The sequence below is a fragment of the Ambystoma mexicanum genome, chromosome 6q, assembly GCF_040938575.1.
Source record: "Ambystoma mexicanum isolate Mex_15411 chromosome 6q, UKY_AmexF1_1, whole genome shotgun sequence".
NCBI lineage: Eukaryota > Metazoa > Chordata > Amphibia > Caudata > Ambystomatidae > Ambystoma > Ambystoma mexicanum.
Genome location: NC_090937.1, coordinates 782,159,811 through 782,303,989, shown reverse-complemented (window position 1 = coordinate 782,303,989; position 144,179 = coordinate 782,159,811).

Below are 144,179 nucleotides of genomic sequence, written 5' to 3'. Positions count from 1 at the left end.
ATTTTGAAACTTCTGAAAAAATAAAACATGGATGGATTTGCAGCAAACTTGTGCAAGGAGCATTGGCAAGGACCCAAAAGCGTGGTTCTGCAAATGTGTCCGTATTTTATCTTTTGAAAAGTGTCATAATATAGGTACAAAAAATAGTGATGTACCTTCGGTGACTGAGTTATAGCCTGTGGCCATGGACAATCTGACTATTGTCCATGACCATGAGGAACCGGCAATGGGGTTAAAGTTGTCATGGCCACCAGGGACTAGGTATGTGGTAAAGTTTTTCAAAATCGGGATAGGTTTGAATGGGAAAAACATTCTGCTCATGGCTACAGCCCTAAGAGCTGTACAGGATTGCAGCAAACATGTGCAAGTGGCATCAGCAAGGCCAGCAAAGCATGGTTTTGCAAATCTGTCCTGTGTATTATTTATTCTAAAGTGTCAAAATGTAAGTACAACAAATTGTGATGTAACTTTGGTACTTGGGCAATGGGCCTGGCCCTGAACAAGGACAAATGTGTACTCTGATTTTCTTATTTGGGCATGAGACATGGCCAAAGCCCTAGGTTTGAATGTGAAAAAATATTCTGTTTGCGGCTACAGCCTGAAGTGCTGCACTGGATTACAACAAACCTGTGCAAGGAGCGTCAGCAAGGACCTGAAAGCATGCTTTTGCAAATCTGTCTTGTGTTTTATTTTTCCAAAGTATCAAAATGTAAGTACAACAAATAGTGATATAACTTTGGACAGTGGGCCTGGCCCTTGGCAAGGACAAAGACCTACTCTGATTTACTTATTGGGGCATGTGGCATAGCAGAAGCCCTAGGTTTTAATGGGAAAATGAATTCTGCTTGCAGGCGCAGACCGAAATGCTGGATGGGACTTCAGCAAACCTGTGCAAGGAACATCAGCAAGGACCTGAAAGCATGCTTTTGCAAATCTGTCCTGTGTTTTACTTTTTTGAAAGTGTCAAAAAGTAAGTACAAAAACTAAAGCTATAACTTTGCTTACTGGGCAGTGGGCAGGCCCTCAGCAAGGACAAATATCCACTCTGACTTGCCTTTTGGGGAATGCGGCATGGCCAAAGCCCTTGACCCATGGATTGTGGAGGATGGCCATGGCTGCAAGCCATGATCACTGGCCATTGGTCACATTATGAGTTGATAGTGGACACGGAACTAGGATTTAGGCTAGGTGCAGTGGATAAAGGGGTGGTTTGGTGGTGCTGGGGCCATGGTCGAGCCTCTTGCCCTAGGCAATTCAACCATGACGTGCATCCCCAGCATGCGCTGCTGATAATGACACACATAGGTATGAGTTGCAAAAAATGTGTATGTTAAAGGAGGTTTACAGTTCTTTCATATATGTTAAAAGAGGAATTATTAATAACTTATATACATTGATGTAACACCATGAAACATTTTCACTCATAGCAACCTATGAAAAGTCACAGAAAAAACTTAGTTAAAGGGACGTTATGGTTTAGTTGCACTAATTAAAACCTATGAAATTCAGTAAAAAAACTTTGTTGAAGGGACGTTATGGTTACAAGTAACACCGAAAACCCCCAGAAATTCGCCAGTTATAGTAAGCTAAGCAAGCATAACTCGTGCCACCACCGTGCACTGCTAAGGCTAACACCCAGGGCATCAAAGATGACATCACATTTGTCATTGATGACATCACATATGAAATTAATGTTGATGAAAACTCCCTACAAGGTTTGTGTTTATAATGTTGGCAACAAGATGTCAGGGGTGATCGGCAGACCTATCATGAGCTACTTAATGTATTAAAGAATGTACTCATCTAAACAAAACATTATATTGGAGTGTTGTTGTTAATACAGGACCATAATCATAAATACACAGGCAATGGCTGCAGCATGCACCATTGAAGTACAATACTTTTCATCTGGTAATTTTGAATCGTAAAATAATGAATGCTACCTTATCAGAATTTTGAGTACTGTTTAACATGGAATAAATAGCTAACAATTCAAGGCTTACTGAACACTTGTGTTAGTACAAACAATACATATGAAGGCCCACAACGCATACAAATGAGAGGCACTTACAATGAAGCTAAAGTAAGGAAGAAAGAAACAACATCAACAGAAAATGTCAATAACATTAATGTTTATCTTCATGTATACAAATAAATTGTGTGTTTGAGGCCTGCTTATTGCCCCATGTGTGTGCACCATGAGCTGAGACCAAAACCTAAGGAAGGTACTTTAAGAACATATGACAAGGTTAACGTCTAAATATATAGCACCTTTAGAATTTGCATATTCTGTCTGTCAGCAATCAAAAACACCTGGCCTAGATATGTGATGCCATCAGTGATGTCATCAATGACATTTGTGATGTCATCTTTGATGTCCTGGGTGTTAGTCTTAGCAGTGCACAGTAGTGGGGCGAATTGCGGTTGCTTAGCTTGCCATAACTGACACATTTTTTGGGGGTTTCAGTTTTACTTGTAACCATAACGTCCCTTTAACAAAATGTTTTCATTGATTATATATATTAGTTATGGTTAAGTTGCTGTTTCCATAGGAAGAGCACTTTTTGGGCGGCTTATAACTCCGCTCCCCCTGGATGAATCCTCACCAAACTTTGCAAAAAAAGTATATGGCCCACTCTGAATTTTGCAAAGTTTGGTGAGATTTGATCCGGGGGGGGGGGGCTAAGTTATAGGGGGGGTCCCAAAACTTCTTTTTTTCCCATAGACTGAATGGGGGAAAAACTTTGCGCACGCCTACTGCCCAACCGCTGGACGGATTTTCACCAAATTTGCAGCTGGGGCTTGGTCCTGAAAGCATGGTTTTGTAAATTGGGTGAAAATCCGTCCAGTAGTTTTCTTTAAAACGACCAAAAAGTAGGTCTAAAAAAATTAGTGATATCTATGTCCGCTCCGCTGAGACACTTCCCTGTTCGCTCCGTGGGCAGGACACCGATTGGCTAACAGCCTTGCGTCATGTCCGTTGAAAGCCGACATGTCCACCGATTGGCTAAAGTGAGGCGTGATGTGCGTGAGATTGTTCGATGAGCCCGCCATCTTGGATTCGCCGACAGCACGGCGGCGAACAGAGGCGAAATGCAGTTTTGGGGAGTGTTTTGGTGTGCAAGAGTGCTTGGGGAGGTTTAGGGAGAAATACTGTATTTGTTTAGGTGGCAGGTGCTACTGATGTATTAGCCGTGGCCGCGCTGCCCCACATGTTCTTAATCACTGAAAATGAGGGGTGTCCTAAGGATAGTATTCCCGTCCGTGCTGTGCGCAGGAAGTTGAAACTGTTCTAAGGACACGCGTGGTGTCAGCAGACTTTAAAATTTAGTATATGTCGCAGTTAAAAATGTTCAATGTATGGGTGTGATACTGAGTTATAAGCCACCATGGGTGTGATATGCTGTGGTGGTTGTGGCCAGGGCCTAGAGTCTTGGGTGCATGGCCGCAGGCCGTAGGCCGTAGGCCATACACCCAAGTCTCTAGGCCCTGGCCACAACCACCACAGCATATCACACCCATAGATCACACCAATAGTTTCGAATATCTATTAGGTGGTTGTGGGCAGGGACTAGAGTCTTGGGTGCAAATTTGGTATATGCCGTAGTTAAAATGTTTGATTCTATGGGTGTGATAATGAGTTATAAGCCACCATGGTTGTGATATGCTGCAGTGGTTGTGGCCAGGGCCTAGAGTCTTGGGTGCATGGCTATCACACTCATAGGGCGTAATTAGGACTTCGGCGCTGAACCATGGTGCTATTAGCACCATGGTCCATGCCGGAGTCCGCCATGGCGGAATGGGGAATTACCACCCCATTCCAAGGTTGGTGGGGCGGTAATTCCCCATGCCGCCATGGCCCTTCCCCATTCCCATTTTTGCCCCATAGGGCTCAATGGGAATGGGAAAGGCGCTAATTACGGCACTGTAAATTACGGTGCCATAATTAGCTCCTAGGTCCCTTTGCGGGTTGGTTTTTTAGCGCCTGCTAAAAGCAGGCATTAAAGTGCAACCCGCAAAGGGACCTCGTAATCAGGCGTTAAGGGTTTAACGGCGCCGACACCTTTTACGGCGCCGTTAACCCCTTAACGCCTGGGTTGTAATGAGGCCCATAGATTACACCCATAGAATCGAATTTCTATCAGGTGATTATGGGCAGGGCCTAGAGTCTTGGGTGCAAATTGCGTATATGGTGCAGTTAAAATGTTTGATTCTATGGTTGTTATAATGAGTTATAAGCCACCATGGTTGTTATATGCTGCGGTGGTTGTGGCCACGGCCTAGAATCTTGGGTGCATGCCCGCAGGCCGTAGGCTATATACCCAAGAATCTAGGCCTTGCCCACAACCACCGCAGCATATCACACCCATAGATACACCCATAGAATCAAATATTTATCAGGTGATTGTGGGCAGGTCCTAGAGTATTGGATGCATGACCAATGGCCATGCACCCAAGACCTCAGTTATAAGCACTGAAGTTATAAGGCACCATGGTTTTCTTATACTGCGGTGGTTGTGTCCAGGACCTAGAGTCTTGGGTGCATGGCTGTAGGCCATAGGCCGTAGACTATACACCCAAGACTCTAGGCCTTGGCCACAACCACTGCACCATATCACAGCCATATATCAGGCGTATAGATTCGAATATGAATCAAATGTTTGAAATTATATTTACTGCTTGATATTTTTTACATGAGTTTCGTACCTGGAGGAAACATTGTTTTTCAATTTCTGAAGAGCATGTTAGTGTATAGATTCTATAAATACTTATTACATTGCATAATAGACATTTCATCTTTTCTTTGGACCACAAACCAGTGAACTGTGCATTTTGCTCAGTTTCTGTGTTTATTTTTCAAATCATTGGGTCTGTGGGAAAAAAATCCTTGTCGGATTAAAAAAAACCTTTTATTGTTATGCTACAGTCTATTTGTTTGTTTCCTTTCAGTGTTCACTTGTTGTTTCTGGTTAGTTTAGTTTAGTTTATTATTTGTAAGGCGCGCCATGCCCTGGAGCATCAGGGCGCACAAGACAAGAATATGCTCAACTTCGTTGCAGGTACATCTACATGGTCATAGTACAGTATACAATGGACAAAATATGTACAGGTACATGTGCATGGTCATAATACAGTATACAATAGGCAAAATATGTACAGGGCTGGAACTAGGTCCAGAAAACAGGTGATATAGGTGTAGGTATACTTAAAAATGTAGAGGTAATATACAGTGGAATAAATACAGTAATATACATTGGTGTAAATACAGACCGAAGTATCGGTGCTGGGGGCATGCAGTTCTATCCAATGTTCTATCTATTGGCTTGTTGCAGATTTCTGAAGCAGTTAGATACCTGTTGTCGTAGTCTAACTGTCTATTTTTTGTTACAATTTAGTGGTATTCATTTATCTGTTTGGTTGTTATAGAATCTTGGGCCAGTTAGATACCTGTTGGCGTATTCTAACTGTTTATAGTTTTTTAATTGATTTTTTGTTAATGTTGAAGTACAGATTAAATATTAAATTTTGGTTTTAAGAAGATTAAATAAACGTTTGTAAAATGTGCTGGTAATCTCTGCTTTAGAGTAATGGTACTATCATTACATTTGAACCATCCACATTTCTTTTTTAATATATGCAGTGTAGTGACCTGCATTGGTTGTGGCTCCTGCATGGTAGATTATACCTATTGTTGTGAAGGTTTTCTTACCAAGTGATACTTGACCATGTGTGAACCCAGTCAGCATGCAATTGTTTTTGGTGCCATCTGCATTGTAACGTAGAAGCATTAGTATTACGTAGTTACTATGGGCCTCATTACACGGTAGGCGGTAAGGGTTTACCGGTACCGGTATTTTACCGGTACCGGTAAACCCTTACCCCCTTACTACGAGGTCCCTTTATGGGTTGGTACATTAACGCCTGCTTTTAGCAGGCGTTAAAAAACGAACCCGCAAAGGGACCGGGGTGCTAATTACGGTGCCGCAATTTGCGGTACCGTAATTAGCACCTTCCCCATTCCCATTATGGGAAAATGGGAATGGGGAAGGGCAATGGAGGAAGGAGGAATTACCACCTTCCCAACCTTGGAATAGGGCGGTAATTCCCCTTTCCTCCAAGGCGGTACCGTTAAATTACCGGCATGAACCATGGCGCTAATAGCGCCATGGTTTACCACCAACTGTGTAATGAGGCCCTATTTGTTTGTATTAGTAAGGTCGAGCGATTATCTGAATTGCAGGTAGTACATTACATGCCATGGTTTGCATTTTGTACAAGTTACTGAAATGGAATGGATTCACAATTAGGTATGGATGCATACACGAAGCGCTCATTAGAGATTTGTTCATGTGTGACATTGTTGCAGAGAGTGCATGTATGTTTCCACATGTATGAAATCTGGAAGATTTAATTTATAGGTATGTTTTTGCTTCCCAGTATTTGTAGTAAGTACATTAGAAATTCTTGTGGATCTTCTTGTGAGTTTATAGTGAATTTCACCATTCCAGCACAGTAGTCCAATTCTTGTCTTATTCCGTGAACACTATACATGTTGCCAGGATTGTTTGTTGCATTTCTATGGAGGACTAACATTTGCAAACACAATTGGTCTGTACTGTGTAAGTAAATGTTGTCAACAATTGGTGGCAACTTAAATAGAATATTCATTGCTACATTCGCGTAGCAACTTACACCAGTTACATTTGAAAATTTGAATGGACCACATAGTTCTGTGTCCAAGTCATTTTTTCGGAGTGTGTGTTGCTTATTTGAAGAAGTACCTGAGTTACTTTGACTAATAGGTTCTTCTTTGGTTGTGGTAATTGATAAAGTATTAGCTTTGTTTGCTCTCTTTGCAGGATTTGTAGTCAGATCCTTTTGCATTTCAGTTTGAATTCGTTTTTCTTTTACAATGTTTTCCTTTTTGTGGAACAGGATATGTTTTTAGATGGGCGTGTATAGTGAACGTAGTCTATTGTATTCTAAAATGCAAGGAATATCAGTGTTTACTTTACTTGCATCAAAGTTGATTAGAAATAGACCATCAAGTGTACATAAGCGTGATAGTGCTACGTAGCTCATGCCTTCTTTAAAGACTGTGTTACCAATATCTATCAATGCTTGTCTAGGGCAAGACCTTGGGATTTATGAATGGTGACTGCATATGCAAGAGTAGGAGAAAATTGTTCTCTGAGTACATGCATGTCTTTGAAGAGAAGCAATCGAGCTGTTGAGCGCCCTATCCTTTTTACTTCTGAAAGTTTGCTGAAGAGAATATTGACAAACTGAATGTTGTTGTCACGTGGGTATGTTTGAAAGCCAACAACTGTACTCAGTGCTCCATTCATTAGTTCTTGCTCCATGTCAAGGTTACGTTCAAGCATTACTCTACAGTTTAAGGATAATTTTAATATTTTCTCCAACCCAGCTGTGTTGGAGATCAAATTTTCTAATGTATTTAGTCTTGTTGTGGCTTGTTGACACATGGGTAGTGTCATACCATGTATGTCCAATTTGTCTGTGGAGCAAATTTCAATTATTGGTTCCATTACTTTTTTCAACATTGTTTCATTGAATTTGGAACAGCTTCCAAGAGTTGGCATTATGCCCATACAATTGACATTTTTGTGCGCTAATTGTTCCATTACATCAGTAGCACATGAGTTATCGCCATAAAGTTAATGGATGTGCCGGGTTTTTAATATTGCTTGTGCTTCTTGATATAGTACACCAACTCTAATACTTTTTAAAATGTTGGCGTAGGTGAGGTATGCAGATTGGCACATGTTTTCTGTTAATTCTCTGTATTGGAAATGTTGCCAAAGGTTGACATTTCCAATGGTGCCAACAGTTTTACGGCAGAGTTTGTGTCCTAAGGTTTTAAAAATAGGTTCACCTTTCACTGGTGTCAATTGAAGAAGATCTCCGAAAACAATAATGTGTTTTCCTCCAAAGAGATCTTAGTAGTTTGTTTTAAGTACTTCTCTGAGGTGAATCAAAGCCAACATTAGGTTGGAGACCATGCTCACTTCATCTATTAGTAGCATTTTCATTTGTTTTAACATTCTGCGTAGTTCCATTGCAGCTTCTGTAGAAAGTTTGTAATAGTCTAATTTGTTTTGGTGTTTTACTGGAAGGAGTAGTAGTCAGTGTAAAGTGACACCGCCTATGTTGTAGACAGATTAACCTGTGGGGGCAGTTACAACAGCTGACAGTTTGTTTTTTGTCAATTGTTTAAGGAACTTGCTGATGATTTTGATTAAGAATGTTTTGCCTGACCAGCTTCGCCACTGACGTATAGCAGTATAGGTTTGTAATTTTGGCAGGTACATTCTTTATTTTCGTGTTGTACACCATGTACAATTTCTTTTCTTACTTCAAAAATGGTGCGCTGGTCTTTGTTAAGTTTTGATTGTAGTACACTTAAGTCTTATGTACCTTCTTCATAGTGACACATGGTGTTTTCTACTTCTGTCATAGCTAATTCTGCCTCATTTGCTATTAGTGGCTGTCCCAGTGGTTCTTGGCTTCCTTTTACAGAAGGTTGACTACTGTCAGAAGTGTCTTTATCTAGTTGGGCCTGGAGTTCTTCTTCGTGTTGCTGTTCATTGTGCAACATTGTTTTGTAATGCGTAAAGTTCCCATTGGTGATAGTGCTTTCAGTTGCTTTGAAAGCGTCTTCATAGCAGTCAAAGTTATCTAGTATCTCTTCTTCTTTTCTCCATGGTTTAAAAAGTTGTAGCAGGGACATGTAATATAGTTATTTCTGTTGAGGAGTTTTTAATGACAATTTGACATGATTAATTAAGCTTCGTTTGGTAAGTTTCACTAAGCTGCCTTCACAATCTGTCACTCTATATCTACCTTTGTTTTCATCGGGTTTTATATTATTTTTGTATGCAAAGGTTTGGGATATGTGGTATAGACACATGGTTTCCGAAGTGGTACTCCTGTTCAGGTAGTATGTGTCTAGTAAATTGTTTTTCAAAATCTCTTGGCTGTTGTGATCATTTTTGGCTATTGTTTCTATGTCCTCATATGATTTGAGAACTCTTTTTCTAGATTTAGCAGGACCAAGAGTTAGCCATACTATATTTTCATATTTTCCAAACAAAGCAGTACCGGTTAAACGATCTGCAGCTTTGTAGGTGCCACATTCTCTATGAGAGAGCATTTCTATGCCTAAGCTGTACAATTTCTGAGATAGTGTTTTATCTGATGATAGGTCATTCCAGAGGTCTTGAAGCTCTGTTTTTTCTACTTTTGTTAAGTAGGCTGTAACATATCGTGCAACAGCAGTGGAATTGTCTGCAATATACTGCACATCTATGTTTGCATTCCATAAGAGGGCAATGATTGCATTGTAATCATTAATATATTTTGATTCTTCTGTTCTTTTTATGTAATATGTGTTCTTAGGTAATTTACCTTTAACACAATATCTAACTGAAGACATGAAGTTGTTCACTTCACCTGTTTCTGTAACTGGTCTAGGGAAACCAAAGCGGCATTTGGTGTAGTATTTCCCTTTTTTTTTGTATTTGCGGTGACAATATTTGCCACATTTGTGTCTTTGAAATTGTACAATTTGTGCATGAAGGTCACGATGTCTCATTTGTGAAGGGATTTCACAAGTGACATATTTTTGGATGAACTGCAAAACAGTGGCATCAGTGTCCTGACCAAATTTAGGAGCATCTTTAATCCATAAAAGCATGTGGATATGTGGTCCTTCTCTGGCTTGGTATTCTTTTCTCCAAAGAAGTGTTGAAGTTCTCCGAGGGAAGGAACATTTTTATTACAAATAAAGTGTAGCATGGCAATGAAACGATGGTGGACATATCTTGAAACATTAACAGGATCTAGAGATCAAAGTTCTCCAGTTGTTAGTATATCTATGTTTGTTTTGTTTTTGTTTGATATGTGTAGGAAATCATGTAAATCTTCCCATGCATATTCTGCACAACTTAATGTAACAAACCAAGTGGGTGGTCCAGGTTTCTGATCATGCAACGTACATCTCCGTGACATCAGAACTAGTATTCTTTCGTACCACGATGTTTGCAAACAGATTTGTAATGCTTGTTTGTAAAACCTCATCTTTTTCTTGCACTTTTTGTATTAATTGCGTAGCTGACATATTTTGAAAGTGGGTTCCCGATTTCAATATGTGTGCAACTCCGTAACATAGAGTTGCTAGTTCACTTTCAAAGAGTAGGTGGAATATGTATTCCACACTTTGTCTAAATCTGGGATCTTCAGAATACATTCGTAATGAGCGGTATTCTGATGCTGTTATCTGAGTGGGTCTATCATCGTACCTTCCTCCTTTTCCAGTAGGAAATAGTACAGGAAAAGCACGTGCTCCCATACTTTTTTTCCCATATGTTCATTGGTGAACCTTTGGTTTGTCGCATTTGGTACGTTTCTAGTTCTTCATCTATGCTGTCATTAGAGTGCAATGGATGAATTGTATAATGGTCTAAAATATTGGATACTGCAGCAGGATCCAGAAGTTCAAATTGACCAGTTTCTGGTGATTCTTGAATTATTTCAGTTGTTTCCCTTAAGTTTTCTTCAATATTTATTTCTTTGTAGTATTCATTATTGTCTTTTAGATATTGCAAGGCTTGTCTAACATTATGTAAGTCCACGAGTTGTTGCCAAATTTTTTGTCTTTTGTTGGTACACCATTTACTAAGACAATTAAAGATTGCTCTATTGGACGTTGCACTCCTAGAGTGTGCACATTTTCTGTCAGATCTAATGGTAAATAAACTTTGCCACGAATGCCCTTCACCAATTCAGAGGGAGGTAATTTTGCTGTTTTTGGTTGAAGGGGTATTATTGCGTGAAATGGGTGCACTGTTTGAATTATGATGCTCTCATACAAATTGAGTTGTTGCAGGGGTTTTGGTAGTGGAAATAATTCCAAGTTATTTGTGATAGCACGTGAAGGAGTTTGGTTGTTGTCAAGTTTTGTAGTACAGTAACTGCAAAGTATTAAGGGGTCACTTATTTCGTATTTGTTCTCTGCTGCAAGGTAGAGAGCTAATTCAAACCATTTGGAATCTTGAATGTCTTCTATTTTGTATGTTACATCTATAGTTTTTGTGTTACTTTTGTAAAAATTCTGCGGCAACACACACACTCATGGTTTGGTACTTCAGCGGACTTTAAATTTTAGTATTTCTTTTTTGTATGTCTGTAGTAGAAGGTTGCCATGTTCAGAATTGTTGCTAGTCTGTTCTAAAGCTATTGCATTTTGTAAGTGGCTTTCACTTCCAAAATATTTTCTCTGGATGCGGTCGATTTCTTCTTGTAGGTCTTTGGGTGTACTATGTAGAAGAGTGTTATTTAAATTGGTTAGTTCTAAAGCAGGACTTTTAGCATAGTACAGTTTATAGACTAGATTTCTTACAGTTGAATGATGTGTTGATATCATTTTGATATCATGGAAGGTGCTTTTGCAAATAGGTCCTGAAATGCAGGCTAATGAATGTCCTTGTAGTCCTTTGTGTTTGCGCACTGGACAGGTATCCATATTTTGCAGCACTTTCATTTTGATTTTGTCTTTACCTTTCACATACTGATTGAGGAACTGCCGTAAAGATTTGAAAGATTAGTTGGGAATGTTACACATTGATGTGCACAGCCATTTGTATACTGGACATTCTGGTTCAGTCGAATGGAGAGGTAATTCTGAGTTTTCTGGTGATATATTTCTAAGCAGTGTTTCTTGTTCCATGATGGTATTATTAATTTTTTCATAACCTCGTCCACTGCTTTGGATGGCAATTGTGTTTGTTTGGTTTTGTTTGTATGCTTCTTCATTAAAATATGGTTCTGTGGTCGTGGTGTGACTCCATTCACCTCCACAGATATTTAAGAAGTTATTTTTGTTGACATTGCGTTTATTGAGAAGTTTTTTTTGTAGTTGAGTACTTATTTTTGTTAGTGGTTTCATCCTGTTTAAAACTAAAATAAATAACTTCCTTTTGAGAAGGATTGCACTGTCTACGAGAGCTTCTAGGATTAATTTTCTACAGTAGGTTTTAAGGGTTGTGCATGATTTCGCTCCAGTTTTTATAAGATACTGAAGGACTCTGTGGCAGAACATTTTTGCTAAAATACTTTCTTTGGTATGCTTACTTGCCACTACATCAAGATTTATAGGAGCAGTGTTAGCAGTAGTGGTAGCTGAAAACTTTTTAATCACTTTCTGTTTCATTTTACATTTTGATAGAGGAGGCAAAGTTTCTGTACTAGAAGCTTCTTTTGTTTTGCTAAATGACTGCATTAGCTGTTTTGTTTGAACAGCTCTGTTACAGATGGATGCTTATTTTGGACACTTTTATTTTCATTTGCTCTATTTCTGTGTTGCTTTATACGGACTTGCTTTTTGGTAGGCATTCTTTGGGGTCTGTTGAAAAAAAAGAAGGTATGGGTTGGTCAGTTTTGCAATGTATGTGTGCTGTTTGCATGCGTGTATGAGTTTGAGGGGGAAGATGTATGTGGTGGTGTGTGAATGTGCATTGTCAACAACCATGAGTTGGGAAGGCTATTCTTCTGTTTGTATGTTACTACACTGTGGTTCAGCTAAGAGTAGAAAGTGAGTTAGTGGTGAGGAGAAGCATTATAAGTAAACATAATGGTGTAAAGTTAAAACGGTTCTTTGTTTTGTAGTACTAACATTCTAAGGGTTGAGTATGTTATTTGTGTAACAAAAAGGGGATTTGTGTGCCATTCTGCCTGCTAATCTCTGTTTAATAAATGGAGATTTGTGGGCACAATGGTTCAGAAATCAATGTTTTTTTTGGTGCGCAAATTACATGAATAAACCACACTGTGTCTTTCAGGAACTGTAAGAATTTAAAGGTAGTATTGTACTTACTTTTTTTGTGGAATGAGCAGGTTTCTTTGGATATGTTGTTTGTAGTTTAGATGCTGCTGATTTTCAGGAGAGTGGTCTTCACTGCAATTGTAAAAGGAAGAAGTTAGTAATTTTGTGTGTTTATAGTACTGATGTTAATGTACACGTTGAATTTTATGTTTTTGTGGTACTATTCTTGTTTGATATCTGAACATAGTGTATGCATGCATTTGATTTCACTACGTGCAGCCTTTGTATGTTATTTACAGTATGTTAGTTCAACATGCTTCGCAAATGAGTAGAATTTTAAGTTCATGAAATTCACTTGTTTTTTTACAGCTGTGTTGTAGATAGGAGAGAGGTTTGGAAGTGATAGTTCATTATAGTAGATGGGAAAAATTTGAATAATTTCATATTATAACTAGACATGCGAACAATCGGGAGCACCTGAGAGGGAGAGTTCACCATAGCAATCGGGAACCTTTATTTTTCTCATACGATTGCATTGGGAATAGCATTAATTTAGGCGGGAGACAGTAAAAAATTGTGACATTTTTCAATGAAAAATCTAGTCTTGCGCGTAAATAGGGAGGGTTGGAATGTATGTATAGGTTATGCGGGAGACAGTAAAAAATGTGATTATTCAATGAAAAATTGGGAGTATCGCGCTTAAATCGGGAGCGTTGGCATGTGTTAGGGAGAATTCTCTGTAAAGGCTAATTTCTCAAACCTAGTGAGTCCCCCAGCAGCTTTGCTGGATTTTTGGGATTTTTGGGATTTTTTTTTTTCTCCTGCTAAGAGTGAGACTCTTTTTCTCCCACTCTTAGGCATGATTTGAGGTGTTCCTTTGACTTTGTATGTGTTTTATGGGCTATGGGGTCCTTTACTCCATAGGGCTTCATGTGTGTTTGATATATGGGTTACACAGCACCCTCCGTGCAGTAACCCAGGGGAGTCGTAGCGACCCCCAAACATAGACTCCATACCCTGGGACTCACTACTGTCTCCCAGGGCATGTAAAGTCACCATTGGCTTTACTAGTCTTAAATTGTGAACAGAACCAGTACAAACCATCATATTGTGGACGTACTGGTTGGGGCAATTTGATTGCCCCGGGGTCTGTTGTTCAAGGGGCTCTGTCCAGTCCCCCCCAACCGAGTTTTGGCTGGTGACAGTGGATACTACTTTTTATATTCAACCGCGAATATATTCCTATGGGATTTTCCCATTTTTCGAGGCTACCACTTTTTAATATAGCCTCGAACATACCGCCGGTTTATTAAATTAATATAAATTCACCGGTTCTGAGGAGATCAGGCAGAGCTTCACTCTCTTCTTCCTCTTCTGTTGAAGCTAGAAGCAAGGCTCCTACTTCAGGCCTGGAGAGGTACGCCTTTAGTCGGTTGGTGTGGAAGACTCTGGGAGCCTCCTTGGGATTGCCCAAGTCCACCAGATAGTTCACCTCTCCAAGTTTACCCACAACCTTGAAGGGTCCCATCCATTTATCTTGCAAGGCCCTCTGCCTTGTTGGGATCATAACTAGAACTAGCTGCTCTTGAGTGAACTCAACCATGTTAGCCTTTTGGTCATGCCAATGTTTGACCAAAGTTTGTCTAGCTTTCAGGTTATCACTTGCTTCTGCCATCATTTGTGGCATTCTCCTCCGGGGACCTATCACATAGTCAGTCACTCTGACTGGCTTGGGGGAAGGAGCACTCTCCAACCCCTCCTTAATCAGGGCCAATGGACCTCTGACTGGATGGCCATAAAGAAGTTCAAAGGGAGAATAACCTACTCCCTCCTGAGGGACTTGTCTATAAGCAAAGAGAAGGCATGGCAATAGAAGGTCCCACTTTCTTTTAAGGGAATCTTCTAAAGCACCTATCATGCTCTTCATGGTTCTGTTGAACCTTTCTACCAACCCATTTGTCTGAGGGTGGTAGGCGGTAGAGAACTTGTAAGTAACTCCACAGGTTTTCCACATGGCTTTCATGTAGTGGGTATATATAAATGGGTAATCCCTATTTTTTGTTAACGGGGGGTCAAAACTGTAAGAAGGGATTTTCTATGGAGAAAAAGTTTGTGAAAAAACAGATCGACTACCCCTCTCTTTAAGTCCTGTATGGGTCACAGGTGAAGATGAAGGTTAACCTGTACAATTTGTTAGTAAGGTTATCGCCTTTTTGGGAAGAATTGCAAAAAAATGCTGCTAGGTACAAAAAATTCTATCTTTTTAATAGTCACAAGAATACCTAAAAACGTTACAAGCTTAACAAAACATAGCAAACTTAATACATTTTCAATTAAAACATTCAGTCATCATTCATCTATTCTAACAGGGGAATACTACAACTTAAACAGCTTTGTGCATAACAGTGAGTCAAAATATGCATTAGTGACAGGGGAAAAAACATTAGGTTTTCCCTTTAGCAGTCGACATATGTTTCGGCCCTTTGTAGTGTACCACCTCTGTCAACAGTGATCACTAAGGTAAATGTTGGGCCATCTTCAGGACAAATGGTTACTTTGTGGTAGATTATTCTTGTTCCCCATTAGGCACACTAGCACATCTATGGTCCATAGACTGAAGTTAGGACTATTGAGACTGGTCAGACTCTCGGATGTGGCCGGGTATTGCCATCTCTGGTCTTGGTTCAGATTAGCAACTTCTGTGGCTTTGTTTTCAAGGTTGGTCTTTGTATTTCTGTATTTCACTTGGTACCATTCATTGGCAGGGCATGTACCGTTATTCTGGTGGTTATAGTGCTGTGTAGTGCTGTGACTCGATTCAAAAACACACCATTACTCTGCAGAACGAGCTCTTGCCGCTCTTGCAGACTTCCAGCTTTCACTCGGACATAAACAACACAGATCAAGGCAGCACTATAACCACCAGAATAACGGTACATGCCCTGCCAATGAATGGTACCAAGTGAAATACAGAAATACAAAGACCAACCTTGAAAACAAAGCCACAGAAGTTGCTAATCTGAACCAAGACCAGAGATGGCAATACCCGGCCACATCCGAGAGTCTGACCAGTCTCAATAGTCCTAACTTCAATCTATGGACCATAGATGTGCTAGTGTGCCTAATGGGGAACAAGAATAATCTACCACAAAGTAACCATTTGTCCTGAAGATGGCCCAACATTTACCTTAGTGATCACTGTTGACAGAGGTGGTACACTACAAAGGGCCGAAACATATGTCGACTGCTAAAGGGAAAACCTAATGTTTTTTCCCCTGTCACTAATGCATATTTTGACTCACTGTTATGCACAAAGCTGTTTAAGTTGTAGTATTCCCCTGTTAGAATAGATGAATGATGACTGAATGTTTTAATTGAAAATGTATTAAGTTTGCTATGTTTTGTTAAGCTTGTAACGTTTTTAGGTATTCTTGTGACTATTAAAAAGATAGAATTTTTTGTACCTAGCAGCATTTTTTTGCAATTCTTCCCAAAAAGGCGATAACCTTACTAACAAATTGTACAGGTTAACCTTCATCTTCACCTGTGACCCATACAGGACTTAAAGAGAGGGGTAGTCGATCTGTTTTTTCACAAACTTTTTCTTTCATGTAGTGGGACATAAAATGTGACCCCCTGTCAGAGATTACTTCCTTAGGAAAACCAACCCTGGTAAAAAATACCAAGGAGGGCCTTAGCCACAGCCGGAGCTGTAACAGTCCTCGTAGGAATTGCCTCAGGGTACCTAGTAGCATGGGCTACTACAACAAGGATAAACCTGTTGCCTGAGGAGGTTGGGGGATCAAGGGGACCGACAATGTCAATCCCTACCCTCTCAAATGGGACTCCCACAACTAGGAGAGGCACTAAAGGTGCCACATTCTTGGACCCAACCTTACCAGAAGTCTGGCAGGTATGGCAGCTCTTGCAAAACATATCTACCTCAGCCCCCATCTTTGGCCAATAAAAGTAGAGTGAGAGCCTTTCCTTGGTCTTCTTGAAACTCAAGTGACCAGCCAAAGGAATCTCATGGGCCAGTTGCAAGAACTGTTGTCTGTTTTCTTGAGGTACTACAAGCCGCTTGTAGTCTCCAGGTGCAGACTCAGTTGGTTCACTGTAGAAGAGGCCATCTTCCCAGTGAAACCTATACTTCCCAGGCTCTTGCCCATCAGCCTGAGAAGCTGCCTGTTGGCGAAGACCTTCCAGAGTTGGACATTCTCTCTGTCCCTTACTGAAGTCTGCCCTGTTTGGTCCACCTTCTGCCAGTTAAGACTGCAGCTCAGGATGGTCAACAGGATCCAGATCTCCAATGAATTCCTGGCCTTCCACTAGCTCTTCTTCAGAGTCTAGCTCAACCATACAGGGTTGTACCTCCCTCTCAGCCTCAGCTGGAGGTGGAGTTACAGGTGTAACTTTGGACAACCATGGGGAAGTCCTGGTTGGAAGCACTGGAGTGCTTGCTGTTGGCTGTTTCTTGGAAGTCTTGGGTTTCCCCTTTGCTTCTTTTTGTTCAGAGATAGCAAGTTGTAACTCCAGTGGAGTAGGAGTGATATCTTTCTTCATCATCTCCTTGGGAGTACCTCTCATGGTTCTCTCCCTTGCAGGTCTGGTGAGCTCCTGTAACCTTTTACTAGGAGGTCTGGGGGTATGTGACACTACTCCAAGAGTTTTCAGGTCATTACCCAACAGAACCCTTCCTGGTACCTCACTTTGTATGCTGACAGGTATCTTCACAGTCATGTCATTACGCTGGATGAGAACTGGTAATTGGGAAAGCATCTGCACAGGCCCTCCAGCTAACTTGGTGAGGCGTTTGGGTGCCTTAGCAACATCCTCAGCCTGAAAAAAAGATGTATCCACCACAGTTATGCTGGCCCCAGTGTCCCTAATGGCAGGAGTCGCCTGACCATTCACCTGGACACTGTCCTTATAATACTCTTTAGTATTATCTGGGATAGAATTATAGACATCTAAATTCTGTTGTTCCCACAGACCCAGAGAAACTAAAGAAACACTGGCTGAGACTCCAATGGGTTCACCAGCCAGCAGTAGAAAGTTTCCACTTGCCATTTGTACTTCCTCCTCTGGAGCGAAGGCTAAGGAGACAAGCTGGTCCCCTGAAGGTTTACTCTTACATCTGGGATCTCCTTTCACTTGGTCAACAGAGCTACAAACATAGCATTTACCAAATGCCTTCTGGAATTGTGGCTTGCGCTGACCTCCTTCTGGTTTTCCACCAGAGGGTACACTATTCTGATTTGGTTTCCCTTGTGGCTTACCCTTATTGTTTTGTTTGGGGCCCTCTTTGGGATTGGAATTATTAGAATTCTCTTTGGAGTCCTTTTTTGGCTGTTTCCCCTCATCCTTTTTCTGAGTTACCCCAGAGTCCTTGTGAGTAGCCCCTTTGGCAAGCCTTAGCTAGTTTCCTGGAATCTAATTCCTTTGAATCAGCCAAGTGATGTCTGAGCTCAGGAGAGCAGGCATAATAAATTGACTCCAACATCACAAGATTCTTCATTCCCTCATAAGTGTTTACCTTGTAACCCTTAATCCATCCCTCTAAGTTCTTCAAACTTTCACTCACCCAGGTAGCCCAAGGGGTACCATCATGCTTTTTGAGGGTCCTAAACCTCTTAAGGTACTGGGAAGGAGTCTTCCCAAATCTAGCTATCAAAGCTAGCTTCACACATTGATAATCCATCTTATCCTCCTCCCCCAACTCCATTACCACATCAGTTGCGACAGAGGGGAGCCTAGAGAACAACCAGGAAAGTAACTCATTTCCTGTAATGTTCTGGAGCCCATGATTTTATTCAAACAAACTCAACCAATCCAACACATCCAACTTAGGCTCATACATATCCTCCAACTCCTTAGGCATCCAGGGTCTTTTGGGACTGGAACTCCTAGAGGATTTGGAGAGAGAAGCACTTTCCACAGACATTTTTTTCATTTCTAGCTCATGGTTGAGCTCCATTTCTCTGAGCCTTAGTTCTTGGTGCCGTTGTTCTGTTTGAGCATTAATTCTTTTGAATTCTAATTCAAGCTTCATTTTTTCTAGTTCCATATATTGTGATTTACATGTGGGACCTGGTAAAGGTCCAGTAGGCACAGCTGGCAGGGCAGGTAGAGGCCCAGGGGAGACAACTCTAACATCTTCCCCCTCCTCTTCTGCTTCTGACTCAAAGTTATCAATACTAACATTCATATTAATATCATTGCTGTTATCTACAGTTGCTGGAGTGGTAGGTTCCTCTGAACCACCATCCAGACTTTGGTTTGCTAACAACCTTTCTATTAGCTCCATTTGCTTGCGCTTAGTCAGGAGGTTCTTATGCTTACAGAGAAACTTAAACAATCAGCAGTTTTTGTAGCAAGGGACTCTTGACTATAACTTTCCATAGTTGACAGGTTTAGAAAATAACTTCTTTAGTGCTAAGCGTTGTGGTTAGTTGCACTAAGGTATCTATAAGCACACTAAAATGTATACTCAATACAAATCCCACCGCTGTACACCAGTGTTAGGCAGAAACCTGTGCAGTTCCCTTAGGGACCACTGCAAAAGATTTAGGACTACAGGTGGTTGGCAGTAAACCCAATTGGTAGCAGTTTGTACCACCCAGATTTACCTGGTAGCTGTGGCTGAGCAGTCAGACTTCTCTCAAAATGAGTTAGGCAGTATATAGAGTATACACAATAGGTACAGAGATACAGTAGAACAAGGAAACACTGACCAGAGCTTTGGTGTAAAAGTATATAATTATTTATTTAAAGACACACCTGTAAATTACACTAGCACACAAGGAGGTAAGTAATTTCAACACACAGTCACTATTATATGTATACAACCCTAATTACTTATTAGACAAGTCTTAATGAGAAACACCACTTATTTTCAGACAGAGGTGAGCGCTTAACATAAGATGGCACTCTAATAAGTTATGGAAAAAGGGAGGGAAAAGGCAAAGTTATGAAAGCACACAAAGTCCAATACTTTTCAAAGAACCACAGTGAGGCAGGTTAGGCAAAGTCTACTGGAGAGCAAGGAAGTTCAAATGCCAGACCCACTCTTAGAGAGAGCAAGTGAAATGTGTCCAGGATCACACAGTGGGGTTATACCCAAAAAGTCTTTGTAGATAGTTCGGAAAAGATTGAGATCAAGTCAGGAAAAGTTAGTTAACAGGCCACAGGCTAACCCAGGTTAGAAAGTCGAGGATTTACTGTCACCCCGAACGATCTGTCGCAAGGGAAGCCAGGTGGGACACAGTACCTGAAATGGGAAGAACGCTCCAGCGGGGGCAGTTGTTCCTGGCAGCGGGTGCAAGTTGGTGTTTCGTCCAGAGGAAGAGGAGGTCTCGACGTGGAGGAAAGCTGAAGGTCGTTGCACTGCCAGGGAAGAAACCAGCCACGTAGTTTCCCGGTTACAAGGTACTACCCCTTTTCTTCGCAATAGTGGTAAACCATGGTATTCCGGTTGCCGGGGTGCTTGGCATGGGCAACCGGCAACGAGATGGTCCAGGAAGGCGAAAAGATGGGAAAACTGGTTATCCCCACCAGTCAAAGGAAGAAGACTCTCCGGACTGCAGATCTCCTCTGTCGTCGGGAAAAGTGGTGAGACGGTTCAGCAGGGCACCACCGGTGGCGTCGTCGTTGCAGGTCGGCTCGGCTTTTCCCTCCTCGGATTCTTTAGGTCCTGTTGCGACTTCTGAAGTTCCAGTCCCCAAAGCCCTGCTTTTATGCAGACAACCCCCATTCATTCAGCCTAGCTGTCACTCAAACATGCTAAGTGGTGAGTCGGGCGGCTCACCACTTGGGCCAATCACACAAGAGTGCGACTTGAGTTGCCGAGGCAACTCAGTCCAGGGTGCCTAAACCCCCTCCCACACCCCCTGTGGTACCCAGACAGAGTGACACCACTTTTGGAGGCTTCTGTGGAGAAGCCTGCCAAAAAGTGGAACAAAGGGCTCGACTTGGGTTGGAGTCACAGAAGCGAACACAAATGCCATTTTGGAACCAAGTTTCGGCAAAAAAATACCAACCGGTGAATTTATATTAATTTAATAAACCGGCGGTATGTTCGAGGCTATATTAAAAAGTGGTAGCCTCGAACAATGGGAAAATCCCATAGGAATATATTCGCAGTCGGATATAAAAAGTAGTATCCACTGCCACCAGCCAAAACTCGGTCGGGGGGGACTGGACAGAGCCCCCTCGAACAACAGACCCCGGGGCAATCGAATTGCCCCGACCAGTACGTCCACAATATGATGGTTTGTACTGGTTCTGTTCACAATTTAAGACTAGTAAAGCCAATGGTGACTTTACATGCCCTGGGAGACAGTGGTCAGTCCAGGGTATGGAGTCTATGTTTGGGGGTCGCTACAACACCCCTGGGTTACTGCACGGAGGGTGCTGTGTAACCCATATATCAAAAACACATGAAGCCCTATGGGGTAAAGGACCCCATAGCCCATAAAACACATACAAAGTCAAAGGAACACCTCACATCATGTCTAAGAGTGGGAGAAAAAGAGTCTCACTCTTAGCAGGAGAAAAAAATAAACCCCAACAATCCAGCAAAGCTGCTGGGGGACTCACTAGGTTTGGGAAATTCGCCTTTACAGAGAATTCTCCCTAACAGCATGTATGTATTGGCTATGCAGATTTTGTGGCATTACTTTGTTTGTATGGAATCATAAGAGTTGTACATGTACTCTGAATAAAATATGCATGCCTTTACTTTGTAATCATGCATGTGGATATGCATGGAGCTGTAAGTAGAAATCTTCGAGACTTGTACTGTAGTTTTTGTAATAGGTGCTTCCCAATGATATGAGACTTGTATTCAGAGTGAACAATAGTACATTTGAAGTGCGGAACTCTGATGATGGAGTTAGATGTAGAGGTCTTGGATGTGATTGGTGGATGGTTGTTTGACTGCTTAGCTGTATCCAATGAGGGAATGATGGAACCGGAAGTGATGTGGAAAGGGCAGAAGGGCTGGCTAAGTGTTACGTGCTGCGCGGACACCGCAGCTGTCTGCGAGTAGGGTGTGCCACATATGGGGTTTTCCAGCAAATCCAGCATGGAAATGGGACTGTAGAGATCAGCCACTCAGATGTTGACGTTGTTGATTTGTGCAGAAAGAGAGTGTGTGTAGTGAAGATGGCAGAGGTGCAGAACATCAGGATGTTGGTGCTCGGAGATATGTTTGTCCATGGTTTGCAGCAGTATTCTCAATGCAGGCATGTGGCAAACAATTTCGATGTTAGAGGAGTAGAGGTGGTATGGAGCGATGTGACTGACTGCAATGCAGAGGCAATTCTCCAAGTTTGTAGAGATATGCGTAGGATGAACAATCCCCATGTGGTAGTTTTGCACTATGGTGCTTTCCATTTGGCCTACGTGAGTTCCCCTACTTTGTTGGCAGATTTGGAACAGTTGGTTCAAGCAGCAATCAACATTTTTCCAAATGCAAAAATATTTTTTTCTGGATTACTGCCTAGAGCAATATGTCCTCAGCAAAACATTGCTAGGTGTGCAATCAATCACGGCATGCGTGCTTTCATGCTAAGAGATGGTATGTTTTTCTGTAACAACGAGAATAGTGTTTTCGAGTAATGCTGCTTATTTTGAAGCAGATGGTGTTTCTTTATCTTTTTTTGGGAAATGCCATGTTCTTTTGGAATCTAAGGGTTGCTTTGGAACAGGTTATGTGAAGATTTTAGTTGTGAAATAAGAAGAAAAAACCCCAAAAAATACAAAATAACAGGTGTCTGTCAGGCATCTACAAAAAAAGCAAAAAAAACAAAAAACGGCTCTTTTCAGAGCCCATCTTAAAAGGGAAATGGGGAACACTATTTAAATGTACTTTCACCACGCTCAGATCTTCTACATGTCCGCGGACATGGCGGTACTCTGCGGACAGCGCGTATCACATACGGGCATTCTGGGGTGGAGAGGCATGCAAATGAGAATGAGCGGAGCTAGGGATTGGTCAGTAAAGTTTAGTGGGTGTGTTGTGTAAGGAGACATTTAGTGAGGACGTCTTTTTCCTGAGAGAAGAACAGATAGCTATGGCTGTGTGTTTTCGAAAACAGATTATCTGGATTTTGGGAGACTCATGGATACATTGGTTGGAGGTGCATGCAGAACGTTGTGGTGTATCTGCAGATCTTGGATTCCCTCATTTGGAAGTGTACTGGCATGGAGTGCGTGGAATGAAGTGGCTGGACTTGGTACCGCTCTGTGCTACTTTAGAGACAGAGCGTCATCCTGACATAATTATAATTCATTGTGGAGGGAACAGTTTAGGACATGTGTCTGGAATTTCTTTGCAATTTGCAATGAAAGAAGGACTTAAGAAGGTCATGGACATGTTTCCAAATTCCCAAGTAATTTTTTCTCGTATTGCGCAACGACAAATGTGGCTGCGTTCTTCTTCATTTGGTCCACAAATGGAGAAAGCGAGGCGCAATGTCAATAAGGCTGTTTGTGTTCTTCTAAGAGATGTTGGCATGACCTCTTTTCACAATGAAAATATTATATGTTTCGTAGCATATTCATTTTTCGCAGAGATGGAGTCCATCTTACATATGCTGGCAATCAGATTTTTCTTAGAAATGTACAAAATGCATTGCGCCCTTTTTGGAATTATATTCATCTATTTTGCATTAAATGGTGACGATTCCAAGTTTTTCAAAGCCACAAAACACCACTGAAAGGCTATTTTCAGAGCCACCACTTACTCCCAGAGAAAAGAGCATTGGTTTTGCTAGGGCAGCACCCCAAAATGTTATTTGTCCTAAGAATGTCCGCAGACTTTTAAAAAATGCACAAGGACCTGCACTGTTTATTTGATAATTCTATTTTTAAACTGAGAAAGGCAGCTCTGAAAAGAGCCTTTTTTGAGGGGGGAATTTTTGTTGTTTTATATATTTTTGGCTTTTTTACACGCAACACACTAGGAGAGGAGGGGAAAGGAGGGTAAGGAAGGGACACCAACCATGGGGATAAGAAAGGTTAGGGGGAGAGAGGAAGATGTAAGGTGGGCCTTATTTAGGTAGGTAGCAGGTCTTCTTGTGGTTTGTGACCATAGTCTCGAAAGCACTTCGAAGACTCTTCCCCCTGCAGAGTACTGCATCACAGTACATACACAATATTGTGACCCTCGAAAGGTAAGGGTCAACAGCATCGCAAATGGCCTGTGAAGCAGCTGGAGGGATGCGCTCTCCCATAGGGGTGTCTATTGTGGTGAGAGGAGTGGAAACGGAGGATGCTGTGGAGGAACTCAACCTACTACGTTCATCACAAGGTACAACCTTGCGAATGTCCGCACCGTGGAACGAAGTTAGGTGTCGCTTCATGGATGTCGTACCAAAGCTGTATGCACCACATCTCCCATGACTCAGCACTAATTTGCACTGGTTACAGGTGACCTTGTCTGCACGTGCTTTTGGTACGTTACCATAAACGGTAAACAACCGCCACACCCAAGACTACCGGCGATTGCTGGTAGTAGGGCGTTCCTCCACCTCATTCTCTTCATCCTCTTCATCCTTGTTCTCTACATCCTCATGCTTGTTCCCCTCTGCAGGCCCTTGGGGAGGTGGTGGTGGTGGAGGGTTTGGGGGTGGTGCTGAGGCTGATGTAGCAATAGCCGCCATGGATGCCATTAGGGTTGATGAGGTAATCTCAGCTAGAGCACTAAAGGCAGCAAAAGTCAATCTGCAATAGCCAGAAGTACAATGAAGATCAGCTCTGGGGTGTGGCTTTTTATAGGGGTGGAGGGGTGCGCCTCGAGAACATATCGAACACTCAAAAGCATTCAAAAAAAGTGGTTTATTTATCATGTTTTGACCATAAGAGAGGCAGTGTATCTTGGTGTGTTCTCCGTTAACTCTTTCCATGTGACTTCCCTAGTCATCCCTATCTTGGTTCCACCTGCCCCTCTGTCATGCTGTGGAATTTGTCCATTTCACTGGGTAGTGGTGTGCAAGAGTCTGCCACGTTTGTTGCAAGTGTGTCTGCTATGTGCCAGAGTGTCTGTCATTTCTGTTGTAATTGCTTTGTCCGTGTTTGTTGCATGGTTCCCTGAATTTTTGATGCTGCAGTGCCTGTTGGAGTGATTTTAGCCTTCCATCTTTTTCAAGGGGAGAGGTGAGGAAGTCTGCTTTCTGCGCTTTTGTGCGTGTTTGGATGTATGGCGTTAGGCTAGAGTGTCTGTATAACACTAATAACTGCTGGACCCATATGCAGGCAACCTTACATTTGTTGTGTTCTGATGTGGGTGTATGTCTGGAAGACCCCCTCCCTCACCATCAATTATTACACCACAAGATTTGGTCAAGTTTTGGCAATAAAAAGGCTGTAGGTTTTTATTGTTACAGATATGGTTATGGAAACATAAACAATATTTGCATATCAGTAATCATATATTACTTTTGGGCACTGGATCCTGAGGTTACCCCCTCAGGCCCGTGCCGCCTTCTTTGTCCTACGACTTGTTGTGGTCACCATACAGTGTCCTGGTTTTCCGTCTGTTGTTCTTCTCCCTTTTTCTAGGGTGGGAGGGATTGCGGAAAAGAAAAGGAGAGAGACGCTGAGTACACAGCGAACTATCTAGCTGTTTGGGTCCCCGTGCAGGGTCCACAAACAAGCTTGTATTTTTCTGAGCTGAAGCAGCTCCTTACTTAGATCCCAGGACTGCCCCTAGGTCTTTGTAATATATTTGTGGGGGCTATGAAACCAGCCCCCAGGCCGGCTTGCTGCCGACTATCTGAGCCCCTGGGAAGGGCTCCTCTTTGTTGTTCCCCTGCCTGAATGACCTTGCTTCCCCAAGGTGCTTAGCACCCATTTGTTATTGTGGAAGGGTGAGGTGTACTTTCACACCTCACCCTTCCTGCACTTAGCAGGGTGGAGACTGCTTGTGGATGGGAGAGGGCAGCTGTGCCCCTGGGGGATGGTGTTGCCCCTCTCTGGGGCCTGCTGCCATGGGGCAGCAGTTACCCGGTCTTTCTTGAGGCTGCCCGGCAGCATTGCCCATAACTGCTGGACTCATATGCAGGCATCCTTACATTTGGTGTGTTGGGATGTATGTTTTTATTGTTACAGATGTGGTTATGGAAACATAAACAATATTTGCATATCAGCAATCATATATTACTTTTGGGCACCGGGTCCTGAGGTTACCCCCTCAGGCCCGAGCCGCCACACACATGTAGGTTATTTTCTGCCTGTGTTCCCCCAAAAGTTAGGTAATTTGTAGCCTCTGGTAGCTAAAGTACTGTTGATTTGTCTATAAAATTGTTCTGTGCCGTGCCACGATAGGTGCCGTCCTTGTGAAATAGACCGGCGTCACCTAGTGTTATGGCTGGAAATTTTATAAAACCCAATCCTCTGTCTGTACAGAATTTTTCTAGCCCTCTGTTCAATTTTCTCCTAGAGTTATCGACTGATTTGTAACAGGTGCCCCCTGCCATACTTTTCTAGGCAGGATAGCTGAAAAATAGATTTCTGTGTCCCTCCAATTGTGTGCAATGCCTGATAGCGAGGCACATATTTCTTTGTATAAGGTTTTTCTGCCCATATTTCATTACCCCCTAAATGTAATATCAAGAATTCCGGCGGATCTCTGTTTTCGCCAGTGACAGTTGCAGTTTGCCTCGATTGTGGGCAGCTGTGGCTCTCCCCTACCCTCTCTGTACTTCTATTCCCTTTAATAAAGAAGGCTTACCTGGCCTCATACACTTAGACCTCCCTTTTACCGTGAACCTACCGATCGCAATTATCTACAACTAGCCATCAGCTGCTGCTTGAAAGAGTGGTGTGTGGGGCTATTGGTGGCATTTCTGATCAGTGGAGTCTCTTGCAGCCTGGCGCTGCCTGTTAGTCTTGGTTGTGGTATACACTTGTGAGTAGCCCATTCTAAGATGGCTGTCAATTATCATGCCATCAATCTATTCTAGGTATTTCCAGTTCGACTTTCCCAGTTCAAGAGTGTGACAAACTTGGTTCTTTCACAAGGTACTTTGCAGATATGGGCGGCAACTGGTGTCAGTGCATGGACATCTCACAATTCTCCCAACTTCCACAATGACCACAGAATTTCTTACTTTGGTTTTTGGTCCCTAGGTTTAATCCTAAATTTAATAATTCTGGCCTTAATCCTGCACATGGTGCAGAGATGATTATACTTGTGATGCTTTTACCACGAAAATTAGTCCTGCCATTGGAGAACTGTTATTTTCTGAGGGAAGGAAAATATTTGTGACTGAGAGTGAATGATGTCACAAATGGGATACTGCATGGAACCATGTGCATTTCCGCAATGAGAGAGCGCCATATGAGTCAAATGGTCATGAATGAGCTGAAAGGATGCCTGTAGATTGTAATCTCCCAATCATACATGAAGCTACCTGATTGTCTGAGAGGTGACTATACGAATGAGAAGAATACATTACCAGCTAATTCTACCCTTCAAGTCTACTGCCTTGTCTCTTCTGTGTGCATACCAGATACACCAACACTCTGCGTTTCTGTGTTTTTCCTAGAGAGGTGGCAGTGTGCCTTTCTGGGAACAATCACCCAAATCTGTTCACTAAGAAAGACACTAAAAGAAATTAAGAAAAAAAGGGAGAGTCTCTGTGTGTTATGGAGAAAGAGGCTATGAGAGAGCCAGAGAGAAAGGCTGGATTGCCTTGTTTTATGGAGGATTGGCAAGGTGCCCTACTTTGGCGTCAATGGAGTCTCAAGCACCAAATGGTGAGCACCTCTAGGGATTAAATCTCAGGCATGAATTGTACATGTTTCTTGGAAAAGCCAGGAAAATGTGAGAGGGCACGCAAGGCTCGCGTGTGTGGTGGAAATCTCCTTTCCTGTTCCTTATCAAAGCAGCGCGGATGGGGGATTGACAGAAAGAGAGCGACACACACCTGCAGATCTGCATGGCAGGACTATTTCACTGTACTCTCTGATGATGGGTCCGCACCTGGTACATGTTGGATCCTTTTCCTTAAGTTACCCTTATGTTACCCTCAAGACTATCTGTATACTTTTATTTACCCGTATATTTACCCTCAGCCTGTTAGTCAGGTAACACATGCATTAAAATGCATAGATCATCAACATACGCACAAAAAGAAAACACATTACAACGTATGTCAATGCACCATATGATTCACATATGCATTATTCGGACACTTTGACACAATTTTGTATTCTATTTCCATCCATCAGCCTATAATATAATATCTACCAATTGTGAAACTGTAACGTGTCTCAAGGTCATCTAATAGTATGGCAGAACTGGGCATCAGCCGAGTGATAGGTAGAATCACCTGCAGTATCCTTTGGGAACAATACAGGCAATTCGGACTACAAGTGAAAGCACAATTTCACCTTTGGTACAAGCCTCTACTACACAGTGAAGTGGTAGCGATGGCTGAGCATCCAGACTTATCTCAAGAGTTTAAGTGAGCAGTAGAACAAGTTACACAAATGAACAACAAATACAGTGATTCAAGTAAACATTTGCTCAAGGTTTCTTGGTAAAAGAATATACATTTATTTACTCAGTCATTTAGAAAACATTACTCTAGCATAAGCAGTTCAATATCACACACTAATACACCACAAAAATCCAACCGGTAAATGAACAACTTTAGCTCAAAAATGAAGTAGGAGCAAAATGGCTCTTCAGATACTTAATAAAGGAGGGAAAAGACAAGGTTATAAGAATAGACAGCCCATATACATTCATGGGCAGGGCAAAGGATTTCAGTTAAATACAACCAGCAATTCTTCTCAATAGGCCTGGGCCAAAGTCAATGGTTCAGAGTCTTTTGTATAGGATACCACAGTTCTGGTAGATAACGGTTAAGTCTTTGCATGGATTTTTAAAGGATTTGGCTAGGCGAAAAGTTTGACGAATGTTTAGGGAAGGACAAGCCTTCATAGTTGAGGAAAGTTTCATGCACTTTCTCGATGGCCCGAAAAGATTTCCAAAACGCGTTTGCACAGTACCTTGTCAATGAAGCAAGCTGTAGCTGAGGCAGTTGTTTCTGGCAGTTCGAGCAGATCTCGCTGTTCCTGAGCTTCAGTCCTGGGGACAAGAAGGAGGACGTCGGAAGGTTCCTGCACTGCCCAGGGATGAGGCCAAAAGCTGTAGCAAGACGTCGGTTTAAGGTGTGAGTGCCTTAAAGTCCACGACCTGGTTTCCTTCCCCATGGCTATCTGGTTTTCAACAGCACTCTGATGAAAATTCGACCAGAATAGGACTGTGTCCAGGTGGCTTGCGAGTTGGTTGTTCCCACCAAACTCAAGGGAAGAAGTTAACCTTGAAGGGCTTCTCTTTCGTCGGAGTTTCAGGCAATTCGGACCTGCAGCAGGGCTTCACCAGTCGTCCAAGAGTTGCAGCAGTCCTCTTCCTTCCTCTCCTCTTCGGTTCTTTTGTTCCAGTGGTCGACTCTGCTTTCCAAGTCCAGAGTCCTGCTTTTAAACAGTTTTCCCGCATTCATTCCAGCCTGGCTGTCACTCACACAGCAGGGAGGCTGTCCTTGCCGGACAGCCAGCCAGCCAATCATGTCAGAGTGCATTCTGGTCTCCTAGGAGACTAAGCACAGGGAGTTTCGGGCAACTCCCTCACATCCTGTCCACCCCAGACACCCTGGCGCCAGAGGAGGGCTTCAGCACTGAAGCCCGCCAAAAGCCGCCGAACAAAGGGACCAAACCTGGTTTGGCGTGCAGAGACAAACGCAAGAAGGACCTTTCCTAAAGGAAATGGCGAGAAAAGATGACTGGATAGGTCTTGGGCGCCATATTGAAAAACATGGCTATTTTTAGCTACCGTTGTTAGCGGTCGGGAAAAATCACGGTAGTTGATCTAAACTGCCACCAGCCATTTAAAGTAGGAAAGGGTAACATTTTATTGTTACATGAGTGTTTTGACTCCGGGGAAGCCAGGCAACCCCTCCAGCACTCTATAGGAAGATAGTGTGTGCTAAGTGAGTAAATTTAAAAAGACTAGTAAAGCCAATTCAACTTTACATGCTCTGGGAGACGGAAGTCAGTCCCAGAGAAGGTAGTTAAACCTTTGGGGAGTCTGAAAAGACACACCTGTGCCACTGCACTGAAGATGCTGTGTGACACACAGAAAAAGATGATGCCACTGGAGTTGTTTCAAAACTCCATAAGCAAAGAACACTGTTTAAAAATTGGTGACACGGTAGGCGCTCTGTTACCAGTCAAGTTTTCCTGCATTAGCTTCTCCTCCAAATGCACATTTTCATGACTCCATCAATCTTCAGGGAGGCTGTGTTTCTTTGCTTTTTCAGGTGTGTCTTCATTTCCTTTTCAGGTGTGGCAAGTTAATTGACTCTAAGGATTCTGGTACTTGTATTTTTCGCACTCTATTTTTCTTGCAGGTGGCTGGAAACAACTCCCTCCATAGCACAAATCTTCCCCTTGATGGGGGGAGGCGGAAAGCCATGGTTGTGGCTCTCCATTGTAAGGCATGATGGCCCTGCTGCTGCTGCCTTTTGAGCCCGGGACTCCTGGAACAATGTTTAAAAATTGGTGACAAGGCAGGCGCTTTGTTACCAATCAAGTTTTCCTGTATTAGCTTCTCCTCCAAATGCACATTTTCATGACTCGATCAATCTTCAGGGAGGCTGTGTTTCTTTGCTTTTTCAGGCGTGTCTTCATTTCCTTTTCAGGTGTGGCAAGTTAATTGACTCTAAGAATTCTGGTACTTGTATTTTTTGCACTTAATTTTCTTGCAGGTGGCTGGAAACAACTCCCCCCATATCCTAGTGCCCAATCAGTGTTCACCTCTGTGTGGGCTGCCATCTTTAATTCACATTCTTGATTGCAGGAGTTAGGATTTTCTGCAGGTCCTGCAGTTCTTCACTGGTGTGTTTGTGATTTCCTTCCTCGGCTGAAGTCTTGCTAACACCTGCTGTCTGTGCTTACATGGGTGTGCATGATCAATGAACGCTGGTAAATGTCTTCTTTGAAACCAACCCTCCGTAGAAATGTTACACACTCCGCAGACCCCCAAGTTCAACGCACCATATTTCTGATGTTTGTTACATTTTTCATGCTGTGTACCATTAATGTCAAGTTCTTTCTGTGTTGAAGCAGTTGCATGTCTCGTATCAAGTTCCCTATTACCAGGATTGGGGGCTTCTTTTTTTTATATGGCAAGCAGGGAACCAAAGAAGGTTATAAATTGACTGGTGACCCTGGAGAATATGTCATATATCTCCTTAAGGCGCTACTTCACAAAGCAGACAGTGGTCTACAGCCCACACAGCCCCCCAGTCCCATTTTCTAGCCTCATACATTGGCACTTGTCACTGTTTCTACTGTACTGTACTGTTTTGATACTATTACAAATATCATTTAATGTATTGATTCCCACTGTAATGGAGCCCTTATCTTATTCAAAATGAGATTCTTTTAGCAGTACATACCGATTCAGTTCACATTGGTGGAGACGCCGGCATCTCTACGCAATGGAAGCGGTATATATTTAATGGAGCTCACAATACTTATGATCTGGACTATGATTCAATACATTGTCAGGCTGACCCACCTCACAAGAAATACAAGAATTACCAGCCTCTGATGACGAGCCTCTTAGCTCGAAACACGTGTCATACTGTTCAAGAATTCTTCAATTAAAACTCATGCTAACTGTAGTTTGAATTGTGTTTTTGTGCGCAGATATTAGGCAAACCACTTTTTTGTCTCATTCATGTACTGTTGGCAACTTTGGCAGGTTGCCTTCTCTTTTGCCTCAATCTGCAGCCCTTACACACATATCAAATTGTCAGGGCGCCTTGTTTCTCACAATAATCCTTTTCTTCCAAAAACTGTTTAATCAGACAATCAGGCCTTGACATTCTAGCTGGGCATAATATACTCACACTCATGCCTTGCACAGCGCTAACTGCCTATGACATTAGTCTTTACACTGGCAGTTGGACATAAGAGAATCAGTCCTTTCAGTGTTAGTTTGATATAATGGAATCCGGCCTTACAGTGTTAAGACATGGGCCTTGCAGTGCCAGTTAGGCATCAGCACATCATGTCTTGAAGAACTGTCTGGACACTCTGTGTGTCTCTGATATGTTGGGGTGCCACATAAGGGAATGTTTCTGAGCATAGAGTGAGATTTTTTTAATCAAATGATCACATTTCTTTTTTTGTGTCATTTGATCATTTTTAAATGCTTTTGCACTATTAGCTTTGTTTGACAGCACCATTTTACTAACTACTTTGGGGGTCTCCAGCAGGCATACATTGCAACTTTGAGAGTATACTTCATAAATCAGATACATGATTCAACCCATGCTCATCGTAGGCGGCACTAGAATTCATGGCGCTGCTCCCAAATACAGAATGAAAAACAGAGACATGTTTATAAAGCAGATGGAAATTGCTGTGCCACATTAGTTTTAATATGTGCCCTCCCCCAACGAATTTTAAATAATAATAGCTGCTCATTTTGAAATGCCAACCGCCTTCTGGAATATAATTTTAAACAACAGTCTTTTCGCACATGATTTGTTCAGGATGTTGTTTCGCTGAAACCCTTTTAAATGACCATTTCACGTTTAATTACTTTTGAATTCAATTCCTTGGCCGCCTGTCAGCTCCAAACGTTGCATTCCTGGAGTGCTCTCAATCTCTCACTCTCTCTCTCTGCCCTGTCTCTATGTATTTCTCTCCCTTTCTCTCTCTCCCTCCCCAGCTCCTTCTCTCCATGTTTATCTCTAACTCACTGTCCCTCTCTTCTCTTGTATCACTCTCTTCTCCTCTCTCTCTCTCCCTCCATCCATCCTCTCATTCTCGCTCTGTTTCTCTCCCTCTCTATCTCCTATCATCCTTTTCCCTATCTTACTACTTTTCTCTTTCTCCCTCTCGCTTTATTTGTGTATTCTCTTTTTTCTTGACCTTGCTCTGCATCTCGACCACTGGCCTGTCCTTTCTGCTCTTTCTCTTCTCACCATGTGTTGTAGAACAGTATAATGGTCTGGTTTTTACATGATTAAGGACTTATTCGAGAAGGAACGTGGTTCAAGTGGAACTCTCAATCTCTGCTTGCCATCCCCTTAGCCCCAATCAATCAACCTCAATAATTTAAATTAGCAAAATAGTTAGGTTTTGTTAGTTTTGTATTTTAGTCGGACTGTTATGTCCACTGTAACATGGTCAATACACTTGGTTAGTCTAGAAGAGTAGATGGTTGCCGGTTAAAAAATGTAGAGAAAGATTAAATAATCTCTATAGATGTCACTTTGACCTCTGTTGTTATTGAATGTCACATAAGCGTGTGCTTGATCCAAGAGTAGGCCAATTTCTATAGCCTAGCTGTCGGGTCATTGAATGTTTCTGCTATGCTAAGAGGTTACTCAAATTCTGGGAAAGGGTGAATAGCACCTACCCAAAAATCCACAAGGTCTATAAATTGAGTACCACATTGTGAGTAATGATGATAGTAACCAGTAACCATGGAGATCAAGTGTTCAGAATCCAGTTGATCCTCGATAAAACACCAGAATTATAATTGTTAATTCATTTTGACTAGCCTACAAAATTCCCTGTGCCTACACCTTGGTTGTGTGTATTACGCAAACATAATAACTCACAGAAACTGTTACATTGCAATTATGAAAACTACAACGCGCACTAGGAGGGTGTCGTATACCAGGATGTATTAACATGAAATATCAGCATTCAATAAGAAAAAGGCTCCTCCATAGTATGTGTGCATATATAAAAATATGTCTCAATTCTATCTCCTCTACACATACGGGACCCCCTTACAATGAACAGTAGAGATGAATGGCCCAATTACGTATTGGTATTCTTCATTACGCCATTTCCAAGTCTTCCTCGTTAAAGTCCTCACTCTATGAGGTGAGTGCTCACCCAGTAGAGGCTTCACAAGTCCCATAAAAAAGCTTTGCGCTTCCTATTTTTTAGACTCCTCCCCTAAATTGGGTCTACAAGCTCTTCAGACTTTCTGTTTCATTACCAAGAGGTTTAAAACCACAGTGGACCTCGTGTATGAGGAATGTGAAGGACTATGATGAGAAATATTTGGATTTGGAGTAATGAAAATTACCAGTAAGTAATCAGGTCAGTATCTCATGTACCTCTTCTTCATCATAGTTCTTACTCAATGAGGATGCACCATGTACCAAGTTGGTGCCTGCATCCTTCCAGAGATCTACCCAAACTAGTACATGCATTTCTTACGTTGGCATTCCTGCTGTGATAGCTACCTACATTATCACAAGCTAAATAGCAGCCAAGAAACACTGAACATATACCTCTGAAAATGGCAATTGTGCCTTGAGTAGTGTGGGGAACAATCAAGCACTCTAGTGGGCCTTAAGGCCCCTACCTGGAACTCCAAGGAAGCCATTTGACAGCCTCCTTTGTAAGTGCACGGCTTATAAAAGAAAGAATCCCAGCTCCTGAGAAAGGCCCAACTAAGACATTACAAGAGAGTAAACTCATGGACAACACAGTGTAACCAATAGAATGTATCCAGTACATTTACCAGTGATCGAAGTGAGAGGGGGTGGCTGGGAGCTGTGCATCTCTAGTTTTTTGTTTCACTGTTACCATTCCTATAAATTAGAAAACGCTCTGGAACGGTTCCTTTTGAAATAAAAGTATGGGGTTAGATTAGGAGGACGAGAATTCCATTCACAGCAACTCACTCTCTGACTGAGACACAGGCTGCAGTCAGAAGACTGGATCGCACAGTCTTGGCCAACGCCTGTGCATTGAGCAGTGACATTTGGTAATGTCTGCACGTGCCCTCACAATGCCTAAGTGTGGGCCAAGCGGCAGCGGGTAAGCTGAAACACCCTTGGCAAAATCGCACTGGGTGCAGCCGTGAAGTAGCCAGCCTACACTTTTTTTACGTCGAGTTAGTACTTGCACTGCTGGTAGGTATATCAATGGTGGAGGAGTCCAGTGTACTGTTCAGTCACTTTAGTGTGGAGTCCACTGAACCATCCTGTTCCTGTCCCTCTCTGCCGACCCCAACCGTATTTTTTCACTGGGGGGTAGGACGGGACCATTACCTTATCAGTCTGCGAATCTTCCCATTTGGTGCCAATAATTACGAGGGCATAGTGTGGAAGATAGGCCCTCGCCTCGTTATTGGCACCAGGCAAATATAGAGTGCTGTCACTGTGCCGTCCAAATAAAAGCATTTCGTTAACTGTAGCGCACTGCACGACTGCTCCTGCAGCCTTTGTTGTCGTGGGAAACTGCCCCTCTTTTATGTTCTGGGTCCGGTTACAAATGACTCTGACAACTTCTTGTTAACTGTAGGTTCTTTACTTAGTTTGGGCTTAATAGTTACAGTTCTTATGTCAGATAAGTCATGGGGAAAATAGGACACCCACCGGCATCCTCTCTCAGGGCTTACATCTTTCAACTGACCACCCTGGAACACTCACTCATGGGTAAACATTCTGCGCTCTGCCTTCCATCTCAACATTCCACTCTCTTGCAAGCAGAGCTAATCATAACACATCTTCCCCCTATAGGGACAACCAACCGCATTAAATACCAAGATGTAACTAGTGGGAAATATCAGAAGAGGGGAAAGCTCAAAGAGCATAAATAATAAAATAATTAACTGGCCTTCCAAAACCACTACTGCCAAGCTAACGCTCCGAGCAAAAGCTCTCCCTTCACTGAACCATATACTAGCTAACACATAGCTACACTCCCACCAGGACAAACAACTATTTCATAGCTGGCCTACCATGAAATTCGACACCAGGGAACCAGCCCACAATCCAACTATCATCCAAAACAAACATACTGCACTCACAACCATCTTCCTCCATCCCCCATCAACCAAATGTGCACAAAAAAAACACAATTCAGGGTTCTTAACCCCCCACGCAGCCTAAAGCTATGATAGCATTACTCAAACTTTTGCACCGCTAATGCCAGGAATCTAAATCCCTACCATCATTTGACACCTCTAGTGTCGGGATTCTCCATCCCCCAAAGATTTGACACCACCAGTGTCGGGATTCTCCATCCCCCAAAGATTTGACACCACCAGTGTCGGGATTCTCCATCCCCCAAAGATTTGACACCACCAGTGTCGGGATTCTCCATCCCCCAAAGATTTGACACCACCAGTGTCGGGATTCTCCATCCCCCAAAAATTTGACACCACCAGTGTCGGGATTCTCCATCCCCCAAAAATTTGACACCACCAGTGTCGGGAATCACAATCCCCCAAAGATTTGACACCAAAAGTGTCGGGAGTCTCATCCCTCCTTCCATTTGCACACCTCCACTCCCTCACAGAGTCACATCACACACTTGGCAATTTGCGCACAATATATTTGAAAAACAAGTGTACAAACATCAATTGAGTTCATCATATTTGGCTACAAAGTCCTTTGTGATGTTACCTGTAAAAAAAACATTAACCACAATTGTGCATTTGGGATGTTCTAAGAAAACGAAACTACACAACATTTCCTGGTGTTCCAAAAAAAAAAACTTCCACTGCATTTCCCTATCTACAGAGGCCACGACATCCACTTAAAACTCTCACACCATAACTCAACAAAGGTCATAGCGCTTGCACATACGAACCCAGCGCACACCAGTACTCAACAAATTCTTTCATTCCATTACTGTAACTCAGACAGGCCTCACATCACAGCTGCGCTTTGTAAATGTTGGTTCTGACATGAGTAATGCAATCACAATACATTACATGAACTTATACATCATTACATGAAAACACATTTCATCTGATGAGTTCTTATCACTTCCACTTCCATTTCAAAATTAATGAAAAGCTGTTAAAAAAAAAACATGTTCAAAACTGTGTGATGGAAAACCTCTGAACTATTAGATCTCGGCAGTTCAATGGCATTCCCCCTGCTCAATGCTGGCACTAGCGTTATATAAAAGTACCTGGTGTGGGGCGCACGGCCCTCTCTGCCTGTACAAATCACTGCTGTCAGTGAACTGCAGCCACTCCCAACATGTTAACCTCATTGCGCAGCCAATGATTCATTGCTCATTTGTCCCATAAAAATGCCGAACATCAAACTGAAATGCAACATGCTTCTTTCAAGTTGCCATTGGCTCCGCTCTCTCCTCAAACAGCACAGAGAGAAGCCACTTCAATGTCTGGCTCCCTTTCTTATTATACGGCAGTCGTTCTCATGTTGTTTACTTAATTCTGCGCACATGGCAGAGAAAAAAAAAAAAAAACGCTGCCCAACGTTGCAAGTGATCGGACCTCTGTCTTTCACGTTGCTGTGTTCTCCTTTCCTACGCTCCAGAACAGCAGCTAAACTCGCAGCCAATCAATGCCAGCACCATCACAAACTCCTCCAGCATTCCACCCGACGTCATCAGTCGGACTGGGAAGCTGAGGGAAGCAGAGCTCTCTGAACCAACGAACTCTGCTGACAACCGCCCACTTGTTCTTTCAGGGCCACTTAAAACTCGCCTGAAAAGCGATCTCCCCAAAGGCCGGCTACAGTCTCACCTCACCAGTCTTATAATCATGCTGGTAGGTGTGACATATGTTGAAACTGAAAGTGCTTCCCTGACTGTCATTTTGCCAATTCTTGCGCTCCTTGACATAAATGCCAGTTGTTGTTAGCCACTGGTCCTCTCAGACCCACTGTCTCTGCGACACTTTATAGGCTGATAGGGCAGAATGATCACAAAGCTCTCCTTCTTACAGTTCATGCAGGACGTCTGTAGCGCTGCACAGGGCCCCTGGCAACTGCAGCTCTTCACAATTGGACATTACATGACACTTGTCTAGGACTCTGCTGCCTCCACTGCCTCTGTAGCGCCTCTCTATGTCACGCTTGCCCTCACCGTGCCTCGCCTGCAGCGCCTCAATGCCAATCAGCGCCCTTACCTGAGAGAGGATTTCTTCTCTTGGGGGTGCCGGTGGGTGTCCTTCCTTGGTGCTGCTGTCCCCTCAGCAAAATCAGCATCTTCCTCGTCGCCAATGTTATGTTCTGGGTCCGGTTACAAATGACTCTGACAACTTCTTGTTAACTGTAGGTTCTTTACTTAGTTTGGGCTTAATAGTTACAGTTCTTATGTCAGATAGGTCATGGGGAAAATAGGACACCCACCGGCATCCTCTCTCAGGGCTTACATCTTTCAACTGACCACCCTGGAACACTCACTCATGGATAAACATTCTGCGCTCTGCCTTCCATCTCAACATTCCACTCTCTTTCAAGCAGAGCTAATCATAACACCCTCCTCTCGCTCATCCCATTCTGACACCTTTCAGCCCCACCTGACCCTGCAGACAGTGAAAGCCCCATGCCATGCGTTCTTCTTTGCATCATTCCGAAAAAACAAAGACAGAGCCATACAGGGCATTCGGAGTGGCCTTCTTAAACGGGATGCTCCTTGCTCAGACGTGGCGCCATGCCCCTTGGTCATTAATCTCACCTCTGACTTCCCCTTGACAGATAATGTCACAAACACTGTAAGTGGCACAGCTGTGAAGTAAACCCCTCATAGGCAGCCCACTGTCACAGATTTTCATTATCCACACGTAGTCTGAGGCACGTTTTTTGGGAAAGTGATCATTGTTGTGTTAATGGGTGCATCGTGCCTGTCATTCTAAACAACCAATACACAAACATAATTCCTTTGTTGATTTGCTCTCCCTTCTGCAGCAAATCCAGCTTCATTTTGATAAGGTGATTTATAGGAGGGCCATGCAGTAACATTTGTGCCCTTTCCTATGTTTCTTTCTATTTGAGTCATGCTCTTAATACTCCCCAAGCAGTCAATGATTTTCTGATGTCCAATTACATGAATTCAGTTCCCTTTTCTGTGAGTTGTCCCTTAAAGTAAGCGCTTCGCGCCCTACATAAAAGTTGGAAGACTGTTTTAATCATGCATGGTTGATCCTGAGTAAGTCTCTTTTTGGATGTGGTGATGGTTTGCTGTATAAACAATGCTGTATAAAAATACAGCATACTGTTGTAATTGTTGAGTTAAACAGTGTTTTATGTTGGAACTTAGAGGGCGACTATTGTAAGGCCAAAAGTGCATGTACCACATTTACTCACACACCAAACAGTGCTTGTTTAAAGCATTTATTATAGTGCCTAAAATGTATCTAAATTGTGTTTTGCAGTTTTTTTTTCTTCCTGTTTGGAGCTGTGTCAATGCTCACTACCCATAGCACACAACAAGCAGCGACAGTATCCTGGCCTTTCATCCCATCAGTTGCAAGGGGACTGAGCCTCAGGGGGGCTCCAGAACTGCCCTCATATTGGCTATCAGCTTTCTTATGACACAGCAATGTGCGCCTTTGATTCTAGACTTTAAATGTGCGCTTTGCAGCGCACACATTATAAGCTGTATTTGCTGGAGCCCTTCAGGGTGGATCACCTACTTGGGCACCATTTTACTCGGTTCCTCTACATTAGCCCCTTGCTGAGAAGGATTACTAGTTTTTCAATGGGTATTTACTGTTTCAGCTAATTGCTGGCTGGCTGGTGATAATCAGTAGCTATTAACCAACTGGCTGTATTTCTTTGTTTCCATTATAATGTATGCTTCCCACAGGTGCCTCATGCTGTTGTTCTCTAAGTAAGGGGGGTCCCAACCATCATGCTGAAATGGGCCCCCATGAGTGGAGACACATCTTCACCCGGCCCTGACAATGCTTTAGTATAGAATTCTAATCAGCACAGAGTATTGCACAGGTTACCGTTCACCCGGGTGCTTTGCAATGCTGGGCAACATAAAGTTCTTATAGCAAACTATTTGAGATCCTTAGTGATATTGTCAGGCTATCTGTCCTGTATGTTTGAAGTTATGCCTTGGTGTAGGAACATCTTGTCTCATACTGCCTCCACCTTGCTGCATCCTATTAAGTCCAACAGTAGCTGTGTGCAGCTCCACTACAACATCTTTTACTACATTAGCTGGTGACTTTATCAGTGATACCTGTCATGTCCTAATGTTGTTATTATGATATGATATGATGTGGCATTTATAACACATCTGTACACAAGTGTTTCTAGGTGCGACAAGACAAGGATGGAGAAACAAAGGGAGGATAAAATAACAATCTTACTAGGTCTTGTGTCATTCAGATTGCGCAAGTGCGGGGAAGAGGCAAGGGGAGTAGTGCCAGGTGAGAGTGGAAGGGGGAAGTGCAGTTAACTCACAAGTGCAGCCAGCGGGAGGCTCATAAGTGCAGAGAGAACGGACTGTAGGCTAGCAGATTAGACCCTTAAGTGCTGGGGAGTCTGGAGGCAGTGCAAGTGCAACTGAACATGCAGGAGCATGGGCCTGATTTCAGAGGGTGACCAGGAGACCAGTGCGCAGAGCAGTCATGTGCATGAGTAGGGGAGAGGATGAGAGAAAGTGGAAGCAAAAAGGAAGGTCTTGAGTTGCTTCCTGAACCGGAGGTGGTTCTGCTCAAGTTTGAGAGAGGCAGGGAGGCTGTTCCAGAGGGAGGCGCCAGCCGGGAATATAGATCTGCCCGCAGCTCACTACTTGGAGAAGCATCTGACCCCCAGAGAGTTGGAGGTAGATGAGTGGATACCTCGAGAAGGAAGATGATTTGGAAGAAAATGTTGGAGGTAGAGTGGTCCCAGGCCCCAGAAAGCCTCCTGGATGGTGTAGAGGGTCTTGAAGTTGATTGTTGCAGCCACAGGGAGCCAGAGAATAGATTTCAGAGCTGGAGAGATACGATCGCTGGGCTTGAGGCCAAGGACAAGTATCGCAGTCCTGTTCTAGATAAGTTGTAAAGGTCGAAGGGTAGAGGCATTAAGATTTAGAAAGAGGCTGTTGCAATAGTCTACCCTAGAGAGGCCTAGAGCTCTGGAGACAGTGAGCTTCTGAGGGAAAGTGAGAAAAGGAAGAATACCTTTGAGGAGGTGCAGCTGATAGTTTGACTTCTTAGAGATGTCACAGATGTGAGGAGAGAAGGAGAGGGTGGAGTCGAAGATGACACCAAGGTTCTTAGCCTCACAGGAAGGAGCAGGAAAAGGTCACAAAGTAGGCAGCCAGCAAGAGAGAGGAAAGGAGGGAGAAGGTGTCCCCATGAGAAGTATCTCAGTCTTACTGGCATTAAGGCAGAGATCATTGGTGCCCCACATTCCTGAATTGTGGACAGACAGTCTGGTATTAGAGAAGAAGCAGAGGTGGCTAAGGGGAGCCTGAAACATCCACATAACATTGATAATTGGAGTATTAAGTAGTGATTCAGTGGGGAAGGGATATCAGGAGAGAGATCAGACCCTTGGGGAACACCACAAGTAGAGAGAGAGATAGAAGAGAGGAAAGACCCCTGTTGGACCTGCAGGGGTCGGTCAATGAGAAAGGAAGTCAACCATGCCAGGGCCTGATCAGTAATGATAAGGTTGTCACAGAGACGATTGAGCAGGATGGCATGGTTGACCATGTCAAAAGCAGAGGATAGATCAATGAGAATGAGGGCAGAAGGAAGATTAGAGTCAGGTTTGCGAAGCACATCTTCACAGGTGTTCGGGAGAGCAGTTTCTGTGCTTCTGGCAGCTCTAAAGCCAGACTGGTGGTCATGGGGACAGCCAACAGATTCAGTATGTAGATGAAGCTGGGAGTTTTCCATCTTTCCAAGAGCTCTCCCAGGAAAGGGGTGATGGAGATCGGGCAATAGCTAGCCGTAGAGGACTGTTAAGATGGATTTCTGAACTCTGACCTGGTGGGCAGATGTTCAGTAGGCCAGCCTAGTTTCTTGGAACAGGGTAACCTCTGGACAAGCCAGACCAATCAAGGTATCTATGGCAGGCGGTCAAGACTAAGTCTCAGGAAGGGCGAGGGTGACTGAAAGAGCTCACACAGAGCAAGGGCACTTACAAATTACTCCCAGACAGGTGTTATATCAAAATATAAACACATTTATTACAAGGCCTTTGAAACTCAGACCATAGCAAAAGAATCACAGCAATACTAATCAAACCAACACAACACTATCAATACAATGTATATACAAGACCAATGGGGCCCAAAGGGTTAAATGCACAAAATATATTCACAACCTAGATGTGGAGAAAACAGGCAGTGCAGTTATTCTTTGGCCCCTTCGACATCGACAACACACCTAACTAAGAGGCAGGCCAAGTCCTAAGAACAGAGGAGCCCTGTGTTCAATAGTACATGTAATGCAAGTGCACAAGGCTGTTCCAATGGGCAAAACAGGGTCTCTTGCAGCTCAGGAAGGTGGATGAGGCGATGAAGAATAAGTTCCCACTATTCAGGGAGGACGTCCACTTGAAGGCAGAGGCAGTCCCAGAGTGCAGGATGTAGTCGATAGTTCGAACTAGCGGTGGGAAGGAGACAGATCTTCAGGGGCCACTCGTGCGTAAAAAGGGGCACTGGCACTAGGGGTCGCCGGTTAGTGTTGGAAGTACTCACCAGTCCCAGGCGCACTCGGACTCAAACTTCACCAGTTCATTCACTTTGCTTGCAGGTTCGAACACGACAAAAAGGATGTCTCTGCGGCTTTCAGTTCCAAAGATACAGTGATGATTGCCAAATGGGACAGTGGCGATTTCTCTGCTCCATGTGGATGAATCACCACAGTTTCACTGCAGCAGGCTTCAGGGGCAAGACGGTCACAAATGCAGCATACCTGCAAAGGTTGTTGCCGCAGAAGGGCAACATGGTAACCGCTTATGCTTCAGGCCGGGCCCACTCGTCTCACTTCAGACCTGGGAAGGCCAAGTGTACGAAATTCGGTGTGATGGTTCCGTGGACACAGAGCAAGCAGTAAACCAAGTTTTGAGGGCCTCCTCAAAACAGCGGCGGTGACAGAGCAAAACAACTGGGTAAGCTGGTCAGCCCACTGGTTGGCCCAGGGACACATCTGAGAAAGCTTACTTGCAGGTTTTTATGAAGGTGCCGAGAATAGTTGGTCCCACTATTCTAATGTGTCAAAGGGTCTTCGCAGAGCTTCTAGGATGACCAGATGCAGAGAGGTCCCAGGGGACAACAGCAGGCTCAGGGTGGCAAGCCTTCCAGCGGTTCACCAGTGTTTCACCAGCTGTACCTTGACTCAGCTTCTTAGTTTCAGGATACTTGGATCCTATCCTTCGTTCAGTGAGAACTCCAGAGATCGACATGGTATGGATGTTTTCAGCCTCCCTCCTCTTATCCAAAGTTCCCTTTGCGCCAAAACAGAGAGGACCCAATGGGAGATCTGCTCACAAACATACACTCCATACGTGGACCAATCACGGGCGTCCCAGTCATTCACAGCACTCCAGACTCTCTGGCACCCAGGATGTCTATTGGGGACAGACACCCCAGCCCACATCCTGGAGGCACACACACAAGGCATGCAGGAACCTGCGAAAGCTTGGCGTTTCGCGGGAAACTGCATGTCCAAAGAAGGACTGACCCAGGTCTACTCGACCTGGGGAAGGTGAAGGGGCAAAATGGCCAAAGGATAGGACAAAGAACCTCGTGGCATGGCCATTCTGGAGCCAGGCCACCTATTCGTGTCAAATGCAGTTAACATTGCAGGAAAGGGTTCAAAATAATGTGAAAAGATAGCTGCCACCAGCCCTATCCATGACACATCTGCACATCTCACAAAAAGTCCATTGGGAGTATCTAGGGCCTTTGGAAATTGATTACAGACCCAAGTACAGTGTACTGGAAGGTATATTGTGTCCTTGTTACATGTTGCAGAAAAGTTGCAACAGTGGAAAAGGACTAAGGGAAACAAAGTCTCCCAGTACTGACTGTCTTAAGGGCATGTCAGTTTCCCCATTAAAAGTGAGTGAAAGCCCAGAGGAGTGCAGCTGAAGGCTGTGCTTCTCTGGCAAAGTCAGTCTATGGTGTCTAAACAGCAGGAAAATGTTTGGGGGCATACACATGGAGGGAAAGCTACATACAATTATGAAATCTGCGAGGGCTTCTTTAGAAGAGGGCGCACAAGAGAGTGCTTAAGGGGGGGGAGTTCAAGTGGCAAAGGAGTGATTGCAGAAATCGGCATCATTGCTGTGTAATTTGCAATGGTTTTTGCCCACTGCCAGGTGTACATGTCTTGTGCAGTGCAAACAGTTTCCATGCAATGGCTGGGGGATGGGGAGAGGGTTGTGTCAGACAAATAGAAAGGGGCACAGAGAGGGTCATGAAAAGCAAGACATGAAGAGTGAGACAGTGGCTCAAATGGAAAATTACACAAATAGAAAGGGAAACAGAGAGTGTGATTAGTAGAATAAGGTGGGTTAACCTGGCAGGGCCCAAGCACTAGAGTCATTTGTGGACCCTGTCGGGGCTGAACCCCCACCTACTTCAACCTATACTGGTGAGTACCTGCACTTCTTTTTTTCCATTTCAAGCACTACCTGAGCCCTCCATTTTGCTTGTCCCTGGTGCCATTATGGCCAGCTTATCAAAATTAGTACTTTTGAATACAATAATATTAATGTCATCCATTACTGCAAGTTCTGGAAACACCCTAGGTTTGAACAGTCTATAAAAATGCAGTATTATTTTTGTTAGCTATAAGGTACTCCTTTTCAATTTGATGAACTTTGGGTGCAGTGATGTGTGAGTACACCGGCTTCCTACCCAACAACACAAAAGCAGAAAACAAAATTCAATGCAGGGAAATGTTTGTGGTAGCACAGTGAAGTTCCTAAATAAAATGCATTGAGCTGTGACAGGGACAGCCTCGGGACCTTTCCACCCTTTCAAGTCAAAGGGGCCTCAAGATTCAGGTGAACCCCCAGCAACAGCCACATGCTTTCAGTCATCAGTTTTGTAACACTGCAATATGTTCATTTCTCTATTTTCGTTCAGGGGCTTAAAATGTATGCTTTGCATCCCTCGCATTACAAGCTGCGTTTTCTCTTCCCACGGGATATACAGAAGTGTTATCATACACCTGCATATCCATTTGGCAAGTGGAGTGCTGTATGTGTGCAATTGGGGTAGTAAGTGACTTTTTATGGGTGGCTAGTAGTTCACCCCTGTATTACTATACGATACCCCCACCTAGGTAAGGGATTTTCATGATAAGACCCAGCAAATAATAGTATCTGTGTAAAGTAATTTCTAGAAAATGGTGTGAGTACCACGCATATGAAGAATACCATACCTGGGATCCCACTTGTGTGTGTATGTTCCTCACAGTGCCCTGGTTTCTTAAATGCTCGACTTCTTAGTCTCTTGGAATGAGTGTGCCCTTAGCAGTATTCCAATTCCTTCACCCTCAAGCTTCATTGATTCCTGGATGCATCCTTCTCTCATTACTTTACCTGATGCAAGCTTTGTATACGTTCTCTAACATGTGAATGCCTGTTCTTCATTCCATAGGGATTCATCTGTCTACAAGAGAACCAGATAACTGAAATCCTGCCCAGCCAACCCAGAGGAATCCAGTAAATATATTTTCCAGACTGCTCAAGATAAGGAAACAAGGTTGTATATCTTTCATATTTTATTATTGTTAAAGCACTTGAAGGAAGACACCATTCAGTCTGTTTACATAGATACTAGTCTGTCCCACATGGCTCCTGCATGTGTAGAAGCAGCTGCAGATTGTCCATGGTGTGGCCGTTGTGGTAGTATATCTGCTTGCCTCTCAGATCATATGTACCCATTAACGTGCCATGTTTTTGTGGTTTTTGGCCTGTAGGCTGAGATTCTACGCTCACATTTTTCCAAACAGTACACATATGGCCAATTTTTAAGGCAACATTTGACACAGGTCTGCAGAAAAAGCAGGACTTTTTCATTAGCAGGGCCATAGACTGCTGCAGCCATCCCCAATCTGAGCCAGAGTCTTTGAAGTCTCCCACTCTTGTAACCAGTCCACTCAAATCACTGCTAAGGTAAAGAGACAAAGAAATCTGGGGAATCAGAAGTAAGCATAAATCTCTGCCATGCAAATTGGTCTGCATATCTCAGCCTTATCAAAAATAGGTTTTTCAATATTCAAATCCAGCATATATCCGCAAGAGGGGGCCAATCTCTTTCCTGAATAGTTCAACTCAGACCTGCATTTTACAGGTCAATCCGAGACAGATAAAAACCCTAACACAATCATGCAATGATACACATTGTGAAATGCAACTTAAACCTCTATCCTGCTGTGCATCATTAATATATTTTACACCACTGGGTGATTCATTTATTGGAAAAAAAACATTAATGTAATAGGCCACAAAACATGGAGACTTCGTTCGTCGTGGGTGAGTGAAAATTCACTCTGGGCAAGTAAGAAAGACTGTGTTGTGTGAACTTGGAGAATTGGTTTTCATTAACAATGGCAAGTGACCTTTATGTCTAGCTAGTAGCTTATAATGAAGGTTTGTAAAAAGAATTTGTCTTTAAAAAACTATTTATACAGGATGCTAAAGTGGCTGAAGAAGAAAAATGCTCCAGCTACAACTATGGAAACAGCACAGAGGAACTCAGATGTCAGAGTAGAAGACCCAGCTGTGGCAGAAAATCTAGGTGGGGAAAGCAGCTGTAGTCCCGTGCCTTCAAGTAGAACAGATGAAATGCTTGAGGTACCTAAAGAGAAAAAAGAAAAGTACCCTCTGAAGATGTTATGCCAGTGATGATAGACGCTTCCCATGTGAGAGACAGTGTATTGGACACGGTCCTTCCTGAAAAGGAAAATGTGAGAGAGGAGGAGGAATCAAGTGAGCATCCTGATTGCTGATCATGGGAAAATCTTGGAACAGAAACTAGTCAAGGTGTGCATTTTTCTCTGGAATGGGTTGATTCTTCAGTCAGCTTGTATGATCCCACTAAAGAGAAACAACACAGTGCCCTGCATAAAAAGAATTATCTCCATAATAGCAGCACTTGCCATTTAAAAGTAATGGCAATTTTAGATGTAAGGACTCGTGACTTAATTCCTCATTTAAGTTCCCGAATGTAAGTTAAATTATATGAAGAAACATGCTGTGAATTCAGAAGTGTCATCAAAATATGCAAACATGAACGTCCTTTCACTGATCTACCACTGGATGCAGAGTTTCAAAGAATGAATGGTGTAGCTTTGTGAAGTGTGCTGAATTCTAACTACAGCTCTGCTGAAATTATTGAGCACATTGCAAGCACGATGAGGGCAAAACTGCTTCACCTTATCTTGCAAAATGAATCAAAATATCTGTATTAATAGACAAATCCACCACTTTCAGTAAACTAACTGCTTTAATTATTTGTATACAAGCATGCATTGAGAAGGAGGATGCACCTTTGACCTTTTTCTTGGACCTTGTTGAGCTGCCTGGCACTTCAGCAGAAATAATTTTGGATATGTTATTGGCATGCTTGCAGAGTTATGGCTTTACAGATGACTATCTGAAAATGCATTTGATTCAGCTAATGACTGACAGGGCTTCTAATATGATAGGAAGGAAGTCTGGTGTAGGAACAGTACTTAAGATTAAGTATCCACAGTTGACTATTTGGCACTGTGCTAACCACAAATTAGAGCTTGCGGTTGGCAATGTTTCAAAAGAAGTCACAGGGATTAAAGGAATGGTTCGGTCAAAATTTTGTATTGCCCCTACGGGTCGGCCATGTGTTTTTAAGCCTAAGTCACTCGATTTTAGAAAAATTTCCTATGGACCTTACCCGAGTTTTCGTCCATTAAACGCACGTGAAAACAGACACCAGGGAGCAGCCATTTTGTGATAATCCTATCATTTCCCCCATCGCCCTGGCTGACCTGCTTTTGCGGCACTAAATCATATCCCCCGTCCCTGAGCCTGACATTATCAAAACATTCATATTCCCCGCCTCTCTCCGTGACGTTACTGTGCTGTGTAGGCAAACGCGCCCAGTCGTCTTCTACGCGACTTCACACAGAACCCGGAAACCAACACAGATCAGCTCACAACACAGCCCGCCACAATTCGGAATATGAAACTGTACTTTAAAATCAAACAGCAACACGGTAAATTTGGTAAAGTACATTTATTTGACATTAAATGTTTATAGAATATTCTGCAATTGCCATATGAACTCCGAAAGGCATTTATTTTCTTTTATCTCTATCCGCAAATCCGTAAAATTTTATCGTGAGTCATGCGCTGTTCCTTTATGGTACACAGGGTGTTGGTTTTCGTTCAAAGAAGCACTTTTGTCGCATGTTGAACCGCAAGGCTGTTCCATCAAGTAGGCACTAGGCCAGCGTAAAGGTTGATATGTTGCTTCTAGCCGCTAGTACCGCGTAAGGGCATATGGGCCCTTGGCGATCGTCCCATAAGATCATCAGAATGGTGCAGTTGTTTACATTAAGCTGCAGTTGGCGGCTGAAGAAACCGTCTGCCGGTGTCTGAAACTGGTGGCAGGGGCAAAAGGGAAGGATGTACCTATTTTGAAAACATAAAATGTATAATTAGTCTCGCCAGCCGATCTTTATTAATATTATTCATTTTATTTATTACGGCCGAGCTGAAACTATTTGCTTTCAAGGATAGTGCAATGGAGTATGTTCGGCTCTAAAATCAATGCGAAAACTAACAAAACAAATCGAGATTGGTACACAATGAGAAACGACTTTTTGTCTACAAGCGTGTGGAATGTGGACCTGCATTCCCATGTGCCCGCTACAAGGACGATCCCACAAACCTTTTCAAAGCCCTTCATTCATTAATTTATTCATGCATCCATTCATTAATTCTTCATTCCGGTATAAAAGCGTCTAAAGAGTTACTTACATTATATTTGCAATTTCCATTTTGTCTCTGCGTAATGCAGTCCGTAAATCCCACTGTGCTCTTGACAACGATTTTTCGTATACTGAACTAACATGAAACTTGGTCTAGTTTAAGAATGTTCTGCCTTATCGTCTCAAACGTTATTGCACCCCCCAAGCCCCCCTTCAAATGGAGTTCTTTCTGCATGGTCCCTGTCTCTCAAGGTCAAAAAACAATAGAACCTTATACTGCCAGTGCGAGTTGTGGGCCTATTCAGGGCCCGAGCTGAAAATCAAAGCCGCTGACCTTCACTAGAAATTAGCATACATTCTTTCTTTGCAACATCCCATAGTAAAGCCATCTGTGAGAACTTGAAGTTTCGAATCCATCTATGTAGTGCGCCTCAATGTGCAAATGCGAACTGGTTTCACTCCCATCTGCAACGGCTCACTTGGCGCGTTCTAAGGCCCCAATTTTGTCCTCGTTGTCTGCGAGCTTTGAAGCCCCAAAGAACCATAACTATTGAGACTTTTAATTTTTTGGGGAAGGTCAGGGAAAGTATAAAGTACCCGAGGAGTTGAGTTGAAAGTGAGATTTATTGTTTGTTTGTTTTATTATTTGCAATACGCAAGCCTCCCCTCGGTTAACAGTGCCCAGCATTTATAAAAGATTGCGAAAATTAGTTACATCAACAAAAATATATACATACACATATAGACAAGGTCAGCAATATGAGGTGAATAGAGAGGTAGGTAGTTCGGCACCCAGGATGGTGAAGGTAGGGGTTAGGGTTAGCGTACTTTGTATGCACACTGTACAATAAAATATATTTACAAAAAGATAATCGTATTTCAATTATTTAAACCGGGATTTGTACTTCACAACAAGCTCTCCTTTGGGTGGACATGGCACAGTGGCAATGTTGGGTGGCAATGGATCAGTGCTCTGCACAGAAACTTTCAAAATTCCATATCTGTGCTTCTCTAATACAGCAACAATAAGGCTTTTGACAAAGTCGAACTCCATTTCCTCATAGACTGATTCGATCACCCATGGCTTACTTCTTTTTGAAAAGGCCTTAGTGTAGCGAGGCATCCTTACATTACCCTCAGTCCTAGATTGTTCACGGCCGAGATTCTCGTTATGGGCCAAGACGGTAAGTAGAGACCTATGTCTCATGCCCTATATGCTGAAATGCAAGTGCTTTGGCCTGTACTTTAGGCACATATTGTGGAACACCTCCAAACCTCCTGTGTGACAGAATTCTGTCAGTCTCCTCAAATCTCTTGATAGAGTTTTGTCGAAAAAAATCTTCTCAATGGCTTTGTGTGTTGGTGAAGATGGATTCAACCACTTCTTCTTCCGTGCCTCCACTGGGGATAAAGGGCCATGTTCACATCGGTGGAAATGTAGGTTTTCTGACCAGCGGTGCACGTTGGTACAGTGGTGCATCAGTGACCGCCATTTTTCAAGTAGTATTTCCACTGACCCTTCACAAGTTTTGGAGCTCCACTAAAGATGGTTGCTGATAGACTGGGACCACTCTGAAATACTTTCCAAACCTTTTTTTTCCCTGCAGCTGAGATTTTCTTATTGATTGATTTAGCAAGATGCCATACGTCAAATTGATGTTTAATATGTGGGAACTGCTCTCTCATTGTCTTGGCAATTGAAACGTGTCTGTCCGTGGCTATGAGGTCGATGTGCATTCCCCTCGATTGTAGATATTCCACTGATTTTATAAATCCTAGTTTCTCCATGGCCACTGAGGATGTACATTGTGTTACTTGCACGACCACCGAACTCACAATCTTCTTACTATCCATGTCCTGAAAGTGGTAGGTGCAGTACTTGGCAGAAAATCCAGGGCTGTCGCACTGTCCATCGCCAGCTAGCCTGAATCGTCTGCCTTCAAATGTACTTGCTAGAGACAACTGTTCAATTTTCCAAGCATCACTAATGGCTGGAAACAGATAATCATGTTGGTATTTGTAGTACTTAGTTTTTTAAATGAAATGGAGTCCCACAAACTGAAAGAAAGACTCTAACTTTCTAAAACTGGAGCCACTAAAAAGTGATGCAGCTGCACACAGTATATTGCCTGCTGGCAGTTTCCCCAGCATCGGTTGTGCAGACCATGAGAACGTATGATGTAATCTACAGGCGGCATGTATTGTGACGTTACTGCCTTGTTTTTGACGAGTCACATGAATCAATGGCTTCCCACATACTTTCCCTCTGACGGAATGCCCACATTTCAGCATACTTATAATATCCATCAAACAACTATCGAATACTATGTATTTGCCCTCTTTCATTAGACTGTCATCCTGCGTCAAAGTTGTTTCAGCCTGTGACGTTGAGGACATGTCACCACATTTGAAAGAAATATCGCTGCTATCAAGTTCTGATGCGTCGGTGAAGGCTGCTGCTGGTTCATTCTCTGTAATTTCAACATCTGCTACCTCAACATTGATGGGAGAACACAACAATGTCGACAGCTTTTTTGGTGGCATTTTTTTGGCGGGTGTAGATTGTGTGAATTGATCTGCGACTACTTCAGAGCTATCTTCAATACATCCAGTATCATGTTGTTGCGGCGGTGCGGTCATACTGTAGCAATGGTCCAATAAAACTTTGCTCGATTCTCCGGACACATTCATTTCATGTTCTGGCCATTGGACATGAGCATCCCAAGTCTCAACATGCCGCGTCTGAATTAATAGTTCCTCCATAGTGTAAATGGTCTGGCAAGCAACATCTCTTATTCGCTTCACTGTCTGTGTATGTATAGTTCGTAGACCCACGGGTAACTAGAGGACAGATTGGAAAAGGGATGTTCAGTTTAAACACAAGATAAAGTATAGTACAATTACTGGAAAAAAAAACATAAAATAGTCCCCAGCACAAAAAAATGTCTAAAGTTATTAACTGTTTGTAACTAACCTTATTTTGGTTTCTTTTCTTTGCCACTTTTTTGACTCGACCTTCAACATCTGCACGCTGTTGCTCCGATACATATCCGCATGCCTCCCCTTCCTCTTGCGCTGCAACGACTATATTTTCTGTATCCGCATAGACAACACGGAATGAGGCTCCATCGACTCCCTGAAACATAGTATTTTCATTACTGTGTATGAAAATATTGTTAGCGTAAAACGCACGCGAGGCCGAACACACATGTACATCTCAATAGCCAAACACGATTTAACCATTGTGTGGAACAATCAAAAGACAAGTATTCGGGCTCTGATGACCTAGTTCAAAGGAGATGTCAGTATCCATCCCTCTGGCTCTACATGGACTACCACGAATGATTGTATTGAAGAGGAGGCATCAGCAACTCCCTGAAACACAGTACTTGCATTAGTATGGTTTTCAGTATCGTAAACATAACACACACTTGGGGTCGACGGCACAGGTACATATAAAGAGATAACCACAAATGTTGCATTGTCTAAAAGAATCAAGGAACATTTAAAAATGATCAGATTTAATCAACTTATTTCTCCGATTTCTTTACATCTGCATCATCCAAATGGGATCTTGTGATTGTAGTGGAAGCTCCATCATCTCCCTGAAACACAGTACTTGCGTTAATAGGGAAGAAAGTATAGCAAACGGAATCACGTTATATGATCACGCTCGATGGAGCTGTCAGTATCCATACCTCATGCTGCTGAAGAATATCTAGGGCTGTTGTCAATGTGGTGCGCACTTCCGAAAGCTGTTGCGCTGATTCGTATCTGCATGGTCCCACTTCCACCAGAATTACTTGAATGTCAGGCTCTGCATCAAGTGCGTGGGTTGACGATTTAACAACTGCCTGAAACATAGTATTTGCATTAGTAAGGATTACAATAATGAAAACACAACACACGCTTGGGGTCGCCCGCACAGGTACATATCAACGGCTAACCACAAATGAAACATGGTGTAGAACAATCAAATGACAAGTGTTCCAGTCCTGATGATCACGGTCAGTTGAGCTGTCAGTATCCATACCTCGGGCTGCTGAAGAACATCTAGGGCTGTTGTCAATGTGGTGGACGCTTCAGCATCTCTCCGAAAGACAGTACTTGCATTAGTATGGATAACACTATTTATAACTGAAAACAAACACCAGGGGACGACAATTAAGGTGTATATCAATTGGAAAGCACTAACCAAACAATTGGCAAAATAATCACACGATACATACAAACTATTACTTGACATGCACAAAACAAGTCTGTAGCAGAATAGCCAAGTATGATTACCTGATACGCGCTAGAAGTGGTTGATAACTGCGAGCACGTGACGGAAGTTGAATGTTCTTGCTTCAGATTCAAGGGATAGTCAAGAAGTTGTAAAGGTAAATTATTGTTTGATAATGAAATGACATAATATTTAAATTTGCCATGTAAGGAGACATAATACTTGAGTAATGCGCAATATACAGTAGAAACAGTACAGCTGAGGTGTACCAGGTATTCTGAAGCGCTTCAGCTTGCAAAAATATTAAGAGTTACAAAATTAAACTGCAGCATCCGGGGGAACTGGTGGGCACCTCTTTCCCACTTAACAAAACAGGAAAAACAGTAATTGCTCCACAATCGGATGCGCTATCAACTTATTGACATCATCTTACATCAAACCATATACAAGTTCTGTTAGTTAGCAGGAAATAATTTTGGATATTATTTTATGTTTTTTAATTATATGAATAATTCATATTCAAGCAATCCATAAGTTGAATGTATCCAAATGGCAGAGTCATGTGCCGTGTCCAAATGGCAGAGTCATGTGCCATTCAAGCAATCGCTGGGGGTCGCGTAACTAGTTAGCATGGAGGAGTCTCGTTCGTTATCGGAATTAACCAGACAAATCGCTCCACCAACTAAGAACGGCCATGCACCACCACCCACAGAATCGAGAAAGAGCTATCAATCTGTCAATCCTTTCCTGGTGGTGCAAGGCCTAAAGCTAAAAATGGACACTTGACTCACCAGTGGCGGATTGTGGATGAATAGAGTGGGAATAGCGTTTGCGAGCAATTTTTGTGTCGATCGCCGTTTTTTCTTCTTTGTTACCCAAGATGTGGTGTACATGTTCGAGGGAAAGTGCCGGCTGCAGATGCAGTATCGATCACCCCTCTTGTCCTCAAAGACTTGTTGGACTCTACTTTCCAGCTCATCCAGTGGATATCTGCAATGTCTGACCCATTCTCTTATTCGATCAACAGGTTTCGGGAATACATTCAGTGTAGTGCCTTCAGATTTAGCATGGGTCTTCGAAGGGCAACCGCTAATCGAACAGGCAGGCATTGTTGAAAATTCTGAAAAGTAAATATGAAGATTATTATAAAAACTTGATGAATAAAAATGTCATAAAAAAGTAAATGAACCATACCATGCTCAATGCAAGGTTTGTTCTGGTCACCGGAACTATACCAGTTCATCATGTGCGGCTTAGTATTTGCATAAATTACAGAAATTTCAGTTTTGTCTTGCACGAAAAGGAACCATGCTTACATTATAGACTGGACCCCCGAAGGATGCAATTCGATGACAATTGGCACAGATGAAAATAAATAGATCTATTGATAGCATAACAATTGAAACTCAAGTCAATAGCAATGAGACCAATGACCATAGCTCTATTGGGTACTGTAATAGCAAATAGATTGAAATGTAAAAATGACCGACATATGACTAGGATACATGGCCTTACCTTGACCAACAAACAGTTGGATTCAGTAGGCCGAGCAGTATGTTGCAGGAGAACAGGTAGATGGCCACAGGTAGCACACTGACGAGTTTGCTCGAAGCGGTCACAGATAGCACGGCGACAAGCAGATTAGCATAGATCTCAGTGCTTCTCAGGTAGAAGGTTCAGGAGTTGACTTGAAAAGCACAAAGATGTTCTCATGAGACATATCAAGTGGTTTATAAAGTATAAGAAACAGGGGTGTGTTTGTGAATGAATGACGTGTGTATGTCGTGGTATTATGTTTATTGCAGGGGGGCGGCCTGCCTCAGGGGAGGCCTGCCTGGAGACACGGGGTCTGAGGAGGCCATGTGAGCGATGGCCCCTGGGCGTGGGATACCTTTTGAAGTGTACATGCTGTTTGGCACCTTGCCCGTTTGCGCCCGTCACAGCCCCCCATGCCAGCGCTCATCCCCGGGTGCGAACTGCCTTTGATAGAGGGGGGTGGGATGGATGGGCCGGTGGGCATGCAGATAAGGCACAGGAAGACTGCTGAATGGAGACACACTTATGTGGATTGCAGGGGGGCGGCCTGCCTCAGGGGAGGCCTGCCTGGAGACACGGGGTCTGAGGAGGCCATGTGAGCGATGGCCCCTGGGCGTGGGATACCTTTTGAAGTGTACATGCTGTTTGGCACCTTGGCCGTTTGCGCCCGTCACAGCCCCCCATGCCAGCGCTCATCCCCGGGTGCAAACCGCCTTTGATAGAGGGGGGTGGGATGGATGGGCCGGTGGGCATGCAGATAAGGCACAGGAAGACTGCTGAATGGAGACACACTTATGTGGATTGCAGGGGGGCGGCCTGCCTCAGGGGAGACCTGCCTGGAGACACGGGGTCTGAGGAGGCCATGTGAGCGATGGCCCCTGGGCGTGGGATACCTTTTGAAGTGTACATGCTGTTTGGCACCTTGTCCGTTTGCGCCTGTCACAGCCCCCCATGCCAGCGCTCATCCCCGGGTGCGAACTGCTATTTGATAGAGGGGGTGGGACGGATGGGCCGGTGGGCGTGCAGATAAGGCACAGGAAGACTGCTGAATGGAGACACACTTATGTGGATTGCAGGGGGCCGGCCTGCCTCAGGGGAAGCCTGCCTGGAGACACGGTCTGAGGAGGCCATGTGAGCGATGGCCCCTGGGCGTGGGATACCTTTTGAAGTGTACATGCTGTTTGGCACTTTGGCCGTTTGCGCCCGTTACAGCCCCCCATGCCAGCGCTCATCCCCGGGTGCGAACCGCCTTTGATAGAGGGGGTGGGACGGATGGGCCGGTGGGCGTGCAGATAAGGCACAGGAAGACTGCTGAATGGAGACACACTTATGTGGATTGCAGGGGGCCGGCCTGCCTCAGGGGAAGCCTGCCTGGAGACACGGTCTGAGGAGGCCATGTGAGCGATGGCCCCTGGGCGTGGGATACCTTTTGAAGTGTACATGCTGTTTGGCACTTTGGCCGTTTGCGCCCGTCACAGCCCCCCATGCCAGCGCTCATCCCCGGGTGCGAACCGCCTTTGATAGAGGGGGGTGGGATGGATGGGCCGTGGGCGTGCAGATAAGGCACAGGAAGACTGCTGAATGGAGACACACTTATGTGGATTGCACTAGGGTGGCCTGCCTCAGGGGAGGCCTGCCTGGAGACACGGGGTCTGAGGAGGCCATGTGAGCGATGGCCCCTGGGCGTGGGATACCTTTTGAAGTGTACATGCTGTTTGGCACTTTGGCCGTTTGCGCCCGTCACAGCCCCCCATGCCAGCGCTCATCCCCGGGTGCGAACCGCCTTTGATAGAGGGGGGTGGGATGGATGGGCCGTGGGCGTGCAGATAAGGCACAGGAAGACTGCTGAATGGAGACACACTTATGTGGATTGCACTGGGGTGTCCTGCCTCAGTGGAGGCCTGCCTGGAGACACAGGGTCTGAGGAGGCCATGTGAGCGATGGCCCCTGGGCGTGGGATACCTTTTGAAGTGTACATGCTGTTTGGCACTTTGGCCGTTTGCGCCCGTCACAGCCCCCCATGCCAGCGCTCATCCCCGGGTGCGAACCACCTTTGATAGAGGGGGGTGGGATGGATGGGCCGTGGGCGTGCAGATAAGGCACAGGAAGACTGCTGAATGGAGACACACTTATGTGGATTGCACTAGGGTGGCCTGCCTCAGGGGAGGCCTGCCTGGAGACACGGGGTCTGAGGAGGCCATGTGAGCTATGGCCCCTGGGCGTGGGATACCTTTTGAAGTGTACATGCTGTTTGGCACCTTGGCCGTTTGCGCCCGTCCCTTGCCCTTATGTGATGTTAACTTTGCATGACATTCGCGTAGATGGGACCACTGAGCAGGACACGGGGCATCCATTTTTGTACCCCCTTTCCACTCCATTTTGGTGACCAGGCCTCACTGCGATAGTACAGCGCGCAGAGCACATGGCCCACAGCCTCGTTCCCACTCTGACTGGAAAACTCCAGAGGTATTTGCAACAGCTAATAAATGTAACACATCACTCTCTGAGATCACGGTCCTGAATGTGAACCGGCCTGAACCAAGCACATGGCTCGTTCATCTCCACAAACGTGTCCTTGCCAACGCACCCTCGCTAGTGGAAAGTAACTGCCATTCTGACCCTGTGTCCCTGCAAGGTATTCTCTTCATGTGCCAGACCACTGACCACGCCATGATGGACACCTAGCAGATCCCCAACTAACATTAGACCCCTACTGCAGTATATTGTTGCCTATCAATAACAAACGCCACATAGCGGAGATTCTTGTGAGCACAGACCCACACTTCAAACACTGTATTATAGTGGTCATGACCCTTGACCTAAGGTCTGTATAATCCAATGTTCATTGATAGTATTGATATATGTGTGACTTTTATAGAGACATAACCGACTGAAAGACTTTGAACAAGTGTTATTTAGTGCATGCATTATTGATAATATATTATGTTAGCTTAGATAGTGACCACCCCGCTTCACAGCGACCTGAACTTCACCCATTCCGAGCACAGGTGTCTGACGTCCATCCTTGAATGGAGACACACTTGATTGATTTAAAAAATCGAAACAACCGCTGTTAAAATATATGTGGTGTTTTATTTTGTAGCTTATTTTGATGACACACAAATACAAAAGTTTACACATTGTACAGTTCAGGTTGCAGCACAGCGAGAGAAAATCCCCTGTACTGACCGCTGTCACTCGGGAACGTTTCTCGTATGGCACGAATGGCACCGACACGTATCACTCTTCGAACGCGGTGTCCAAGCCTCCTGTGAAGCCACCATGTAAAGGAACGATAGGCCACCAGCCTGTACCACCTGTGAAAAGGAATGAAACAAACTGTTTTTAAATGACCAAGATAAGTTTAATAAACGTTTGTTGTCAATGACAATTCTTGTAACTAATGGCATTCTGCTCGGACAAATGCTATCTAGACACTGCACACTATTGAAAGACTTTCATGCGTTACAATGATATGTATATGTAATTTTGGATATAGTAGAAGACCATGAAATGGGAGTGGCATGACAAGCAGAGTTTACTTACTCGTTACTTGGATCACGAGGACAAACAGTTGCGCGAAGTTCGTGCATAAGCACCATCATTATCCTCAACACGGACCGTGTGAGGCAGTCTGCCCTGAAGTCTGGCAGCTCGGTGATGCATTGCGGTCGTGGCTCGCCTTCCGAAATGTAGGCCACGCATCCCAAGTTTTCACAGCAGCAGCAGTTCTCCTCCTCGGTCGGCATTAGCTCGGACCGATTGCATGTGCACCAGGTGGAAACACCGTCGATGCGACTAGGTCCAGTGTCTTCATCCGTTGATTCGTCCTGCCAACTGCTGTCCGAAGCCCCATCGTTTTCACGTGTTTCCCTTTCCAGCAGTTCCTCCTCGGTATACTCGGGCTCGTACATGTAGGGCATTATTGTATCCATTGTGTGTTGCACAAACTAAAATAATTGATAGCGGTGGTACTGGTATCTGTCCACACGGGCTACAAGCAACGAAGGTAGCTGACCAGAGCACAGAAACGTGTCACAGAATACTCAAAGTAACACAGAGAGAGGAATGGAATCGAAAATTTGCTGCTGTGTGTTGTGAAACGGTCTGTTTATACTTATTGAGGAAAGAGGCGTGCTGCCATTTCCATGGCGACACGTCATTAGCTGAAGCGCAGTGAATGTTGACACGAGACGTGTTTTGACGTTGTGAAATGGGCGGTACGCGTCTGCTGATGACAGGCTCAGGGGCGGGGGATATGATTTAGTGCCGCAAAAGCAGGTGAGCCAGGACGATGGGGGAAATGATAGGATTATCAGAAAATGGCAGCTCCCTGGTGCCTGTTTTCGCATGCGTTTAATGGACGAAAACTCGGGTAAGGTCCATAGGAAATTTTTCTAAAATCGAGCGATTTAGGCTTAAAAACACAAGGCCGACCCGTAGGGGCAATAAAACATTTTGACCAAACCATTCCTTTAATCAATGTAAGATTTTTTTTTTACAACCTATATGCTATTTACCATGCCTCCCCAAAAAATCTGCGCGATCGAGGGGAATGTGCAGCACAGGTAGAAGTGAGGCTTCTCAAAATAGGCAAGATTTTAGATGTACATTGGGTGGCCTCCAGCGAAATGTCAATAAGGGCTATGTTGAATAATTATAAAGCTCTTAATAAACATTTTGGTGAATCATCTTGTGACACAGCAAGGAGTGAAATTGAGCATAACATATACTCTGGCTTAAGCAGACTGCTAACATATACAGTATTTGTGGAAAGCCTGGGGATAATGTTTGATGACCTAATAGAACTGGGCGACTTATCCAGACAACTGCAGCATCATTAGATTACATTATATGAGGCAGACCGAATAATCCAAACGCATATTTGTGTCTTTGAATCAATGGCATGATCACCTGGGCCTTATGCTACAGCTACTGCTGTTGAACAAATGCAATTTAATGGGATACAACTTCAGCAGAGTAACACCAAAGGTTGCATTAGCATATCAAGATCTCAGTTCTTTAGGAGTTTTACAAATAACATTCACCAAAGAATGACAACAGACACAGCATCAAATCTTTCGAAAAACAACTCTTCGAGACAGGGAGAGATGGAGTACAAAGAGCTGATACGTGCAGAGAAGCTTCTAAATCCACGTTATTGGCCAGTTTCTGTGGATATTCAATATGATGATGCTGATTTGCAGGCATTTTATGATAAGATGCATGTGTGTGATGATCGAAAGTGCATCAATGCTTTCACCGATTACAAACAAAACAAAGATTTCATGATACTTATACAATTGAAACCATTAGCAAGAATTGTGGAAACATTTTCCACATCCACTGCTGATTGTGAATGTGGCTTTAGCGCGATGAATGATGTGCTTACCCATTGCGCAATAGGATGTCAGTTTGTAGATTGTGCTCTGTAATGTTCTTAAAAATTGTTTGGCCTCCTGTGACAGAGTTTATCCCAGACTGCTACGTAAGGAAATGGTTGCAAAAAGGCAGGAGAAGCGCTGATGCCAAAAACTGTATGGCTCGCAGAGAAGTTGTTCATTGGGCAGTTTATAAGCAAATCTGGCACGTTCTGGCCAGTGAATAAAACAATATTTTTCCAGTTTTGTATTATAACTATTAACACAACAGGTGTAAACTTTCATGGTGTAAATTGCTTTCTGAGCACAAATTCCCTTTGCAACAAAACAATTGTGATTAAAGGTCGCTTAGCATCAGCATACATGGAATACAACACTGTATCAGTGCATTCTGTACAGTGTTTAAATACATATTTAAATGTAAATTTCAATATTTATTTTGATAGTTTTGCTGTGTATATTTATGTTAGTACTTCTGCCGGTAAGCTAAATTAACAGCTGCTTCTGCTTCAAATGTAAAATAAAATGAAATTCAATTATTAAGTTAGTATGTTAATGAACAAACCATGTTCATATGCATTGTTCAGTTGCTACAGCTTTACTTTGACAAGGCAGTACTTGCCTGTAATACTCTGAGCAGCACCAATCAATGCAGCGGAACCGCAATGCTTTCTCTAGAACCAGCCGGCCAGTTCTCAGCATCCAAAATCAATACCTAAATGGATTTTATAGTTCAATATTTTTCATTTCTTTGAATGGATACCTACAAATCCCTTATAGTAGATGTAGCTAAGTGAAATATTACCAAAAAACACCAGCAACATCGGTTTGAATGATTTAGACATGCCCCCGACAGGCCTCCTGCAAAAAACAGGAAAGGGAGTCAGTGTACCAACCGGCCGGATTCCACATAGACGATCCACCAAATTATAAGAGATAAACATTTACAGGCCGATTCATGGAATTCCTCACAAAAGTGTCGCACGCGGCTGGCGCACAGCGTGCCCGTGCGAATGTCTGCGCCAGCCGCGTGCGATAAAATCAATTTCCGCGCACAGCGTATTCATGGATTCTCGCCTCCAAAAGCAGACGTGGTGCAGAGCGGTGCAACGACCCTGCAGCAGCGCCAGTTACGCCCCCAAGAACGCCCTTGCGCAAGGAAAAGCCATCAAGATCGCAAAACCATCGCAAAGGGCTGTGCCAACCCTGTACCAGTTTACCGGACTGGCAAACAGCAAACGCAAAGCGGGGAACGTGTATTACGGGTTTCGGGAACACGCGTGCGTGAGAAGTCTCACACGCGATCTGGCCTGGGGGAGCGTGTGCGTGTATTTCAGGGGTGCGCAAGAAGTTCCACACGCGATTGGCCTGGGCGCGTGTATTCCAGAGGTGCGCGAGAAGTTCCACACGCGATCGGGCCTGGGGGAGCGTGTGCGTGTAATTCAGGGGTGCGCGAGAAGTTCCACACGCGATTGGCCTGGGCGCGTGTATTACAGAGGTGCGCGAGAAGTTCCACACGCGATCGGGCCTGGGGGAGCGTGTGCGTGTATTTCAGGGGTGCGCGAGAAGTTCCACACGCGATCAGGCCTGGGGGAGCGTGGGCATGTATTTCAGGGGTGCGCGAGAAGTTCCACACGCGATTGGCCTGGGCGCGTGTATTTCAGAGGTGCGCGAGAAGTTCCACACACGATTGGCCTGGGCGCGTGTATTCCAGAGGTGCGCGAGAAGTTCCACACGCGATTGGCCTGGGCGCGTGTATTTCAGAGGTGCGCGAGAAGTTCCACACACGATTGGCCTGGGCGCGTGTATTCCAGAGGTGCGTGAGAAGTTCCACACGCGATTGGCCTGGGCGCGTGTATTTCAGAGGAGCGCGAGAAGTTCCACACGCGATTGGCCTGGGCGCGTGTATTCCAGAGGTGCGCCAGAAGTTTCACACGCGATTGGCCTGTGCGCGTGTATTTCAGGGGTGCGCGAGAAGTTCCACACGCGATCGGGCCTGGGGGAGCGTGTGCGTGTATTTCAGGGGTGCGCGAGAAGTTCCACACGTGATTTCAGCAGGGTACGTGTATTTCAGGGGTGCGCAAGAATTTTCACACGCGATTTCAGCAGGGTACGTGTATTTCAGGGGTGCGCGAGAATTTCCACACGTGATTTCGACAGGGTACGTGTATTTCAGGGGTGCGCGAGAATTTTCACACGCGATTTCAGCAGGGTACGTGTATTCCAGAGGTGCGCGAGAAGTTCCACACGGGATTGGCCTGGGGGAGCGTGTGCGTGTATTTGAGGGGTGCGCGAGAAGTTCCACACGCGATTGGCCTGGGCGCGTGTATTTCAGAGGAGCGCGAGAAGTTCCACACGCGATTGGTCTGGGCGCGTGTATTCCAGAGGTGCGCGAGAAGTTTCACACGCGATTGGCCTGTGCGCGTGTATTTCAGGGGTGCGCGAGAAGTTCCACACGCGATCGGGCCTGGGGGAGCGTGTGCGTGTATTTCAGGGGTGCGCGAGAAGTTCCACACACGATTGGCCTGGGCGCGTGTATTTCAGAGGTGCGCGAGAAGTTCCACACATGATTTCAGCAGGGTACGTGTATTTCAGGGGTGCGCGAGAATTTTCACACGCGATTTCAGCAGGGTACGTGTATTTCAGGGGTGCGCGAGAATTTCCACACGCGATTTCAGCAGGGTACGTGTATTTCAGGGGTGCCGGGGGGTCCTACATGTGATTTGGCAGTGTGGGTCCTCCCAGGTGTCCCCTGTACACCCTCCACAGCCCCTGCAGGCAGCCCACACCACAGGGGACTACCCTGCATCCCTGGTCATGTCCCGCAGGCAGCCCACCCAACATGGGCATGCCCCCCAGCAAAGGCACATGTCTCCTTGCACTACTGATCACCAACTCATGTCCCCTTGCACCCCCACCCCAGCATTGCGGGGCACCTGCCAGCAGGCCCCCACTCATGTCCCACTCATGTCCCCCTGCACCCCCACCCCCCAGCATTGCGGGGCACCTGCCAGCAGGCCCCCACTCATGTCCCACTCATGTCCCCCTGCACCCCCACCCCCCAGCATTGCGGGGCACCTGCCAGCAGGCCCCCACTCATGTCCCCCTGCACCCCCACCCCCCAGCATTGCGGGGCACCTGCCAGCAGGCCCCCACACATGTCCCCCAGCCAACATGTCATCACAATCTAGATCCCTGGCCCTTATGGTCAGCCTCCAAATGCAAAACACCCACTCGAGTATTGCATCCACCCACTTAGAAATGGCAATGACATGATAGAACCCCAATAGCAAGTTTGGAAATGAACACATGGCCCTCACATACACCCAATGGGTGTCAGTGAATCTCAAAACCCATATCATGATATGCATGATACCAATGAGATGATACTACACATTGAAGTTTGATGAAAAAATGTATTAAAAACAGCATAAATGGAATAAAAAATAAACAAATGACAATGGGAATCAAAAACCAAAAGCAGCATGTCTGTAAAATAATGAAAAACGACAAATCATAATCCATAGGAAAGGTGTCCAAAGTCACAGTTCAAGAAAGTAAATCCAAGGTAAAAATAAAACCGAAAACCATTGCTCCATGGGTAAATCAAAAAAAAAAAAAAAATCCAACAGTCAACTATATACAGATAAACAAACCAGGGTCCATGATCCCAACTGAAGAAATGAAACCTACATAAAAATACTACCTAATAAAATAAAACTATATACAAAAACGTGGCCCATTGTCCAAAAGGTCCAAAATAAATAAAAAAGCAAAGGAAACCTAACACTAACTACATAACTATTTACAAGGGCAGCGGGCTAGTCCGACGGCTCACTGGTTGTTGTCATGGGCCAGGGCATCATCGAACTCCTGTTCAATGGCTTGCAGGCAGGCATGTTCCCTGGCCCCGAGGTCCCGCAGGGATAATGCAGTGTCCAGCTCCAACTCCCTGCGAAGACCCTCGAGGCACTCAGCCCGCCTCAGCGCCCTCCGCATGGAGTTCTCCGTTCTGACCATTGTGAGCTGTTCCTCCTCTGCCCGCTGCCGCTCCGCACCTATCTGCTGGCCCAAACGCTCCCACACGGAAGCCACTCCCATTCCAGGGTTCTCCTGCCCTCCGGCCGATGCCTGCACCCCTGATGTTGATGGCCCCGAGCCATGATGCCTCCCACGTCGAGCCTGCCGCTGCCTCCGACGCAACTGCCTGTGCCAGCACGATGGTATCCAGGCTGATGGAAACCACCGATGCCGTCGTGCACGTGCCCTGCCCGATGATGCCGTCACATCCTCCATCTGCTGGGGTCCAGTTGCTGGTGTGTCCACCCCTGCTTGTCCTCCGACTCCCGACTGTGGCAGGGATGGGATCCCCACCGAGGTGGCTGCATTGGTCGGGGCAGGTCCACAGGGGGCCCTGGTGGCATCTGGGCCGGAAGACGGCATGAAGTACGACTGGCGCATAGCCTCCACAGAGGAGGAGAGGCTCGCCAGAGTGCCCGACACATGTACGAGACCCCCGACCATGACCGCTCCCAATTGGGCCACGTTGGCACGGTGCTCTTCGTGATGACGTGCGTGCTCCCCCCGGGAAGCACGCACCTCATCACGAATGACAGCCGTGCGCAACGCGACACCAATCAGGACCTTCTCCATACGGCCAGGGGTCCCCTCGTCCGCAGGTGGAGGGGAGTCAGATGACATGGACATCCCCCCTACCTGCGGACGGGCCTGGGATGGGGCATCCCCGCTGGTGCATGGTGGTGCAGTCACAGTGTCAGGGACAGTGACATGCACAGGCACCTCCACGGCGACCTGTGCTGCCTCCTGCCCCTGGACTGCACCACTTGCACCAGCAGGGATGCCCCCACCAGGCCCCATGTGCGGCTCAGTAGCGGCCTCCTCCTCCTCTGTGGAATCCACCAACCTGGATGGCTCCACACCGTCTTCTGCCGTTGCAAGCCCCTGTGGGGGCTCACCCACCCCTTCTGCTGCAGCCGTGGGGGCATCCCCGCCGCTTAGCTCCACAGCGCCGTCTCCGCCCTCTTCTTCACTTTGCGCTGTGTAGAGGGAGACATAGAACACAAGCATCAGGGTACTGTACAATGGTCCCCTAGACAGGAAGCAATAGCAGATGAGTGGCACTGTCAAAGATCACTTCCATCATGTCCCTCCACAACACATGGGTCAGTGCAGGCAAAACACATGCAGTAACAGGCATGGCACATGCTATGGACATAAGCAAACATGTCCAAGGGACTCTTGAAGCATACAATGTTGTTTTTGGACTCACATGCATCATGGGTCATGCCTATCACATGCACACACTTCAACGTACTTTCATCCATCTGGACTCGTACACCCCAGACACAGTGGATGCAAGGATAACTATGCTGCATCAGTGAATCTGAACATTGTCACAGACATGTGTCATGCATCCATGGCATCCACAAGTCACAGACACGCAGGTCAGAAACACAGACATGGACACCATACATGTACATGGCATCAGCACCCATCCCTCACCCACACCCATGTCCAGGAACAGAGACTGGCATGCTCTCATGTGTCCATTCCGCATAGGGCTCCCCATGTTACATTTCAACACATACACCAACCGTGTGCTTCACACATTACTGGTCTCACATGCATGACCATGATGTCCCTGCACACACACACGCGTACATGGCCTATGTCACACATACAGGCAAGTATCAGACAACCAGCACGCTGCAAAATGCCCTGTCTCACACAGCAATGCTTGGCCACTTACCGCTCGACTCCAGACGGGTCTGCCTCTCAAGGATCTGGGCATGGAGCGCTGGGCGTACGCGTTCCAGGACCCTCAGCTGGATGGTACTCATACTGCCCCGGCCCCCCTCCACGAGGCGCTGGGCCTTTATGAGGGTCCTGGACCTGAAGTACTCCCAGCGCTTCTTGACTTGCTTGATGTTGCGGGTTTCCACCCCCTCCGCATTGATGGCAACCACAAAGTCGTCCCAGATCCTGTCCCGTCCTTCCTTGTCGGCACATGGTGATCCGAAGAGGGCATCATAATGCCCCAGGACAAGCTCCACCAGGAAACCAACTTCCTTCTGACTGAAGCTGGTGGCCCTCTGCCCCTCTGGCTGGGGGTCGCCAGTGGACTCGGATGGTGTTTGCCCCGACATGGCGACCCCCGAGGCAGGCGTGGGTGAGCAACTGGGTCCTGGGGCTTGGGCTGTGGAGCGATGGTATCCCAGTCGGGAGTGTTCTGTTCCAGCAGGGGAGGACACAGCAACTGGACCCCTGCAGATGGCTGATGTGCAGGCACCAAATGGCAGGGCACGGTGGCAGCAGGCAGGCAGGCAGCAGCAGATGGCTCGTGGGAGGCTGCTCAGGGCTCTGGGGGGCAGTAATTCGGCCTTTTGGGCAGGAGCGTGGTCTTCCGTGTGCTTACGCGTGGCCAGCTTGATACGGAGTGATTTGGCACGTGAAAATTCTGCACGTCAGCGTGTGAATCGAGGAAAGGCCCTTAGCGTGTAAGCGCGTCAGCACGCATACGCAATTCCATTGGACCAAAGGCCCTTAGCGCGTATGCGTGTCTGTGACGTATCGCGCAGGGGCGTTTCTTTTCGTGGGGTGCGGTGCGTGTGTTTTGCAGGCGTTGGGGTTCACACGCTATTACTTCACAGCGGGTGGGTGTTGGCTAAGCGTTCTTCTACACGCAAGGCAGACGGTGAGTGGTACCCTGCTTCCCCGGGCCTGATCGCGTGTAAAACCACCCACGAGCCCCTGACATACACGTACCCCGCTCCTCCAGGCCCGATCGCGTGTAAAAACACCCGCGAGCCCCTGAAATACACGTACCCCGCTCCCCCAGGCCCGATCGTGTGTAAAAACACCCGCGAGCCCCTGAAATACACGTACCCCGCTCCCCCAGGCCCGATCGCGTGTGAAACTTCTTGCGCACCTCTGAGATACACGCACACGCTCCCCCAGGCCCGATCGCGTGTGAAAACACCCGCGAGCCCCTGAAATACAAGCGCCCAGGCCATTCGCGTGTGAATCTTCTCGCGCACCTCTGAAATACACGCGCCCAGGCCAATCGCGTGTGAAACTTCTCGCGCACCCCTGTAATACACGCGCCCAGGCCAATCGCGTGTGGACCTACTCGCGCACCTCTGAAATACACGCGCCAAGGCCAATCGCGTGTGAAACTTCTCACGCACCCCTGAAATACACGCGCCCAGGCCAATCGCGTGTGAAACTTCTCGCGCACCCCTGAAATACACGCGCCCAGGCCAATCGCGTGTGGAACTTCTCGCGCACCCCTGAAATACACGCGCCCAGGCCAATCGCGTGTGAAACTTCTCGCGCACCCCTGAAATACACGCGCCCAGGCCAATCGCGTGTGAAACTTCTCGCGCACCCCTGAAATACACGCGCCCAGGCCAATCGCGTGTGGAACTTTTTGCGCACCCCTGAAATACACGCGCCCAGGCCAATCGCGTGTGAAACTTCTCCCGCACCCCTGAAATACACGCGCCCAGGCCAATCGCATGTGAAACTTCTCGCGCACCCCTGAGATACACGCACACGCTCCCCCAGGCCCGATCGCGTGTGGGCCTTCTCTGGCGCACATTTTTTTCCTGCGCAGGGACGCTACCGCCTGATTTCGTGTGGCGGACATGTATGGGCCTGTGCGCGTCTTTGGCCGTGCGCTGTTTTTCCCTATTCGATTCCATGAATACGTGTTGCAGGCGAGCGTGTGGGCGTTCTGCACACTTGCCTCCTGTACTTCCTCCGTGACGCCCACATTTTCACGAGTTGTTCCCCATTCTGCGTGTGACGCCCCGTGTTACGCCTACTTTTGTTATGTGCGCCGCGCTATGTGCGAATTCGCTGTGACCTTATCGCACGGCGTTCGATGACCTGTGCACCAGCGTGCGCCAGCGTGCTCCAGCGTGCGCCGCGCACTTTTTCAGCGCACATCCCACATTTTGCGCGTGCACAGACTTCCATGAATTGATGTGCGATGTTTTCTGTGCGATAATCGCACTGCAATTTTCGCTATTTCACTGCGAATCGCACGTTTTCGCACGCGTGCGCCGTTTTTTCAGCGCACTTTGAATCCATGAATCGGCCGGTATAACTTCAGTCCCCCAGCATGCAGGCCCAATATGCAGTGCAAGCCCAGGGTATTTTGATTCCCCAGTCTTGTATGGCCCATTCGCGATGCAGGCTGGCAAACTGCGGGTTCAAATTTGCCTCAAGGGTGCTCCTGCTCCTTGCCACACATTTCAGTCTATGTGGCTGTGAGATGTAGGTACTTAGATTCTATCACACATGTCAGGACCTAGGAAGCTCACCCTGCTTTCCGGTTCCTATCTGCGTGGAATTTTGGGGGCAGAGCCCTGGATTGAAGAGCCTTATTGATTTCGGATCTGCCTGGAAAACAAGTAATGTTTGAAAAAAAACTTTTTGCATTTGTGTATTCATCTCTGGATGTCAGATGTGAATGTATGCATTTTGGCGAGGGGTTGGCTGTATAAGTGGGTAAATAAGAGTGCAGTGTGGCTGGTGGGAATGGGTGCACCTGTGTATACAAATATAGTGTGAATATTCTGTGTGCGTGTGAACAGTGGCGTAACACAAAATGTGGGGACCCCCCTGCGAGCCATGCTGAGGGGGCCCCCACGCAACTCGGCAACAAATCACTGGTCGTGCCTCACTCTGGGCCGGCATAGATTATCATGCTTGCGCAATACGCACAAACGTGCTGCTGCAGGGATATGCTGCACACTGCACTAGGAGAAAGATATAAATATGTGTTTTATTGCGATATACAGCACACTTTCTGAGAAAAATTGGCTAAAAAGCCAGAGTGTTTGCAAATGTTTTGTAGGGTAACACCAATCCAATAGATGCAAGTCACCAACAGTGCACAGGAACATTAATGCTTTGCTATTAAAAATGCCATGCCACAATGAAAACATGTCCAACTGGCTGCACAATGTAGACCAGTGTAGACATGTAATAACATTACAGTAAAGCATGCCAGGCCACATTTAGACATACCTAGACTGGTTGCACCAAAATGCCAATCGAAGCAATTACACTCATCAAGAAGAGAACACACATTCAAGCCCATGGCCTCTGACAGCACGGCCAAACTCTTTAAAATCTGCAAGGAACTGGTCAATCCTTTTGCAGTTTTTACCTCTCCTGTTCCCTCCCAGGCCCTCTGTATGGCTCTGTCATCTCACTTCTCCGCTTAAACTCAGAACATCCTGTCCTCAATCTCCTCTTCCTCTCCCTCTCCCTCTCCCTCTCCCTCTTCCTCTCTCGGACCCCCTTAGGCCATCTCTACCTCTCTTCCTCCTTTCTCCTCTGACAACACCTAAAGAGGTTTCTAGACAAGTCTGATCTATGAAAGTGTCATCCAAACAGGTGCTCCGCTGCTCCTCCAGAACCATCAAGGACCATATTGACACCCTCGCTCCAGCCTTGGCCGATTTCTGTAATCACTCTTTCACCACTGAAATGGTCCCCTCTCCCCTTAAGCACTCCCTTATGCACCCACTCCTCAAGAAGCCGTCTGCTGATCCTGCCTGCCCGGCAAACTATCGCCCAATCTCCATAACCCATTTCCTAGGCAAACTGTTGGAAAAGCTGGCCATCTCCCAGTTTACTCTCCACACGGAATCTGTTGGTTGTCTTCATGACCTTCAGTCTGGCTTCAGAGCTGACAGAGTCATGGAAACTGCTCTCCTGAACACCTGTGAAGATCTGCTCTCTAACCTTGATTCCAGCATTCCTTCTGTCCTTATCCTTCTTGATCTTTCCTCTGCTTTCGACACGGTCAACCACGCCATCCTGATCCATCCTGATCAATCGACTCTATGAGAACCTGGGCATCACGGATCAGTCCCTTGAGTGGCTGACCCCCTTCCGCTTGGACAGCCCCTCCCAGATCCAATTTGGTCCCTTTCTCTCCACTCCATCCTCTCACCTTGGTTTTTCAACCTCTACTTGGCCCCTTTATCCCACCTGATCTCTACCTTCTCCTCTAACTTTCAGTGTTATGCGGATGACACTCCTCTTTCCTTCAGGCTCCCCTCAGACTCCTCTCCTCTCTCGCTCATTGTTGTACCTCCAACGATGTCTGCCTTAATGTCAGTAAAATGGTGATCCTTCTCATTTGGACTCCTGCACCTGTTTTCCCTCTCTCACTCTGTCTGCCCGCTTTGGGCCCTCTTCCTTCACCTTCCTGTGAGGCAAACAACCTTGGTGTCATCTTTGACTCCACTCTCTCTTTCTCTCCTCACATCTCTGATGTCGCCAAGAAGTCCCACTAGCAGCTGCACCTCCTCAAAGGGACTCTTCCCTTTCTCACTTTCCCCCAGAAGCTCAATGACACCAGAGCCCTGGTTCTCTCTAGGCTGGACTACAACAACAGCCACTTCATCAATCTGCCTTCCTCTACTGTCCACCCTCTGCAACTAATCCAGAACAGGACTGTGAGACTTATCCTTGGCCTCAAGCCCAGGGATCGTATCTCTCCAGCCCTGAAATCTCTCCACTGGCTCCCACTTGCTGCAAGGATCAAGTTCAAGACCCTTTGCATTGTCCACAGGGCTTCCTGGGCCTGGGGCCCGCACTACATCCAACACTCTTTTCCAAAATATCTTTCTTGTCGAGCCCTTCGCTCAGCTACCTACAACTCTCTAAGGTTTAGATGCTTCTCCAGGCAGAGGGTGGGGGGTAGATCTCTCTACTCTGCAGGTGCATCCCTCTGGAAAATCCTCCCTGCCCCTCTCAAACTTGAGCCGGACCACCTGATGGTCTGGAAGCAGCTCAAAACTTTCCTCTTCTCTGCTTTCTCTCTCTCCCTCCCCTGCTGGCCTACCTGACCTACCTGTCTGCTGTACCGACTGGTTGCTTGGCTACCCTCAGAGTCTCACTGAGTCCAGACTCTTTCTTGATCAGTCACCCTTGCACTGCTTCTGGGCCTACCACACACTTAGGGGCTGTAACTGTAACCCTACAGTCCCTTGTTCTCCTTGAACTACCCAGAGGCCCGCTGCCCTGTCTGCACTTAGAGCATTGCTGCCCTGTTTTTCCCTCCCCTCTCCCTTACACTTCCCCCCTCTCTTTCCCCCTGCACTTCTCGTTCTCGCACTTGCACAATCTGAATGACACAAGGCCTAGTAAGATTGTTTGTCTTGTCCTCCCTCTATCTTCACTCACTTGTCTTGTCACGCCTAGAAACACCTGTGTACAGGTGCGTTATTATCATATAATTTGATCACAGATGCCCAGAAAAATATACAATGCTGCAGTAAGAAATGGCTAGACTGGTTGCACACAAATGGCAGTCTAGCCAGGTAATTCACTTAGCAGGACTGCTTTATCAGAAATGCCCAGTTAAAAAAAAGTCATACCAAACTGAGGAATGACTAGACTGTATGCACCGAAATGCCTCTTGTTAGGCAGAAACCTGTGCAGTTCCCTTAGGGACCACTGCAAAAGATTTAAGACTACAGGTGTTTGGCAGTAAACCCTCTTGGTAGCAGTCTGTACCACACAGATTCACTTGGTAGCTGTGGCTGAGCAGTCAGACTTCCCTCAAGAAGAGTTAGGCAGTATACAGAGCATACAAAATAGGTACAGAAATACAGTAGCACAAGCAAACACTGACCAGAGGTTGGGTGTAAAAGTATATAATTATTTATTTAACACACACTTATAAAACACACTAGCACTAAATTGGTAAGATAAATTCAAAACACAATCACTATTATCATATGTACATCCCTGATTACTTGTTGGATAAGTCTTAGTTAACACCACTTATTTCCAGACAGAGGTGAGCGCTTAACGTTCAATGGCACTCCAACAAGTTCAATAAAAAGGGAGGGAAAAGCAGAATTATGGAAGCATACACACTAAACACTTTTAAAAGAACCACAGCAAGTTTAGGAAGGCACAGTCTACTGGTGAGCAAGGAAGTTTTGGCGCCAGGCCCACTTTCAAGGGAGCCGGGCGGAAGATGCCCAAGATCAGACAGTTACACAGAGTCTTGTAAGTTTGTGGAGGTAGTTCGAAAAAGGTTTAGTTCAGTGCAGAAAAGTTAGCTAAGGTGTCCCAGGCTAACCCAGGTTCGAGAGACGAGGATTTAATACACCCCGTTCAAACGGTTGCAAGGGAAGCCAGGCGGAACACGGTACCTTAAATGGAGAGCATCCTCCAGCGGGGGCAGTTGTTCCTGGCAGCGGGTGCAAGTCGCAGCGTCGTCCAGAGAAAGAGAAGATCTCATCGTGGAGGAAGAATAAAGGTCGTTGCACTGCCAGGGAAGAAACCAGCCGCGGAGTTCTCCGGTACAGAGGTACTAAACCTTTCGGTTCGTGGTAGTGGTGAAAACATGGTATCCCGGTTGCCGGGGTGCTTGCCACAGGCAAGGCAGCCACGAGATGCTCCAAGAAGGTGAAAAGAAGGTAGACTGGTTATCCCCACCAGTCGAAGGAAGAAGACTCTCCGGGCTGGAGATCTCCTCTGTCGTTGGGAAAAGTGGTGAGACGGTTCAGCAGGGCTCCACCGGTAGTGTCTTCGTTGCAGGCCGACTCAGCTTCTCCCTCCTCAGATTCTTAGGTCCTGTGGCGACTTCTGAAGTTCCAATCCCCAAAGCCCTGCTTTTATGCAGCACACCCCCCCATTCACTCAGCCTAGCTGTCAATCAAACATGCTAAGTGGTGAGCCGGCCGGCTCACCACTTGGGCCAATCACACAAGAGTGCGACTTGAGTTACCAAGGTAACTCAGTCCAGGGTGCCTAAACCCCCTCCCACACCCCCTGTGGTACCCGGATAGAGTGGCACCACTTTTGGAGGCTTCTGTGGAGAAGCCCGCCAAAAAGTGGAACAAAGGGCTCGACTTGGGTTGGAGTCACAGAAGAGAACACAAACGCCATTTTAGAATCGAGTTCTGGCAAAAAATACCAACCGGCGAATTAATATTAAATAAATAAACCGGCGGTATGTTCGAGGCTATAAGAATTAAATAATTAAAGTTGGTAGCCTCGGACAATGGGAAAATCCCATAGAGATATATTTGCGGTCAAATATAAAAAGTAGTATCCACTGCCACCAGCCAAAACTCGATCAGGGGGGATGGAGACGTGCCCCCTCGAACAACAGACCCCGGGGCAATCGAATTGCCCCAACCAGTATGTCCACAATATGATGGTTTGTACTGGTTTCTGTTCATAATTTGGGACTAGCAAAGCCAATGGTGACATTACATGCCCTGGGAGACAGTAGTCAGTCCCAGGGTATGGAGTCTATGTTGGGGGGTCACTACGACACCCCTGGGTTACGGCACGGAGGGTGCTGTGTAACCCACATCAAAAAAACGCATGAGACCCTATGGAGTAAAAGACCCCATAGCCCATAAAACACATGGGGCCTCATTACGACCCTGGCGGAGGTCCATGGTGCAATTTGCACCATGGACCATGGCGCAGAGCTGCCAACTCCGCCATGGGGGTTGGCGGACTTACCACCCCATTCTGACCTTGGCGGGGCGGTAAGTCCCCAATCCCCATTTACCCTTCCCCATTCCCATTTTTGCCCCATAGGGTATAATGGGAGTGGGGAAGGCGTTAATTACGCCACCGTAGAATACGGTGGCGTAATTAACAAGAGGTCCCGTAGCGCCATGGATTTTTCCGCCCGGAAAATCCGGGCGGAAAAATCCCCATGGCGCTACGGAAAGTCTTAATCTGGCGGAGAGGTACGCCATGCATTACGCTGGCGTATACCCCTCTCCGCCAGGGTCGTAATGAGGGCCCATGGAAAGTTAAAGGAACACCTCAAATCATGTCTAAGTGTGGGAGCAAAAGAATCTCACTCTTAACAGGAGAGAAAAAAAATAAACCCCAAAATCCAGCAAAACTGCTGGGGGACTCACTAGGTTTGGGAAATTAGCCTTACAGAGAATTCTCCCTAACACCTCTCAAGCCACTAATACCAAATATCATGCCTGCTTAGTTTGGACATGGACAGCCATTATGATTTGTTGCACAATCCTGCCTCCCACACATCCCCTCTCCCTCCCAACCATACCCCATCCTCCAAAATCTGCTCCTGGGCCTAGAATTATCTTCACATCCCTCTTCCTTGTCCCAGAGCTTACGTATGAGGCTCTTTGCCTTATAGGTAAGTACTGGGATGACGAAGAGTGGGACTAGGAGTAATGAAGATTACAGGTAGCTAAGTCAGGCATTACATCCATGTACCTCTACCTCACCCAAGTACTTGTGTATGAGGCAGCATGCCTTATACACAAGAACTGTCTCATATACACTGGGACGAGGAAGAATAGGGCTAGGAGTAATGAGTAATCAGGCATTAAACACACGTATTGGTGCAACACCATTGAGTTGACTGGGATTCAGCACTCTCCCCTCCCCCCTGAAATTTTGGGCTATGTTGACTCGACCTGACTGACCTTCAGAGCAGTTGCCATACAGAACAGGACACAGATGTTAAATGGCACCTGGGTTTCGCTGTTAACAAGAGCCCAGCAATTACTAACATAAAGCATTTCACTATTAGCACCTGCATTCAAATGCCACATTTTTTAATTGAAATTGTGATGTGGGTTTAATACTTGCATGCCAGGGGAGTGATTGGAAGGGTAGAGGGGGAACAGGAGACCACTCATTCTCACAGCAGTCCATAAGTGGGTGCTTTCAACCTTAAAGGAGAGAGTTAACTTCTTGTAACATTGAAGCTGCACAAGAATAGTCTCATTAAAATGCATAAAGAAATGAGATGCCCCCAAACAAATAAATTTGCCCCTCCCCCACCGCAAATGTTAGCGCCTCTCCCAACATTTGAAGGGTTAGCCCCTGAAATGTAGTTTTGTTGCGCCGCTGAAAACAAGCACACACACCATTCACCATATACACACATGCACACCCAGCCATCCATACATTTAAGTGTGCATTCTTTCACCATACAGGCACACCCAGGCAGCCATTCATACATTTAAGTGTGCACCCTTTCACCATACGGGCACACCCAGGTAGCCACCCGTACATTTAAGTGTGCACCCTTTCACCATACACTCACACAGTCAGCCACCTATACATTTAAGTGTGCACCCTTTCCCCATACAGGCTGGCTCAGGCAGCCACCCGTACATTAAAGTGTTCACCCTTTTACCATACACTCACACAGGCAGCCACCTATACATTTAAGTGTGCACCCTTCACCACACACTCACACATGCACAAGCCCTAATACTTCAAAAAGAAATTGGGCCTCATTACAACTATGCCGGTCCGGAAACAATGGTGCCGTTAAGTTTACCGCCACTGTTGTTTCCGGACCGGCATAATTCAGCTCTGCGGGCGGTTGCCGTCCCGCCCGGCAGGTCAGACCTGCCGGGCAGAATGGCACCCACCCACAGAGTTTTCACAGAAGCACCAGCACCATTATTAACGTGCCGGTGCTTCTATGGTCCCCATTCCCATAGAGTCCGTTGGAAATGGGGATTTACCATTTGCCGGCGCCTGACTTCCCGGACCGCCGGGGTTGTGATCACCCGGTGTTACCGGGATGTCGGGCACCAGTAAATTATTACGGGTCTGGCGGCAACCTGCCGGTGGCACCGGCACGGTTGTGAACGTTTTGTTTTTTTACCCAATTTTCTCAGAAAATCTGCTGTAAAATGCACCGTTTAACCCATTATTTAAAAAGAAAATTCTCACTGGGGTAACCCCCAAACCACCCTCATTTATTTAAGGCCCCATCACTACGCTATGCTTGGTGGCTTCCACTTATTCATGGCAAATGTTTATTTCCAGTCCCACCCATTTGTAAAATTCACCAGCCGACATGGGAAACAACACCAATTTGTCTACAAATTCCACTATTATTTTTCCCCAACTTCGACCACTGATATTAACTTAATATCACAGCTAGAACTGCTTTCACCTCAAATACAACACCCCATGGAACCTGTCTGTAGTTCAAAGCAGGCACCAACAACCACACAGGCCTGGCTAGTGGGAGGTAGTCCTGACTGACAGTCTAAACCCCAAGAAAAAGGAAATTATTCCATAGACATTTGAATTTGGAGCAAACCTCCGATATGTCTTAAAGTGAAATATGAAGATGGAGGATTGTTAATCAGAGCACTAAAAATGACAACTAATTAACTGATTAACTGAAGGTGATTTCAAAGCAACCCGTCAATGGACTGGAATGCATATCTACCTCGTTCCATGAGGAAATGTTCTGAAGAAAATATCGTCCTGGTGGCAGTAGAATAAGGCCACCCATACAAAGTTAGGTTGCAGTGGAACGTGATTAGCTTTAAGGAATGCATCAATTTCACTCATGGCTACACCACATAAGGAAAATCCTGAAAGTTCTACCTATTGTGGAAAAATATAGAAAGTAGAATGAGTCAAGATGGAAATATATTAAGCCAGGATATGTGTAACCTTGAAACTGCAAAATGCTGCAGCAAACACCATCACCAACCAGGCAAGTCGTCTTTGGGGAACTGACTTAAATCAACAAGGAAAGTGCCTCTGCACAAAGCGGAAAAAACACAATTTACAAAATGAATAACCTGATATTCCCATCAGCATACAAATATAGTCGCCCTTGACCTAGTGCATCATTGTCAGCTGTGCATGACTGGCAACATGAATTAATAGCAACCATCTAAAAACTGTGCACCAGAAACATGGGCTTATTTACAACAAACATTTTCTAAAACTCTTGGCACACATCTGCAGGAAATCAACCTGACTCATGGAACATCTTCTCCGTGACACTGGTCAACCCCATTAATCTCAGTGAAATCTACCAGCAAGAGCCAGGAAGTGTCAACATCCTCATCCCCCCTAACCCCTCTTCACCCCCTCATCCCTCAACTAAATACTCACAAGTCTTGCATCCTTACAATCCCACACTCTTACAGACAACCTCCTAGGTCTAGTGTACTTAACACATTCAGACCCTATCCATCTTCTTTCAACAACCATGCTAATAATCTTTGCAGTGCACAATCCGGGGGTTGCCCATATGGCTAACCTGCCTGGTCAGTACCAAGCACAAACAGCATAGAGTTTATTATATAGACATACAGGCAACCGGTACTTCTGACCTGCATCTATGAACACCAAAGGTTTCTATTTCTGCCTTCTCGCTATACATCTAACACACCCTGCCCTACTTTCTTACAGAGCCATGCACAACCACGTGCCTTAAAATGCACAGTTGCTCTTTCCTCTTAGGGCATCTTGTTGTTTAAGCTTTAGTGATGTGGCCTCTGTGTTTTTCAATACGGGTGGGGCATATGCAATCTATAATTGTCTCTTTTTCTTGAGGGCATTTTATAATTCAGTTGGTGGAGGGATGTGCACTTCCTTAACGTCCCGACTCATAGAAGATTTTTATTTATTTTTCTCTAAAAGTGTTGCTGGTTTCATTACTTTGTTGTCTTTCTTTTCAGTCGGCTTTTCCCCTGGGCGATACGGCTGGCTGTTATAGTGCACGTGTGCCCCAGCGTAGCCTCTGACAAAGGCTTCCTGTCAATGTTTTTGTGAGGAGTGTAAGAAGATCATGGAGTTTCAGGGTATGTGCTTTATTAGTACCCGGCGAGAGTCAAGCAGAATGCAACACGCATTCTGATTGGCTCTCGCCGGGTCCTTACCCAGCCGAGAATCCTTTGATTCTCGGCTGGGAGTCCAGCTGCCTTGTCCTCGGCGGGGGGCGTGGCAGCCCCTCAGCCAATGAGGAGGCTCTAAGCGGGGCCATCCCCACTCAGAGCCTCCCCACGGCAGAGAGGCTGCCTTCGTACCCCGCCAGGGACTCAGGTAAGCTTTTTTTTTCTTCCCTCCCTCCATCCTGCCCTCCGCAGCCCACTTACCTGCTTGCTCCTGCGTCCCCGGTGGGGGATGATAGCAGCCTCCAGCAGTGTGGAGACTCGGAGGGGGGCCATCCCCGCTCCACGCCTCCACACGGCTGGAAGATCGTCCCCTGCCGTGGACGCAGATACGGTTTTTTTTTTCTTCTCTTCCCCTCCCTCACAACCCCACTTACCTTCTGCTTCTTTTTCTTTTTCTTTTTCGGGAGCGGACGCGCTGCAAACACTTTTGTTCCCAGCGCGTCTGCTCCCGATGGCCGCCATGGAAAGGGAAAACGGACTCCGTTTTCCCTTTGCATGGCGGCCATTTTCTTTGTCGTTTCTTTTTTTTTTCTGTCCCGAAACATGCTGTTAGTTGCTGCTGTGTGGATCTATGCTGCTGCACATTCAAGGTGCATTGTGGTTGTTGTGGTCTGATTTTGCATTGTGTTGGCAGCGGTGTGTGTCCATCACCATGTGTGTGTCCAGGTGTGCATGCACCCTCGGATGCCCCTCTCAATGGTGCAGGTGCTGCACGGGTGCTGCCAGTGCACCCTGTTGACATGCTATGTATCCTGTGGCTATCCCCCCTATTTTTTACTTATGCATCAACATGCCTCCTTCGCCACTGGATCCATCCCTACTAACTTAAAACAATCCTGGGTACTCCCATTACTGAAAAAACCTACTCTCAACCCTGCAATACCCACAAATTACCGACCGATAACGACCATTCCATTTCTCCTAAAAATTCTGGACAAGGTTACTTATGTGCAAATACAAAAGCACCTGGAAGAACACAACCTCTTAGGGTCTAGACAATCTGGGTTCCGGCCCCAACACGGGACCAAAACCACTCTCATTGACCTGAAAGCCCAGATCGATTCTTTCAGAGATAATGGGTAAGCTGCCTTACTCATTCTCCTTGACCTATCTGCAGCTTTCGATCTGGTCGATCACTCTGTCCTATGCTCACACCTCCACAGCAGCTCACTTCTCAACGGAAGCATTTACGTGGATCACATCCTTCCTTAACGGTAGGACCATGAGGGTCTTCTCTCTCACGGCTGCAGCAGACCCCATACCGATCACCTGCGGTGTTCCTCAGGGCTCCAGTGTCTCCCCCACACTATACAACATATTTACCAAGCCCCTTTTCGATGATTTAGATCATCTCGGTATCACCTACACTAATTATGCAGATGATACTCAGATCCTCCTTCCGCTTTCTGGAGATTATGGAAAGGATTTGGCATTGTTAAATAGGGTGTACATCACCATCCAGGCATGGATGGCCACTCATGGACTATGCCTGAATGATGATAAAACAGAACTTATTATCCTAGGCACCACTCTCAGCTTAAAGAAACTATGCCCGGCCTACAATTCCTTCATGATTGATGGAAACAACATCAAAGTTGTTCAGGAGGTCAAAACACTGGGATTCTATCTAGACTCCAATTTTTCCTTCAAAAGACAAGCAAGCTCCTTGCATCCTCCACGGCTTACACATGCAAATTAATCCGTGCAGCTAAACCCTTCCTGTCGGACTCCAGCTGCCTGACACTCGCCAGAGCTCTTATTTTGTCTCGCCTTGACTACTGCAACGCCCTATACCTGGGTTCCACCAGGGCTACGACCAGTAAACTGCAAACCCTTCAGAACAATGCTCTCAGAGCAGCCCTGGGCATCTCCAGAAGGAAATACATTTCAAATTTTAGCCAACAGAACAATTGGCTATCCACTAAAGATAAAATTCTATTAAAAACGGCATCACTCTCATAAGTCTCTGAACAATGCCGCCCCAACTTACTTGAGCAACAGATTCTACTGACAGTGCTCACTAAGACCCACCAGAACTGCATAACCAGAACTGCATACAAAAACTGTCTATCTGTTCCCCACTACAAGCGGGCCACCATAGAGGGCAACAGCTTCCCAGTAAAAGCTGCTTTGTTGTGGAATTCCTTGCCTCCAAACCTCAGAATTGACATGCCCTACCAGAATTTCCGCTCACTGGTAGTCTCATGGTTGAAACTCGAGACCTACTAAGACTATGAAGTGCCCAGCGCCACCTGCACAACTGTAACCACGTGTGCCTTCTTGCTTACCTGTTTTGTGCTTACCTGCTTTGTGCCTTCCTGCTTACCTATATATAATTGGCCTGCAGGCTTCCTACTGATTTGTATATATCATTGGTGTATCTTATTCTTGTTTTTATGTATATTCTCTGCAATGTAACCAAGTTTCGAAAGTTCTTGTAAAGGCTGCGGGTACACTCGCGCATTATAAATAATAAAAACAAACAAACAAACAAGCATTGATGGCTGGGTTTGAACTCACCCACCATCCAGGTCCATTGTCCTCTGTGCCTCTCCCTTAATCCTGGCAGTGTGCTGTTGCGTAGGACCATGGAGTCGTGGGTGGATCCAGGGTAGCAGACACAGCAGTGGGTAATGATAATGTCAGGGCCACAGGTCAACTACATGTTCATGGAGTGATAGAGTTTAAGATTCCTGTAGGCTACCTCATGGGCCTGGGGTGCCACCAATGCAACATGGGTGCAGTCGATGGCTATCACATTGGGCAGTTGTGTGGTGGCATAGAAGCGTGCCTCCATGTCATTCACCTGTGCGGTGGGAAGAGCAATGTGCTGGTTAACATGGCATAGAAGGGCATCCAGCACCTGGACGATGACTACACTGAATGTTGGCTGTGCCATGCCATGCATCATGGCAAAGGAGTGCTGGAAAGTGCCTGTCGCAAGGAACTGCAGGACTGCCAACAGCTTCACCAGTGGGGGCATGGCTGTGCGGATGTCAATCCTGCTCCCAATTTTGTCATGTATTGTGGCCAGCAGCTCAGTGATGGTCTCCTTGTCCAGGCATTACACAATTACCAATTGGGTGTCACTGAGGGCCTATGGTGATGGCCTGACCTTGGGGATGGGTGCACGCCTTGCTGGGGCTGCTCCCCTCCTACTTATCCTCCTCATAACACCCCCCTATAGACTCCCTGTGCCCTAGCCTGGTTGTCCTGCATCAGAAGGGCCAGGCGCCGCCTGAGCAGCTGCCTGTCCCAACTTTCATCAAATAACTGCAGCATGGTGTTGCAAACAGTGTTTGGAGCCTGGGTGGGTCTTATGTAGCCCTCTGGTGTGCATTGTGTTCACCTGTGACTTGATTCATGGCACCTGGGTTCATTTACCTCCAGCTGGAGGTAATTCTCTGCTGTATTATCGCTGGTTTTCAGCACCAATATCACCAGGAATACACTTGTGATACGACTGTAACTTTGTGTGGTGTTGTTGTTGCTTTTAACACCAGCTGGAATAATGCTGGCTGTAATAGCAGCGGTATGTTTTGGGTCCAGCAGTATTTGCACCTACTCGTGATCCAGCAGAGTGGTATTGGTGGCGCTAATACCATTACTGATGATTTTTAGGCCCACGCCCAACTCGTAATGAGGCTCTTAGTCTTGATTTGAGGAAGAGGCAATGAAAATACCTTTCTCTATCCGTTCCTCCCCTACCTATTCTTCCTTCCGCTGCTCATTGAAATCTCTTCTTTTTCATTCCCCTCCGTGATCCCCTTCCCCCCCCTCCTACCCCTCTTTCCCTCTTTCTTCTACCCTTCTCTGTGTTCTTTATCTTCCCTTTCTCTTCTAAATCTCCCTTCTTCCTACTACTCACTTTACTCACTACTCTCTCTCCCGCCTTGTTTCTCCAACCCCCCTCCTCTCCTTTTCCTTCTCATATGTAAATTGTTCTACATGCTGATTTTCTGGTTGGACTCATGTTTACCATTATTGCTCTACTGTTCCATGTTTAATGTATATTTTGTTTTTCATTGTAAAGCGCCTTGGATTAAGGTGCTATATAAAACAATAAATACAAAATACAAATACAAAATGGTTTCACCTTTTTCATTAATTACTTTTTTGCATTTTAAGTATGTTGTGTATAGTGATGACAATAATGGCAATGTTTATTACACATTTCTCATCATTAAAATATGTATTTTTCACACGAGAGTGTAAGAAGCATTCATTGAGTGTTCATGACTGAGTGTTCATGACTGAGTGATAATTATTTGAACATGAACTTAAAGAATGGGGAATCTATCGAAATGCATTGTGTATTGATGTGTTATGCATGGCACATGTCGTTTAATACACACCAAGGGTTACTGGATGGTGTGAGCAGTGGATTATCAATACAAATATAATGTGACATTGGTAAACCTCACCTGTGTTGGCAATTGAGAGCAGCCACCTACTGCAGAGGTTGTTGCCTTCTCTCTTTACTGTTGCACAGTGACAGGTACATGCTTTTCCCTACCACTACTCCTACCACAGCACCTTCTGGGGGGGTCTTGGACACTCACCTGGGGGTAGAGAGGAGACTCTGGAGGTAAAAGGGATAACAATCGCATCAGCCCTGATGAAATCTAGAATGAGTCAAACACATTTTGGTCAAGTTATAGACCAAGCAAAAAACAAACAAATCTGTCAATCATTAGATTGCTTGATTCACTCATTTAAGTCACATTGAAGTTCATCAAATAACATCTGCTTCCATTTAACTTCACACTAATCTAATATTTCTACTTTTGAGTATTTTAATGGTAAGTGCATGTTCTTCAAGCCAGTGTTACAATACCAAATAAAATACTGTTCATTTTGACAGATCCCCAACTTTGTGTGCTTTCTAGCACAATCCCATGCATATTTCATTTTTATTTTTCATCCGATTCTGTTACAATCCAGAATTTCTCCTCCTTTAACCATCCGGATTTCATATGGGCCTTCATATTCTACTCCTGCTTAACAGTTATTCTAAGAAGTTTAACAAGATTTAGTTTGATCATTTACTGTTTAGATATTTACACTCACTGCCCTTGTCCCTGCGCTCAGAACCATCCTACTTGCCTTTCAGAAGACAGCTGAAGACTTCATTACGAGTTTGGTGGTATCTGAGTGGTAAATCTGAGCAGATGCCACCAAACTGAATTACTGTTACCGCCACTTGGTCCTGCGGAATTACTGCCTGATTAGAAGTGGCAGTGGCAGTGTAAATCCCCATTTTTTGTCGGGTCCGTAGGACTCTATCTTTTTTTTTGTTGATGTTTACGCCAGCGGGAATTCTGCAAAGGTAATTCCACTGATGTTGCTTACTTTTTTTTTTTTGGCGGAGAGCTGTACAATGTATCTCCATTTTGCTGGAGATAAATCCTCAACTCCAAGACCATGTCTGTAATATGGCGGAGCTGGAAAAGTGTTAGCACCCCTTTTTTCCCGATCCACCATAGTTGTAATGAGGCCCTTGGCTTTTAACTAACTTTTTACTCCTTTGCCTTTACTTGATTATTACCGTTGTTACTTTCGACCTGATTTCTGACAGAGCCTTGGTGCCTACGGGTTTAGTGTGCTTCCACAAATGCATATTTAAATAAATAAGCAGTTTCTCTGTATGTACATGATGAGTTTTATTATGGTTCCTTCAACAAAAATACCAACACAAAAGGGAAGCAATCATGGAGGCACAATTACAGCTATGTAGATTGCACACACATATGAATGAGTCAATTAGTTTAAACATCTGTGTGGCGTGACATAATATGTCCATGGTTGCGCATAGTGACAGGGTTCTTTGGGGACTTTAGGGATTAGATCTCTCAGGCATCTAAATGTATTACCCAGTCCTATCTTCAAAGTGACCACACGCCAAGGATTATCCGATACACTCAACCCCACACTCCATTGACAGGCCCATAGACACTAAAGTAACACTCTGCTTTCTCAAATTCACACTTCGAGCTGGAAAAGTCTTGCAGGTTCTGCCAGAGCACAACAGCTGGTACTCCTGAAGCGTCATTCAGCACCTCTGGCCAACACGGGTGCTTGATATCATCTTGGATCATTATAAGCTGGCCAATCATGGACTCATATACACCATCGCACTTGATTCTTTGATCTGCAATCACATGGAACAAGCCCATGTTCGAAACTATCTTTTACAGCAACGCCCAAGTTATCAATTCTGTTACCTTCTCTAGCTGATCTAACCTTTCTTTGTGCATCTGTCTACATGAAATGCACCAAGCAGAGGTTGCTGAATTTACTACATACCAATGTACTTTCAAGTCCCACTGCTTCTTGCTTTTATCAATCGGGCATGTTCTTCAATTCCATGTGGCACCTTGCTGCTCCTGTAGAACAGTTTGCAAAAATAGATGTCATTTTAAAGGTCGTTTTGGCAGAGAGGATGACATTAATTCTAATGTGGTATTAACTATTGTCCATTTCCTTCTTCTGTGTGTTCCATTAATCAATGTTTTATACCATGGAATTTGGCTTTTCCACACCATACAGTCTCCTAAAAAAACATTCTTGGAGGTGATAGAGGATGCGTTGGATGAGGGTGCAGACAGTTTGTGACACAGACAGTGTATCTATACAGATCATTTCTCCATCATTCCAAGCAAAGCTGTGTTACTGAAAGCTTGCTGTGCACTTCATGCATAAGCATGCAGCACTTTCCACTTACTTTGTCTGGCACACCCTGGGGTTAGTATAATATCTGGTAACTCTGGCATTTTCCTGCCTTAAAATAACCCACCCTTGAAAAATGCTTCACCCCTTAACTGTACCCTCTTTGAAAAATGCTTCACCCCTTATCTGTATCCTTTACAGCTGCCATAGTCCTATCAGTCATCTATTGGATTTGCTTGTTCTATCAGTCTTGCTCACCCGGTTTGTTTAACTATTGGTTACGAATTTGGGGACAAATGTTTTCAATTTTAAGTGCCACTTTCTTTTTGCCCCATTGTAAGTATGGTATGCTTTCAACAGAGTCTCTCTCTCTCTGTCTCTCTCTCTCTCTCTCTCTCTCTCTCTCTCTCTCTGTCTCTCTCTCTCTCTCTCTCTCTCTTGCTCTCTCTCTCTCTTGCTCTCTCTCTCTCTCTCTCTGTTTCTCTCTTTCTCTCTCAGTTTGGGAGAGTGCTGCAACTTAACCACACTTGGCCAAACCATGCATTCACTATCTCTGGGAATCAATCCCCAAGTAGTAGGTAACTCCACACTTCCATGATGCAGGCCCACAGTTACCACTCTGCCACACAACCATGGCCTGCTTTTTCCTTGTTCTCCAGTTACAGCATGAGTGAATCTAGTCTTCCCTTTAATTGTCCATTACTTGAGTTCTCATCAAAGTTTGTGTTACCTGGACGTGGACCAAGCAATAAAAGTACCATCCTGCTTGCCAGGATCAAGAGCAGTAGATACCACCTCAGCCAATGCCATTTTTTCTCCCTGAGAAAGTTTAATGTGGGTGCCTGTTGGTGCCTGTAGGTGCCTGCTGGGACTTTAAATAGACATATCTTACATCGTTCACCAGATTCTGGTGATACTGTAGTATATCATTGTCAAGCAGATACACATTTCCCCTACTTGATATGATATGGCATTTGTAACGCGGCTATACACAAGTGTTTCAAGGCGTTAATGGTAACAAGGCTGATTGTGGTAAACACATTAGTCTGCCAGTAAGGGTCTTATATGGGCTCAATGCTGTTTTCCCTTTTCACTATACCTGTGAAGCAGCGCATCCAAGCAGTTCATTCAATCCAGTCTCAGTGGAGACTTTTTAGAATTTGTTTTTCAAGACCCCATGTTTCCTCGACCCCACCGTAGGTGATTGTGGATGATAGGGGGCAATGGAGCATTTGCAGAATATTTAAAGCTTCACTGACCTTCTGAATTAATTTCCCTTGACTATATATACTCACTGGCACTCTGAAGCATGGAATGAAATCTCTTATTAACACTTGACTGTTGCTTGTATGTTTGTGTGACGCTCACCTGGTATCCACGGGGGTGTCGCTCAGCGTGTTCTAACCTCTTACGACCTCGAACCCTTCCCTGGAGGCTATTCGGCTGGAGACTGGGCCTGAAACACAGGATTGGTAGAGTTTAACTCCCTATTGTCTCTGTGCTTGAACCCCTTCTTCCCCGGGGTCCAACCCTTCCCTTTGATCCACAGCTCACCTTGTTTTCTTGGATAGTGTGCTCTCCGTCCTGCTTTCAGCGCAGGGGCGTGTTGATTGATGCGGGCTTGTTGCTGCCTAGTTACTTCACTGGCAAGAGTCTGACAGGTAAGTATAATGAGTTTTTTTAACAGTTCTCTAACTTCGTTCCTTTCCTTCCTTAGAAGATGGCCAGCGTCCGGGGATGGCGGCGTGCTGCTGAGATGAGTAGAGCTGAAGGTGAGTGAGAGCACAATGTGTGATGCACCCTTTCGTATTTGCATTGAACTGAGTTCTTTTTCTGTGTCTTTTAGGTGCCGTGACGTTTTCAGCGTGGATGCCGGTTATGAAGAACAAATGCGGTGGGTAAGCGCGGTATGCAGCGCCTCTAGATGTTTCCACGCTAACCTGGAGTGTCTTTTCCCTCTTGCAGATGGATGAGACGTTCCGGAGACAGAGTTCCCCCAGAGTGGCTGGGATTCAGGTAAGCGTTTGAAGCTCGTACAGTATTTAAAAATAAGTGAAGATTTGCAGAATGCTTACTAATGCCTTTTTTCTGTTCTTTTCCCTTTTCCTTAGGAAGCGGCGTGCCGGGATGGGAATGACACCGCCAAAGATGCCCGCAGAACAGAAGGAGCGATGAATGATTGGCAGAAGTGCTGTAAGGTAAGGATGTTCCTAACGGTGTTTTTGTTCTTGTAGGAGCTGAGCGGAGAAGAAAGATGCAGGCCTAGAGACCGATCCGAACACGGTAAGTGTCACGCTGCAGGTGCAGAAAACGCAAAGCATGTTTCTCAGCCTGGGTGTGGCTTAAATAGTCTCTGGGTATCCCAGGTGTCTCTAGGCTGAACCACACCCAAAAGACTAGACCGCACATGCAGTTCTGGGAACCGAAATATGTGGGGGCATCCATCTTGTCCCCATCAATGCACTACAAGTCCAATCCCCAATGTTATCCTATGGGAGTGAGTGAGTCTGGTGCCACAAGTGCCAAGTCTGACTCCAAGTGGGTCTTTGGAGGGATGGAGAGACCCTTGAGGGCCATGTAGGTGATAGTGGCCTGGTTCCAACCTGACATCTTGGAGGGCCGGGGACATGAGGGGCAGGAATCATGACAGCACTCCCCCCCAAGGCCCCTCTCAAGGTGACTCTTCTGTCTGGTCCTGGTTTGGTTGGATGGTTTTGATGAAATCGTCTAAGCAAGCGAGGTGGATGGATGTACTCACAAGGCTCCCATGTCCTGTCTTGTGGACCATACCCCTTCCAGTCTACTAAGTAGTATAATTTGGATCTGACATACTTTGAATCTAGGATGTCCTTGACTTCGAATTCTGGCTCCCCGGCGACTACTACTGGCTGCAGTGGTGTTGCTACCTGGGTCCCAGGTTGAACAAGTTTAAGGAGAGACACGTGGAACACAGGATGAATCTGCATGTTTGACGGCAAAGCTAGTCTGACTGCCACAGGATTTATCACAGAGGTGACGGTGAATGGACCCAGGTATCTTGGACGGAAAGTTCAGGCTCCTTTAATGGACACGTGTTTAGACACCAGCCAGACTTTGTCTCCCACTTGGTAGTTGGGGGCCTTTGCTCAGTGTTGATCAGCAAACTTCTTTTGCCGATTCTTAGCTTGAAGTAGGTGTTCAGCTGCCCTTTTAAAGGTTTGAGAAATGGTTGTGTGCAAGGTTTTGACTGCTGGCATTTCCAGGGTTGTAGGAACGTCCAACTCAGAAGTACGTGGGTACCTGCCATACATGGTATAAAAGGCTGTCTGCCCAGTGCTGGTGTGTAAGGAATTATTATAAGCATATTCAGCTATCCATAATAGGTCAAACCAGCTTCCTTCAGCTTGGTGTAACATGCAACGCAGATACTGCGCGAGCGTCTGATTTGTCCTCTCAGTTTGACCATCCGTTTGGGGATGGTGACTGGTGGATAGCCAGATGTCGATCTGGGCCATAGAGCAGCATTTTCTCCAGAAGTTAGATACAAATTTAGTACCTCAGTCTGAGACCAAAACTGAGGGAAACCCGTGGAGCCATACGATACCTTCAAGAAATACCTTTGCCAGAGTGGAAGCATTTGGGAGCCCCTTAAGAGGAATGAAATGTGCCATTTTTGAAAATAGGTCCACGACCACAAGAATAGTGTTAAACCCTTGACTGGGTGGTAAGTAAGTAATAAAATCGAAGGACAGTGTGTGCCAGGGTTCTGGTGGCTTACTAATGCCTTTTTTCTGTTCTTTTCCCTTTTCCTTAGTTAGCGGCGTGCCGGGATGGGAATGACACCGCCGAACAGAAGGAGCGCTGAATGATGTGCAGAAGCGCCGCAAGATAAGGCTGTTCCTAACGGTGTTCTTGTTCTTGCAGGAGCTGAGCGCAGAAGAAAGATGCAGGCCTACTGGAGATCGATCCGAACACGGTGAGTGTCACGCTGCATGTGCAGAAAACGAAAAGCATGTTTCTCAGTCTGGGCGTGGCTTAAATAGTCTCTGGGTATCCCAGGTGTCTCTAGGCTGAACCACACCCAAAAGACTAGACCGCACATGCAGTTCTGGGAACCGAAATATGTGGGGGCATCCATCTTGTCCCCATCAATGCACCACAAGTCCAATCCCCAATGTTATCCTATGGAAGTGAGTGAGTCTGGTGCCACAAGCGCCAAGTCTGACCCCAAGTGGGTCTTTGGAGGGATGGAGAGGCCCTTGAGGGCCATGTAGGTGATCGTGGCCTGGTACCAGCCTGGCACCTCGGAGGGCTGTGGACATGAGGGGCAGGAATCATGACAGCTTGTTTGTGAGTAAGACACACTTCAATCCAATTTCAAAATATGTCAGTGACCACAAGTACATTTTGTCACCCTCCCACATTTGTTAACTGTATTAAGTCACACTGAATCTTGGCAAAGGTCACCCTGGTCAGCTCTTGTGTCCTTGCCAACATTCTGTTACTGGCCAACCAGACATTGCTTACATAATTGTTCTGCCTTTTGTAAAATACCTGGAGTGTACCATTATTACCTTGACTGAGCGATAATCTCCCCCTTTTTTCTAAGTGCATAAATCCATGTACCATGTATTCAAAATAACATGAGAGATCTGGGTACAACAAAAACATAGTTCTTGTGAAATAAGCATACTCCTAACTCCATGCATTCTTTTCAACATCTGAAGCGAATTCCAGAAATTTGCGAAGTTCTTCAAGTAGGTTGGGAAGGTGTTTGTGGCTGCACTTCTATTTGGGGCACTGATTATCCAGCCAAATGATCAGGAGAAAGGGCACCCCCCTTTGCCACTCTATTAGCAAAGTCATTTCCATGTGTGACATCTTCTCTGTGAATCTGAAGAGCAGTGTACTTGACCACTCCTAACTCCTCAGGAAAATTAATGAAGAAGGGAATCAATGTATACGGTATTCTTGATGGGCATACCTGCTGCAGTCAAGATACTCTTTTCTTTCCAAAAACAACCCATAATCATGATTAACACAAAATGCACAGCGCTAATCAGTAAATACTGTTGCCCTTTTGCCCATAATTAGCTAGAGTGAAAGCTCTTGTTAGTCCAATAAGTGTCATGATCACTGCTTCCAAGGAGCCAGGACCAGCCCAACGTCCTTGGAAGCAGGCCCCTAATCCTAAGCCTAGGCACCAGCCGGTCCCCACTGGGACCTTTTGGACCTTGTCCTGGCGCGGGTGGCACCAGGCTCATCAAAGCCATCGGTCCCGGCACTGGAAGTGCCGGGCTCATAATATGTGTGAAGATGCTTGGGTGGACTTACCTGCAGCAGACCATACTGCTTACTTACCAGCTACATAGGAATCCTCTGTAAGCCGGAACTATTTTCTTACCTGGGTGGGGCAAGCTCCACACCCTGGATACAACACTGGAACTCTTCTGGAACAGGAACTCTTTTCTTACCTAGGCGGGGCCGTGGAGGAAGACGCCTCATCACTCCTAGGCTATTTAAACCACACCCGATTGATGAAGCGTGCTTCGCATTATTCTGCATCTGCAGCAGAACGCTCACCGAGTCTGTTCCAGCTTTTCTTCTTCCGATCCTGTAGCTGCAAGAACAATACTTACCATTCCAGTATCCAGTCTTCAGCAGCGCCTGTAAAAGACAAGAAACAACAGGTTAGCACGGCGACTTCACATGCAACGCATTCCTTACCTGGTCCATCGGCAGCGACCATTTCTTCACGCTGCACCTCCGCCTGTGGAGACAAAAGCATAGTTATTACTTACCAGCAATCCGCGAATTCCGGATGTTTTCAACGCTGCAACCCAGCATCTGAAAGACAAAAGAAGAGACATTAGACAGGTATTTACTTACGCCCATCGCGCTCGCCACAATAGAGCGCCTGCAACTACTCCGGCGTTTTCCAGCATCTCTTCAGCACGAACTCACAGCTGTGAAGGAAAGAGACAGTTAAAGCGCTTGCATTTACTTACGCATTTCCATGCGCTTCTTTCCAAGGCTCTGGCTCCAGCTTTGGCTCTCTTCATTCCATCTTCTAACACAAGAGCCCTGCAAAACAAATAGAAGAAAGCATTATTCCGATCCCTGTTCAATACTTACGTGTCCACGCACCTGAAGACTATATGGACTAAAAGGTGTCCGGAAACTCACCGCTCGTGCTGTTAACGGCGGTTGCGATCCTCTGATGTTAAGAGGCCTACGTTTCACCCAGTGAAGGAACTGGCAATGGCACCCTGCACCAGACGCAGATGGAGAGTCCAGCATTCACCTATCTAAGGTGAGCACGTTGACCTGGGGGCTCTACGGAGAAGCTTAGAAGAGAGAGAGAGAGAGAGAGAGAAGGACACTCAATTGCCCAGATCTTTAACCCCATATATTCTTTCACCTGCAGAAATCTCACCCTTCGAGTTCGACACACAGTGCGAAGAGGCTCAGCCCCAGAAGCCAATCGAGCCCTGCACATCACTTTTCGAGTCACAGACACCTTCCTGCCTAGACCAGCACCTCCGTGGGAATCAGGTGAGCATTACAGAACGCGAAGCCCACCACAAAACTCCTACCCAGGCGCAATGGAAACCTCGGACACAGACCAACTGGCCCGATTGCTTGGGGAACTAAGAGCAGAGGTACATGCAGCTCGTCAGGAAACAAACTCTTTGAGAAGAGAGCTGATAATATCCAAGGAGCGAACGAAGGACCTCGCTAGGCAATTACTACAAACGCAGGCAGGACAGACTCCTTTGCCCGCTCCAGGAGTAAGTTACCCTTCAGCATCCTCAAATCCAGTGCAAATCAATCTACCCGGTAATGTGCCTTTGGCTCCACCCGAACGCTTTTCTGGTGACCCAAAGAAATTTGCAGTGTTAATCAACCAGTGCCGCCTACACTTCTTATGTCGCCCAGCTGCCTTTCCAACAGACCAGACCAAGGTGGCTTTCGTGCTTTCTTATCTCAGTGGCAGTGCTGCAGATTGGTCAATCCCTTTGGTCACTCAGGATGATCCGGTCCTTCACGATTTTCAGGCCTTCCAGTACAGCATGGAGAAACTGTTCGCAAGACATGCCCAAGGGCAGGCCTTGGACAATGAACTCCTTTCATTACGACAGGGTAATCAAGATCTCTTGACTTATATTGCCTCATTCAACAGACTTATAGTGGAAACTCAATGGCCAGAGGATAAAAGAATAACGCTTTTCTACAGAGGCCTGCGTGGAGAGCTCAAGGATGTGTTAGCTCAAATTGTGAATCCTCCACAAGAATGCTCAGACTATATTGACTTAGTTGTCCAATTGGACCACAGATTACAGAACAGGAAGGTTGATCGTTCCAAATTTGATACCCGAGTATTTTCTAAACCACAGACCTCTACTAGGGGAGCTGACACCGTGGAACCCATGCAACTACGGGGCATGAAAGGACCTTTAACTCAAAAGGAGCGGGAAAGAAGAAGACAGCTGCAATTATGCCTCTATTGCGGAAACTCGGGGCACTTTCTTCGAGACTGCCCAGTGAAACCAGCTAAGAAGGCTGTAGGAGCTGCAGATACCTGTACCCAAAATTCTGAGCAGGGAAACGACCTAGCCCGACAAGTGTAGAGGTCCTCATGCCGAGCGTTAAAATTTGTCCCGTGACCTCGCATTTCGTGGTGCCTATGGTCCTCATTAGCCCAGAACGTCCGGATCGTTTGCATGCAATTGAAGCTTACATCGACAGCGGAGCAATCGGTAATTATGTGGACCGTGAAATGGTATCAAGGATGAATCTACCTCTTGTCCCTAAGGCAGTAAAAGACGTCATTACTACAGTGGATGGCACGGAGATAGCCTCCGGACCAGTAACGCATGCCACCCAAGAAGTGACGTTAGTGAGCCAAGATGGACACCGGGAGAAAATCGTGTTCGATGTGATCAAGGCCCCTCAGTTCCAGATCATTCTGGGAATTCCTTGGTTAGAGAAGCACAATCCTCAGATCGATTGGCGAGCAAAGACGGTTCAGTTTCCAGAATGTTTTACCACTTGTTATCCTCGGCCTGATGTTTCACTGGCAGCGATCTCTTCCGAGGTTCCCAAATTACCTCCCGAATACCAGGAATTCCAAGACGTCTTTCGGAAGGACCAAGCTAACACCCTGCCTCCTCATAGGTCCTACGACTGTCAAATAGACCTGATACCCGGAACAACTCCTCCTTGCAGTACGATTTATGCCCTCACCGAGCCAGACAATCTTCACCTCAGACAATATCTGGACCAATACCTAGCTAACGGGTTTATCCGTCCTTCAAAATCTCCAGCTTCCTCGGCTTTGTTCTTCGTTCCGAAAAAGGAAGGAGACCTTAGGACTTGCATAGATTACCGCGCCCTGAATCAAATCACCGTTAAAAACAGATACCCGTTACCTTTGATCCCGGAACTCCTGGACCAAGTCAAAGACGCATGTGGATCTCAGAGGAGCCTACCACTTGGTACGAATAAAAGAGGGCGATGAATGGAAGACGGCATTCCGCACCAAGTAGGGGCTTTTCGAATATCAAGTGATGCCCTTTGGACTTTGTAACGCTCCTGCCGCTTTCCAGTATTTTATGAACGATGTCCTTAGAGAACTCATAGATGTGTGTGTTGTTGTCTACATTGATGACATCCTCGTCTATTCATCATCTGAAGAGGAACACCAGAGACAAGTCAAAGAGGTTCTCGAGAGATTGCGTCAACATAACCTTTTTGCTAAGCTTGAAAAATGCGTTTTCAACGTAACTGAAGTTGAGTTCCTGGGATTCATATTGTCACCTGACGGAGTCCATATGGATTCAAAGAAAGTCGATGCAATCATTAAGTGGCCATCACCAACCTCTGTAAAAGGAGTTCAAAGCATGTTAGGCTTTGCTAACTTTTACCGCAGATTCATTCCTGAATTCTCTCGGATAGTCCAGCCCATCACCGCTCTGTTAAAGAAGAACAAACGTTTTGAGTGGTCTACTGAAGCAGAACAAGCTTTTCAGGACTTAAAAGCTAAATTCATTTCTGCACCTGTTCTAAAACATCCTCGCCCAGAACTCCCCTACATCGTGGAAACGGATGCTTCTAGTCTTGCTATGGGGGCAGTTTTATCACAAAGAGATCCGGTCACACACCAATTACATCCTGTAGCCTTTTGGTCCCGCAAATTCTCGGCTCCCGAGATCAACTATTCAATTACAGACAAGGAACTTTTAGCTATCAGATCGGCCTTTAAAGCCTGCCGGCATTATCTTTTGGGAGCCAGACACACAGTCACCGTAATGACTGATCACCGCAATTTACAATATCTGAAGACGGCCAAAGCTCAGTCTTCCAGACAGCTTCGCTGGGCTCTGTTTCTGGCTGAGTTTGACTTTATAATTACTTATCGACCAGGCAGTAAAAACGGAAAGGCAGATGCTCTCTCCCGGATGGGAGTAGATGAACATTTGACCAATCCAGTACCAATACCCATAATCCCAGAACAAAGTATTTTGGGTTTGGTCAGCGCTCAATCCTTTGAAGACATCAAGACTACAGTCAAATCACTCCTAAACCCGGCCGATTTGCAGGACTGGCAATTAAAGGGAAAAGAGTTCTCAGTGAATCAAGACCTACCATATTTCCGAGGACGATTGTACTTGCCCTGTGAGAAAATACAAAAACAAGTAATCTCCTGTTATCACGACTCTCTAATGGAGGGTCACCCTGGCATTACCAAAACCATGGAAAAGATCAAAAGACATTTCTGGTGGCCATCATGGAAAAGGATATTAGAGACTTTGTAATCTCCTGCGGTGTGTGTGCCCAGAATAAAAGTCAGAAGGAGAAACCAGCTGGCCTATTACACCCATTAGACATCCCTCCCTGTCCATGGCATACCCTGTCCATGGATTTCATCACGGACTTACCTCCATGCTCAGGGTATAATACCATTTTAGTAGTCGTGGATCTATTCTCCAAAATGGCTCACTTCATTCCCCTGAAGGGCCTACCTTCAGCTTCAGTATTGGCCCGAGAATTCTTAGAAAACATCGTTCGGTTACACGGTTTTCCCTCGGTTTTGGTCTCCGATAGGGGAAGTCAATTCATCTCCCACTTTTGGCGAAGTTGCTGTCTTCTAGCCCAAATTGATGTAAGACTTTCAACCAGTCACCATCCCCAAACTGACGGACAAACCGAGAGGACAAATCAGACTCTAGAGCAATATCTACGTTGCATGCTCCAACAAACTGAAAACCCTTGGAAGGATATTCTTTGGATCGCTGAATACGCTTACAACAATTCGACTCATTCTGGAACCGGGAAGACTCCCTTCTTCCTATTATACGGACACCATCCTAGAACCTCTAACCTGGATCCTCCCCAAGAATTCGAAACACCTGCTGTGGATCACTTGCACTCGGAGATCGCTCGGGCTTTTAAGGAAGCCACTGCCCATCTGCAAAGAGCTAAAGCTCAATTCAAAAAAGGAGCATATCGACACTGTAAAGAGGCCCCTCACTACGCAGTAGGAGACCAGGTCTGGTTATCCACTAAGCACCTGCCTCTAAAAGGACCCCGCACCTTCATCCCGAGATACCTTGGACCCTATCTCATCTCTGCCATAGTTAATCCGGTGGCTGTCAAATTGGAATTACCTGCGCATATGAAAATACATCCAGTATTTCATGTCTCCTTATTAAAACCAGTACAACCAGAAACCCGATTGACTGAACTCCCAGAACCTGTTTTGGTAGAAGGAGAACTTGAATTCGAAGTAAAGAACATCCTAGACTCCAAAATCTCCACATCTAAATTATATTACCTGGTTGATTGGAAAGGATACGGCCCCCAGGAAAGGTCTTGGGAACCCTCAGAATATGTCCACGCACCTCGTCTGGTCAAGAAATTCCATCTGAATCACCCCGACAAGCCAAAACCCCCGGAGAAGACACGCTTAGGAGGGGCCTTGAGGGAGGGTGCTGTCATGATCACTGCTTCCAAGGAGCCAGGACCAGCCCAACGTCCTTGGAAGCAGGCCCCTAATCCTAAGCCTAGGCACCAGCCGGTCCCCACTGGGACCTTTTGGACCTTGTCCTGCCACCGGTGGCACCAGGCTCATCAAAGCCATCGGTCCCTGCACTGGAAGCGCCGGGCTCATAATATGTGTGAAGATGCTTGGGTGGACTTACCTGCAGCAGACCATGCTGCTTACTTACCAGCTACATAGGAATCCTCTGTAAGCCGGAACTATTTTCTTACCTGGGTGGGGCAAGCTCCACGCCCTGGATACAACACTGGAACTCTTCTGGAACAGGAACTATTTTCTTACCTAAGCGGGGCCGTGGAGGAAGACGCCTCATCACTCCTAGGTTATTTAAACCACACCCGATTGATGAAGCGTGCTTCGCGTTATTCTGCATCTGCAGCAGAACGCTCACCGAGTCTGTTCCAGCTTTTCTTCTTCCGATCCTGTACCTGCAAGAACAATACTTACCATTCCAGTATCCAGTCTTCAGCAGCGCCTGTAAAAGACAAGAAACAACAGGTTAGCACAGCGACTTCACATGCAACGCATTCCTTACCTGGTCCATCGGCAGCGACCATTTCTTCACGCTGCACCTCCGCCTGTGGAGACAAAAGCATAGTTATTACTTACCGGCAATCCACGAATTCCAGATGTTTTCAACGCTGCAACCCAGCATCTGAAAGACAAAAGAAGAGACATTAGACAGGTATTTACTTACGCCCATCGCGCTCGCCACAATAGAGTGCCTGCAACTACTCCGGCGTTTTCCAGCATCTCTTCAGCACGAACTCACAGCTGTGAAGGAAAGAGACAGTTAAAGCGCTTGCATTTACTTACGCATTTCCAAGCGATTCTTTCCAAGGCTCTAGCTCCAGCTTTGGCTCTCTTCATTCCATCTTCTAACACAAGAGCCCTGCAAAACAAATAGAAGAAAGCATTATTCCGAGCCCTGTTCAATACTTACGTGTCCACGCACCTAAAGACTATATGGACTAAAAGGTGTCCGGAAACTCACCGCTCGTGCGGTTGCGATCCTCTGATGTTAAGAGGCCTACGTTTCACCCAGTGAAGGAACTGGCAACAGCACCCTGCACCAGACGCAGATGGAGAGTCCAGCATTCACCTATCTAAGGTGAGCACGTTGACCTGGGGGCTCTACGGAGAAGCTTAGAAGAGAGAGAGAGAGAGAGAGAAGGACACTCAATTGCCCAGATCTTTATCCCCATATATTCTTTCACCTGCAGAAATCTCACCCTTCGAGTTCGACACACAGTGCGAAGAGGCTCAGCCCCAGAAGCCAATCGAGCCCTGCACATCACTTTTCGAGTCACAGACACCTTCCTGCCTAGACCAGCGCCTCCGTGGGAATCAGGTGAGCGTTACATAAGTTGAGCAAAGTGAGCAGAAAATACATCCAGAAGTTGAGCGTTCTGTTACATCATATGTGCTACATACAATGTAAACTGATTTTGAGTCCCCCTTTTAATTTCTTAGACATGACCCATCTATATAAGGCTCCTCTTCTGGTTGTTGTAATGGGGGTTCAAACAAATATTTCTGTGCTTTAGTAAGAGTTGCTGTTACCAAAATACAATCATGCAGCTCACCATTTGCTGGACTTTACAGCAGTGAGGCAGGATTCAACTTTGAACATTGTGTTAAGGTAATATTTGCAGAGTCAGGTGGAGCAAGCTCATATTTGGTAAGATGTGAAGCAAATAGATATTGTGTTTACATTTTAGAAAGCACTGCATTCACAGCATCAATCACTGCTACATTTCGGAGTGACCCTAATACCAGATTCTATGAGGTATAGCTAAAGCAGCTGCTGGAAATGACTGCAGACAAGGAGGCAGCACGGCTGCAATTGGACAATCGGTTGGTGCTTGTCAACATTATTTGAGCCATCACTGCTTTTGCTTTTTGCTTTTTTTCATGGCAGTGTAAAACAGATGGCTTTGAGTAATCAGACAACCCAAAGCCTGGATGATTTAACTTTGTTAAAGGGACGTTATGGTTCAAAGTAAAACCGAAAAACCTTTGAAATTCACACGTTATGGTAAGCTAAGCAACCATAACTCACGCCGCCACCGTTATTTCCAGACCGGGTGACTCGTAATGAGGCCCAGTGATACTAATGTTAGACACTTCTCTATATAAGCAAATTAATAATCATTACTGTATGTGTACTTAACATATATATATATTTTTTTAACAGACCATACAAACATTGAAAATAATATAGCGAAAGAGGCATTACAAAATACTCTGCAGCGCATGGAACAAAAAATGTATATGTTTATGGAAAATGTCAATCTTTTAAAACATTTTGTGGATTACCACATACAAGATAAAATTAAATATCATTGTCCCACATGCACCTGTTCCCCCTCTCCATGTCCCAGTCAACTATCCCCAAACCCTCACCACCAAGAAAAATGTTATGATGAGACTTCCATCCCTTCATCCCTTCATCCCCTCCCATCCATCTTCTCCAAACCCCTAATTCCCCTGGATTATGTGTGTTTTAATTCAGTCCTTTGTGTCTTATTTTTTTTTAAAAAAGGCAGTTAGAGTGTCCTGGATGTCTAAAATTAACCAAAATGGGGGTGTCCTAAGGACACTAAACCTGTCTGTACTGTCCGCAAGCAAGATGGAACTGTTCTTAGAACACATTCGGTGTCCGGAATGTCTGGCATTAACCAAAATGGAGGTGTCCTAAGGACACTATACCTGTCCGTACTGTCTGCAAGCAAGATGGAACTGTTCTTAGAACACATTCGGTGTCCGGAGTGTCCGCAAATAACCAAAATCGAGGTGTCCTAAGGACAATATACCTGTCCGTACTGTCCGTAGAACATGCCCACCACACCCATAAATCCTATGACCATCGCGCCTGTCTGTAACGGTCAGTCTCATGTGTGTCGCACTTTTAATTAGTTTGAGGACCCGAACATTGTCTGTAGAACACCCGCATGCATGTGCATGACCATTCCTGCGCATTTGATGTTCTGAGGACACCCGTCCCATTCACGGACGTGTTCGCGACGTCATCATGTGAACGCACCCACGCTGAGCATGTGTCCTGATTTGCGGACACTGTCCGGGTCCCCGAACGTTTTAAAAGTACTTTTTTGGACAAGCCAAAGTATTTTACAGTACAAATTCACCATTGCACATGTCCCAGACAATGTCCCTGGTGTTCTACATAATTTATATAACTTTTTGAGCCTTTTTGGGGTGTTCGATCTGTCCGCGGATGGTGCAACTGTCTGTGCACCAGCACCCGTATAAAAGGCCACACCCCAAAGCTCATCCTCATTGTGCTTCTGGCTACCTGACAGAGCATTGTCTTTTTCAGCTTTTGCTGCTCTTGCTGCTCTTGCTGCTCTTGCTGCTTTCCCGTCAAACCTGATGGCATCTATATTTGCTGCTGCTCCAGCGGGTGCTACTTCTGCCTCAGTACCACCCCACTCCCTCCACCACCACCACCTCCCCAAGGTCCTGCAGACAGGAACAGGCATGAGGATGTAGAGGAGGAGGATGAAGAGGATGAAGAGGATGAGGTAGCGGAAGTCCCTACTACCAGCACTCGCTGTGAGTCTTGGGTGTGGTGGTTATTTACCATTCATGGTAGAGTGCCAAAAGCACGTGCGAATAAGGTCACCTGCAACCAGTGCAAAATGGTGCTGAGTCGTGGGAGGCCTGGTCCGTACAGCATTGGTACGACATCCATGAAGCAACACCTAAGGTCGTTCCACGGTGGGGCTATTCGCAAGGTTGTACCTTGTGATAAACGTAGTAGGTTGAGTTCTTCTACAACATCCTCCCTTTCCACTTCTATCACCACAAGAGACACTCCTGTGGGACAGCTCATCCCTCCAGCTGCTTCACAGGCCATCCATGATGCTGTTGACCCTTACCTTTCGAGGGTCACAATATTGTGTATGTACTGCGATGCAGTACTCTGCAGGGGGGAGAGTCTTCGGAGTGCTTTCGAGACTGCGGTCACCGAGCATGACAACGAAACATAATATTTTCATTGTGAAAAGAGGACATGCCAACATCTCTTAAAAAGGCACAAACAGCCTTATTGACATTGTGCCTCGCTTTCTCCATTTGTGGACCAAATGAAGAAGAACACAGCCACATTTGTCTCTGCGCAATACGAGAAAAAATGACTAGGGAATTTGGAAACATGTCCATGACCTTTCCAAGTTCTTCTTTCATTGGAAATTGCAAAGAAATTCCAGACACATGTCCTAAACTGTTCCCTCCACAATGAATTATGATTATGTCTGAATGATGCTGTGTCTCAAAGTAGCACAGAAAGTTACCAAGCCCAGCCACTTCCTTCCATGCAGTCCATGCCAGTGCACTTCCACACGAGGGAATCCAAGATCTGCAGCTACTCCACAGCGTTCTGCATGCAACTCCAACCAATGTATCCATGAGTCTCCCAAAATCCAGATAATCGGTTTTCTAAAACACACAGCCATATCTATCTGTTCTTCAGGAAAAATACTTTCTGACAAACTCTGTCCTTACACAACACACCCAGTAAACTTTACTGACCAATCCCTTGCTCTACTCTTTCTCATTTGCATGCCTCACCACCCCAAAATCCCTGTATGTAATACGCGGTGTCTGCGGACTACCGCCATGTCCACGGACATATCGAAAATCTGAGCGTGGTGAATTTAAATTTAAATAGTGTCTCTTTGAGGTTGGCTCTGAAAAGAACAATTTTTTTTTGGTTTCTTTGCAGATGCTTGACAGACACCTGTTATTTTGTATATTTTTTTCAGTTTTTTTTTCTTACATTAGTTCTAAAATCTTCACATAACCTTCTCCAAAGCAACCCTTACATTCCAAAACAGCATGGTATTTCCCATAAAAACTAAAGAAATGCCATCTTCTTTAAAATAGACAGCATTACTGGAATCAATATTCTCAATATTACAGAAGAACATACCAGCTCTAAGCATTAAAGCACACATGCCTCAGTTGATTTCACACCTAGCAATGTTTTACTGAGGACAAAAAACAGAACTATTGTCCCATATTGCCCTAGGTACTAATCCAGAAAAAATAACTTTGGCATTTGGAAGGATGTTCATTACTACTTGATCCAAGTGTTCCATATCTGCCAACAAAGTAGGGGCACTGACATAGCCCAAATGCAAAGCACCACAGTGCAAAACTACCACATGGGGACTGTTCATCCTGCCAATATCTTCACAAACTTGTTCAATTCCCTGTACATTGCAATCAGACACAGTGCTCCACACCACCTCCACTCCTTTAACATCAAAATTGTTTGCCACATGCCTGCATTGAGCATAATGTTGTAAACCATGCACAAACATATCTCCAACCACCAACTCCCTCACTTTCTCCACCTCTGCCATCTTCACTACACTCAGTCTCTTTCAACACAAATCCACCACCTCAACATCTGATTCGCTGATCCCTACAGTCTCCTTTCCATGCTGGATTTGCTGGAAAACCCTGGATGTGGCACACCCTGTCCGTGGACAGCCAGGATGTCCGTGGAGCGCATAACTCTTGGACAGGACTTCTACCCTTTCCACTTCACTCTCTGTGCAATTCCCTCATTGGCAACAGCTAAGCAGTCACACACCATCCACCAATCACATCCAAGACCTCTACATCTAACTCCATCATCAGAGTTCAGCACTTCAAATGTACTGTTGATCATTCTGAGTACAAGTCTCATATCATTGGAAATCACCTACTACAAAAACTACTGTACAAGTCTCCAGGATTTCTACTTGCAGCTGCATGCATATCCACATGCATGAATACAAACTACGGGTATTCATATTTCATGCAGAATACATGTACAACTCTTATAAATACATATAAACAGAGTAACTGCCACTTAATCTGTATAACCTATAAAATGAACTCAGTATTATGTTTCCCATCTGCCATAATCAACTCTCACTTCCAAACCTGTCTGCTATCTAAATTCTTTTTTACACACACAACTATCTAAAAAATTATAATATTAAAAGATGGGAGAAATAACAGTATAATTGTAGAAAAACACTTAGTAGTGTATTATAAAATTACACACAGCCAGGATAAGTTCATGCATCTCTATACACTCACACAAATAGACCCTATCATTGAAAAGCTCCCAGTTGAAATAACACTACGGCCTGTGCATCACATCCGTCTGCTTTATTACCCACATCTTCACAAATGCATACATTCTATGCTTTTCTATACACTTTCTGCCATTTACCTTTTAAAAATTGCAAAATAAGTATAGCACTCGAACCACACGTATTCATGGAATCGAATAGGGCAAAGCCGCGCACAGCCAAAGACACGCACAAGCCGAAACACGTCCGCCACACGAAGGCAGGCGGTAGCATCCCTGCGCATTACAAAAGTGGCTATATACAGCAATGATGAATGTCCCATACTGCGATTGGACCTGTGCGAGCGGGGCACGTGTATTTCGGGGGTGCGCGGGAAGTTTCACACGCGATTGAGCGGGGTACGTGTATTTGGGGGGTGCGCGGGAAGTTTCACACGTGATTTAGTGGGGTACGTGTATTTCGGGGGTGCGCGGGACGTTTCACACGCGATTGAACGGGGTATGTGTATTTCGGGGGTGCGCAGGAAGTTTCACACGCGATTGAGCGGGGTACGTGTATTTCGTGGGTGCGCAGGAAGTTTCACAAGCGATTGAGCAGGGAACGTTTATTTCGGGGATGCGCGGGAAGTTTCACACGCGATTGAGCGGGGTACGTGTATTTCGGGGGTGTGCAGGAATTTTCACACGAGATAGGCCTTGGGCGAGCGGGGTACCACTCACTGTCTGCGTGTAGAAGAACGCGTAGCCAACACCCACCCGCTGTGAAGTAATAGCGTGTGAACCCCAATGCCTGGAAAACACACACACCGCACCCCACGGAAAGCACGTACAGAGCAATGGAAATCCACGTGGGATCTTCAAGCCCTGCCAGGGCAACGCCCGTGCGCGATACGTCACAGACGCGCTTACGCACTAAGGGCCTTTGGTCCAATGAAATTGCGTATGCGTGCAGACGTGCTTACGCGCTAAGGGCCTTTCCTCGAATTACACGCTGACGTGCAATTTTTTTCACGTGCCAAATCACTCTGTATCAAGCTGGCCACGCGAAAACACACGGAGGACCACGCTCCTGCCCAAAAGGCCGAATCACTGCCCCCCAGAGCCCCGAGCACGCTCCCACCTGCCATCTGCTGCTGCCTGACTGCCTGCTGCCCTCGTGCCCTGCCATTTGGTGCCTGCACATCAGCCATCTGCAGGGGTCCAGTTGCGGTGCCCACCCCTGCTGGAACAGAAGACTCCCGACTGGGATACCATCGCTCCACAGCCCAGCCCCACGACCCAGTTGCCCACCCACGCCTGCCTCGTGGGTCGCCATGTCGGGGCAAACACCATCTGAGACCACTGGCGACCCCCAGCCAGAGGGGCAGAGGGCCACCAGCTTCAGTCAGAAGGAAGTTGGTGTCCTGGTGGAGCTTGCCCTGGGGCATTATGATGCCCTCTTCGGAACATCATGCGCCGACAAGGAAGAACGGGACAGGATCTGGGACGACTTTGTGGTTTCCATCAACGCGGAGGGGGTGGCAACCCGCAACATCAAGCAAGTCAAGAAGCACTGGGAGGACTTGAGGTCCAGGACCCTCATAAAGGCCCGGCGCCTCGTGGAGGGGGGCCGGGGCAGCATGAGTACCATTCAGATCAGGGTCCTGGAACGCATACGCCCAGCGCTCCAAGCCCAGATCCTTGAGAGGCAGACCCGTCTGGAGTCGAGCGGCAAGTGGCCATGCATTGCTGTGTGAGACAGGGCATGTTGCAGTGTGCTGGTTGTCTGATACTTGCCTGTATGTGTGACATAGGCCATGTGCGCATGTGTGTGTGCAGGGACATCATGGTCATGCATGTGAGACCAGTAATGTGTGAACCACACGGTTGGTGCATGTGTTTAAATGCAACATGGGGAGCCCTATGCGGAATGGACACATGAGAGCATGCCAGTCTCTGTTCTTGGACATGGGTGGGGGTGAGGGATGGGTGCTGATACCATGTACATGCATGGTGTCCATGTCTGTGTGTCTGACCTGCGTGTCTGTGACTTGTGAATGCCATGGATGCATGACACATGTCTGTGACAATGTTCAGATTCACTGATGCAGCATAGTTATCCTTGCATCCATTGTGTCTGGGGTGTACGAGGCCAGATGGATGAAACTATGGTTAAGTGTGTGCATGTGATAGGCATGACCCATGATGCATGTGAGTTCCAAAACAACATTGTATGTTTCAAGAGTCCCTTGGACATGTATGCTAATGTCCATAGCATGCACCATCCCTGTTACTGCATGTATTCTGCCTGCATTGACCCATGTGTTGTGGAGGGACATGATGGAAGTGATCTTTGACAGTGCCACTCATCTGCTATTGCTTCCTGTCTAGGGGACCATTGTACAGTACCCTGATGCTTGTGTTCTATGTCTCCCTCTACACAGCGCCAAGTGAAGAAGAGGGCGGAGACGGCACTGTGGAGCAAACGCACGGGGATGCCCCCACGGCTGCAGCGGAAGGGGTGGGTGAGCCCCCACAGGGGCTTGCAACGGCGGAAGATGGTGTGGAGCCATCCAGGTTGGTGGTTTCCACAGAGGAGGAGGACGCCGCTACTGAGCCGCACATGGGGCCTGGTGGGGGAATCCCTGCTGGTGCAAGTGCTGCAGTCCAGGGGCAGGAGGCAGCACAGGTCGCCGTGGAGGGGTCTGTGCATGTCACTGTCCCTGACACTGTGACTGCACCACCATGCACCAGCAGGGATGCCCCATCCCAGGCCCGTCCGCAGGTAGGGGGGATGTCCATGTCATCTGACACCCCTCCACCTGCGGACGAGGGGACCCCTGGCCGTATGGAGAAGGTCGTGATTGGTGTTGCTTAGCGCACGGGTGTCATTCGTGATGACGTGCGTGCTTCCCGGGGGGAGCACGCACGTCATCACGAAGAGCACTGTGCCAACCTGGCCCAGTTGGGAGCGGCCATGGTCGGGGGTTTCGCACATGTGTCAGCCACTCTGGCGACCCTCTCCTCCTCTGTGGAGGCTATGCGCCAGTCATTCTCCATGCCGTCTTCCGGCCCAGATGCCACCAGGGCCCCCTGTGGACCTGCCCCGACCAACGCAGCCAACTCAGTGGGGATCCCATCCCTGTCACAGTCGGGAGTCGGAGGTCCAGCAGGGGTGGACACACCAGCAACTGGACCCCAGCAGATGGAGGATGTGACGGCATCATCGGGCAGGGCACGTGCACAACGGAGTCAGTGGATTCCATTAGCCTGGATGCCGTTGTGCTGGCAGAGGTAGTTGCGTCGGAGGCAGCGGCAGGCTCGACGTGGGAGGCATCATGGCTCGGGGCCATCAACATCAGGGGGGCAGGCATCGTCCGGAGGGCAGGAGAACCCTGGAATGGGAGTGTCTTCCGTGTGGGAGCGGTTGGGCCAGCAGATAGGTGCAGAGCGGCGGCGGGCGGAGGAGGAATGACTCACAATGGTCAGGGCGGAGAACTCCATGCGGAGGGCGCTGAGGTGGACTGAATGCCTCAAGGGTATTCGCAGGGAGTTGGAGCTGGACACTGCATTATCCCTGCGAGACCTCGGGGCCAGGGAACATGCCCGCCTCCAAGCCATTGAACAGGAGTTCGATGATGCCCTGACCCATGACATCAACCAGTGAGCCGTCGGACTAGCCCGCCGCCTTTGTATATAGTTATTTAGGTTTAGGTTTCATTTCTTTATTATTATGATTTGGAGTCCACGGACTTTGCTCCACTTTTTGTATATAGTTGTATTTTAGATAGGGTTCTTGGTAGGTTTCATTTGCTTTTGGGATAATGGACCCTTCAGACTTTCGTTTTCAATTTTCAGGACTTGTATATACTTTCTTTTAGTCATATTCACATGGAGTAATGTTTTTTTATGCTTTCCATCTTTGGATATCGTTGTATTTTTTCATGTTTTGGATTTTGTTTCTTGCTTGGATTTGACTTTCTTTTTCTTATTTCAAATATTATTTCTTCATTTGCATGTGTGCTTTGCATTTTGACATGTGTTATACTTTTTAATACATTTCTTTATTCAACATTATTGGTGTGGTGTACAGTGATGATTTTGGTACATGTCTCCATGAGCATTGGCACAGTCATGTGTTGCAACTGTGTGGCTCTGTAGGACATTTGCTGATGGGCATGCTGGTTCTTTTCAGACTATCATGGAATGGGTGATTTACTAGGGAGTGGGTGCAGTGGTTCGTTGGGTGTTTGCACTGGGGGGTGGAGGGGTGGGATTTGGGTTGGCATTAGGGCCATGGGTCTGTATAGTCATGGCATGGTGTTTGGGGGACATGTGTGGAGGCCTGCTGGCAGGTGCCCCACACTGCTGGGGTGTGGGGGTGCAAGGGGACATGAGTGGGACATGAGTGGGGGCCTGCTGGCAGATGCCCTACACTGCTGGGGGGTGGGGGTGCAAGGGGACATGAGTGGGACATGAGTGGGGGCCTGCTGGCAGGTGCCCCACACTGCTAGGGGGTGGGGGTGCAAGGGGACATGAGTGGGACATGAGTGGGAGCCTGCTGGCAGGTGCCCCACACTGCTGGGGGGTGGGGGCGCAAGGGGACATGAGTGGGACATGAGTGGGGGCCTGCTGGCAGGTGCCCCACACTGCTGGGAGGTGGGGGCGCAAGGGGACATGAGTGGGACATGAGTGGGACATGAGTGGGGGCCTGCTGGCAGGTGCCCCACACTGCTGGGGGGTGGGGGTGCAAGGAGACATGAGTGGGACATGAGTGGGGGCCTTCTGGCAGGTGCCCCACACCGCTGGGGGGTGGGGGTGCAAGGGGACATGAGTTGGTGATCAGTAGTGCAAGGAGACATGTGCCTTTGCTGGGGGGCATGCCCATGTTGGGTGGGCTTCCTGCGGGACATGACCAGGGGTGCAGGGTAGTCCCCTGTGGTGTGGGCTGCTTGCAGGGGCCGTGGAGGGTGTACAGGGAACACCTGGGAGGACCCACACTGCCAAATCACGTGTAGGACTCCCCGGCACCCCTGAAATACACGTACCCTGCTGAAATCGCGTGTGAAACTTCCCGCGCACCCCTGAAATACACGTACCCGGCTGAAATCGCGTGTGAAACTTCCCGCGCGCCCCTGAAATACACGTACGCTGCTGAAATCGCATGTGAAACTTCCCGCGCACCCATGATATACACGTACCCCGCTCGCATAGGGCCAATCGTGTGTGAAACTTCCCGCGAACCCCAGTAATACATGTACCCTGCTGAAATCGTGTGTGAAACGTCCCGCGCACCCCTGAAATACACATACCCTGCTGAAATTGCGTGTGAAACTTCCCGCTCACCCCTGTAATAGACGTACCCCACTCGCACAGGGCCAATCGCGTGTGAAACTTCCCGCGAACCCCAGTAATACACGTACCCCGCTTGCCGTGCTGGTACAGGGTTAGCTCAGCCCTTAGCGCTGGATTGGGGATTTTGATGGCTTTTCCCTGTGCGAGGGACGTTCTTGGGGGCATAACTGGCGCTGCTGCAGGGTCGCTGCGCCACTGTGCACCACGGCTGGTTTTGGTAGCTGAAATCCATTAATACGCTGTGCGCGGAAATGGATTTTAGTGCACGCGGCTGGCGCAGAGATTCGCTCGCGCACACTGTGCGCCAGCCGCGAGCGCCACTTGTGCGCTAAATTCTATGAATTACCCCCTTAGTATTATACTCATTTGCAAAGCATGTTGAACTAACATATTGTAAGTAAAATATAAAGGCTGCTCATAGTCAATGGAAACTGCATGCACACATTATGTTCAGTTATCAAACAACAATACTACTACAAAAACATAAAAATCAATGTCTAAATAACATCAGTGCTATAAACACACAAAATTACTAACTTTTTTCTTTTACAATTGCAGTGAAGACCACTCTCCTGAATAGCAGCAGCATCTGAAGTACAAGCAACAACTCAGAAGAAACCTGCTCATTCCAAACAAAAAAAGTTAGTACAATACTGCCATAATATTCTTACTGTTACTCCAACACACTGTGGGGTTGATTCATGGAATTTGTGCACCGAAAAACGGGGATTTGTGCACCATTCTACCCACAAATTCCCATTTGCAGGGGGATTTGCAGGCAGAATGGCGCACCAATCCCCGTTTTTCGGCGCACAAATTACATAACTCAGCCCCTGGAATGTTAGTATTGCAGAACAAAGAACTGTTTTAATTCTATACATTAGATTTAGTATTAGTGCTTCTCCTCTCCACTAGCTTACTTTCTACTGTCATCTGAACCCCAGTATAATAACACACAAATACAAGAATAGCCTTCAAAACTAGTTTTAGCTGCCCAATGCACAATCATACACCACCACATACATCCTTACCATCATACTCAGACACTCATGCACACAGCACACATACATTACAGGACAGCCCAACCCATATCTTCTTTTTTTTCAACAGACCCCAAAGAATGTCCGTGGAAAGCAACGCAGAAGTAGAGCAAATGAAAATAAAAGTGGCCAAAATAAGCATCCATCTCTAGCAGAATTTGTACAAAAAGTTCAAACAAAAGATCTAAGAGAATCATTAAGAGAAACAAAACAAGCTTCCAGTACAAAAACTTTGCCTCCTCTTTCAAAATGTAAAACAAATCAGAAAGTGATTAACAAGAATTCAGCTACCAATACTGCTAACACTGCTCCTATAAATCTTGATGTAGTGGCAAGTAACAATACCAAAAAAAGTAATTTACAAAAAATGTTCCACCACAGAGTCCTTCAGAATCTTATAAAAACTTATAAATCTTATAAAAACAGGAGAGAAATCATGCACAACCCTTAAAACCTACTGTAGAAAATTAATCTTAGAAGCTCTCATAGACAGTGCAATCCTTCTGAAAAGGAAGTTATTTATTTTAGTGTTAAACAGAATGAAACCACTAACAAAACTAACTACTAATTTACAAAATGGACATCTCAATAAACGGAATGTCAACACAAATAACTTCCTAAATATATGTGGAGGTGAATGGAGTCACACCACAAGCACAGAACCATATTTCAATGAAGAAGCATACAAACAAAAGCAAACAAACATACATAGCAGTGGACGAGGGTATGAAAAACTTAATACCATTATGGATCAAGAAACATTGCTCACAAAAATATCCCCAGAAAACTCAGTATTAGCTCTCCATCAGACTGAAACAAAACATCCAGTGTACAAATGGCTATGCACGTCAATGTGTAACATTGACTAAAAATCTTTCAAATCTTTACGCCAGTTCCTCAATCAATATGTAAAGGCAAAGACAAATTCAAAATGAAACTCCTACAAAATATGGATACCTGTCCAGTGCGCAAACACACAGGACTACAAGGACATTCATTAGTCTGCATTTCAGGACCTAATTGCAAAAGTACCTTCCATCATATCAAAATGATATCAACACATCATTCAACTATAAGAAATCTAGTCCATAAACTGTACTATGCTAAAAGTCCAGCTTTAGCATTAGACAATTTAAATAACAATCTTACATGGTACAGTCAAAGACCTACTCGAAGAAATTGAGCATATCCAGAGAAAATATTTTGGAAGTGAAATCCACTTACAAAATGCAATAGCTTTACAACAGACTAGGAACAATTCTACAAACGGGAACCTTCTACTACACACATACAAAAAAGAAATACTAAAATTTAAAAGTGCATCCACTGAAGTACCAAACCATGTGTGTGTGTGTTGCTGCAGAACGTTTCATAAAAGTAGCACAAAAACTGTAGACATAACATACAAAATAGAAGACAATGAAGATTCCTAATGGTTGGAATTAGCTCTCTACCTTATAGCAGAAAACAAATACGAAATAAATGACCCCTTAATACTTTGCAGTTACTGCACTGCAAAACTTGACAACAACCAAACTCCTTCACGTGCTATCACAAATAATTTATTCCCACTACCAAAACCCTTGCAACAACTCAATTTATATGAGAGCATCATAATTCAAACAGTGCATCCATTCAAGCAATAATAGGCCTTCAACCAAAAACAGCTAAATTACCTCCCTCAGAATTAGTGAAAGGCATTTGTGGCAAAGTAGTTTATTTACCATTAGATCTGAAAGAAAATTTACACACTCTAGGAGTGCAACGTCCAATGGAGCAATCTTTAATTGTCTTAGTAAATGGTGTACCTACAAAAGACAAAAAAAATGGCAACAACTCGTAGACTTAAATAAAGTTAGACAAGCCTTGCAATATCTAAAAGACAACAATGAATACTACAAAGAAATGAATATTGAAGAAAACCTGAGGGAAACGACTGAAATAATTCAAGAGTCACCAGAAACTGGTCAATTTGAACTTCTAGATCCTGCTACAGTATCCAATATTTTAGACCATTATACAATTCATCCATTACACTCTAAAGACACCATAGATGATGCACTAGAAACATACCAAATGCGACAAACCAAAAGATCACCAATCAGCATATGGGAAAAAAGTATAGAAGCACATGCTTTTCCTCTCCTCTTTCCTACTGGGAAAGGAGGAAGGTACGATGATAGGCCCACTCAGATAACAGCATCAGAATACCACTTGTTACGAATGTATTCTGAAGATCCCAGATTTAGACAAAATGTGGAATACACATTCCACTTACTCTTTGAAAGTGAACTAGCAACTCTATGCTACGGAGTTGCACACACATTGAAATCAGGTACCCATTTTCAAAATATGTCAGCTACGCAATTACTACAAAAAGCGCAAGAAAAAGATGAGGTTTTACAATCAAGCATTACAAATCTGTTAGCAAACATGCATGGTACTAAAGAGTACTGGTTCCAACGTCACGGAGATGTAAGTTGTATGATAAGAAACCTTGCCCCACCCACTTGGTTGTTACATTAACTTGTGCAGAATATGCATGGGAAGATTTACATGATTTCCTATGCATATCAAACAAAAACAAAACAAACATAGATATACTAACACCTGGAGAACTTTGCTCTCTAGATCCTGTTAATGTTTCAAGATATTTCCATCATCACTTCATTGCTATGCTACACTTTATTTGTAATAAAACTGTTCCTCCCCTCGGAGAAGTGCAACACTTCTTTTGGAGAAAAGAATACCAAGCCAGAGTACCACCACATATCCACATGCATTTATGGATTAAAGATACTCCTAAATTTGGTCAAGACAGCGATGCCACCCTTTTACAGTTTATCTAAAAATATGGCACTTGTGAAACTCCATCAGAAGCAACAAATAGTGATCTTCATGCACAAATTTTACAATTTCAAAGACACAAATGTGGGAAATATTGTCGTTGCAAATACAAAAACAAAGGGAAATACTACACCAAATGCCGTTTTGGTTTCCCTAGACCAGTTCCAGCAACAGGTCAAGTAAACAACTTCATGTCTTCAGTTAGACATAGTGTTGAAGGTAAATCACCTAAGAACACATATTACATAAAAAGAACAGAAGAAGCAAAAAATATCAATGATTACAATGCAATCATTGCCCTCTTATGGAATGCAAACATAGATGTGCAGTATATTGCAGACAATTCCACTGCAGTTGCACGATATGTTACAGCCTACTTAACGAAAGCAGAAAAAACAGAGCTTCAAGACCTCTGGGATGACCTATCATTGGACAAAACACTGTCTCTGAAATTGTACAGCTTAGGCATAAAAATGCTCTCTCATAGAGCATGTGGTTGCTATGAAGCTGCAGTTTGTTTAACCGGTACTGTTTTGTATTGAAAATCTGAAAATATAGTATGGCTAAGTCTTGGTCCTGCTAAATCTAGAAAAAGAGTTCTCAAATCATACGACAACATAGAAACAATAGCCAAAAATGATCCCAACAGCCAAGACATTTTGAAAAACAGTTTACTAGACACATATTACCCAACAGGAGTACCACTTTGGAAACCATGTGTCTATACCACACAGCCCAAAACTTCACATACAAAAATAATATAAAACAATATGAAAATAAAGGTAGATACAGAGTGACAAATTGTGAAGGCAGCTTAGTGAAACTTACCAAACAAAGCTTAAATTAATCATATCAAATTGTCATTAAAAACTCCTCAACATAAAGAACTATATTATATGTCCCGGCTACAACTTTTTAAATCATGGAGAAAAGAAGAGTTACTAGATATCTATGACTCCTATGAAGACACTTTCAAAGCAAATGAATATTCAAACAGGAATCATGTCAGCGGAATGCAAAAAATACTATGTCAGCAAGACATAACCGACAAAAAATAAATCAATGAAAAAGGAAGGACCCCCAGATCCACACCACAGATCGACCCTAAACAAGATCAAAGTTCATTATGAAAAATGTTTTTATTTAGTTTTTTAAAATAATATATCAATATTAAAATACATATTGAATCATCAGGAGCTCATATTTAATATAAACCTGATATATCAAAAAAATGTATTAAAGTGCATCCTAATAAAGTGCTTGTTTGAAAAAAGAAAGAAGCGGAAAAAGGGCCATCTAACCGGTCCGTACCGCTGATTCACAGGTGAAAAACCGGGTACCCTGAGTGAGTGAAGGGGATCACTAAAACGGAGAGCCGGCAATCATCTGTGAAATGTTAGGCAAAAAGTTCAACACTCTCACAATAATCAAAAAACACACAAAAGCTAACCATGGGGTGCTGTGCGTCAAATACTAGAGTGTCAAGGCAATAAAATACATTCGATAGGCCTGGGCCTGATTATAAATAGTAGTATCAATGGTAAAGCACATCTAACTTTGTTGCAGTTGATGCCCATCTTCTTCAGGACGAAGCACTCCATTAAGGATCATTGTCCCTTGTTGTTTCATTTGTGCCTTTGTTGCGAAAATTACTAGAACCAACAATAAAAAATTGCACATTACAGGCAATAATCACATCTAAAACAAATACAGCAAAGAAAAAAGAGAGAAAAAACACAAACACAGTCAATAACAAGGTTAAAAAATGACGTTCCAAAGGTGTAAAAACGTGGGGTACCTCCATCATTATCTAAGTTCAGGTAAGTCTACAGACATAAATAGGGAGAAATGGTAATTACCGTAATCTGAACCATAAAGGCTGATCCCAGCGTCCTGCAAATGAATTTAGGAATGTATATACATGGCCGTGCCAAGGGTAGATCACAATAAATTAGATCTACAAAAACAAGGAAAAACACATTAATTATGGGACCATAAACAATATAGTCAAAAATATCTCTAAATTGTGAAGCAGGGTAAACCCAAGAGGCTACCAATTCATAAATCCAGTTCACATCATGATGTTTAAAGCATTCAGTGTAGTACATACCACGTACGGGCCAAACTAATAGACAAATATGTTAAAATGCACTGTTCCTGCATAAATACTCACTTTTGGAAGGTTACTGACAGGTTCACAAGGAATGGAACCCTTCCATCGTTTTAATCATTCACAATTCAATCGATGCCGAAGTAAATCGATAGCTACCGGTAATCAAGGCTTGCCAATGAAACTACATCGTTATTTTCCTGTAGCTCAAGGCTAAACCGTTGGAGCAACTGCATGGATTAAAGAAACATCAAAAATATTGGACACTATGCTCCATTAGAAAAGCTTTGGACAAATGTCGTCTCAATTGTATATGTAAATAATATTCAATTTTCAAATTTTCATGCATAGACATAAAAATACGCTCATGTCCAACTTAGATAATACATGCTCTGTTGGACTTGAATCTCAAGGAGTGCCCATTCTATCGGGCTTGAAATAATTCCAGTTCACAACTAAAATGAACAAATGACAAATGACAGTACGCCACAGGCCATGTCCATTTCTCAAAGAAATAAACTAGACCATCGAAACTGGGTCGTCCATTCTAATGTAGAAAACATGGAAATGTCCATGCAAGGTGCACCGAAGCACGGCATAATAAGCACCAAAATCAAATGTGAGCGTAAAGGAAGCGTGCAAGCTGACCGTTCACTCCTAAACAAAATACCTGTTCAAAACACAGCTTAAAAGTCACAACTTCGATATAGCTCCAATATAAAACATGAGCTAACGCAACTGCATACCCCCCGGCTTACCTTCCATAGAGTCTGCCTGCCCGCCAGCAGGAAGCAACAAGAAATGGCAGTCCTAACTTTGCATCAGTGTATCGGAAGTAAATATATACACTGAGCGTGGGGCCTGTTATGTCATATGTACAACTTGGAAAATTAGATTGCTGTTCCTGCATTAAGAGGCACGGAAAAGCAACCCAGCCATCTTAATGGGCCCAGAAACGAAAAAAGTTTCAATTGAAAAATGCCCATTGTGTGGCCTACCTTAGGAACATCAAATTATTACAACAATGGGCACATGGAATCTACTGTAAATTAGTTCAACGGCTAATTGCAAAAAGAATTTTGTTGGCCTTGATAAATATTGACCATGAGTAGCATTAAATGCCAACCAGGGTAATGAAAAACCGCAGATGGAAAACATATGCACTAATGACACCTGCCTTAGTGCCATCGAGTTATTACAACACTAGATGCATTGAATCTACTGTGAATTGAATTAGTTTAAAGGCTAATTAAGAAAAGAAGTTTGTCAACCTTGATAAATATTAGCCATGAGTAGCAATGAATGCCAACCAAAGCAATGAAAGAACACACAGATGGAAGACATATGCACTAATGGTATAAGCTGAATCAAAAGAATTCTGTAAAAGCATTTTGAAGCAGCTAATGAAAGCACTATAACCGATGTAAACTTTACACAGTACAAAACCATGTGGCACAATGAACAGCAACACGAAGAACTCCAGGCCCAACTAGATAAGGACACTCCCGACAGTAGTCAACCTTCTATAACAGGAAGCCAAGAACCACTGGACAGCCACTAATAGCAAATGAGGCAGAATTAGCTATGACAGAAGTAGAAAACACCATGTTTCACGATGAAGAAGATCCAGAAGACTTAACTGTACTGCAATCAAAACTGAACAATGAGTAGTGTAGCATTTTTCAAGAAGTAACAAAAGAAATTGTACATGGTGTACAACATGAAAATAAAGAATGTACTTGGCAAAATTACAAACCTATACTACTATACGTCAGTGGTGAAGCTGGTTCAGGCAACACATTCTTAATCAAAATCATCAGCAAGTTCCTTCAACAATTGACAAACAACAAACTGTCAGCTGTTGTAACTGTCCCCACAGGTTTAGCTGCCAACAACATAGGCGGTGTCACTTTACACCGATTACTACTCCTTCCAGAAGAACACCAAAACAAATTAGAATATTACAAACTTTCTACAGAAGCTGTGAAGGATTTACGCAGTGTTAAAACAAATGAAAATGCTACTAATAGATGAAGTATGGTCTCCAACCTAATGTTGGCTTTGATTCACCTCAGATTACAAGAAGTACTCAAAACAAACTACGAAGAGCTCTTTGGAGGAAAACACATTATTGTTTTCAGAGATCTTCAATTGACACCAGTGAAAGGTGAACCTATTTTTAAAACCTTAGGACACAAACTCTGCCGTAAAACTGTTGGCAGCATAGGAAATGTCAACCTTTGGCAACATTTCCAATACAGAGAATTAACAGAAAATATGCGCCAGTCTGCAGACCTCGCATACGCGAACATTTTAAAAAGTATTAGAGTTGGTGTACTACCTCAAGAAGCACAATCAATATTGAAAACCCGGCACATCTATGCACTGTATGGCCATAACCCATGTGCTACTGATGTCATGGAAAAATTAGCACACAAAAATGTCAATTGTATGTCCTTGTTGTCAATACGTGCAAGCTGTTCAAAATTCAATGAAACAATGTTGAAAAAAGAAATGCAACCAATAATTGAGATTTGCTCCACAGACAAACTGGACGTCCATTGTATGACACTACCCATGTGTCAACAAGCCACAACAAGACTAAATACCTTAGAAAACTCTAACTCCAACACAGCTGGTTTGGAGAAAATATTAAAATTATCTTTAAACTGTAGAGTAATGCTTAAACGTAACCTTGACGTGGAGCAAGGACTAGTTAATGGAGCACTTGGTACAGTTGTTGGCTTTCAAACATACCCACGTGACAACAACATTCAGTTTGTCTTGTATTCTCTTTGACAAACTATCAGAAGTAAAAAGGATAGGACACTCAACAGCTCGTTCCTTCTTTTCAAAGACATGTATGTACGCAGAGAGCAATTTTCTCTAACTCTAGCATACGCAGTCACCATTCACAAATCACAAGGTCTTACCCTAGATAAAGCATTGATAGATATTGGGAACACAGTCTTTAAAGAAGGCATGAGCTACATAGCACTATCATGCTTACGTACACTTGACGGTCTATTTCTAATCAACTTCGATGCAAGTAAAGTAAACGCTGATATTCTTTGCATTTTAGAATAAAATAGACTACGTTCACTGTACACCCCCCATCTAAAAACCTATCCTGTTCCACAAAAAGCAAAACGTTGTAAAAGAAAACTACTTCAAACAGAAATGCAACATGATCTCACTGCAAATGGTACAAAGAGAGTAAAAGAAGCTAATACTTCATCAATTACTACAACCAAAGAAGAATATACTACTTAAAGTAACTCAGGTACTTCTTCAAAGAAGCAACACACAATCCGAAGAAATTACTTGGACACAGAACTATCTGGTCCATTCAAATTTTCAAATATAACTGGTGTAAATTGCTACGCAAATGTAGCAATAAATATTCTATTCCAATGCCACCAATTGTTGACAACATTTACCTACACAATGATGACCAATTGTGTTTGCAAATGTTAGTCCTTCATGGAAATGCAAGCAACAATCCTGACAACACATACAGTGTTCATGGAATAAGACAAGAATTGGACTACTGTGCTGGAATGGTGAAATTCACTATAAACTCACAAGAAGATCCACAAGAATGTCTAATGTACTTAATAAAAGTACTGGAAAACAAAAACATACCTAGAAATGAAATCTTCCAGATTTCATACATGTGGAAACATACATGTACTCTCTGCAACAAGTATGTATCCATACCTAACTGTGAATCCATTCCATTTCAGCAACTTGTAGAAAATGCAAACCATGGGATATTATTTACTACCTGCAATTCAGATAATCGCTCCACCTTACAAATACAAACAAATAGTAAAACAACTTTAAGCTGACTGGATTCGCACATGGTCAAGTATCACTTGGTAAGAAAACCTTCACAACAATAGGTATAATCTACCACGCAGGAGCCACAACCAATGCAGGTCACTACACTGCATATATAAAAAAGAATTGTGGATGGTTCCAATGTAATGATAGTACCATTACTCTAAAGCAGAGATTACCAGCAAATCTTATAAACGCTTATTTAATATTCTTAAAACCAAAAAGTATTAACTAATCTGTGCATAAACATTAATAAAACTCCAATTAGAAAACTATAAACAGTTAGAATACACCAACAGGTATCTAACCAAGATTCTGCAATAACCAAACAGATAAATCAATACCGCTAAATTATAAGAAGAAATAAACAGTTAGAATATGCCAACAGGTAGCTAACTGCCCCAAGATTTTGCAACAACCAAACAAATAAATCAATATCACTAAACTATAACAAGAAATAAACAGTTATAATACGCCAAAAGGTATCTAACTGCCCCAAAAATCTGCAACAACCCAACAGATAGATGAGTAACTTGAAAATATAACCAGTTAGAATACGCCAACAGATATCTAACTGCCCCAAGATTCTGCAACAACCAAACAGATAAATCAATACCACTAACATATATGAAGAAATAAACAGTTAGAATACGCCAACAGGCATCTAACTGCCCCAAAAATCTGCAACAACCCAACAGATAGATGAGCAACTTGAAAATATAAATAAAACACTATAACCAGTTAGATGTCGCCAACAGGTATCTAACAATCTGCAAAAAGCCAAAAGATAGAACATTAGCCAGAAACAACCAATAAACACTGAAAACAAAGAAAGAAATGTATTGTACCATAACAAAAAAAGGTTTTTCTTTTAATCCAACATGGATTTTTTTTCCCACAGACCCAACGATTTAAGAAACAAACACATAAACTCAGCAAATTGCACAGTACAGTGGCTTGTAAACTACTAAATATGAGGGTCGAAATAATGCAGAAATGTCTACTATGCAATGCAATAACTTTTCTTTTATCACAGAAATTGAAAAAGAATATCTGCTCCAGTTACCCAAGTCATGAAAAAAATATATCCAATCACAAAAAAATCAAACAGTAAGTATATTAGAATTCAACTCACAAATACTGCTCCATAGCACAACCATTGAAGCAAACATCTAACCATACACCACAATCCAAAATGTTCACTTCCATGGATATGTTATACTGCAGTGCTTGTTATCATACTCTACAATCTTAATTACATTACATAGCCAAAACTTTGCATACAAACTATACAAATTAAACAGTACACAAACTGTAGATTTGCGGATATAAGACTCTAGGCCCTGGCCACAACCACTGCAGCATATCACACCCATAGAATCAAACATTTTAACTGTGCTATATGGGCTACTGCATTTTTTATGTCCGCGGACAGCCGCGGTGACCGCGGACATGACGAACACATGAGGGTTGCCTGCCACCTAAACAAATACAGCATTTGACCCATCTCTTACTCCCCCACCCTCCCCAAGCACTCCTACACACCAACACACTCCCCAAAGTTGTATTTTTCCCCCGTTCGTCGCCACGCTGTCCGCGGATGTCCCCAGATCCAAGATGGCAGGCGCATCAAAACAATACGACGCACCTCACACTTCATTCCAGCCAATCAGCGAACACGTCGTATGTCCGCGGACATGACGCAAGCCGATTAGCCAATTGGTGTCCTGTCCACGGAGCGAACAATGAAATGTGTCCGCGGAGCAGACATAGATATCACTCATTTTTTTACACCTACTTTTTGGATGTTTTAAAAAAAACGACAGGACGGATGTCATCCAAATTTACAAAAGCATGCTTTCGGGACCAAGCTGCTGCTCCTGCCGCAAATTTGGTGCAAATCCGTCCAGCGGGTTGAGCTGTAGGCGTGAGCAAAGGTTTTTCCCATTCACTCTATGGGAAAAAAATAATTTTGGGACCCCATTATAACTTTGCCCCCCCTGCACCAAACCTGACCAAACCTTGCAAACAAATTCAGAGTGGGCCATATACTTTTTTTGCAAAGTTTGATGAGAATTTATCCAGGGAGAGCGAAGTCATAAGCCACCCAAAAAGTGCTCTTCCTATGTGATTAGCAATTTAACCATAACTACACGGCAACTACCGTGGGCCGTGTAATAAAATTAATAAATTTAATTAAACAATATTGAAGTGGTGTATTAAATACTGTTTTAAACATCTGTTGATCATTCGGTACTGTTTTTATTATGCAGCAGTTAACTGTTATAAACATGTTTTGGGTGCATCATAACCTTCCAACGTTCCAAATCAATGTATATACATTGAGACTTTATGAGAGTACAATGAGAGGTCACATCTTGGACAGGAGGGCCTCCATTAAGAATAAATACTTCTGACATTGCAAATTACCTGTCTGCTGTGGATTATTCAAGATGCCTCACCGGAGAACTAACAAGAGCTTGTTTTATCTTTAAAAATGTTTTTTCTATACCGTTGTTGATTTTAAAGGCTCTGGTGTCTGCAAATGTGTCATCTCTTGCAAAAAGCTCACAATTGCAGTATAACCCTTTATCCATTCCTGACAATACTTAGTTGCCCGCAGGAAAGATCCGGTTTGGGTGATTGTTGTAAGCTTGTGAAATATAAGAAGGATTTTGATATGAGTATCCGCTACGGTCCTGGGACCAGCGGAAATATCATTCCCTAAACAGTGTAGCTTATCTTTACACAATTGCAATTTTCGTCAGGATACATTTTGCCCTTTCACTGCAAGTGCTTTAAACGATCAGCCGCATACTGAACCATTACTGATGACCCTGGGAAATGTATGCCTTCTAGTTCTTTCTGGAGGACTTGGAAGGAGATGTTCTGAGTACCCCTGTGGAAGCCTGGTCCATGTATACTGTGTACCACAGTGAGTAAAAGTAAATAAATACCAACTTTATGTAGGTAAAGTCATAGAAAAGAAAGCAGAGCACAAATCAACATCAGAAAAATATGTAGTTGTTGACTGAATGCAAGAAAGTATAGTCACTGGATTTACAACCATTTGGAATGAAAGTAAAACCACAGAATTCAGTGCCCAGAACACGTTTTCAAAGCGCAATGCGCCTCTACCTGCCTTCTTCAAAGATAGATTTGGGGTATTTTGTGGGCTAATAAAAGGTGCAATAATCACCAGCTGTAGCAATTACTATATCACTATGAAGATACTCTTCTCTGCTTCTAGTTACGGTGGTACTGGGGCTTTCATGGGAAGGGTTTAATTGTATTTATCTGAGTTCATATCATCTCAGCGTTCCTCATGATCCCCACTACATCTGCATGTTGAGACCATAGTTTACGAGGTACTCGGATAACAATTCAACCAAATCTTAATTTAATTCAACATTTTATTTTGCTTTTTTTAATTCAGTTTATAATATAACAATCCGTCATGCTAATTTTCACCTCGGCTATCCAGAAACACTCCTTCTGGGGAGCAGTAAATGGTGTACCTTAGCTTACAAAATAGGTTTTGCATGTGCTTGAAATAGTGTGATCATCTAAAATGGGTCCTAATATCACTGACTAAGGGCCAGTAACAGTATGGATCACATGATTAGTAGAAATATTAACATCTTACACCATAGCAGAAGAAAGAGGCACATTGGGAAAACATGTGATTCTGATTGCTGAGTGATTTGCCCCGGTATCCACTAAACAAAGTGCAATGTTTCCATCAATGTTACATTGAAGAAATGGGCCTTCCTGATTTATGGTTATTGATATGTTGATGGCACCCTCACTTATCCCTTGGCTGGCCTAACAATCACAGTTCATACAGTATTGCCCAACCCTAGGTGGTCAACATATGAACTGCTCATCCCTTCCTAAAAAGGAATCCCTCCACTCCCACTTCTGTACCCTTAACTTGCCTCCAATACCCTCCCTGTTCTCATGCGTTTAGGGGATTCTCCCTGAGCCCCCTCTTTCCAAGCTCCCCATTCGCTACACCCTGACTCTGCTGCCCACTGCCCCTGTCATGCATCTAACCCGACCACCACTAATGCATTTCACCCTGTTGGTTACCTCTGCCCATCCACCCCTGTCCCTCCACACATTACAAATTTACAACCTTATATTCCACCTTCCCTCCCAGCCTCACCTTCTCCCCTCCTTAAAAGCATACCCCCACCATATGTTGCCCATGGAAAATACCTCCGCGGCAATGTGCATGTCTTGGAAGCAAGAACACGCTGAGCAGCACAGGTTAAAATTCCGGATATGCACTTAGAGTCTGAACTTCGGTATGAATTGGAATATAAGATCCCAATTTAATTTTGAATTGCCCCTCAACCCCTCCACTTCATCCCCCTCCCAAACATACATGCATACTCTGCACCATGAATTCTTCCAGCCCTCCCACCCCAGTCCACTCCTCGCCTTATAGATTTGGGTGTCTGCTCATCACTAAGCGGTTTATCAGTTAGACAGGGCTACCTGTTGAAAGGGTCTACCAGTCCAAACTGGAAACCACTTATTGAAGAGCAGGTCAAGAGGCAAGCAGTTAGGGTCGAGCAAAAGACTCTGTATCTCTTCTTACAGTGGAAATTATTGGCATGTTGAGGCAAAGCCATCACAAGTGTGTTCTTTCAGTGGCATGACTGGCAATATTGTGACCAGCCAAGATGAGTGTGTTCTCACAGAATCAGTACTGGGATTATTGTGAAAAAGCAAAGACAAAAATGTTTTCTTACAATAGCCGTACTGGCTACATAAGAAAAATATTGGCATATATTGTGGGCAGTGACATCTTGAAAATGTGTTGGAAAAATCTTCTGAATACTCCGAGTGACCTGGCATCTATTGGATTTTTTTATATGTGACCCTACCAAACTGGCTTTTTACCCAACTTTCATTGAATGATTGCTGAAAATGTACGATCCTAACACATTGTCAATTTCTAAGGCTAAGAACCCACCGAACCTCCCATGGTTTATTTGAGCTCATTTGCTATGCTTGGTCACTTGCATACATTACTGGGAAATAGTTACACGCTCACAATTGCAAACATCAGCCACAACCGACCAGTCTTGAAATGTCACAGGAACCTTTTGAAAATCCTCATTCCGCCACTGCATGTGTGGCCCTTAAGTCACATATCCTCGCTCACCCACCTCCTTCCATCTGGAAAATCAACATCAGCTGCAAGAGCTTTGCATTCCCATTCGTGGCCCTCATTAGCAGTGGCCTTTCTGTGGATCTGCATTCAACATCAAAATGGGTGGCATTTACTTGCTTCTGCCTGTTGTGAGCGGTCACAGACATTATATTTTTCAGCTGCTCTGTCTGAGGTCAACAATTGCACCACCATCTACTCTGCAATCCGAATCTCGTGTAACATTTCAAAATGTTGTACCACGACTTACTACTTTCATGTTTGGTCACTGTGCTGGGTGCTGGAAAAGAGCATCAGTTGGTGCAAAGGCATCTCTGGTGGTAGGTCAGAACACATAAAGCTTGGCTCCTTTGGCTCAGTGGTCTCCAGCGTACTCGTGGTGCTCCCCAGTAATCACCATTTATCTGCTTCTATTCAATCATTTTCTTCATCCTTTTTATTGAGTATCAGTCAGGAACAGGTTTATTGCCAATCATATGCCGATGACACCCTGGCATTTTATATATGCCTATTTGCACAGATCAGCTAAAAGAATCTTTCTATGCGCTTGCAGCATATGCACAACCTGTATTGCAGTCAGTTGCCTTCAGATTACAACATTGAAAAATAACTTTTCGTGTTGAGAGGGTGAGCAGCCTCTACATAAGCCACCCTATACCACATTTGTCTAGGATTCAGACACACTAGGGTTCAAATGGCCAAGTTCCCTGGGCAGCCCCAGCAAGCTAACCTAGCAAACCTCATCAATATTGCCGTTGCCCATATCCAACACCCACGGTCCACATGCACACACTCTCTCATGCTGATCAATGCTTCATCAGCAGTTGCTCATGCTGCAGAAACTGCTGACCTCATCTCGTACAACAACCTTGATGCCTGTTCATCACTGAAATATAGTTTACCCCTTGCTCCCCCATGTTTTCGATGACCTCCTACCCAAGGCCACTGCATCCAACATCCAAAATTCCGACTGGCCAGGAAAGGTAGGAGGCAAGAGTGTCAATCATCCACAAAAGTGATTGCTCATGTTCCATCATCCCCTGTCCGGGAACAAGCTTGTTTGAATCACTGACCTGCCATTTTCCTTTATCTCACAAGGAATCCAATACCTTCTACCTCACAGGAGTGACTCTATCGGCAACATCTCCGGCTTACTCTTCTCTGACAAATTAGCACCCTCTAATAATGTCTTTCTCAGAGATGTTTTTGTTAGGGAGAATTCTCCAGAATGGCTAATTTCCCTTACCTACTGAGTCCCTCAGCAGCTTTGCTGGATTTCTGGGATTTATTCTTCTCACCTAGTAAGAGTGTGAGCCTTTTTCCCACTCTTACATGTGTTTTGCTGTGTGTATTTTACATGTTTGTGTTTATAGACTGTGGAGCCTCACCTACTCCACGGGCATCATTTGTTACTGTGTGTTACACAGCACCTTCAGTGCAGTGACACAGGGTTGTCTTTTAGACTTCCCAACTCAGACTCCATTTTCTGGGACTGACTACTGTCTTCCAGAACATATAAAGTTGCCATTAACTTTATAAGCCTCTGTAAAACCACAGGGCCAGTACAAACCATGTTACATGGAGTACTGGAAAGGGTTAATACTTATCCCTTTTTGTCTGTTTCTCTTAGAGCATTGTTGCACTCCCTTTTCATCAAGACTTGGCTGGTGGCAGTGGTAACTATCCTATTTTTCCTACTGCGGTTATCTTAAATAACCCTGGTATTGTTTTAGGCTATCTTGGTAGCCTCGAACTTAAACCCGCTAGACCATTATTACCATTTTATTATGGTTCCGGCTGGGTTTATTCACCATTTCTTTTTGTAAAAGTCTTTCTTGTGTTTAACTCTGCGCGCCAAACCAGGTTTGATTCCTTTGTTCACTGTCTTTTCGCAGGCTTCTACGCAGAAACCCTCCTTAGGCACCCGTATGTCTGGGGGGGACAGTATGTGAGGGAGGGGTTTAGGACTCCCTGCATAGCATCTCCTTGGAGACCCATGTGGCACTCTGGAATGATTGGCTGTGATGACTGTCCCGGCGGGACAGCCACCCTGCTGTGTGATTGACAGCCAGGCTGTGTGAATGCGGGAAAACTGCATAAAAAGCAGGTCTCTGTGTCTGGAAAGGCAGAGTCACCACTGGAACAAAAGAACCGATGAGGAGCTGATGGAAGAGGACCCCTACCATGACTTAACCGCCAGGTGAAACCCTGCTGCAGGTCTGAATCCTCGAAATCCAACAACAGAGAAGATCCTCCAGGAATCTTTTTCCCCTGAGCTGTTGGGACCAACCAGTTCGCCCAAACTGCAAGACAGGACTCCCTCCTCTGGTCGAATTCGCTGTATAGAGCTACAGTGGGCCGGATAGCCAGGAGCGCACCTTTTATTCGTTGCTTTGCTCTGCTTCTGGTTTCTTCCCTGGGTAGTGCAGGACCCTCCAGTCTTCCTACTTCGTGTCAGTCCGACAGTCACTTCAGGAACCGTGAGCCTGCAGGAACTAACAGGAATGTCCACCTCAGCTACAGCTTCTTCTCCATTGAAAGGTACTGTTCAAATCCAGTTGTTTGTTTCGTTCAGCCACAGTGAAAGTGTGTGAAATCTTTCTCCAATCCGAGGGCTTGTCCTTCTCTACTCTTTAACCTAACTTTTTTTCTGCTGACCAACTTCGTCCGGAACTCTTGGTAAAGACTTAACCGCGAACTACCCTGAACTGTGATCTTGAGCAAAAGACTTTTGTCCCATTGACTTTGGCCTTAAGCCTTTTTGACTTGATTCCATCACTGTAGTTCCTCTTTCTAGATTGCCCTGCTTACTTACCTGTTGGTGCTGTTCAATGTCTACCTAACTTTGTCTTTCCCTCCCTTTTACATTTCTGGAGTGCCATTTTGCTCCCACTTTATTTTGTGAGCTTAACTTGTCTGGAACCGATTGGGAGTGGTGTGGTGAATTAAGAGTGTGATTTTTAAACTGCTTTACTTTAGTGAAATGTTATACAACATATGTGTAAATAACTGTATATTCTTTTACTCATAGTAATTGCTGTCCTTTGCGTAACTATTTGATACTGCTAACCTGCTCTTGAGATAAGTCTGGCTGCTCAGCCATCGTTACCACTTTTACTGTGTAGTACAGGCTTGTACCAAAGGTGAATTTGTACTGTCACTTGTAGTCTTAATTGTGTGTGGTGTTCCCAAAGGGTACTGCATATAATTCTGCCTAACAGGTAATGCCCCTGAGTCACAGGACAACAACCCCACTCGAAGCACTCGTTTCACACTGGTGGGTTATATGGACTTTAAGCAAATTGTGCTATTCTCCCCACACAACACAGGCAATACCCTAGACCTGGTCTTCACATCATCCCCTTTCATCACCTGCACAGGCCGTATATCAATCAACTGGTTTGACCATGCCGTCATCCCACTATTGGTTGCCCACTAGGTTACGGCCCACAAATGTCAGGCTAAACGACACCTCACTCAATGCCACTGATTCAGAACCTTCCCAGTCAATGAGCTAGAAGCAATCTTTGCAGACTTGTGGGAGTGGTTTGGGCCTCCTTGAATTTTTCAAAAACTATTATTCAAAATTATTCAAAAACTCTGCTATGAAACTGGTAGACACCCCTAAAAAGCAGACCAGACCATCCCCTCTATGGTACATCCCTGTGCTCACCTCATTAAATGCTCAATCAGAGCCATAGAGAAATGGTAGCGCAAAAACCAAAAACCTTGAAGACCTCACCCACCTCTCAGTGCCAACTGTAGATTTCATATTACAGAGGCCAGAGCTGTTTACTACTCCACCACCATTATGGCAACCTCGAATGGGAGCCAATCCCTCTTTGAAGTAGTAAAACATTATACCAAACCCCCACCTGACCCAGAGGTACAAGCAACTCAAGAAAAATGTGATGGAATCCACTCATTTTTATCGAAAAAATAGACAAAATCCAAGAGACCAGCAAATCAAACGTGCAGCAACAGCCAGAGGTTTTGCAGACACATGGAGTAAAAGGTTACATGGGATCATAACAAACGGGGAGAGAATATTATACATGAGGACAGAAATGGGGTATAGGGGAATGGGACCACGGGTTGGAAGACAGTGTTTTGTGGAAATGCTGGTCATTTTGCACAGACATGCCCATTAACAGCACAATCAGCGCAACAACAGCAACCTTATACACCAGCACCACAGAAATTACAGGTGATGCTGCAGCAGCAATTACAGATGCAACCCACACAACTACAGGGTATAGCCACTTAGAGAGGAGTGCAAGTGTGAGGTGGGATGAAGGGGTCACACTACTGGGACAGAACACTGTGTCCCAATACGCCAGAGTGACAGTGGTGGGCAGTATTCCATTTACATCATCTGCCAATACATTTTTCCAATAGGGGTGCCCCTGGGGAGTGCAAGTGTGCCTTGTTCTAGCAGTACCTGAGGACCCACAGGAGGAACCGGAGGTAGCAGTTCAGGTAGGGCAAAAGGGATTTTCATTTCTTATAGATACTGGATCAACCAGATCATGCATAAAGGCAGAAGGATTTCCATTAACTAACAAAGGTTTGGACACACAAGGCTTTTCTGAGACAATTTTGAAAGTTTATCTGACAAAAGATTTACCCTTGACAACAGGTACACATAATATTATAGCACCACTATTGTATTCAACAGATACTCCCATCAACATATAGGGAAGGGACTTACTCAGCAAATTGAATGGCACAATTTCATTTTCAGAGAAAAGGACGGTGTGCCCTACTCCCGGAATGTATCCAGCTAGTGTGGCAGTGTTGATTCAGGCATACTATGCACACAGTACGATAATAGGGATACCCACACACATGGAGGTGTTTTTGTATGGAGTGCATGTGTTGTTGGGATGGTTGCCAGGAATTGGTGGAAGGGTGTTTTGGTTGTCCAATGAGTTTTTATTGAGGCCACAGTGTCCCTCCTCTGTTAGTTCAGGCACACATACACAGATCTACCTAGAGTAAGTAGTGGTACAGAAGGATATGATCATACTAGTTGCCACTGATGAAGACAACATGGAATGGCATTCAATATTATGTATTGAGCCCACACTGACATTAAAAGTAGTAAGTGACACAGAATTGTTTGCAACAAAAGACAAGCAGGTCACTAGTCACCAGTCACCCCTCTCTCCTGGTCAGACCATTCTCTCCTCTCCTCCCACTTCGGTCCCTTTGGCCCTCTGACTGCCCCACAAAATGCCCCGCCATCCTCATTCACTAACATCTGCCTGATGAAACGAGTGTCAGATGCTGCCTTTGCTTCCTCCTTCATTCCCCTCACTCGCTGATACTACCTCTGTCTTTGCTCTCAGCAACTTCCACCTTTCCATCACCAATACCCTTGATATTCTTTCCCCAGTCATGAGGATTCACCTGAAACCTGCCTTTAAGCATAAAACCTGGTACGACTTCGAACTTGCGGCCCTGAAACAAAAGTGTGAGGTGGCGGAACGGAAGTGGAAAACTTCAGGCTCACCCTCTGACAAACTGGCCTGCCGCCTCTCCATCTGTGCCAAGAAAAGAGCCCACATTCAGGCACAGGTCTCCGGTGCATTCAACAACACGGCTGAACTTTTCAAAATCTGTAGGGAACTAGCCAACCAGTCCACAGTATCCTCCTCCTCTTCTCCTTCGGAGGCCCTCAGCAATGCACTGGCCACACACTTCCCCACCAAAACTCAAGACATCATGAACACTCTTGCTAGCCTACTACCAATACCTTCCCGCACCTCTTTGCCTACCATGGCCCCTCACCCTCTTCCTTCCACCTTTTCCTCCTTCTCCCCTGTCACACCTGAAGAAGTTACCAGAGTTGTCTGCTCCATTAGTACTGTATCATGCATTGCACTGTTTTTATCAATCAATGTGTAAGTACTATTATCTGCCTAGTATACTGTACAGTATCCCCACTTCGTGTGCATGTACTCTGAGACTATCTTCCCATCCCAAGTGCTACTTTATGTTACTTTCCTCTATTGCCATCCACGAGGCTAGGATCCCACTGGCCACCACCTGTATAAGCCGCACCACTGACCTCTCCCAATTCCCTAGCTACCTTAACCCGATTCTTATTTCTGTCACTGCACATCGCCCTTACTCTCCAAAGTTCCCCACGACCCACTACCATGACACCAACGCTCCTAACAGAGAACGTAGCCCACTGCAGAGGGGGTGCCTTCATCTGGCTCAATGACAGCCTAGCACTTGTAGGATGCTATCGACAGCACCCCCTTCCCTGCCCCAATCCATTTCTCCCTAAGACCTCGCCATTTCCTCCAAACCACTCCAACAAGAAACAATGCGGGAATACTAATGAATCAACCATAGCAGAAATTGGGGCAGGCCCCACTGCCCTTCTCATACCCACCAACCTCCACCACAGAGACACCACTCCCATCACAGTCGCACTTTGCAGTTCCAGGCTCAGATCCAGACTTCTGCGATCCCCAGCAGTCTCACTATGGCCCATTAAGTAAAAGAACAGATTACTCAGATTAGCATCACGATTGAGCATCAACTTTAGCCAGATTAGATCGCCCAAACAGTCTCCAGCTGGACAGAAACCTCACATGATCATGTACAAGAACAACCATTCAAGGAGCCCCACCACCACGGTTAACACACCAACCTTGTCACCTCACTCTTCGCCCACCCCGCCTCAGCTCCAACACCCCCAACCACTAGTTAAAAGTTCACACACACTTAAAGACGCCCTGCTAGGAGGTCATTGGGACACATGGCCTTATCATAGATAAGAAACTGGACTTCCTAGTCCTCACAGAAACATGGCTAGATCAAGCATCTGGGGTCAAGAGGAAGAGGACAAGGAGAGGCAAGAAGAAAAGATCAAGGGATGCGGACACGACTACAAACAAATTGAAGCTAGTGGTTAATCTTTCGAAGAGAGTATTGTCGACACAAGAGATTAAAACATTGGAGAAAGGACTTGAATTTGTGCCAACTTATAGTTGCAACAGGTTTAGCACTAAGGTTGAACTATACAAATTAGTTTGCAAATTAAAACGGAAGATTTTCTTTTCAGAAGCGAGCAACGCCTCCATGGAACCGATATCAGAAACAGAATATGTAGAATTCAAACCAAAAAGTACCTTCTGTCCTCCAGCGAACATACCTTCGATTGACATTTTTCACAATATGGTGTTAAGCGATCTCAAAAAAATAAAATGTCATCCTCCCAAGAGCCATAATTTAAGCAGAGGAGAACTATCTCTTATCAAGAATTTGTTCATAGATGACACTATAACTATTTGACCAGCTGATAAAGGAGGAGCAATAGTTGTACAAGACACAGAACAATATCATCAAGAATGTCTACGACAACTGTCAGATCAAGGTACATACAAACCACTCACTCAAGATCCCACAAAGAACATCAAGGTAGGTTTGGAAAAAATATTGGAGACAGCATTAGAGAACACCTGGATTAGTAGCAAAACTAAAGCATACTTATGGACTGAATATCCAAAAATGCCACATTTATACACCTTACCCAAGATACATAAACAATTTATCAATCCACCAGGAAGACCTATCGTAGCAGCTACGGAAAGCATTTTGCAACCACTAGGACCCTACATAGACTGCTTCCTTCAACCGATCATTCAACAGACATCTACTTATGTGAAGGACACTATGCACTTACTCCAAATTCTGAAACAAATTGAATTAACAACAAGTGACATTCGATTCACCATAGATGTTGCGTGTCTATATACAAGCATCCCACACAACCTGGGTCAGGAAGCAGTTGAAAAGCTTTTATTACAAAGAGGACCAATAGGAGCCAATAGGAGCCAACAAAGAGTTTCTGATAACATTATTAAAGTTCATCTCAACCAATTCATGGTGTGTATTATAACCAACTAACTGGAACAGCGATGGGGGCTACCATGGTGCCATGATATGCAAACTCTTTCATGTATAATATTGAAATCACTCACATAATTAACAACCCACATTGGAAAGGTAACCTCAAGAAATGGGTATGTTACATAGATGATGTCTTTGGAGTTTGGTCAGGCAATAAAGTAGAACTAAATGACTTTTTGGCATATCTAAATAATATCGATATACGCCTACAATTCACTATGGCGATAGGAAGCCCCAATGTTCACTGTCTAGATGTGAGATTTTAACAACTTTATATACGAAACAAACAGATAGAAACAATCGCCTTCACAGGATGAGCTTTCATCCCCCAAGCATCCTGCAGAATCTACCCTATGGCCAAATGTTAAGGATAAAGAGAATTGTGAGCGACCCAATAGAATGTGAAATAGAACTGAACAAACTACACAAAAAAAATACAGGACAGAGGCTATCCTGAGGAAGATCTATCAGCAGCCCAAGTCAAAACGAATCCACAAGATTGTGCACAACTATTACAAAAGAGACCCGAACGAAACAGTCCAGAGTTGGTTTTTGTTACTAAATACTCAATACAAAGTCACCAAATAAAGGACAGTATTCTAAAAAGATGGAACATCTTGAAGAACGATAACAGAACAAAAGATCTTTTTGCGAATCCTCCTGTGTTCGCATACCAAAAAAGTAATAATTTGCAAAACCTATTGGTAAACACACGCAGCCAAAAACATAAAAAACAGAAATCACCAGACAAACATCCAGATACATACCCATGTATGCGTTGCGGTAATTCCAACAACATGATAAAAGTATCTACAATATCTCATCCCAGGACTGCACAAAAAATTAAACTTAAACAACATGCCACCTGTTTATCAGAAAACGTTATCTACACAATTAAATGCCCGTGTGCTAAGTACTACGTTGGAGAAACTGCACGCAAAGTCCGCGTCCGCATGAACGAACATAAATCATGTATCCAACTGAACAATCAAGCATCAGCAGTGGCCAGACATTTCCATGAAAATGGACATACAGTTGCACAACTTAGATTTGCAGTATTAGAGGTCATACCTACAAAAGGACCAAGTATCGACATGAAAAGATTAAGAGCACAGAAAGAAGCACACTGGATCGAAAAATTAGGTGCTTTAGCACTGGAAGGAATGAATGAAGAGTTTGATCTAAGTTTTTTTCTGTGAAACAATTCTTGGCATCCTTTATCGAGATCTGGATTTTCTAAGATTTTTTCTTAACACATTTCATCTTTTGCTCATTAAGGCCAAATGACTGTTATATTTTTCTTTTTTAGCATGAATCTGTATATGTTTGCTATTTATTGTTTATGGTACTTAGGTGGTTTATTATCTTTAATTTATATACTCTAAGTGATGCATATTTTACATTTTGGTTGAATGTCTACTACTTTATCACTAATTCTCTACCTTCTACGATGTGGAGAAGTTTAAGTCCAATCGAGCGTACGCTTTTGAAATGACAACATGATGTACCCATAGTCCTCCCATTCGCTATACATGTACTTTGAGCAGCTGAACGATTGGTACGCCTGGAATGTGATCCACATTCTTGTTTGCACGTAAGAAACTCTATCGTAATTGCAATAATAGCAATCAAGGGTTTCTCTTAATGAGTATTACTTAGAACTACTTACATTGACCATTCTAGAATGGCCGCCGTGATATGGTAGCTGTTTCCTAGGTAACAGGACATAAAAAAGTAAAGAAATGGCCGTTCCAAAATGGCCGCCACGATATGGTAGTGGTTTCCTAGGTAACAGGACACAACAAAGTAAAGAAATGGCCGTGCATGCGCACGATGGCGTTGCAAAGTAGTAGAACCCGAGACACTGCGGATCAGGTATGAGAGGCCACAATTTGAAGCGTTTGTTTTTGATCTATCTTGTCAACACTGTTAACTAGGGACCATTACACATCTTTTCAGATAGCCACGCTATACAGAAGCTTAAACACACGATTTTGGATAACGCAGTGAAAGCCATCCGCGGTAGTTATAGGTAAGACCTTTGAGACTTCTTGTGCAATGTGTCCAAAACAGATGTAGAGTACAATAGGAACATGTATCTATACATTGCTCCTCTTTACATAATACATCATGAAAACTTTTTTGAAAACAAGTTAGCGAGGTTGATGAGCTTTAATATTGGTGTAAATGCATACGCTTAACTCCTTTTAAAGACAGTGACATAGACTTAGGGCCTCATTACGAGTTGGGCTCAATGGGAATGGGAACCATGCTAACAACACACCCGTTAATGACGGGCCCGTTGTTAGCATGCTCATCCCCTTGCGGGACCCACAAAGGACATCTGGTCTGACCAGACATCCAGAGCGGGTCCCGCAAGGGGGCCTCGTAATAGGTCGGAATCGATTTAACGGCACAGGCAGCTCTACCGGCGCTGTTAAACCCATTCCGCCAGTGTCGTAATGAGGCCCTTAGTCTAGTTTTAATTTTTTATCATTTCTTTCTCTTTCTATATTTTTCTCTCATTTGTTTTTGTGTGTTTGTCTTTTTTTCAACTTGCTATTCAACTGGATACACACAATGGTAATGTATATACACTCAATACGTTCACTAATAACGACATGTACATACATCCATGTTTATGAATCTGATTGTGAATGTCGAAGGCGAACCTCATAACTGGTAACTTATGTAAATAAAATATTCTTGCAATACTGACAAACTGCATTGTTTGACATGTATAACCATAATGGGATATTCCGATTATGCTTATTATTTTTTTGTAATGATATGAATGTTCGCACACATATCATCATGTATTGTGACTTGTGAGCATAGTTTGCCACAAGAAAGATATACTATCACAGGCCCTGAGGAAGGACATCATTGCCCGAAATGCCTAGGCCTAGAATGTGATACATCTGCCGAAAATATTAACAATAAATAGAATTAGGATAATTACATTTGCAGACTTAGTTGAAGCAATTTTTGAAGTTTTTTTAACAAGATACCAGTACATTAGTAAGAAAACCATTAAGTTACACCACCTCACCGTGGTGATTAGGGTGTGCAGCCCACACCACTGGCCTCGCAGCCAAGGTCTTCCTTCTTACATCAAGCATCTAGCCCATTGCTAGCATTAGCTATCTCCCCTGAGTTCACACCACATAGAGTAGACCGCTCCAACACGTCAAGAGGAGGTGTCGCTATCATCCCTAAATCAAGCTTAGATCTTAGAACATGCCCTCTCGATTCTACTCAGGGATACAAAATGCTTCTTCTAAAACTTGCAACAGACCCGAAGACCACTACTAACATTCTCGTAATCTACCGAGCTCCCAACCAGCCCAGTCACTCACCCCGGATTGGACATCACGCTGCTCATCACACCCCACCTCAAGCCGAATACAACATTTATAATTGTAGGGGAAATCAACCTATGCTACAATGACCCCCAAGACCATAAAGCAAGCTCATTTCTCACTGCGATGCATGACATGAACTTCACCCAATTGGCAACTGAACCCACCCATGATAAGGGCAGAACTCTGGATTGGGTCTTGACCCTTATTGTATGACTATCTATTGACTCCATCACAGAGATTAACTGGTCAGATCACCACGCAGGTTCACTATGTCTACTCCAGAGAAACCCACCGCCCCCATTGATTCTTCCGATCCCCATTTAAATCAGAAATACCTGCAATCTCACTCTGGAGAACCTCTCCCCCATGCTGGCGGAGGCCCTCTCCTCCACGACACTCTGGGACCAAAAGGCAGATCCCAGCAGGATCGCTAGTGATTACCACAATGGCCTAAAAAATACTCTTGACGCTCTAGCCCCGATCATAACCAAAATACCACGCAAAGCCAAATGTACTAACTTCTGGTTCAATGAAAAATTGATTGCCCTCTGGCGGAACAAAAGAGCAATGGAACATACTCACCAAAAATCCTCCACTACAGATACTGCCAAATCACTTCATTAAGTGATCAAAAAATATAAAAAATCCATTATTGTACACAAAGCCAACGCCCAGAACTCCTGTATCAACAATGCTTCCTCAAATTCAAAAGAACTCTTCATCATATTACGTGAACTGGAAAACCCCACTCCCACCACTAACACTATGGCCGCTAGTAAGGAATGGTGCACACCCATCCAGAATGTGCTTGCTGCTAAAATAGCTAAGCTTCAAGACAAAATCCTAGCCAAACAAAAACTCTTAGCAAGTAAATGCCCGCCTAAGCCGCTTCTGGACACAAAGCCAGCCAAACCAGAACTGCAGTTCAAGTTCGCCCAGGATAACCAAAAACAAGTCCAGAAGATTATAACAGGCCTCAAACCATCAAACTGCAAAGGAGATTGCTTTCCCGCCAATCTAATCAAAATATGTGCACCTACGCTCTCTCCTACTATCACCAATTTTCTTAATGCTTCCTTCAGAACAAACACAGTCCCCACTAGCATTAAAGAAGCGTGGGTTACACCACATTTGAAAAAACCCTCACTAGGCCCCACAGTCCCCACCAACTACCGTCCCATTACCACGGTCCCCTTTCTATTGAAAATAATAGATACAATTGCCTACTCCCAAATCCAGACCCATTTGGAAACAAGCAGTTTATTAGGAACTAGACAATCAGGCTTTCGGCCTAGCCACAGCACGCAAACGGCTCTATTGGACCTGAAAATCCAAATGTATTCCATTAGAGACTCAGGCAACCTCTGTATCCTACTCCCCCTAGACTTGTCGGCCACCTTTTATTTGGTGGACCACGATAAGCTATGTACCACCATGGCTGAAAACTTCAATTTCTCCCATGAAGCCACCCTCTGGGTGAAATCCTTTCTAGCTGACCGAACTTCTAGAGTCGCCCTAGGCAAGGTAGCTGCTGATCCCATTCCAGTACCCATAGGAGTACTGCAAGGATCATGCCTTTTGCCCACCCTGTACAATGCCTATACTAAGCTCCACTTTGCCGCCCTTGACGCCATGAGTGTCATCTATACCAACCTTGCCGATGACACCCAGATCCTGATTCCCATCACAGGGAACCACGAGAAAGACACAATCCTAGTAAATAAAATTTACGCCAACCTCCATAATTGGATTGGCGTCAATAGGCTCTGCCTCAACGATGAAAAGACATATATCCTCATTGTGGGCGCACCCTCCAAAATTAAATCGCTCCATTCTGACTACTCCTCTATCACAATTGATTGTACACCCATTCCTATTCTCAAGCAGGTTAAAACTCTGGGTGTGCACCTAGATTCTAACCTAACCTTGTCTAAGCACATCAATTCTCTTTCATCAGCTACCGCATACACTGCCAAGCTAATTGCACTAAGTTGGTAATTCCTGTGCTACTCGTAGGCATTTTGTACGCAAACCTCACCAAACTACAACTCCTACAAAATAAAGCCCTAAGAGCAGCATCAATAAATATGACCATATCTCAAAGATCAGAAGGGAAGCTCACTGGCTACCCATTAAAGCAAGAATCATCTTCAAAACTCTTTGCATCACACAGAAATGCCTAGCAAAGACAGCCCCGATCGACCTCACTAATACAGTAAAGCCAAACACCTTGACAAGATCATTGAGATCTAACTACAGCTCCCAACTCTGTGTCCCATGCTTCAAGCTCACGAGAACTGGGGGGAGGAGCTTTAAGGTCTTAGCCCCAAAACCTGGAGCCCCCTCCCAGCAACTTTGAGAAGCGAACCATCACCCTCAAGATTAAAAAAATCCCCAAAAATCTGGCTTTTTAATCAAGACTAGGTCAAGATTTGTCTCTATCCTGACCTGATCCTGCGCAGATTACCTGCCGTAAGGAGTTTTTCCTGTTGTGTCTCTAACAACCTATCGCTGACACCTACACGAGCGCCTGCTCCAAGGAAACTCTCACTGACATTCTCTTTTTCGTGCCTTCACCTGACCTATGGACCCTTCACATGGTCGCTGTGCTCTCTCCTTTCTCCTCCTCTCCCATTAATGGTGGCACCCATTGGGATGTCCTCTTGGCCCCTTTCCACTCCTCTAAGGCCATCATTAATGTCTATGCTAACGGGACCGTCTTGGTCCAAGGCCCTCAGGCCAACCTTCACCTCTTTGATAGGCGCCTCCCACGCCTCATCAACTTCCTCTCCGCTCCCGCTGTCCCCCTTCCTCTGTCCTCGGCTACCTTGCCTCTCCCCTCCCTCCCTGCCCCTTCTCTTGCTCCCTCTTCAACTCCTTCTCTAACACCTCCGCAGGGCATACCTCTGATCTGTACCCCTCCCCGGAAGTATTTCAAAGGTGGCAACCTTCTCCACATTGCCACTCTAAATGCTCGCTCTGCCATCAAGCACTCCTCTGATATCTGTCGCCTTCTTGAGGAACTGGACCTCGACGTCCTCGGTCTCACTGAGACATGGTTCACAGCCAGCTCTGCCACCAGCTTCGACACACTCCTACCTGACGGCTACAAGATCCTCTCCGTGCCCAGGCCTAACCGTTCAGGGGGTGGTGTTGCCCTTATCTTCCCTGATTGGATTCCTGCCTCTGTCACTCCTACGCAGACCTACTCCTCTTTTGAATGCCTTGTCTGCCGACTCTCTCTCTCTTCTAGCCATTCCCTTACCGTGGCTACTATCTATCGGCCACCTGGTCAAATTTCCTCCTTCCTCTCTGAATGGGCTGACCTCTCCTCCTCACTCCTGTCCTCAACCACCCAACTCCTCTTTCTCGGTGACTTCAACATCCACCTCGATGCCTCCTGTCCCCCCACTGGTCTCTTTCGCGAACTCTGCTACTCTCTCTCACTCTCTATTCTCCCGTCTGGGCCTACTCACTCTGCAGGGCACACTCTTGATGCTCTGATCTCTTCTGACCTTCCCCTCTCCCTCCCTCTCTCCACTCCTCTCTCCTGGAGCGATCACTTTCTCCTATCCTCCCACCTCTCCCTCCCTACCCCACAGGCAAAGCCACCCTCTTCACTGCCACCCACCTTCTCGGTCATCCGACCCATGAAGCGCGTGTCAGTTGAGGCTTTCGCTGCTACCTTCTCGCCCCCTCCTCCCCCCTCGGCTGACTCCCACCCTGACACAGCCCTCTCCATGCTCTATTCCTCTATATCTGATACTCTCGATATCCTTGCCCCCGTCATGAGAATCCGCCTGAAGCCCAAAGCCAAATGTAACTCCTGGTATGACTCGGATCTCGTCACCCTAAAACGCAAGTGCAGGGAGGCAGAGAGGAAATGGCGTGCTTCATGTTCATCCTCTGACAAACTGGCCTGTCGCCTGCTCCAAAGGCAATACCGGCTCTCCGTTCTCACCAAGAAGAGAGCCCTTATCCAAGCCCGCATCTCTGAGGCATCTAACAACTCGGCCGAACTCTTTAAAATCTGCAAGGAGCTGGCCAACCCTGCTGCAGTCTCTACCTCTCCTGTCCCCTCCCAGGCCCTCTGCACTGCACTGGCCTCGCACTTCATCTCAAAAACTCAGGACATCCTGTCCTCGCTCTCCTCCTCTCCCCCCCCCCTCTCTTCCCGGCTCTTCCTCTTGCTCTCTTGCAGCCGCCCCTCAGCCCTCCTTCTCTGCTTTTCCACCTTTTTCTGCTGATGAGGTTTCCAGACAAGTCCGATCCATGAAAGCCTCGTCTAAACAGGTTCACCCCTGTTCCTCCAAAACCATCAAGGACCACATCGACTCCCTGGCTCCTGCCCTGGCTGACTTTTGCAACCACTCATTCGCCTCTGGAGTCTTCCCATCCCCCCTCAAGCACTCCCTTGTGCACCCCCTCCTCAAGAAACCCTCTTCCGACCCCTCCTGCCCGGCCAATTATCGCCCAATCTCCATTACTCCCTTCCTGGGTAAGCTCCTGGAGAAACTGGCCATTTCCCAGCTTAACCTCCATGCTGAATCTGTTGGTAATCTTCATGACCATCAATCCGGCTTCAGAGCGGCCAGAAGCACGGAAACTGCTCTCCTGAACATCCGTGAGGACCTGCTCCTGAACCTCGATTCCAACACTCCCTGTGTTCTCATTCTGCTCGATCTCTCCTCTGCCTTTGACACTGTCAACCATGCCATCCTGCTCAACTGTCTCCGTGATAACCTGGGTATCACTGGTCAGGCTCTGGCATGGCTGACTTCTTTCCTTTCCGGTCGACCCTCCCAGGTCCAAATGGGCTCCTTCCTCTCTGACATCTTTTTCTCCACCTGTGGTGTCCCCCAGGGTTCCAACCTCTCTCCCTGGCTTTTCAACCAGTATCTGGCACTCCTTGCCCACCGCATCGCCGCTCTCTGCCCCTACTTCCAGTGCTATGCAGACGATACCCAGCTCATTTTCAGGCTACCCTCGGCCTCCTCCTCTCCTTCCCTCATCTCCGACTGTCTGTCTGCTATCCAGGAATGGTGTGCCGCCAATGACCTCTGCCTCAACGCCAGTAAGACTGAGATTCTACTCATCGGCACACCCACTCCCTCCTTCCCTGCAGCTCTCTGGCCGGCCTCCCTTGGCCCCCTTCCTGCCCCTACCTGCAAGGCTAAAAACCTCGGGGTCATCTTCGACTCCACACTCTCCTTCTCTCCTCATATATCTGACGTCTCTAAGAAGTCACACTACCAGCTGCACCTCCTCAGAGGTATTCTTCCCTTCCTCTCCTACCCCCAGAAGCTCACTGTCTCCCGAGCCCTGGTTCTTTCAAGGCTGGACTACTGTAACAGCCTCTATCTTAATCTGCCTGCCTCCACTCTCCGCCCTCTGCAACTTATCCAGAACAGAACTGCGAGACTTGTCCTTGGCCTCAAGCCCAGGGACCGTATCTCTCCAGGACTGAAATCCCTTCACTGGCTCCCAGTGGCTGCGAGGATTAAGTTCAAAACCCTCTGCATTGTCCACAAGGCCTTCTGGGGCCTGGGACCTAAATACCTTCAACTCTCTCTTCCTAAATAACTTCCTTCACGAGCCCTTCGCTCATCCGTCTCCAACTCCCTCATGGTCAGCCGCTTCTCGAAGCAACGAGCTGGGGGTAGATCTCTCTCCGCAGCAGGGGCCTCCCTCTGGAACAGCCTTCCTGCCTCCCTGAAACTTGAGGAGAACCATCTCCGGTTCCGGAAGCACCTCAAAACCTTCCTCTTCGCTTCTGCCTTCTCTCTCCCTCTCCCCTGCTAAACCTGCTTAACTCCCCACTGAATTCAGCACTAAACCTGCATCTGGGCCACTCTCAGCAACCTCGGTCCAGGGCCCAGCCACTCTCCACTTGCACTGCCTCCCTGGCTCCCCCTGCACTGTGGGACTGTCACTGTACCCTACAGCCCCCTTCCCAGCACTTGCTCTGCACTTACCTCGCACTTGCCACCAGCTGGCCCTTTTTATTTATTATTTATTAATTATTATTTTTTACGCTACTTACCTTGTACTGCACTTTCCCCCCCACCTCCTCCCCCTGCACTTCCTCCTTTTCCCCTTACCTCTGCACTTGCGCGATCTGAATGACACCTGGCCTAGTAGGATCGTTTGTCTGTCTTCCCCTTGTTTCCCTCCCTCCCTGCCTCGTCGCGCCTTGAAACACTTGTGTATAGGCGCGTTACAAATACCATATCATATCATATCATATCATATCATTCATTGTTGTTCCCCTCCACTATTGTTTGTGTAACCATTTACTCCACTGTAACCAGCAATGTAAAGTGATCTGTAACCTACACCATAATAACTATGGGTTTGGGCGTACAACAAATGCAATAAATAAATAAAATGAAGGTCTCTTCTAAACAGGTTTCCCCTTGCTCATCCAGAACCATCAAGGATAACATTGGCTCTTCTGCAATCACTCATTTGACACTGGATCTTTACCTTCCTCCCTTAAGCATTCCCTTGTGTGCCTACTCCTAGAAAAACCTTCAGCATACCCTACCTGCCCTGCCTACTACAACCCTATTTCCATGACCCCCTTCCTGGGGAAGCTGTTGGAGAAGTTAGCATTGCCTCAACGCAACTCACACACAGAACTTGTTGATGGTCTCCACAACCATCAATCTGGATTCCGAGCATCCAGAGGCACGGAAACATCTCTTTGAACACCCTTGATGAACTGCTTGCGTCTCTGGACTCCAACTCCCCTGCTGTCCTCATCCTTCTTGATCTCTCCTCTGCCTTTGACAGCATTCAACCATTCCATCCTCATTCAAAGGATCCACGATTCCCTTGGTATCTCGGAATGGGCACTGGACTGGCTGACATCCTTCCTTACTGAGTGCTCTTCCAAAGTCATTTTAGGTACCTTCTCCTGTGGTGTTCCCTAGGGTTCTACACTCTCCCCTTGGCTCTTTAGCATCTACCTTGCTCTGCTTGCATGCCTCCTCTCCTCATTCTCCTCCAACTTCCAGTGTTACACAGATGACACACAGCTCTTTTTCAAACTTTCTGCTGACCCTCTTGCACCATCCATCATCCCTGACTGCCTATCAGCCATCCAATCCTGGTGCACCTCCAACGATCGCTGCCTCAACGTCTCTAAAACTGAGATCCTTTCCATTGGGACCCCTGCTCCCTCCTTCTTTCCTTCACTCTGGCCTTCCTTCTGGGTTCTCGCCCTACTCCTTCTTCTGAAGCCAGAAACCTTGGATTCATCTTCGACACTTCTCTCTCCTTCCTCCTTCACACTCACTACATTGCCAAGAAGTCCCACTTTCAGCTCGACCTTCTCAAAGGAATTCTCCCTTTTCACACTTTCCCCCAGAGGCTCAAAGTTATCCGAGCCCTGGTTCTCTCTAGGCTTGGCTGTTGCAATAGCCTCCTCCTGAATCTCCCTTCTTCTACTCTGTGACCCCACCAGCTAATCCAGAATAGGGCAGCAAGGCTTATCCTTGGCCTTAAGCCCATGGACCGCAACTCTCCTGCCTTAAAAACTCTTCATTGGCTCCCAGTTGTTGCACAGATTAAATGCAAATCCCTCTGCATCATCCACAAGGCTGTCTGTGCCCGGGGACCACACTATCTTCAACTTTATCTTACTAAATAGTCTCCCGCTAGACCACTTCATACCTCTGGCACCAACTCTTTATGTTTAAAGCACTTTGCTAAACAAATTGTAGGTGGTCGATCACTTTCCTCAGCTGGCTCTCTCCTATGTAACAGCCTCCCCCTGCCTCTGCGCTTTGAGGCCTCGAGCAGGTCTTTCTTAAATTTCGGAAGCTCCTCTAGACCTTCCTCTTCACCTCCTCCTTACCTTCTTCTCTTCTCTGCTAATCCCACAGTTGCTGTGATTGGTGTCCGGGCCCCATTGCATCCACAGCGTCCCTGACCTCCCAAACCCAATTTACCCAGCTCCTGTCTACCCTCAGAACTTGCCTTGGCACACCGTCTGCCTTGGAGGTTTGCACTTACTCCTCACATGGCCTCTGGCCATGTAGCACTCAACAACCCAAGCACTTCATCCGTGCTCAACCATGAGCCCGGACACCCCAGCACTTATGCCCTCTGCCCTTTTCCTTGCTGCACTTGCAGGTTCTGAATACTCACAAGGCATAGTCGGTTTGTTCATTCCTCCTTTTTCCCTCCACTGCTCTTATTAATTATTGCGTTTTGTAATGTATTTCACTCCCTTGTACCCTGCCCTGGCACGGTGGGTGCTTTGAAATGGTATAAGCACCAAACAAGCAAACAATAACTACAAATAAATAAATACCTTGTCCAGTACACATAAAAGAAAGGGCAGTTTCCCAGATGACTCAGATAACAAAAAGAATGCAAAATATTTGCAGGGAAATTTGGAAAAAAGCTTATGGACAACAGGACCCAATGATATAGGGATAAAAGGAGTCATGGCAGTACACATCAAATTAAAAGAAGGAGAACTATTGCCGTGAGTAAAACAGTACCCCCTTTCTCGAAAAGCAGATGAAGGCATTTATGAGACACTGCATGCCTTATGGCAGCAATGCATAATACTGGAAAGCACATCACAACATGGCTATTTATTGAATGAAGGAAGCAAAAGGAGGGGGTGGCGTGTTTTCCAGCATTTACACCCACTTAACAATATTATTGAAGGAGAGTATGCATTGGTCCCAAATCCTGCAATGATTTTTTGTAGCATTCCAGCGAAGGCACACTTATTTACCATGGTAGATTTGAAGAACATATTTGTCTCCAATGCACTACACCCAGACTCCAGGTATCTCACTGCGTTTACTTACCACAGGACCAGATTCGAACACTGTATAATGCCCCAAGGGTACTGTGAGGGTCCTAGCATTTTTAACATAGTTATACAAATGGATTTGAGCAACTTACAGATAGAAAGCACAGTGAAATAGTATGTTGATAACTTATTGGTATGTTGCACGACAGAAGAGGAGTGTAGAAAGGACTCAGTGACACTACTGACTTTGCTAGCTGACAAAGGATACAAAGTGGACAAAGAGAAAATGCAGTACTGTCAAAAAGAAGTGGTGTACCTGGGTCAGATTGTGTCAGCAGATGGGAGAAAAATAAAACCTGAAAGAGTAGAGGCCATACATAAAACTCCATGACCAAAAACCATAAAAGAGATACAGGATTTCTGAGGCCTTTGCAACTATTGCGTGGCATTGGTTTTTGATTATTCCACTTACACCAGGCCATTGCTGCAGGCATTAAAAGAAGTTCAGAAGCACAACACTCACATAAAATGGACAGCGGAAATGAACTAGATCTTTGATGAACTAAAACACGAGTTAGCACATGCACCAGTACTAGCTACACACAATCACAAAGAGAAGTTTCATCTATTTTCCCATTCAGATGGAAAAAGTAATGAAAGCTGTTCTGACACAGAAAAAAGGACAAGGACACAAACCACTTGCATATTACAGTGGATCCCTAGATGCAGTGATGCAGGGCATTTTCCCATGTGAGCAACTACTTGCTTCTGCATTTACCATTGAGAAGGCTTCCACAATAACTATAGGGTGCCCAGTAATTTTATATGTGGAACATGCACTATTCGCAATACTGGAAAAAACAAAATCAACATTGAAAACTCAGAGATCTTCAGGGTATGAGGTAATACTGACAAACCCAGCAATAGAGGTGGTCAGATATAGGCCTATAAATCCAGCAGAGTTCATTGCAGAAGAAATTGGGGAAGGAGATTGCATGCATGAGTGTGTAGCGTACATAGACAGGAGCGAAGGTAACCCCCTGGTTAAAGAAGAGGTGATCAAAGGGGGGCATGATCTTCATTGACGGGAGCTCCAGTATTGATCAGACCATGGGACAAAGATATTCAAGTTCTGCAGCGGTGGGACAAAGACATGGAGCACCTGAGGGGGAGGAGTTGATAGTGTACTCACAGACACGACTACCAGACCAGTACTCTGCGCAGGCAGCAGAACTGGTGGCCTGGATTGAAGCACTGAATATATCAGAGAGGCAAGTAGCAAAACAACAGAAAATTCTGATTCAGCCTGTGTTACTCCTATGGTGCACTCAGGACTAGTAAGATGGGAGAGGAGAAGGTTCAAAAGAAGTGGTGCCACACCTGTTCAGCATGCAGGATTACTCAGTAAAGTATTAGAAATGTTACCACTCAGAGTAGAACTAGCTTTAATAAAATTCAAAGCCACACAGGAAGGCAAGATTTTATTTTAGTAGGAAACGAAAGAGGTAGACAGAGCAGCAAAAGAAGCAGCATATCTACCAGTAAGAACACATGTGCTGTTCCCTGGCGAAAAGGAAAAAAAATACCTCCATTAGCAGTTTTAAAAAAGAGCAAAGACAAAGATGCATTACTAGAAAACTTTAATGCAACCCCACTCATGCAGATAATAGAGTTGCAGTGAGAAGCATCAGATGAGGAGAAAGAGATGTGAAAGAGGAGAAGATGTTCTTTGTCCCAGACTGATTTGGTATGGTAGCATGATAGCACAGGAAAAGTGGTCATGCCGAAGAAATGATTGTGGGTGATGTTGGAACAGCTTCACTACCTTGCCTATGCATCGAAAGAGCATTTGGCTGCGAGGAAAAGTGAAAACTGGTTTGTACCAAATCTGCATGAGAGTGTTGTGGAGTTTGTAAATAATTCTATGATATGTCAAAAGTATTTGCCAGGTCACACATTGAGAGTTCTGCAGGGAAAATTGCCCTTCTGGCACTTGCATGTTGAATATGTTGATATGCAAGAAAGTTGTACCTTGTTTAGGTATCTGCTACTAGTGGAGCATCCATTCTCACGTTGGCTTGAGGCTGATCCCTGTGGCCCATAATCATTCCCGCTCTCTGGATAAATTCCTTGTGAGGGAGGTTTTTCCAGATGAAATCCGTTCTGACAATGGTCAGCATTTTGCTAATGATTTAATAAAGGTAATAGCAACACTCCTGGGGATAAAGCATGAACTATGCACGATTTATCACCCACAAGCCAACAGTTTGGTAGAAAAGATGAATGGACTGCTTAAAATGTGCTTGGCTTGACTCCTCATGAGATTGTTACAGGGCAGAGAATGCATGTGCCTATTCCACTGTCATGTTCATTCTCCTTCATGTATTTTTTTGGGGGGGGGGGAATTTGATAGATATCACAAAGAACTTACAAAATCCCTTCACTACATATCCTTGCAGACAAGGACAAACACTCAAAGTGGACAATCAGGACAATTTCCACAAGCAGCACCTCTTTACCC